The 139,289-nt window shown below is 46.7% G+C and overlaps 9 protein-coding genes and 1 pseudogene across 17 annotated transcripts in view; 8 read left to right on the top strand and 2 right to left on the bottom strand.

Annotated features, from left to right (window-relative positions):
* The window catches only part of LOC138994107 (polyunsaturated fatty acid lipoxygenase ALOX12-like), a 14,274-nt gene extending 5,451 nt beyond the window's left edge, over positions 1-8,823 (top strand). Inside the window, exons 9-14 of the mRNA XM_070393770.1 lie at positions 3,850-3,936; positions 4,158-4,327; positions 4,827-4,948; positions 8,118-8,218; positions 8,346-8,516; positions 8,644-8,823. Coding sequence (XP_070249871.1) covers positions 3,850-3,936; positions 4,158-4,327; positions 4,827-4,948; positions 8,118-8,218; positions 8,346-8,516; positions 8,644-8,823 — 831 coding nt within the window. The remainder of the gene's footprint in view (positions 1-3,849; positions 3,937-4,157; positions 4,328-4,826; positions 4,949-8,117; positions 8,219-8,345; positions 8,517-8,643) is intronic.
* A 17,093-nt stretch (positions 8,824-25,916) lies between these two features.
* On the top strand, positions 25,917-39,883 carry LOC138994103 (polyunsaturated fatty acid lipoxygenase ALOX12-like). 2 transcript variants are annotated; one of them, XM_070393765.1, is made up of 14 exons: positions 25,917-26,051; positions 26,569-26,770; positions 29,478-29,559; positions 29,664-29,786; positions 29,879-29,982; positions 30,239-30,399; positions 30,945-31,088; positions 31,727-31,936; positions 34,832-34,918; positions 35,151-35,320; positions 36,217-36,338; positions 39,193-39,293; positions 39,406-39,576; positions 39,704-39,883. In XM_070393765.1, the coding sequence occupies exons 1-14, from the start codon at positions 25,917-25,919 to the stop codon at positions 39,881-39,883; spliced, it is 1,992 nt and encodes a 663-aa protein (XP_070249866.1). The 2 variants fall into 2 exon arrangements, with proteins under 2 accessions (XP_070249866.1, XP_070249865.1); XM_070393764.1 differs by having other exon boundaries at positions 34,832-34,926; positions 35,159-35,320.
* Positions 39,884-47,177: 7,294 nt separating this feature from the next.
* Positions 47,178-51,604, top strand: LOC138994658 (polyunsaturated fatty acid lipoxygenase ALOX12-like; annotated as a pseudogene).
* A 1,288-nt stretch (positions 51,605-52,892) lies between these two features.
* LOC138994332 (nucleophosmin-like) lies at positions 52,893-58,921 on the bottom strand. 3 transcript variants are annotated; one of them, XR_011468420.1, is made up of 7 exons: positions 58,633-58,919; positions 56,853-56,932; positions 56,095-56,144; positions 55,675-55,773; positions 55,520-55,584; positions 55,223-55,286; positions 52,893-54,816 (listed from the first exon to the last, which is right to left on the bottom strand). XR_011468420.1 is itself a non-coding variant. In XM_070394179.1 (7 exons), the coding sequence occupies exons 4-7, from the start codon at positions 55,759-55,761 to the stop codon at positions 54,036-54,038; spliced, it is 237 nt and encodes a 78-aa protein (XP_070250280.1). In that variant the 5' UTR covers positions 55,762-55,773; positions 56,095-56,144; positions 56,853-56,932; positions 58,633-58,918; the 3' UTR covers positions 52,894-54,035. The 3 variants fall into 3 exon arrangements, 1 of the variants encoding a protein (XP_070250280.1); XM_070394179.1 differs by having other exon boundaries at positions 52,894-54,056; positions 58,633-58,918; XR_011468421.1 differs by lacking the exon at positions 55,223-55,286 and having other exon boundaries at positions 58,633-58,921.
* A 24,282-nt stretch (positions 58,922-83,203) lies between these two features.
* ALOX12 (arachidonate 12-lipoxygenase, 12S type) lies at positions 83,204-96,127 on the top strand. Of its 2 annotated transcripts, XM_070392969.1 has the most exons (14): positions 83,204-83,353; positions 83,877-84,078; positions 85,461-85,542; positions 85,634-85,756; positions 85,873-85,976; positions 86,279-86,439; positions 88,088-88,231; positions 89,053-89,262; positions 91,943-92,029; positions 92,232-92,401; positions 92,877-92,998; positions 94,980-95,080; positions 95,190-95,360; positions 95,678-96,127. In XM_070392969.1, exons 1-14 carry the CDS (start codon positions 83,219-83,221, stop codon positions 95,855-95,857), a joined length of 1,992 nt encoding a protein of 663 aa, XP_070249070.1. In that variant the 5' UTR covers positions 83,204-83,218; the 3' UTR covers positions 95,858-96,127. The 2 variants fall into 2 exon arrangements, with proteins under 2 accessions (XP_070249070.1, XP_070249071.1); XM_070392970.1 differs by lacking the exon at positions 85,634-85,756.
* A 1,628-nt stretch (positions 96,128-97,755) lies between these two features.
* Positions 97,756-99,658, top strand: RNASEK (ribonuclease K). The gene is made up of 3 exons (XM_070393753.1): positions 97,756-97,955; positions 98,615-98,691; positions 99,336-99,658. The coding sequence occupies exons 1-3, from the start codon at positions 97,878-97,880 to the stop codon at positions 99,475-99,477; spliced, it is 297 nt and encodes a 98-aa protein (XP_070249854.1). The 5' UTR covers positions 97,756-97,877; the 3' UTR covers positions 99,478-99,658.
* Positions 99,659-99,747: 89 nt separating this feature from the next.
* BACC1 (BPTF associated chromatin complex component 1) lies at positions 99,748-102,578 on the top strand. 4 transcript variants are annotated; one of them, XM_070393749.1, is made up of 6 exons: positions 99,774-99,999; positions 100,210-100,304; positions 100,830-100,931; positions 101,587-101,777; positions 101,964-102,068; positions 102,312-102,578. In XM_070393749.1, the coding sequence occupies exons 1-6, from the start codon at positions 99,979-99,981 to the stop codon at positions 102,374-102,376; spliced, it is 579 nt and encodes a 192-aa protein (XP_070249850.1). In that variant the 5' UTR covers positions 99,774-99,978; the 3' UTR covers positions 102,377-102,578. The 4 variants fall into 4 exon arrangements, with proteins under 4 accessions (XP_070249853.1, XP_070249852.1, XP_070249850.1 ...); XM_070393750.1 differs by having other exon boundaries at positions 99,782-99,999; positions 102,316-102,578; XM_070393752.1 differs by lacking the exon at positions 101,964-102,068 and having other exon boundaries at positions 99,748-99,999.
* A 5,269-nt stretch (positions 102,579-107,847) lies between these two features.
* BCL6B (BCL6B transcription repressor) lies at positions 107,848-114,424 on the top strand. The gene is made up of 9 exons (XM_070394114.1): positions 107,848-108,418; positions 108,925-109,114; positions 109,337-109,558; positions 109,669-110,019; positions 110,316-110,434; positions 111,034-111,198; positions 111,292-111,422; positions 111,544-111,681; positions 112,152-114,424. The coding sequence occupies exons 2-9, from the start codon at positions 108,936-108,938 to the stop codon at positions 112,266-112,268; spliced, it is 1,422 nt and encodes a 473-aa protein (XP_070250215.1). The 5' UTR covers positions 107,848-108,418; positions 108,925-108,935; the 3' UTR covers positions 112,269-114,424.
* Positions 114,425-116,512: 2,088 nt separating this feature from the next.
* Positions 116,513-120,332, top strand: SLC16A13 (solute carrier family 16 member 13). Of its 2 annotated transcripts, none has more exons than XM_070394023.1 (4): positions 116,513-116,984; positions 117,132-117,275; positions 118,301-119,038; positions 119,696-120,332. In XM_070394023.1, exons 1-4 carry the CDS (start codon positions 116,786-116,788, stop codon positions 119,986-119,988), a joined length of 1,374 nt encoding a protein of 457 aa, XP_070250124.1. In that variant the 5' UTR covers positions 116,513-116,785; the 3' UTR covers positions 119,989-120,332. The 2 variants fall into 2 exon arrangements, 1 of the variants encoding a protein (XP_070250124.1); XR_011468409.1 differs by having other exon boundaries at positions 116,592-116,984; positions 118,301-119,591; positions 119,696-119,784.
* Positions 118,041-123,311, bottom strand: SLC16A11 (solute carrier family 16 member 11). Its single transcript, XM_070394022.1, has 6 exons — positions 123,229-123,311; positions 122,741-122,960; positions 122,336-122,479; positions 121,261-122,028; positions 120,784-121,174; positions 118,041-120,138 (listed from the first exon to the last, which is right to left on the bottom strand). The coding sequence occupies exons 2-5, from the start codon at positions 122,952-122,954 to the stop codon at positions 120,945-120,947; spliced, it is 1,356 nt and encodes a 451-aa protein (XP_070250123.1). The 5' UTR covers positions 122,955-122,960; positions 123,229-123,311; the 3' UTR covers positions 118,041-120,138; positions 120,784-120,944.
* Positions 123,312-139,289: the final 15,978 nt, after the last annotated feature.

Below are 139,289 nucleotides of genomic sequence, written 5' to 3'. Positions count from 1 at the left end.
GATTCTCAGTTTTAGGTACATGGGGTTTGAAGTGGTAGCAAGATAAGTGAGTACATACTAGGTAGAATATCTGAATTGTGCTTCTTCCAGGAGACACACATTCATCCCCAAACCTGTCCATTGGAAGCAATGACCCCTTAGGGTTGTAGAGTAACATAGACATGGTAGACACTAACAGAATTCCTTTATCTTGGATTTGATTGACGTTATGATGCCTTTGCATCACCATCTTCTGTGTATCTTAATGGTTGAACCATTTTTTACACTTCAAAATCCCCCTTTCACAGCCCCCTCTACACCTGTCTCCCCTCGCCATAACAACTGCATCCCATGGTAAACAGCTGAGTTGTTACCAAGTCACTCAGCAGGGGTAAGCCTTCCCACTTCACAAAGGTTACCTGCACAGGCTCTGCAATCAGACTGCTGGTGTATGAATCTTAAATTCTAGCCTCAGGTCTTCCCAGATGTGTGCTCAGTGTTCTCATTTCTGCATGGGGATAATAAGAGCTCCATCATGAAGTTCATGTGGGATAACAGAACAAGGGGATAAATGCTGCAAAAATAGTAGTTCTTGCTATTTTGATTACTTCTTTGTATTCTGGTATCTTCTGTCCTCATGTAGACTTTGGGTTTTCTATGACACTCAGCATATTTTTGAATCTTTCTGAAGTTTCAGAACAGTGTGAGTTGCCTTGATATGTTGGTCCCAATGATATCAGTTGGGTCCTTTCCTCTCTGCAGCATCACCAACTTACAAAAATAACAATATTGCATGAATCCTCCATCTCAGGATGAAAACAAAATTGTTTGAGACAAAAGGAACTGCACTTGATGATCAAATGGCTTTTTTATAATGACCAAGGGAAAGCAGGATAAACTAAAAATGCCTAATTGGTGGTGGGAAGAGGTTTGACAACAGCCCCCTGGCTGATAAAGAATATAGATCAATATGGTTATTTAATTCTGAAAGTACCTTACACACCCTACCCCTAACCCCAAAATCTAAAAAATGCAAGAGTAAAACAACTAGAGATTGAAGGAACAGATTTGAAAATTAGTAGAAAGGCCAGTTTAAACTGTAAGGGTATGAATGATAAAAAAAAAAAATTATTTTTAAAAATCCAAAGTTAAAGGGCTGATTCCCAAAGGACATCTATACTCAAGGTGGAAATAATAAAGGCAATGATAACAGCTACTGTTCAAGGATGTCTGTGTGCTAGGTAATGTACTGAACACTCATATTATACACATAAGCATCACCATAGCACCTGTGATGAGACCCTATTGTCATCCTCTGTAAAGAGATAAAGAGATGGACGCCTAGAGGTTTATTATCTTGGTCAAATATCAAAGTAAGTGGTGAAGTGTATATTAAAATCCCCAGAAACCAAGATGGCAGCATAGGTAAACACCGGAGATTGCTGCCTAGCACAACCACTTCAAAAATACAACTAAAAGATGGAACGGACATCATCCAGAACCACAGGAAGGCTGGCTGAGTGGAAATTCTACAACTAGAAGAAAAGCACTCGGAGGGGAGCATACCGAGACTCAAAGGAGGTGTGGTGCGGAAGTAAAATACAGAGGTACAGAGGCGCATGCGGAGAGGGTTGGCGGCTGAGGACACAATTGTCTTTTTCAATCGGCAGGGAGTCTCAAGCTCCAAGCTCCAGTACTGGGCGAGTCTCTGGGGACCCAGACTCATACAGGAGAAACTGGACTGTCTGGCATCAGTCGGAACTCGAGGGCAGCTTTCTCTTGGGGGTGCTTGCAGTGATTGCTGGGACACTGAGAAGCAGGGCCTCTGAGGGCAGCACTGAGAGCAGCCATAACTGCTCGCTCCACCCTGTTGATCCCCTGGGTGGAGCCACGGAGGCTTTTGCATATGAAAGGCCTGGCCCTTTGCAATCTGATAATTACTTAACAAACTGAAGCTGGCCCAAGGCCCCAGGGCAACTTGCATTGTGTCACAGCTGGCTCCTGCTGGATAGCCTCAGGCAGAGGCTAGATTAGCAACTCCTTAGAGATCCAAGAGCCAGTGTGCCTAGTGGTGAGAGTGGGACCATCCAGAATGCAGCTCCTCAGATTCATAAAGGGCACACTCAGGGGGCAGACTCGTTGAGCACCAAAGCCCCATTGAAGCAAGTCTTGCCCTGGAGGGGTGTCTCCAGCACAGAAGTTCTCCCACTGCAGACACAGCTGATTCTCACAGCCTTTTGGCCGGAGGGTCAATCCCTCTCAGTGTTATCTACAACAATCAAGGCTTAACTACAACAAGAATGTGCACAAAGCCCACAAGGGGGTTCACCAAGAGTGTCTAACTCAGGTAATTGAGGAGGCTGAGCCACTGGGCCCTATAGGACACCTAGTACAGAAAGCCACTCTATCGACACAGCGAACAATAAAAAAATGTGGAGACAAAGAAGCAGGACACAAATGACAGAAATGGAGGAAAGCAAACTACTGGATATAGAGTTCAAAACCACATTTTTAAGGTTTTTCAAGAATTTTCTAGAAACCGCCGATAAACTTAATGAGACGCTCAAGAAATCTAACGAGACCCTCGAGGTTGTGATAAAGGACCAACTAGAAATTAATCATACACTGACTGAAATAAAGAATATTATACAGACTCCCAACAGCAGACTAGAGGATCGCAAGAATCAAGTCAAAGATTTGAAATACGAAGAAGCAAAAAACACCCAACCGGAAAAACAAAATTAAAAAGAATCCAAAAATATGAAGATAGTGTAAGAAGCCTCTGGGACAGCTTCAAACATACCAACATCCAAATTATAGGGGTGCCAGAACAAGAGACAGAGCAAGGTATTGAAAACCTATTGGAAGAAATAATGACAGAGAGCTTCCCCTTCCTGGTGAAAGAAATAGACTTACAAGTCCAGGAAGCACAGAGAACCCTAAACAAAAGGAATCCAAAGAGGACCACACCAAGACACATCATAATTAAAATGCCAAGAGCAAAAGACAAAGAGAGAATCCTAAAAGCAGCAAGAGAAAGAAAGTCAGTTACCTACAAGGGAGTACCCATACGACTGTCAGCTGATTTCTCAACAGAAACTTTGCAGGGCAGAAGGGAGTGTCAAGAAATATTCAAAGTGATGAACAGCAAGAACCTACAACCAAGATTACTTTATCCAGCGAAGCTATCATTCAGAATTGAAGGTCAGATAAAGAGCTTCACAGATAAGAAAAAGCTAAAGGAGTTCATCACCACCAAACCACTATTATATGAAGTGCTAAAAGGTATCCTTTAAGAAGAGGAAGAAGAAAATGGTAAAGATACAAACTATGAACAACAAATACACATCTATCAACAAGTGAATCTAAAAATCAAGTGAATAAATAATCTGATGAACAGAATAAACTGGTGATTATAATAGAATCAGGGGCATAGAAAGGGAGTGGACTGATTATTCTTGGGGGGGAAAGGGGTCTGGGGGATACAGGAAGAGAATGAACAAAAATCATGAACCTATGGATGAGGACAGTGAGGGGATGAGGACGAAGGGGAGGGTGGGAAACAGGTGGAGGGGAGCTATGGGGGAAAAAAGAGGAACAACTGTAATAATCTGAACAATAAAAATTTAATTTAAAAATAAATTTTAAAAAAAATCCCTGTCAGTCTGACTCCAAAGCTCAACTCACAGGGCAATAGGAGAATATGAGACTAAGAGAACACAAAGGCAAAAGCAGACCATCCTGCAAGAGCACTAGCAGGTAGGAAAGTGTCAAGATGAAAGAAAGTCACCATGCTGAGTGCAACTCTTTAAATAAGAAGAACCCAAGTATTCCCTCCATAAACCACCCCCTCCAACCTTCTCCATCCAGCTCCTGATACCACACACACGCTACACCATGGACATCAACACCAGAGCACGGAACCAACTCATCTCAGATGGAGGTGTGTTTGATAAGGTAAGGAGGTGGAGTGTGGTGACACCTAATCATCCAGTTCTGCATGACCTCCTGTCACTTTCAAGATTCCAGGGCCCCCTGTGTGAAGGTCCTGACCCTTAAGCCCAGGAGCCTTGTCCCTTTATTCCAATGTCTTTGAATCTGAAAGACAGATTTATATACTATGCCATGTTCTCCAGCTCTGTTTCTCCCCATAAGACCTCTCATATCTATTGGCACAGGTAGTGAGCACAGGTGGAGGAGGCCATGTGCAGTTGATTCGTCGGGCTGTGATTCAGCTGACCTACCGCTCGCTCTGTCCTCCTGAAGATCTGGCTGACCGGGGCCTGTTGGGAATCCCAAGAGCCTTCTATGCCCATGATGCTTTACGGCTCTGGGAGATCATTGCCAGGTGGGTGAGAGTGGGAGGTGACCAAGAAAAGGGGCATTGGGGACAGTGAAAATGGAGCTTTTGCCTGAGGTCAGCATGGGACAAAAGGAGCATGAAACAATAAGGTCCAGACAGGAGAAGCAGAGGACTCAATTCTGAGAATGATGAGGAAGAATAAGGAGAAAGTGGGTGGGGTCTGAAAATGGGGAGACTGAAAGAGAGTAAGCAGGCAGAATTGTGTGGGTGGGTAAAACCAAGAGATCTGGTGGAATTGGGGATTTTGTTACAAAGAGTGACTATCAACCATGTGTATGGAATTTTTAAAACTAATGATCCACATGTTCTTCTTCTCTACACTAGTGTGTAGAAAGAACTAGGGAATGTCCCAAATGCAAGTCTTGTAAGATCTGTCCCCAGATACAGTGAGAGTCAGATGGATAGAGACCACAGAAAAGGAGTAGCAGTCAGAGGCTACAGCCTTGTACTCTCAAGGAGCTCAGCTCCCTTCTCCTCTGGGCAGGTACGTGGAAGGGATCGTCCACCTCTTCTACGATGGGGATGATGTCGTGAGAGGGGACCCTGAGCTGCAGGCCTGGTGTCGGGAGATCACTGAGGTGGGGCTGTGCCAGGCCCAGGACCGAGGTGAGATCCCTCCCCAGAGAAGAGAACTCCTTGGACACTCTGTTGAGAACCCCTTCTCACTCTTGCCCATCTTGGGACATGACCCCAACCCCTCATCATGCCCATCCCTCCACACATGAAACATCTGAATCCCATTCCCATCTCCTAACTATCAGGACAATTCTAGAAACCCAAGGATTGTCCTCCTCAGAGACCCTCATGCTTTCACATAGTTGCCCCTCACCTGACAATGGGAATTATAAGGCCAGAATCACAGCCAGTAAGAAATATGCACAGGCCCTGCCAGGATCTCTCCTAATCATTGTCTATTTTCTTACTTAAAGATAGAAATGGGAAGATTATTCCCACCAAAGACCATGACAGCCCATCCTAGCTTTCCCTCCCTTTTCCTCCTTCCTTCTATTGACCAGCATACAGAGAGGATCCAGACATCACACACACCTGCCATAGTGCAAGGTCATTTCTAAATGTAGTCTCAATACTGTATATGTTTTGACTTAAACCCTAATTCAGTGTCATGATCCTTGGGACTCATGTTCCTTAGGCAAAAGTGAGCTCCTCACCAGTGAACTACCTTCAGGTCCCCTACACCATTTTTTATCCATAATGAAGAAATAGCCTTTCTTGAGCTCTACCCAGATTAATATTCTTCTCTCTAGTACACATAAGCAGCTGGGACTGTTTTGAATCATCCTTTAGCTCCTTGCCCCTTCACACTTCACACCAATACTTTGAATCCCATCTACCCCCTCCATGCAATAACTGTAGCCAATAGCTTAGAGCTATTACCTATAACTGCCCTGAGGATGCAAACATCAGTAAGCCACACGCCTACCATAGAGTGGAGTCTTACCTCAAAGTATCTAGGGCTGTACCTTTCCCATTCACCAACGGCACCTCAACAGCCCTTCAAGACCAAATCTCTGTAGTATGTCCTAGTTCTGGCCATCAGGCTCCACTTGCTCCAAAAGTCCCTCTCATTATTTTTCATGCTTAGCCCCATGAAATATACACATCAGACCACTTGTAAAATGTATTTGTCTTTGGGATTTAACCACTTGTACTCACATTGTTCCCCTTCATTGTTCATAGTTCTCTTTGTACAATCATTCTCTCATCACCCTCATTAAAGGCAGTGTGTTAAGATTTTCTCTTCCCAGAACTATTTGTTGAGAAAGCCATTTAATCTCTTTGACTTTTAATATCCTTTCTCTGAAGTGAATATAACTCTTGTCCCAAATGAAATACTGAATGTAAAAAGTAGACACATGTGTAAAGCAATCAATGTAAAATGATTGTGATCATATGCCCCACTCGAAAAACTTACCTCCCCAATTTGATCATCAAGTGCAATAAGTGAGCAGGTCCTTAAACTCCCTGAGCAGCACCTCAACTGTAAATTGAGTGGAATAGGACAGTGGATTTGGTGCTGTTCCAGCTCCAACATGAGTTGATGACTTCTCTTTTTTTCTGCATTATAGCCCAGATACCTGAAACTACTTTATGGGAAAGGGAGAGAAACTTTGGTATTCTTTTGTTTTTGTTGCTAATCCTCACTGGAGGATATGTTTCCATGGACTTTTAGAGAAAGTGGAAGGGAGGGGGAGAGCGTCAGAAAGAGAAATATCCCTGTGAGAGAGACACACCAATTGGTTGACTCCCACAAGTACCCTGACCTGGGCAGGGATCAAGCCTGCAACATAGGTACATGCCCTTGAACGGATTGAACCCAGGACTATTTGGTCCATGGACCCATGCTCTGTCCACTGAAACAAACCAGCTAGCACAACCTTTTGACTTTTGGGAAGAGTAGGAATTTTATTAAAATAAAACAAATGTGGAGAAAAGTTAACATTATAAATCATTGGCCTACAACTTGAACTTTTAGTAAGGTGACATACCTGTATAATTAGCACAAAGAACAAAAAACATTACCGGTTGCCCAGAAAGCCCCTTGTATGCTATTCCAGTCCTTGCCCATTAAAAATTAACCACTTCATACTGTGTAGGTTACTTTTACCTGTTTGAACTTTGCACAAATGAAAATACAAACATGCACTCACTAATGTCTCAAAATATGTTTGAAATTTACCCATGCTTCTGTGAATGGAGCATGTAGTTCATTGTTCTCATTGTATATTATTCTATTTTGTGAATATGATGGACTTTATTTTTTCCTTTCTGCCATTGATGGGCATGTGGGGTGTTTCCATTTTGAGGCTATTAATGTTATTGCTGCTACGAACATTGTTGTGTGTACAATTCTGTTGGGTGTGTATCTAAAAGTGAAATTGATGGTCATAGGATATGTGTATGTTCAATTTTAGTGGTTTCTGACAGTTTTCCAATGTGCTTGTAAACATTTACTCTTCCTCCACAGAGTATGAGATATAACCAGTATCTTCTCAAATATTTGAAAAAATATTTTGGTCACATTGTGAATATGTTGTATTTTCACATTATGAGTTTAAGTTGTATTCTCCCAGTGACTAGTAGAACCGAGGAACTTGTCCTAGGTTTAGTAGCCACAAGGATATCCTCCTTTGTGCGGAGCCTGTTCCTCTTTTGTACCATTTTATTTTGGGTTGTCTACCTCTCTCCTATTGCTTTTAACCACTTTTTGAACACTGGATATTTGACCAACCAGTCTCTCAGCCCTGCCCACTCCCCACCTTATAAACATACCTACAATGGGCTGAGGGGGTTTATATGGACCATCTTCATGGACCATATCCTTTATAAGGTAACTATCATTATCTCTACTATCAAAGTAAACTAAATACCAGCCCAGAGAAGCAAAGCAGTCAGCCCAAGGTAATGCAGTTAGTCAGCAGCAAAGCAAGGACAAGTTCCTTGACTAAATTATTAACTACCCCACCTTTTATATCTCATATCTCCTTTTCCTGCCTTACATATTTACTTATCACTATCTAACAAACTCTGTGTAATTTTACTTAGTTATGCTGTTTATTGCCATTCTTCACTACACAGATTCTCTTTTGCCCATACAGATTCCCAATGCCTACATAGTGTCTGGTACATACTAGTTCATTACTTTTTGAATGAATGAATATTAACTAGTTCTAATCTGTGGCTATGTCAAGATATCAGCATTTACTTCCTTATCTCCTTTGGAACTGCACTTTCTAAGCTTTGTTCTTTTCTCTAGGTTTCCCTGTCTCCTTCCAGTCTCGGGCTCAGCTCTGTCATTTCCTTACCATGTGCATCTTCACATGCTCTGCCCAGCATGCAGCAGTCAACACGGGCCAGGTATGGGCAGCTGAAAGCCTGGTCTGTGAGAGAAAGCTTCTGGGCTAGGGGACACTTGAGGGAGAGAGCTGGGGTCTAGGGTCCTGAATCAGAGTTTCTGAGTGACTCCAGATTCTTCCTCCCCCAGTTCGACTGGTTTGCTTGGGTCCCTAATGCCCCATGCTCAATGCGGATGCCCCCACCCACCACCAAGGAAGATGTCACAATGGACACAGTGATGGGCTCACTGCCTAATGTCTGGCAGAGCTGTCTTCAAATGTCCGTCACATGGCTCCTTGGCCGGTCCCAGCGAGACATGGTGAGAGGGGACCTTTGGAGCTCTGAGGGGACTGATGACTGACAAGGAGACATTAGGGTGAGGGACTGGAGTTTGGGTCCCTTTTTCTTAGAACTAGAAGATGATTGATCCTTCCTTTCTGCTTCAGGTACCACTGGGACATCACCAAGAAGAGTACTTCTCAGGTCCTGAGCCCAAGGCTGTTTTAAGGCAGTTTCAGGCTGATCTAGGCAAACTGGAGAAAGAAATCGTGGCCCGGAATGAGCAGCTAGACCTTCCCTATGAATACCTGAAGCCCAGCCTCATAGAGAACAGTATCACTATTTGAACCTAAATCATTCACCCTTTAAATACTTGAGGCCACCACCACCATAGTTAATATTTTCCACCTGATTTTTACTGTTTCCATGGGTCTGAGTTGCTATGGTTCTATTTTCTCCTCTTGAGTTCCCTACCTAAATATCTCACCTGCATGAGGCAATGTTCTTACTTCCAGTTCCCTAATACTACCAGCCGTGGGCAAGCTATGGCCCTCGGGCCGGATCCGGCCCGTTTGAAATGAATAAAACTAAAAAAAAAAAAAGACCGTACCCTTTTATGTAATGATGTTTACTTTGAATTTATATTAGTTCACACAAACACTCCATCCATGCTTTTGTTCCGGCCCTCCGGTCCAGTTTAAGAACCCATTGTGGCCCTCGAGTCAAAAAGTTTGCCCACCCCTGTTAGGCTAATAGGATGATCTTTACCTTGAAACCAACTTCCTCAGAAATCAAATATCTACTCATATAACATTTTCTTTCCCCTGGAAAGTTTGCCTTCTCCATTTGTCATAAAAATCATTATATAATGAAATTATATTATCATTGACATAAGTGATTTAAAATTTTGTCTTTATGGTGTAACTAATTTTTTTAATACAGTGGGAGTTAGAAGTTAATTCCTTTTTCTTTCTGCTCTGGATAATCAGTTATCACAGCACTGTTCATTGAAAAGCCCATCGTCCCCAATAATCTAAAATGCTGACTAAATCGTTTGTATCTATGAATGAGTCTAATTCTTAGCTGTCCAGTAATTAATTATACCACATTCACATAACTACTACAGCTTTATACTTAATGTACCCTGCCATTTTATGACATTCATTCAATTGATTCTTTAGAGGTGCTTTGACTTGCTTGGGCTTCTAGCCTTCCATAACAATATGAGGATCTGTTTCTCTTGTCCCAAAAATAAAACCTCTTATGATTTTTATTGGAATTGTTTTGCATCTACATGATTTTTAAAATCTTAAGCCAATTTTAAATTTTTGAAAAATATACACTGAGTTATCGATAATCATTGTGAATTGAATTTGCTTATTTTGTTCACATATTTCATATCTATGTTCATGAGTAAGATTGGGGTATAATTATCTCTTGACCTGTCTTTGTCATTTTTTTGTTTAAAAGGCTGTCATTTCCCCAAAGAGTAAGTAGGGTAGTGTTCCTCATTCAGTGTTATTTGGGGAAAATTTTACCTAAGGTTGGAATTACCTTGTCCTGGAGTGTTTTATAGAATTTCACCTGTTGACATTATCTAGGTCTGGTGGCTTTTTTCATGGGAAGATTTACACATACATACTAAGCCCTAGCTGGTTTGGCTCAGTGGATAGAGCATCGGCCTACGGACTGAAGGACTCCAGGTTCAATTCCCATCAAGGGCACATCTGCAAGTTGTAAGCTCCATCCCCAGTAGGAGGCCTTCAGGAGGCAGCTGATCAATGATTCTCTCATCCTAGATGTTTCTATCTCTCTCTACCTCTCCATTCCTCTCTGAAATCAGTGGAAATATATATATATATATATATATATATATATATATATATATATATATGTATATATATATATATATATATATATATATATATATATATAATGAAAGTTGGGAGAACACAGCGATAATAGAGTGATAATAGAGTAATTAATGGAGAGATATCTGCCAAGATCCATCTCAGCACCTTTCAAAACAGCACAGCCTCACTCTGGTTGGTTTGGCTAAGTGGGAAGAGCATTGGCCTGTGAACTGAAGGGTTGCAGGTTTGATTCCCAGTCAAGAGCACGTACCTTGGTTGCACATTTGATCCCCCCAGAGGCAACCAATTGATGTGTCTCTCTCATGTTGAAGTTTCTCTCTCTCTCTCTCTCTCTCTCTCTCTCTCTCTTCTCTCTCTCTCTCTCTCTCTCCCTCTCTCTCTCTCTCTCTCCCTCTCTCTCTCCCTTCTCTCCCTTCTCCCCCTAATGGCAAAAATATCCTCAGAGGAGGTTTTTAAAAAGAACCACACATGCAAAAAGAAAAGGCATAGCCTCTGTAGAGCCAAGTATTGCATAGTCCAGATCATGTTCTCCAATATTGTCCACAGAAAATCCTACAGGAGCAGATTGATGTTAGAAAATCTCCTGGGGGCCAAGAGACTGAATGAAGGAGGAGGCTGAAAACTCCAGTATTACATCAAGAGTTTATTAAGGGAACTTACATATGAGGCACATCTTAAGTGGCAGCAAGACAACCTGGGTCTCCCCTATGCTTGTGCCTTTGCTAAAGAATTTGGAAGATGCTAAAGAATTACATAGAACAGGGCAAGATAGACAGGGGTCTGCAGTGTGACTCATCTGGAATGAGTGAAAATGCCTCATCATGCTTGCCCAGGGCAGGGGGGAAGGGCAATGGCCTGTTTCAGGAAGCAGCACACGGTGGAGCATAGACAATCTCTGAGGAGATGTACTGCAGGAAGCAATCCCTATTCTGGCCAGATCTAGTTCAAGTGTCCCACAGAGGCCACATCATGGAACAGTCTCTCCTCCACAGCAGAGAGGCATCTTCCTTTTTATTTTTATTTTTTATTTTAAGAGTGCGCTGATTAAAGCTGGGACTGTGAAACAAGGAAGGGCTTAGGGTAGAAGAAGCAACAGGAGAGCCTAGGCAGGGCTGCTTTGGTCCTCTAGAAATGTTGTAGGGAAGAAATGGGAGTAGGCGGGGCTGCTTTGGTCCTCTAGAAATATTATGGGGAAGAAATGGAAGTAGGCGGGGCTGCTTTGGTCCTCTAGAAACATTATGGGGAAGAAATGGGAGTAGGCAGGGCTGCTTTGGTCCTCTAGAAATATTATGGGGAAGAAATGGAAGTAGGCGGGGCTGCTTTGGTCCTCTAGAAATATTATGGGGAAGAAATGGGAGTAGGCAGGGCTGCTTTAAGTCACAGGGAAGTCAGAGAAAAGGGGGCCTTGGAGACAGAGTCAGAGGGTTAACCCGAGACGAGCTGCTGCTGTCCAGGGCTCCCCTGGTTGCAAGTCTTGTGGGGACCCTTAGAACTTAGGAGAAAAGGCACGCCTGAGAAAGAAGGGGAAGAAAGGCGTGGGTGTGGACATGCTCCCCGGAGGGAGTGTGCCCAGAAATGCTTAACATAAATTATTTTCTCAGTGTGGGAGGTAAAGACAAACAGGTCTAACTGTGACTTGGTACTTTCTTCTGTGTTCATGAAAGATAACATTAGATATGCAATACGGAGCCCAGGCTGCTGAGGCTCAGTGGGTTGGTACGTCAAACCAGGCACCAGAAGATCATGGGTTTGATTCCTGGTCATGGGAATGCCTAGGTTAGAGGTTTGATCCCAGGTCTGGGTGCATAAAGGAGGCAACTGATCGATGTCTCTCTCTCATTGATCTCTCTCTCTCTCTCTCTCTCTCTCTCTCTCTCTCTCTCCTTTCCTCCCTCTCTTAAATCAATAAAAATGTTAATGCAATACTGAGTGATTATATGAAGACCTCAACAATTGAACCACTCCCCTTTTTATGCTTATAGCATGAGCTTTTTAAAGTCATTAAATGATAAATATGAACTATATCAAACACACAAAAAAGTATAATCACTTATATAAATCTCACAAGAGAAATCTCTCATTACTGTCATATCTTCTTATAGTATACTGAATGACTCTTATTTTTTTAATTTAAAAGATTTGAGGAGCCGGACAAAGACAAATACTGCATGGTATCACTTATACATGTGGAATCTTAAAAAAAAAATTTTAAGTCAAACTCCTAGAAACAGAGAATGGAATGGTAGTTGTCAGGGGTTGGAAGTTGGGACAAATGGGGAAAGATTGATAAAAGGGCATATATTTTCAGTTATAAAGTAAATAAGGTCTGAGGATCTCATAACATGTTTACTATAGTTGATAATACTGCATTGCATAATTAAAATTTGCTAAGAAAGTAGAACTTAAGTGTTTGCATCAAAAAATAAAAGGTAACTATGGGAGGTGATGTGTGTATTAACTCGATTATGGGAATTTGATATATTTGTAAACATATATCATCAAATCATCATGGTATACACTTTAAATATATTATAATTTTATTTGTCAATTATACCACAATAAAGCTGAAAAAAATTGGAGGCCAAAGTACTTTTATGGAGTTGGCCACTTCCCTATATACCTTATTGTGCACAACATGTTCACCATTCTCTTTCATTGGCTTACTAAATATGGCATACTAGCAATTTTTTCTTCATGCCAACACAACCCATGTCCATTGTAGAAAATGTAGGTAACCTGGGTTAACATAAAAGAAGAAAATAATAATATAAAAATTATCCAAAATTCTACCACCTAGAGATGTTACCTTTATGTACATTTCCTTTCTGTGTAACCAGGGAGGAGGCCTACCATGCTTATTCCTCCTTCAAAAGGAATTTACCTTTGTATAGCTCCTGTGGCTACTGCTGTCTTACTTTATGCCATGGAACCCCATTCCACAAGTCACTGAGATTAGACCAAGGATGATGAGCACCCTACTTGAACTAGTCAGGGTTTGGTTGGAAAAACAGACATCACCCTGGGTTTTACAAGCCAAATAAAGGGAATTGGTTACACAGGAAATGGAAACACTTAGAAGCCAAATACAGGATGGTGAGGCCACTGAGAGGTTAGCAACTACTCTCATCAAAAGACACTGAAAAGACAAACCCAGACTAGGAGAAAGTATTTATAAAGCATGTAGCATCTAATTAAAAACTTGTATTCAGCCCTGACCAGTGTGGCTCAGTGGATAGAGCGTCGGGCTGTGGACTGAGGGGTCCCGGGTTTGATTCCAGCCAAGGGCATGTACCTTGGTTGCAGGCACATCCCCAGTAGGGAGGTATGCAGGAGGCAGCTTATCAATGTTTCTCTCTCATCGATGTTTCTAACTCTCTATTCGTCTCCCTTCCTCTCTGTAAAAAAAATCAATAAAATCTATTTTTTTTAAATAAAATAAATAAAATAAAAATTTGTATTCAGAATGTAAAAAGAACTTTTACAAGTCCATAATGAGAAGATAAACAGCCTAATAAAACAAAATAGACCAAATGTTTTAAGAGACATATTACCAAAGAAAATATATGAATGGCAAATAAGCACCTGAAAAGATGTTCAGCATCATCAGTCACCAGGGATATGCAAATTAAAATTAGGATGTCTAAAACTTAAAAGACTGACAATACCAAATGTTGGTGAGGATGGAGAGAAACTGGAAAATTGAGGATCAGAAAGTAAAATGGTACAACTACTTTGGAAAACAGTTTGACAGTTTCTTATAAAGTTAAAGGTTTAATTACCATATGACTCAGCAATTCCCCCTCTAGGTGTTTATCCAAGAGAAATAAAAATATCTGTCCACACAAAAACTTGATGATAGTCCAGCCAGCATGGCTATGGTTGAGCATGGACCTATGAACCAGGAGGTCACAGTTCCTTTCCTGGTCTAGACACATGCCCAGGTTGCAGGCTTGATCCCAGAAGGGGGAGTGCAGGAGGCAGCCAATCAATGATTATCTTTCTTTTTTTTTTCTTTTTTTTCCCCTTTCTTCTTTATTTTATTTTATTTTATTTTTTTCATCATCGTTTATCTCCCTATTCCCTTTTCCAATACCTCCACCCACCAATGATTATCTTTCATCATTAATGTTTCTATCTCTCTCTCTCTCTCTCTCTCTCCCTTCCTCTCTGAAATCAATTTAAAAAGTATTTGAAAATATATTTTAGGGAGAGACCAAGATGGCAGCATAGGTAAACACCGGAGATTGCTGCCGCAAACAACCACTTCAAAAATGCAACTAAAAGACGGAACGGACATCACCCAGAACCACAGGAAGGCTGGCTGAGGAGAGACTCTTCAACTAGAAGGATAGAGAACAGCATACCAAGGCTCAGAGGAGGCATAGTGTGGAAAATACAAAGGTAAGGAGGTGCGCGCGCAAAGCGGGCTGGTGGCTGAGGGCGCGGTTGTCGTTTTCAATCAGGAGGGAGTCTCAGACTCTGAGCTCCAGATCCGGGTGAGTCTCTAGGGACTCAAACTCAAACGGGAGAGGCGGGATTGTCTGGCATCAGTTGGAATGTGAGGGCAGCTTTCTCTCCGAGGTTTGCAGCGGTTGCTGGGGTTCTGAGAAGCAGAGCCTCTGGGAACGGGACTGAGAGGAGCCATAACTGCTCCCTCCACCCGCCCTGTTGATCCCCTGCGACCCGCCCCGCCCAAGCCCTGCGAAGAGCCATTTGCCGGATCGCCTCAGGCAAAGGCTAGATTAGCACCTCTCCAGAGGACAGAAGTTTTCCCACTGCAGATACAGGTGATTCTCACAGCCAGTCAGCCTGGTGGTCAAATCCCTCTAGTATTAACTACAACAATCAAGGCTTAACTAGAACAAGACTGCACACAAAGACCACAAGGGGGTGCACCAAGAAAGCATAAAAAATGTGGAGACAAAAAAACATGACAGAAATGGAGGATATAGAGCTAAAAAACGTAATTTTGAGGGCTTGCAATAATGTGCTAGAAGCTGCCAATAAACTTGATGAGAGCCTCACGAAATCTAATGAGACCCTCGATGTTGTGATAAAGAACCAACTAGAAATTAAGCATTCACTGACTGAAATAAAGAATATTATACAGACACCCAACAGCAGACCAGAGGAGCGCAAGAATCAAGTCAAAGATTTGAAATGCGAAGAAGCAAAAAACACCCAACCAGAAAAGCAAAATGAAAAAAGAATCCGAAAATACGAGGATAGTGTAAGGAGCCTCTGAAACAGCTTCAAGCATACAAACATCAGAATTATAGGGGTGCCAGAAGATGAGAGACAGCAAGATATTGAAAACCTATTTGAAGAAATAATGGCAGAAAACTTCCCCACCTGGTGAAAGAAATGGACTTACAGGTCCAAGAAGCGCAGAGAACCCCAAACAAAAGGAATCCAAAGAGGACCACAACAAGACACATCATAATTAAAATGCCAAGAGCAAAAGACAAAGAGAGAATCCTAAAAGCAGCAAGAGAAAGAGACTCAATTACCTACAAGGGAATACCCTTACGACTGTCAGCTGATTTCTCAACAGAAACTTTGCAGGCCAGAAGGGAATGGCAAGAAATATTCAAAGTGATGAATAGCAAGAACCTACAACCAAGATTACTTTATCCAGCGAAGCTATCATTCAGAATTGAAGGTCAGATAAAGAGCTTCACAGATAAGGAAAAGCTAAAGGAGTTCATCACCACTAAACCAGTATTATACGAAATGCTGAAAGGTATCCTTTAAGAAGAGGAAGAAGAAAAAGGTAAAGATACAAATTGTGAACAACAAACATGCATCTATCAACAAGTGAATCTAAGAATCAAGTGAATAAATAATCTGATGTACAGAATGAACTGGTGATTATAATGAATCAGGGACATAGAAAGGGAATGGACTGACTATTCTTGGGGGGAAAGGGGAGTGGGAGATACGGGAAGAGACTGGACAAAAATCGTGCACCTATGGATGAGGACAGTGGGTGGGGAGTGAGGGCGGAGGGTGGGGTGGGAACTGGGAGGAGGGGAGTTATGGGGGGAAAAAAAGAGGGACAAATGTAATCTGAACAATAAAGATTTAATTTAAAAAAGAAAATATATTTTAGAATTAAAGAAAAATGTGATGATATATGTTCATAGAAATCGTGAATCATGTTCAAAGCAGCATTTTTCATAAAGCCAAAAACTGGAAAAATCAACTGTTTATCAATAGGTAAGCAAATAAACAAGTTGTGGTATTTCTAGACAATGAAATATTACTAGGCTAAAATAAGGAGTGGACTGAAGATGAGATGAATACACTTCTCCCTATACTTTCCACTAAATACAGTTAAAATTCATGAACATTACACATAAAGCAAATATAAGAAGACTCTAAAGGGTAGAGATAAGAAGACAGACCAGCTAAGAACCTTGGGACCTCAGAAATGACATGACAGTGAGCTCCCTGTGTTTTCTTTTTTGCCCCATATATCTGGGTCTGGATGCTGGAGAAGCTACCAACCTAAAAACACCAATGGGCACAAACAAATAAAAATCCCCAAATCGCTCTGGCCAAAGGAAGCGGAAAGGGGCCAACTAGCAAGACAGAAAACTTTTAGATATATAATCGCTCTAACCCAGCCAAAATCACAGAAAGAACCACAGCCCTATCATCCCCTCCCCATCAGCAAATGCTGAATGGGATTCTAGACTTCCACTCTTGCCTGGCTGTAACAAGGCACCTCGTGCATTCTCCTCCTGGTGGGAGAGGAGGGGAATATCAAGAAGATTGGGTGTTTCTTCCTTTTGTTAAGTTGTATGAGTTCCCTGTAAATGTTGGAGATTAAACCCTTATCAGTGATAACATTGGCAAATATGTTCTCCCATGCAGTGGCTTTCTTGTTGTTTTATTGATGGTTTCTTTTGCTGTGCAAAAGCTTTTTATTTTGATGTAGTCCCATCTGTTTATTTTCTCTTTAGTTTCCATTACCCTAGGAGCAGTATCAGTGAAGAAATTGCTTCGGCATATGTCTGAGATTTTGCTGCCTGTGGATTCCGCTAGTATTTTTATGGTTTCCCATCTTATGTTTAAATCCTTTATCCATTTTGAACTTATTTTTGTGTATGGTGTAAGTTGGTGGCCTAGTTTTATTTAATTTTTTTTGCATGTATCTGCCCAATTTTCCCAACAAGATTTATTGAAGAGACTGTCTTGACTCCATTGTAGGTTCATGCCTCCTTTGTCAAATATTAATTGAGCATAGTGGTTTGGGTCGATTTCTGGGTTCTCTATTCTATTCTATTGATCTATATGTCTGTTCTTGTGTCAGTACCAGGCTGTTTTGAGGACAGTGGCTTTGACAACCCAATCAAAAAATGGGCAATGGATCTAAATAGGTACTTTTTGAAAGAAGACAGAAGGAAGGCCAAGAGACATGAAAACATGCTCAAAGTCACTAATCATCTGAGAGATGCAAATCAAAACAACAATGTGATACCATCTCACACCTGTCAGAATGGCTATCAACAAATCAACAAACAACAAGTGCTGGCGAGGATGTGGAGAAAAAGGAACCCTTCTGCACTGCTGGTGGGAATGCAGACTGGGTGCAGCCACTGTGGAGATAAGCATGGAGTTTCCTCAAAAAACTAAAAATGGAACTCCCATTTGACCCAGTGATCCCACTTCTAGGAATATATCCCAAGAAACCAGAAACACCAATCAGAAAGGATATATGCACCCCTATGTTCATAGCAGTACAATTCACCATAGCTAAGATTTGGAAACAGCCTAAGTGCCCATCAGCAGATGAGTGGATTAAAAAACTGTGGTACATCTACACGATGGAATACTACACTGCGGTAAAAAAGAAGGAATTCTTACCATTTGCAATAGCATGGATGGAACTGGAGAGCATTATGCTAAGTGAAATATGCCAGGCAGTGAAAGAAAAATAAATGATCTCACGCATTCATGGATAATAAAGAACATTATAATAGAATGAACAAAAAGATAGATACAGAGGCAGAGAAGCATCGAACAGACTGTCAAATTACAGCAGGAAAGCTGGGAAGTGTTGGCGGGGAGGGGGTAAGAGGTCAACTGAAGGACTTATATGCATGCATATAAGCATAACAAATGGACACAAGACACTGGGAAGGGGTGTGGGGTGAGGGCATGTGCCGGGAGGTAGGAGAGCCTGGGGGAAGGTCAATGGGGGGAAAAAGGAGACATATGTACTACTATTTGTAATACTTTAAACAATTAAATAAATAAATAAATAAACAAACAAATAAATAAATAAAACAAATAAAAAGCTAATATGTAAATTGTCTGCTCAGGAGTTTGACCAGGAGAGCAGGAGTTTGATCTCTCGCTATGATGTGCGCTGACCACCAGGGGCAGCACAGAACATGACGGTTGACCAGTGGTGGTGGCAGCGGGTTGCTAAGGGAGCGAAGGAAGGAGGAGGTGGGGAGACCAGGCCTAGGGACCATACCCTGCACAAATTTCATGCACCAGGTCTCTAGTCAGTAGATAATTACCACAAAGTGAAATAGTACTTAGTAGAAATTGATGAAGAGATTCAGAGCTGCTTACATTTAAAGAGGAAAGAGAATTATCTAGAATTGTCAGTGAGGAGCAAGGACACCTGTCTTAGTCCATTCAGGTTATTATAACAAAATATCACAGACTGTATGGCTTATAAACCACTGAATTTATTTCTCCCGGTTCTGGAGGCTGGAAGTCTAAGATCAGGATGCTGGCACAGTCAGGTGGGGGTGCTCTGCCAATTGCAGACTTATTGTATCCTCACATGGCAAAGGGATGGGTAAGCTCTCAAGAGAATATAATAATATTACTAGAAAGTTCAAGAGACAATCAAAGATATCAGAACTAATAAGAGATAGGATACAAAATAAATACTCAAGACTAAATATTAAAGAAACATTTTAAAGCATAAGTTTGCTTTTAGTTAGCAATAATCAGTTAAAATTGCAATAAAACATGATTCCATGTTGTTAGTAACACATTATGAAATAAGAGTAAATTTAATAAGACAGAAACAAGTCATCTATAGAGAAACATATAACATTTTTTGAAAGATATTAAAAAAGACCTTAATGAGTGGAGAAACCTTCATTTCTGGATGAGAAGAATTAATATGGGGAGACACCATCCCATAAACATGAAAAGCCAGAGCCCTATACTCATGCCATTTGGGCTCAAATCCAAATATACTGTATTTCCAGCAATAAAACATGGGGTGTATTCATTCCCCTTACTTTTCAACCAGGCTGCAAAATGGCAAGATACAAAATCAACACACAAAAGTCAGTTGTGTTTTTGTACATTAGCAAGGAATAATATACAAAAGAAATTAACAACTCCATTTAGAATAGCATCAAAAATACAAAAAATAGTTTGTAGAGATAAATTTAACCAAGGGGCAAAAGACTTGTACAATTAAAACTACAAAACATCAATGAACAAAATTAAAGAGGACCTAAATAAATGTAAAGATACCTCATATTCATGAATTGGAAGGTTGACTATTTTAAAGATGACTACTACCCAAAGCAATGTACAGATTCAATGCAATTCTATCAAAATCCCAATGACTTTTTTTGTGGAAATAGAAAACCCATCCTTAAATTCACATGGAATTTCAAGGGACCCTGCATAGGCAAAACATCTTCAAAAACAAAGGTAGAGGACTCACACTTTCCCATTTCAAAATTTCCTATAAAACTATAGTGATTAAAAGTGTGTGTTACTGGCATGAGGATAGATAGACCAATGGAATAGAATAGGGAGCTCAGAAATAAATCCTCATGTATATAGTCCATTGATTTTTTTTTTTTGAAGATTCACCCAAAAGAACGCTTATTCATCTTTTCACTGTATTTTTGTTGTCAGCACTATTATAGATGTTCCCATCCCTCACCCTTTGATTTTTTTAACAAGGGTTCCAGAACCATCCAATAGGTAAAGGACAGTTCTTTCCACAAATGAAGATGACGAGGAAACTGGATATCCACATGCAAAAGAATAAAGATGGACCCTTACATTACACCACATTATAAAAGAACTCTACTCTCCAGGGAGCCTTTGGTGAGTTCCAGGACCTGGTTGATATCCAGCGCTGCTCCTGGGGAATCCCCTATCTCCTTTCCATCCCAGTTGGGTTGGAGGGGGTTTTACAATCCATTGTCACTTCCTTCCTGAGACACCGGTCAATGTCGATGGCACTGAAAAAGGCAACTGACTGGGGCAGGTCGTGGAGACGCAGCTTGTAGGCAAACATGCACCTGCTCAGCAGGCCAGCCGGCCTGTAGCCTGCGGAGGCGGGCACTGCTCCCGTGGAGCTCATCGGGTGCGCGGGCGCCCACACTCAGAACCAAGAGGCCAAGGTCGGTGCAGGCTGTTGGACAAGGGGGTGGTGTTGCTTGTCGGGTAAACAGAAAGCAGAAGCCCCAAAGTGCCCATTAACTCAGGCATTTCGTTTCTTTTCTCCTTTTCTTCTTGGCGGGTTCTTTGTTCTGTTCCCCGCGCTCTGACGCAGTGTCCTACAAGAAGTAACGCTTCGGGTGACCACCCTGCTCAGAGGCCCGGAAATAAACACAGATCCTTCATCTTCTCAAAAAAAAAAAAAGTTAACTCTACTTATCAACAAAACAGAAAATAAGTGCTGACAAGGATGTGGAGAAACTGAACTCCCCGGCATTGATGCAGGAAACATACAATGGTGCAGCCACCATGGAAAACAGTGTGGTGGATCCACAAAAAATTAAAAATTGAATTAGCATATGATCCAGTAATCCCACTGCTGGTATGTACCCAAAAGGGTTCAAAGCAGGGACTCATTTGTTATCTGTACACTTATAATCACAGCAGCATTATTGACAATAGTCAAAAGGTGAAAGCAAAACAACAAATAAGCCTTTGCATATATAGTCAAATGATTATCAGTGTCCATCAGTAGCTGAATGGATAAACAAAATGTGATATATACATACAACATAATATTATTCAGCCTTAAAAAGGAAGCAAATTTAGACACATGGCATAACATGGCTTAACTTGAGGACATCTGGCTAAGAAAAATCAGCCAGTCACAGAGGATACTGCATGTGTTCATTTATATGAGGTACTTAGAGTTGTCAAATTTATGGAGATAGAAAGTACAATAGTGGTTGGTGGGTCTGGTGGGAGGAGGAAATGGAGAGTTTTTGTTTAATGGGTACAGAGTTTCAGTTATGGAAGATGAAAAACGCTCTTAGATGGATGGGTCCACCAATGTCAATATACTTAATGCCACTAACCTGTAAACTAAAAATGGTTAAAATGGTAAATTTCATGTTATCTTTATTTTACCACAAAAGAAAAACCAAAAATTTAAGTACTTTATAAAACAAAAAATTTAGGGGGAGTCCTAAGTACAATTTATTTTCATATGTATTGGATATTTACTAAGTTTCCGCTTACAAGCTTAGCCTTGATGTCTGATGCATCTTTAGATTTTATTTTTCTTTAATTCTTTATTGTTGAACATATTACATATGTCTCCTTTTTTCCCCAGCACGCTCCCTCCCCCCAACACAGGCCCTCACCCCGCTACTGTATGTGTCCATTGGTTATGCTTATATGCATGCATACAGGCTCTTCAGTTGATCTCTTACTATCCCCCTCCCACTCTCCTCTGCATAAAACAAAAAACAATTAAGTCAAATAATAACTTAGACTGACGCAAAACAATGGGAAACATTAAATGATGAAGTGGTAAAAAAAAAAACTCAATGAAAAAATAAAACAGGGAAAGTATATTTGTATTAACTCAGAAATAAAATTCTGCACAAATGATTTGGTGTAATTCCAATGAGTCCGTATCATACTGACTCCTATATACAACACTGAGTTTAGAATTTTGAATCAGGTTTACCTTTGCCCATTATAAAAGACCTACCATCTTTTGGTATTTATTTTAAAAACATAAGTAAAAGAATAAAAGCGCAGGCCTTGTGGAATATAACACCATCAGAGCAATTCCATGATTGCAGGTTGGGTGTTACAGGGTTATTTACTGTATATACTGATATTACTCTTCTAGGATTGGCTAGTAAAGGACAGGAAATGAAACAGGTCAGGATTTGGTGAGACTGAAGGAGATGTGGTTTGTGGACATGCACTTCCTCTGCTTCCTGAACCCCAGGGACTCCAAATGAAAGAGTGGCCAGAGGTCAATGAACTGCAACAGGAACCTCTGCCAACAATGCAGCTAAAAGACAAAAAACCAAGGTATCACAGGTTTTGACAACCATGACCACTGAGAAAAAAATTGGGATTTAAAAATCAAGAGGCCATAAAGAAGATTTAGGAGAAGGTTCAGTAGAAAACTAAAGCAAAGCCAACACCCATAGGCTCAAATAGAGAATGGGTGGTTATGATATGAATCAGTGGGTGCTCATGACACCTTCTGGGATCATCCACCAGCATTTTGAGTGCCTTTGTGGACATCACTTCATCTCTTTGAACTTGAATGTCTTCATTTATTAAAAATGGTACAGCAATAGCTACCTCACTACGTTTTTTCAAGGATTAAATTAAAGGTATTTTTTTAAATCTTCATTGTTGAAAGTAGTACATATGTCCCCTTTTTTGCCCCAGTGACCCTCTCCAGCCCGCCCTGCCCCACCCCGGGCCTTCACCATCCTATTGTCTGTGTCCACGGGTTATGCAAGGTCTTTGGTTGATTACCTCCCACCCACCCTCCTCCACCAGCCAACAAAAAAGTGAACTTAGCCACTTTTTCTTTTCGAGTGTTGGTGGCACTTAGATCATATAATTGGGAGAATCACTCTCTACTTCCTTCTACTTACAACTCGATCAAATTATTTGAATTCTTCTGTAAAATAAAATGGAAAGAATTTGTGCTTTCTAATAATAATTGAAATAGAAATGGGGAGAAGGAGAGCATTGTGAGAGGGACTAGAAATAAAAAAACAAAAAGATAAGGGAGAGTGAGAGAACTGAGTAACATGGAGTGTTTCGGCCTGGGCAAGTCTATTTTGAAGAAGTGGCGTTAGAAGAAGTGGGGGGTGTCGGTCGGTCGGTCGGTCGGTCGGGCGACAGGAGACACGGCACAAGTGGGCCAGGGGATACGCAGCACGGGGGAGGCACGCGCGATTCATGGATTCATGCACGAGTTGAGTGAGCCAGTCAGTCAGCAGTCTCATTGTGCAGTGGTTAGTGCTAGTCATGTCCGCAAATCGTGCACGGGTGACAAAAGTATCTACTCAAAGCATAAAGTTACCTGTATTTTTCCAACGAGCTGCAAATCCTACAGGTATTTTTGTCATCAATTTAAGAATTGTAATTCTTTTGTGTTGGTGGCTTTATTATTATAAAATGAAACATTTTTGAGGTGCCCTGTTTGAGATGGCTACAAAGAAGAAGCAAAGAAAAACGGAAGACGAAAACCATGAATTTAAAGTTGAATGTACCTACCTATATAGTTTAAGTTTAAAAAAATTTGGCTCTCAAAAGAAATTTCAATCGTTGCACTGTTAATATTTGGCTCTGTTGACTAATGAGTTTGCTGACCACTGGTATATACTTATTGGCAAGCTCATTGAATTGTAGACATCAAATACGTACAGATTTTACATGTCAAGTGTACCTCAAAGGTGGTTTTCTCACCCTGGCTGGTGTAGTTCAGTTGATCACAGTCCCATGTACTGAAAGTTCGCTGGTTCGATTCCCAATCAGGGCACATAGCCAGGTTGCAAGTTCGATCCCCGGTCATAGTGCATATGGGAGGTAGTAGATCAATGTTTCTCTCTCTCTCTTTCTCTCTCTCTCTCTCTAAAAAAAAAAAACAATAAAGACCTATTTTTTAAGAGGTTAGCTTTCAAAAAAACTAAACATCTCATATAAAAAATATATATACATTTTAGTCTGAAATCTCATTTATGGGAATCTATACTATAAATATAAGGGTATACAAATGAAGGTATTCATTAAAACACTCATCATAGTTAATGCTGAATGCCCATCAAGGCAGTAATCCTTTAAGCTAGCGAAGAGAACAGTTAAATCTCCATCTATTGATCTGGAGATAGTCTCATGTATTTTTTTTTTTTTTTTTTTTTAGAGAGAGAGAGGAAGGGGGAGAGAGAGAAAGAGAGAGAGAGAGAGATACATCAATCGGTTGCCTTCTGTACACACCTCAACCAGGGATCAAACTTGTAACCTGGATATGTGCCCTGACTGGGAATCAAACCCAGAACCTTTCCATGTACTGGATGATTCTCCAACCAACTGAGCCACACCAGCCAGGGCCATGTATAGTTAACTGTGGAAAATAAAATGTAGAGTGTGACCTCATTTTTGTGGAAGAAATGACCCAAACCATATGAAGCAATCCTATCAACAGAAAAGAGTGGGCAAGCAGAAACAGTAGATATTGACATTGATTGTCTGTCTTGGAATGGGGATGTGGATAGAAAACAAAAGCAAGAAGAGGGATACATTGCCTACTCTAGGTGCATGGACACCAAAAGTCTAATTACAGAAAATACTCTAACTTATTCCTGATTTCTGGAGTGTCCCTCAGGAAGTTCCTTCAGCCCGGCTGGTGTGGCTCAGAGGTTGAGCATGGGCCTGTGAACCAGGAGGTCACCTTTCAATTCCCATCAGGGCACATGACTGGGTTACAGGCTCAATTCCCAGTAGGGGGTGTGCAGGAGACAGCTGGTGGATGATTCTCTCTCATCATTGATGATTCTATCTCTTCCTGTCTCTGAAATCAATTTAAAAAAAAAAACAAAAAAACACCTATTTAGCCATAGCCAGTTTGGCTCAGTGGATAGAGCATCAGCCCTCCAACTGAAGGGTCCCGGTTTCAATTCCCGTCAAGGGCACGTCCCTCGGTTGCAGGCTCAATGCAGTTGGGGAGCCAGTGGGAGGCAACCAATCCATGTGCTTCGCTCACATAGATGTTTCTCTCTGTGTGTCTCTCCCCCTCCCTTCTTCTCTCCCTAAAAATCAATGGAAAAATATCCTCAGGTGAGGATTAATAAAAATAAATAAATAAAACCATATTTTAAAAATATTTTTTAAAAGAAGCAGCAGGGCCTTCTATGGCCCCCAATGACAATTCCAGTGCTCCTTTAGCAAGTAGGTGAAGAGAAAGTGGGTGCAATCGCCCAAGGACATCAGGCAATGCCAGCAAGAAAAGGGATTGGAACCCAGGCACCTTCAGAAAACACTATTCAATAGTAGAACTGTCGCCGAGTGTACATAGGGGAGAATGCACCCAGACTCAGCCGCTCATCTTCCTCCAAGCCCACTTCTTAGCACTTTGCTGAGAGGAACAGCCGCCTTTCCCCCACCCTCTGGGCTAATCCCAGATTCTGGTTTGCTGGGGTGGGGCCCAATCCTGTAGTGGGCTGGCACACACAGTCCTGCTTTATTAGGCCCTGGACTTGTCCTGAGGCAGCAGGACCAAGCCTGGCCGCGGAATCTTTGGTACCAGTAACAGAACCGCTGCCACCCAGGCGAGCCCACCTGCTGCCATGGGCCGCTACCGCATCCACGTGGCCACCGGGGCCTGGATCTTCTCTGGGTCTTTCAACCGCGTGCAGCTGTGGCTGGTGGGGGAGCGCGGGGAGGCGGAGCTGCACCTGCAGCTGCGGCCAGCGCGGGGCCAGGTGGGCGGGGGAAGCGGGACTCAGACCTCAACTGGGTTGGGCTCTCGGCGTGAGGGCGGGCGGGAGGGTGGGACCTGGGAACCTGAGAGCCAGTGACAGCACAACCGCGCCAGCTGGGACTTCCATGAGAAGGGACGCCTGCACCTGAGCGGGTGAAAACTCCAGAGTCAGGGCCGGCGCTGAGCTCCCTCCGCCATTGGTCCACGCAGCCGCCACTACTTCCCAATTCACCAGAGGCCAGTGTCTCTGTGGGGTCAGTGGTCAAAGAGAAGGTCCCAGGAGAGCGCGGAGGCTGCGAGAGCTCAGTTCAGGGACAGGTGTAGGTGATGATGCTCAGTCCTCAGTTCAAAACACTCAGGGCTGAGTTGGGCGTCTGAGCCCCACCGCGCAGGTGTTGGGAGGAGGCAATGCTGTCTTTGGCGGTTTTGTCACTGGACTCCACAAAGGACCCGGCACCCCAGTAAACGTCCTCTCCCGGGTCCCCGCTACTAAGTCTCACCGGGTTCTGTCCCCACAGGTGGAGGAGTTTGAGCAGGACGTTCCCCAGGACTTGGGGCCACTGCAGTTCGTGAAGTTGCGCAAACATCACTCCCTGGTGGACGACGCCTGGTTCTGCGACCGCATCACCGTGCAGGGCCCAGGAGACTTAGAGGAGGCCGCCTTCCCCTGCTACCGCTGGGTGCAGGGCGGGGGCGTGCTGACCCTGCCTGAGGGCACAGGTGAGGGGCCGCCTCAGGGAAGTGGGTGTAGGGCTAGGGAGTAGTGGGGAGGGGGGGACATAGGGGATATCACTGAGGAAGGTGGGGGGTTTAAAAAGCGCATGCTCAGCAGGTTATAGATGGACAAGACAAGGGGAATGTTATACAGAGAATGAAAGAGCTGGAATTGGGACTGGACAAGGAAATAATGGATGTGTAGATCCCACCTCCTTAAAAGGTGAGCACAGGGAATGGGAGGTGCAGCCATGCTGGAAACATAAGAGACAAAGTAAAGGGGAAAGGAGATCTCCATGTGACTGGGAACATGGTAGGGCAGGGACAGGTGAGGCTAGCACATGTGACCCCTGAGAGGAGGCATGTAAGAGAAGCAACAAGCAATATGACATGAAGAGCTGGTTTGGCTGTGAAAACATGGAAGACAACTGTGAGGGCAGGGAGCACACTGACGGGGTGAGAGTGAATGAGGACAGCAAACAGAATCTGTTACCTTAGGAAATAAGAACAAGAGACAATTGAGGGAAACGACAGGTAAGACTGGAAGCCTGAACTAAATGTCTTTGAGGCACAAGTAAGTGTAAGTACCGATGAGGGCAGGGTTAAGCCAGGTTACCAACTATAAACTATGTGGAGTTGAGGACAGGTGAGATGAAGCCAGGTAAATGTAGCAACATGGATCCATTACTTGGTTTGGCGCACATAGAATACCTTATCCCAGGGAACAGGTGACAGTGGAAGGAGGTTGAGGTCAGAGGGTGTAAGTATACCTCACTTGAAATATGTCATTTTGGAGAACAGCTTAAGGTGTGGACAGGGAAGGACCAAGACAGGGGAAATTGACAAAGAAATATGGGATCATGTAGGATAGGTGTGGACGGTGTGGACATTTCAGCTGATTAAGAATGAAGTGTATAGCTACTGTAATGAAGAACAGTGATAGAAAATTTTGAGTTAAAGGTTACAAAAAATTGGATTTTCCTTTCAGGACAAATATGAGATCGAAGATTTGTGAAATCAAGAAAACAGGTTGGGTGAAGATGAATGACTAGGGAATTAAGCAGGGAGAGAGAGCCAGAGAAAAAGGCAAAGGAGTATGATTCCATATGGTTAAGAAACAGGAGATTGCAATCCCACTTCTAGGAATATATCCTAAGAAGCCCTTAACACCAATCATAAAGAATATATGCACCCCTACGTTCATTGCAGCATTATTTACAATTAGAGGCCCAGTGCATGAAATGCATGCATGGGGCAGGGGGGGGGGGTGTCCCTCAGCCCAGCCTGCACCCTCTCCAATCTGGGACCCCTCGAGGGATGTCCCTCTCACAATCCAGGACTGCTGGCTCCCAAACACTCGCCTGCCTACCTACCTGCCTGATTGCCCCTAATTGCTTCTGCCTGCCAGCCTGATCACCCCTAACCACTCCCCTGCCAGCCTGATCAATGCCTAATTGCTCCCATGCTGGCCCGGTCACCCCTAACTTCCCTCCCTTACCAGCCTGGTTGCCCCTAACTGCCCTCCCCTGCCAGCTTGATTGCCCCTAACTGCTCTTCCCTGCAGACCTGGTTGCCCCCAACTGCCCTCCCCTGAAGGCCTGGTCCCCCCCAACTACCCTCCCCTGCTGGCCTGATCGCCCACAACTGCCCTCCCCTGAAGGCCTGGTCCCTCCCCAACTGCCCTCTTCTGCAGGCTTGGTTCCCCCAACGGCCCTCCCCTGCAGGGCTGCTCCCCCCCAAGTGCCCTCCCCTGCAGGCCTGGTCGCCCCCAACTGCCCTCCCCTGCTGGCCTGATCGCCTACAACTGCCCTCCCCTGCTGGCCTGATCGCCTACAACTGCACTCCCCTGCTGGCCTGATCGCCCACAACTGCCCTCCCCTGCTGGCCATCTTGTGGCAGCCGTCTTTGACCACATGGGGGTGGCCATCTTGTGTGTTTGGAGTGATGGCCAATTTTCATATTACCTCTTTATTAGATAGGATGCCTAAGATGTGGAAACAGCTCAAATGCCCATCATTAGATGACTGGATAAAAAATCTGTGGTATATTTAAGAGATCAACCGAAGGACTTGTATGCATGCATATAAGCATAACCAATGGACATAAGACATTGGGGGTAGGGGAGGCCAGGGGATTGTCAAGGGCGGGGGAAAAAAGGAGACATATGTAATACTCTTTGTAATACTTTAAGCAATAAAACAATAAAAAATCTGTGGTATATTTACACAATGGAATAATATGCAGCTGTAAACAAGAAGGCTTTCTTTTGCAACAGCATGGATAGACCTGCTGTTGCAAAGGCTAATAGAGAATATTATGCTGCGTAAAATAAGCCAGTCAGAGAAAGCCAAATATCACATGATCTCACTTATAAGTGGAATCTAATGAACACAATAAACTGATGAACAAAAAAGATCCAGAGGCATGGAACAGACTGACATACTCAGAGGTGGGGGTGGGGGTTGAGATGGGAAGAGCTTAACCAAAGAACTTATATATATACATGCATAACCAATGGATACAGCCAATAGTGTGGTGAAGACCTCAAGTGGGGCAGGGGCTGGAAGGAGGAGAGAAAGGAGGGAATAATTGAAGGACATCTGTCGTACTGTCAACAATTTAAAAATAAAAAGAAACAGGATATTGGACGAAGCCAGGGCATAGCATGAGATTGCAAAAAGCATTGAGGAGAATTGCTGTAATGTCTCCCCAGCCCGCCTGTCAGGAAACAATACCTGGGATGTGTTCCAGAAGCATCGAGAACAGGAACTGGAGGAAAGACAGCAAATCTACTGGTGATCACCCTATTAGAAGCCTCCCAATTATAACCCCCTTCCCTGACAACTTCCTCCATTAATGACTTCTACCCCCTCCATTAACCTTTGTCCCCATATCCTAGCTGGGCCACCTGGAAGGAAGGGTTACCCATGACAATTGCTGCAGGCAGTATAGATGATCTGCCTCCAAATATGAGATTCCATGAGCAGAAGAGGCTGGACTATGGATGGACAGTGATTGCAGGGTGAGGAAATGGTCAGAGTGAGGTGGGGCTGTGGATCCGGGAACAGGTGGGATTTGGTAAATTGGTGGTTTCATCTTTGATATCTGCTCTAGGCTTATAGAGATGGCCCTCAAATATGTTTACACCCTCCTAAGACCCTGGAAACGCCTGGAAGATTTTGATCAGATCTTCTGGGGACAAAAGACTACCCTGGTTGGTCAGTTGTTTGCCCAGGTCCCCATAACCCCTTGATGACCCTATTAATGAGATATGTGTCACATTGCATAGTCTCCAGAACTTCTTGCCAAAAAAGGAATTTGAGGGCTGGGGATCTCACAAAGCACTCATGAATGAAAATATATGGGCTGGGTATGGAGGAGTCATGTGACTTAATCCCTGTAGTAGAGTATGAAGGAGAGGAACATCAGGTTGTGGTGAATATCCTCCTCCTAACCTCCACTCTAATCCCACAGAGAAGGTTCACCAGCGCTGGCAGGATGATGAGCTTTTTGGCTACCAGTTCCTCAATGGCACCAACCCCATGCTGTTGAGATGCTCCACCTCTCTACCCTCCCGGCTGGTGCTGCCCTCAGGGATGGAGGGTCTTCAGGCCCAATTAGAGAGAGAACTCCAGGTACAGCCTCCAGCCCTTGATTGTCTTCTCCTTCTCTGTGAGAGGAGTCAAGGTGGTGAAGGGGAGGGACCAAAGTTGAGTCTGGAAAGGGAGGCTGTGGTAACCCACTGTCCCTGGGTGTAGAGTCCTCTGCTGGAAAAAATTAGAGGTGATGATGTAGGGAAAAGCACTGAAGCTGGATTCTGCCAATAAAGCTGACCATTAGGAGATGGTGGGGAAAGGAGCTTGGGCAGCCTGACAAGGGGAGAGCTTGGCATACCTGCGCTACAGAATCAACTGGCATACTTAGTCCTAATACTACCTGACACAGACAAGCTGCATGTCTCTAGGGAAGACTCCTTTCATGGGGTCTTAGTCCTCCCTGTAAAATAAGAGAACTTGAACTTGATGTTCTGGTGCTTCCTTCAGTTCAGCCACTTCAACTCAGGTACTGATATAGGATAATGGCAAGAAAAGAGAGTGACTGTCTACATTCTTCCCCTTTGCCTTGGCCATTGGGAAGAATGCTTTCAACTCTAACCATGGGTACATTACACTTTCCTTAGAAAGGTTCCCTGTTTGAGGCTGACTTCATCCTACTGGATGGAATTCCAGCCAATGTGATCCAAGAAGAGAAGCAGTACCTGGCTGCCCCCCTTGTCATGCTCAAGATGGAACCCAGTGGGAAGCTGCTACCCATGGTCATCCAGGTGAGGTGTCCTGAAAAACCTCCTCCCACCTGTTCTGTGTCCATCCCCAACCTCTGCCAAGGGACACAGACAGCAGGCTCTGTCACCCACCCCTACCTCATTCAGTGGCACCTGTCCTTGTATCCAATATCTCCTTTCTACCTTACAGCCTACTCACTGCTCACCTGGAATTGCCTTTCTGAGAGTCAGAATGCTGTTGGTTCTCACCATAAGGCTACTTAATCTCTTTTTGACCTATGTTTCTGTGGAAATTCCTTCTTTCTTAGAGGTATTTTCTCCCTTGGTTTTCATGTGTTTTCACTCTTACTGTTCTCATCAGTCAGTTAATAAGAACTGTCAGTTATCACACATGTCCACTTTTTCCTTCCTATTCTACCATCCTAACTCACACCCTCATCAAGTTTCTCTCCATCATACTGCATTCCCTCTTTCCAATTCCTCCTGCTTTGAACCTGACCATCATGGCACTGACACTTCCCACAGCACTTAAGAGGATGAGTAGAGGGGCCTTCATCCTCCTACTATAGTATAATCCCTGGGAGACAATAATCTTAGTCACCAGTGTTTCCCCCAGAATAATAAGCATAGTTTCTAACATAGGATGAAGCCAGTGAATGCTTAGCTCCTCTTTGTTTCAGATCCAGCCTCCCAGCCCCAGCTGCCCCACCCCACCACTGTTCCTGCCCTCAGATCCTCCACTTGCCTGGCTCCTGGCAAAGTCCTGGGTCCGAAGTTCAGATTTCCATGTTCATGAGCTCCAGTATCACTTGCTGCACACTCATCTGCTGGCTGAGGTTATTGCTGTGGCCACCATGAGGTGCCTCCCAGGACTGCACCCTGTTTTCAAGGTACATCCTCTACCTTCCATGTCCCATCTCCCTCACATCCCAGAGGAAGGAAACAAAGCAACAGTTCTCTAGGATTTAAAAAGCATAAGCCACCTGTTTGGGAAGAAGTTAACAAAGCTTCTTCTAATTGAATGAGTGCCCATGTTATTCTAATTTAAAAATATTTGTAATTTGTAAATCGACAAGAAGAAATTATTGTGTCAGAACCCTTGTGGTTTTATTTCTAATGTTTAATTTATTTTGAGCCCTGACCGGTTTGGCTCAGTAGATAGAGCGTCGGCCTGCGGACTGAAGGGTCCCGGGTTCGATTCCGGTCAAGGGCATGTACCTTGGTTGCAGGCACATCCCCAGTGGGAGGTGTGCAGGAGGCAGCTGATCGATGTTTCTCTCTCATCGATGTTTCCAACTCTCTATTCCTCTCCCTACCTCTCTGTAAAAAAATCAATAAAATATATTTTTAAAAAAATATTTTGAGATAATCATAGATTCTTATACAGTTTGAAGAAATAATACAGAGAGATGCCATCTATTTTATTAAGTCATGTTACTTAGCAAATATTGAGCACTTATTGTAAGGCATCTGATATTCTCCAGCAGAGTCTGCTGTAGAGCAGGAATATAATTTGATAAACAAAAATTTTGCTCTGCTTTCAAAGAGCTAGCATTTAACTGGCAAGACAAACAGTACACATGAAAAATAACCAAGCAGCTGGGGAGAGGTCAGTGTCGGGGAGGGGAAAGGAGACTTATGTAATACTTTAAGCAATAAAGAATTTAAATTTTAAAAGTAATAATAATAACCAGAGAACAAAATCTGTATATAAAGTTGAAATCAAGACAGAGAACAATAAACACTGCATTTTTTTATGGAGAATGTTCCACCATAGCTTAGGATTCATTAAGTAGAAGGTCAAAGGAATAAAAGAGCTGCCCAAGGGGTATTTAACCTGCCCAATGGGTAGTTAGATCAATGGAAAGGAAAATGCAAAGACTTTGTGATGAGAGGAAATACTAGTTGCAGCATGCCTGGGTGCAAGATTGGAGAGAAAGCTTAGAGGACTGAGCTACTGCAACAACATGGAGCCTACCCATTCGATACAGTTATACTGATCCAGAAATATTCTAATTTTGTACAGTAGTGAGCCTAGAATCTATTGCTAACCAGAAGGCAGCAAAAATGGCCTTTTGATAGCCTAAAAAACATTTTTGAAATCTTGATGACACTAGCAGCAGGAGCAAAAATCGTACAAGCTTATGAACCAGAACAGTTGTCAGAAACAATACATTTAGCAGAAGCCCATTTTGAAGTCAAAGTTGATATGTTCAGTTTTAGATACATGGAGTTTGAAGTGGTAGCAAGATATGTAAGTGCATGCTGGGTAGAACGTCTGAATTGTGTTTCTTCCAGGAGTCCCAACCTTCATCTCCAAACCTGTCCATTGGTAGCAGTGACCCCTTTGGGTCCTGGGGTAGCATAGACAAAATAGACCTTAACAGAATTCCTTGATGTTGGAGTTCATTGACTTTACGATGCTTTTGCATCACCATTTTCTGTATATCTCAGTGATTGAGCCAACTTTTACATTTCAAAATCCCATTCCATAGCCCCCTCTACACCTGTCTCTCCTCACCATAACATCTTCATCCCACAGCAAACAACTGAGTTGTTATCAGGCCACCCAGAGGGCTGGGCCTTCATTAAGGTTAATTGTGCAGGCTGTGCATTCAGACTGCTGCTGTTTGGATCTTGAATCCTGGACTCAGTTCCTACCAGATGTGTGCTCAGGGCCCTCATCTCTAAATGGGGATAATAGGAGCTTCATCATGGAGTTGATTAACAGTTGATTAAATGCAACAAAATATAGTAGTTCTTGCTATTATGATTAGTTCTTTGTCTTCTGGTTGCTTCCCTCCTCATGTAGACTTTGGGTTTCCTGTGACACTCAGCATCTTTAATGGTCTTTCTGGGGTTTCAGACCAATGTGAGTTGCTTTGTTATGTTGGTACCAATTATTTCAGTTGGGCCCTTCCCTCTCTGCAGCATCACCAATTCACATAAATACCAATATTGCATGAATCCTCCATCTCAGGATGAAGATAAAATTGTTTAAAACAAAAGGAAATGCAATGAGGATCACATGGCCTTTTTGAAGGGCAAAGGGAAAACGGGAGAGAGCAGCCTAACTAACAGTGCCTAATTGGAGGTGGGAGGAGATTTGACAACAGCCCCTTTGCTGTTAAAGAGGGTACATCAATAAGGTTCCTTTAATTCTGACTGAAAATACCCTACCCACCCCAATCCCTGAAATTTTAAAAATGCAAGAGTAAAATAACTAAAGGTTGGAGGAGCAGCTTTGAAAATTAGTAGAAAGGCAAGTTTTAACTGTAAGGATGTGTATGCTAGAAAAATTATTTTAAAAAATCCAAAGTTAAAGGACTGATTCTCAAAGGACACCTATACTCAAGGTGGGAATAATAACAATGATAACATCTGCCGTTCAAGGACATCTGTGTGTTAGGCAATGTACTGAGCACTCTCATATGTTATACACATAAGCATCACCACAGCACCTGTGATGAGACCCAATTGTCATCGCCTGTAAAGAGATAAAGAGATGGACGCTTAGAGGGTTTATTATCTTGGTCAAGTACCAAAGTAAGTGGTGAAGTGTAGATTAAAATTCCGGTCAGTCAGACTCCAAAGCTCAACTCACAGAGCAATGCGAGAACATGAGACTAAGAGATCAGAGAGGCAGGAGACTATCCGGCAAAGGCAACAGCAGGTAGGAAAGCATCAAGAGGGAGAGAAAGCCACCATGCTGAGTGCCACTCACTAATAAAGAAGGTTCCAAGCATGTTGTACATAAACCACCCCCTCCAACCTTCTCCATCCAGCTCCTGATCCCACACACCCGCTACACCATGGACATCAACACGAGGGCACGGAACCAACTCATCTCAGATGGAGGTTTATTTGATAAGGTAAGGAGGTGGATTGTGGGACCACCTAATCACCCAAGTCTGCATGAACTCCTGTCACTTTCAACATTCCGGGGTCACCTGTGTGAATGTCCTGACCCTTAAACCCAGGAGCCATGTCCCTTTATGCCAATGTCTTTGAATCTGAAAGGGCCACATCTGACCACTTTATATAGTAGGCCATGTTCTCCAGCTCTGTTTGTCCCCTCAAGTCCTCTCATTTCTATTGGCACAGGGATGGAGCACAGGAGGAGGGGGCCATGTGCAGGTGATGCATCGGGCCATGACTCAGCTGACCTACCGCTCCCTCTGTCCTCCTGATGATCTGGCTGATCGGGGCCTGCTGGGCATCCCAAGTGCCCTCTATGCCCATGATGCTTTACGGCTCTGGGAGATCATTGCTCGGTGGGTGAGAGTTGGAGAAATAAAAGGTATTGGGAACAGTGAGAATGGGGCTTTAACCTGAGGTCACCATGAGGCCAAAGAAAATAAGAAAGTCCAGACAGGAGAAGCAAAGGACTCAATCGAGAAGAGATGAGGAACAGAGAGTAGGATCTGAGGATGGGAAGGCTGAAATAGTGTAAATAAGCAGAGTTGTGTGGGCGAGTGAAACTAAGGGATCTGGTGGGATCAGGGATTTTGTTATGAAGAGTGACTATGCTATTTTTAATATATTTATTTGTATTGATTTCAGAGAGGGAGAGGGAGAAAGATATAGAATTATCAATGATGAGAGAGAATCATTGATTGGTTGCCTCCTGCTAGCCCCTCCTGGAGATCTAGCCAGCAACCCAGGCACATGCCCCAACCGGGAATTGAACTGTGACCTCCTGGTTCATAGGTCCACACACAACCCCTGAGGCACTTTGGCCAGGCAGAATTCTTAAAACTAATGTCCCACATCTCCTTTCTAAACTAGTGTGTCGAAAGAGCTCCAGGATGTCCCAAAAAAAAAGTCTTATCAGATCTGTCCCCAGATACAATGAGAATCAGCTGGATAGATGCCACAGAAAAGGAGTAGCAGCCAGAGGCTAGAGCAGCCGTGGGCAAACTACGGCCCGCAGGCCGGATCCGACCCGTTTGAAATGAATAAAACTAAAAAAAAAAAGACCGTACCCTTTTATGTAATGATGTTTACTTTGAATTTATATTAGTTCACACAAACACTCCATCCATGCTTTTGTTCCGGCCCGCCAGTCCAGTTTAAGAACCCATTGTGGCCCTCGAGTCAAAAAGTTTGCCCACCCCTGGGCTAGAGCCTTCTACTCTCAAGGAGCTCAGCTCCCTTCTCCTCTGGGCAGGTACGTGGAAGGGATCGTCCACCTCTTCTACCACGGGGATGACATCGTGAGAGGGGACCCTGAGCTGCAGGCCTGGTGTCAGGAGATCACTGAGGTGGGGCTGTGCCAGGCCCAGGACCGAGGTGAGATCCCTCCCCAGAGAAGGGAGCTCCTTAGGCCCTCTGACCAGAGGCCCTTGTCAGCCTTGCCCTTCTGGGAACATGACCCCAACCCCTCATCAGCCTCTGTCCCTCCACACATGGAGCATCTTATTCCCATTCCCACTTCCTAAGTCTCAGGACAATTCTAGAACCCCAAGGACTGTCCTCCTCCTGGACTAATAAGGCCAGAACTGTAGTCAGTAAGGGATCTGCCCAGGCCCTGCCAGGCTCTCTTCTAATTGTTGTCTGTTTTCTTTATTAAGGATAGAAATGGGGAGCCCAGGAAAGCCCACCCTAGGTTTCCCTCCCTTTTCCTCCTTCTTGCTACTGTCCAGCACTCACACAGGATCCAGACATCCTACACGCCTGCCAAGTGCAGGGCCATTTCTAGATGTAGTCTCAGTGCTGTATATATTAGACTTAAACCCAAACTCAGTGTCATGATCCTTGGGACTGAAGTTTCTTAGGAAAAAGTATTCTCCTCACCAGTGAACTAACCACCTGTTGGTCCCCTCCCCCCATTTTATATCCATAATGAAGAAATAGCCTTTCTTGAGCTCTTCCTAGATGCATATTCCTCTCTCTAGCACACATAGGCCACAAAGGACTGTTCTGAATCATCTTTTAGCTCCTTCCCCCTTCAGTCTTCACACCAATACCTTGAATTCCTTCCACTCCCTCTGTGCAATAACTGTAACCAACAGCTAAGATCTATTACTTATAACCAGGCCCTGGGGATGAACACATCAGTAAACCACATGCCTACCATGGAGTGGAGTCCTACCTCAAAGTATCTGGGGCTGTACCTTCCCCATTCGTCCAGGAACACCTCCAAAGCCCTTCGTGACCAAAATCTCTGTAATATGCCTCAGTTCTGGCCATCAGGCTCCACCTGATCCAAAACACCCTTCTCGTTCTCTCTTTCATGCTTCTCCCCATGAAATATCCACATCAGAGCACTTGTAATACTTATTTGAATATGAGCTTTAACCTCTCGCACCCATACTGTGTCTCCGGCAACTTCATGGTTCTCTTTGTACCATCATTCTCTCATCACCCTCATTAAAGGCAGTGTGTTAAGATTTTCTCTTCCCAGACCTATGCTTGAGAAAGCTATTTAATCTCATGACTTTCAATATCCTCAAGCTGAAATGAATGTATCTCTTGTCCCAAATGAAATAATGAATGTGACAAACTTGAAACATGTGTAAATCAATATAAAATGATTGTGATCCTATGCCCCACTCCAAAAAATTACCTCCCCAATCTGGTCAGCAAGTGTAATATGTGAGTAGGTCCTTAAACACCCTGAGCAGCATTTCAACTGTAAATTGAGTGGAATTGGACAGTGGATTTGATGGTGTTCCAGTTCCAACATGAATCTATGACTTCTCTTTTTTTCTGCATTATAGTCCAGATACCTGAAACTACTTTCCAGAAATAGGAGAGCAACCTCAGTATTCTTAACCACTTTGGGGGAGGTTGGAAATTTTATTAAAATAAAATAAACCTAGAGAAAAGTTAATGTTATAAATCATAGGCCTACAACTTGAACTTTTAGTAAGGTGACATACCTGTATAATTAGCACAAAGTACAAAAAAACATTACTAGCTCCCCAGAAAGTCTCTTGTATGCTATTCCAGTCCTTGCCCATCCAAAGGTAACCACCTCATACTGCACAGGTTAGTTTTACCTGTTTGAACTGTACACAAAAACATGCACTCACTAATATCTCCAGATTGTTTGAAATTTACCCATGCTGCTGTGAAATGTAGCATGTAGTTCATTGCTCTCATTGTATATTATTCTATTTTGTGAGTATGACGGGCTTTATTTTTTCCTTTCTCCCATTGATGGGCATGTGGGTTGTTTCCATTTTGAGGCTATTAATGTCATTGCTGCTGTGAACAATGTTGTGTGTACAATTCTGTTCGGTGTGCATCTAGAAGTGAAATTGATGGTCATAGGATATGTGTATGTTCAGTTTTAGTGGTTTCTGACAGTTTTCCAGTGTGCTTGTAAACATTTACTCGCCCTCCACAGAGTATGAGATATAGTCAGTATCTTCTCAAATATTTGAAAAATACTTTGGTCATATTGTGAATATGTTGTGTTTTCACATTATGAGTTTAAGTTGTATTCTCCCTGTGACTGGTAGAACCAAGGAACTGTCCTAGGCTTAGTAGTCACATGGATATCCTCCTTTGTGTAGAACCTATTATTCCTTTTTGCCATTTTATTTTGGGTTGTCTACCTCTCTCCTGTTACTTGTAACCACTTGTCGAACACTGGATATTAGACCAACCAGCCTCTTGGCCCTGCCCACTCTCCACCTTATAAACATACCTACAATGGACTGAGGGGGTTTATATGGACCACCTCCATGGACTATCCCTTTGTAAGGTAACTATTATCTCTATTTTCATTTAAAAAAAAGTAGCAGCTCAGAGAAGCTAAGCAGTCAGTCCAAGGTAATGCAGTTAGTCAGCAGCAAAGCAAGGACTGGTCTCTTGACTACATTATTAACGACCCCTCTTTACATCTCATATCTCTCTTTCCTGCCTTACTTATATACTTGTCACTATCTAACAAACTGTGTAATTTTACTTAGTTATTCTGTTTATTATCATTCTTCACTACTACAGTCTATTTTGTTCACCAACATATTTCCAGTGCCTGTATAGTGTCTGGTACATAGTAGTTCATGACTTTTTGAATAAATGAATAAGTGAATGAACACTCACTAATTCTAACATATGGACATGCCAAGATATCAGCATTTACTTCCTTATCTCCTTTGGAACTGCACTGTCTAAGCTTTGTTCTTTTCTCTAGGTTTCCCTGTCTCCTTCCAGTCTCGGGCTCAGCTCTGTCATTTCCTTACCATGTGCATCTTCACATGCTCTGCCCAGCATGCAGCAGTGAACAATGGCCAGGTCTGGGTCTGTGAGAACAATTGTCTGGTCTAGGGGATACTTGAGGGAGAGAGCTGGGGTCTAGGGTCCTGAATCAGAGTTTCTGAGTGACTCCAGATTCTTTCTCTTCCAGTTCGACTGGTATGCCTGGGTCCCTAATGCCCCAAGCTCAATGCGGATGCCCCCACCCACCAGCAAGGAAGATGTCACAATGGACACAGTGATGGGCTCACTGCCTAATGTCTGGCAGACCAGTCTTCAAATGTTTGCCACATCGCTCATTAGCCAGCCCCCGCCAGACATGGTGAGAGGGGACCTCTGGAGCTCTGAGGGGACTGATGGCTGACAAGGAGACTTTAGGGTGAGGGACTGAAGTTTAGGTCCCTTTTTCTTAGAACTAGAAGATGATTGATCCTTTCTTTCTGCTTCAGGTACCACTGGGACATCACCAAGAAGAGTATTTCTCAGGTCCTGAGCCCAAGGCTGTTTTAAGGCAGTTTCAGGCTGATCTAGGCAAACTGGAAAAAGAAATTGTGGCCCGGAATGAGCAGCTAGACCTTCCCTATGAATACCTGAAGCCCAGCCTCATAGAGAGCAGTGTTGCTATCTGAGCCCAAATTGTTCACCCTTCAAATACTTGAGGCTAGCACCATGGTTAACATTTCCCCCACTCTTCATGGGTCTGAGTTGCTATGGTTCTATTTTCTCCTGTTGGGTTCCCTACCTAAATATTTCACCTGCATGAAGCATTGTCCTTCCTACCAGTTCCCTAACAGGATGGTCTTTAACTTGAAACCAACCTCCTTAGAGAAATCAACTATCTACTCATGTAATTTTTTCTTTCCTCTAAAAATTTTGCCTTCTCCATTTGTCAATAAATCATTATATAATGACATTATATTATCAGTGATATAGGTGATTTAAAGATGTTTTTAATGGTTTACTCAATTTTTAATACAGTGGGAGATGGAAGTTAATTCCATTCCTTTTTTTTCTGATCTGGATAATCAGTTATCACAGCACTGTTCATTGAAAAGCTTATCCTCCCTAAAAATCTATAATGCTGACATAGATCAAGTTGCCATCTATGAATGAATTAGTTCCTAGCTGTCCAGTATTTATACCACTCTAACATAATTGCCACGGCTTTATACTTAATGTTCAACCAATTTGTTCTTTAGAGGTACTTTAGCTCTCCTTGGGCTTCTGGCCTTCTATATAAACTAGAGGTCTGGTGTGTGATATTCGTGCACGGGTGCAGTCCCTAGGCCTGGTGGGCGATTGAAGCATGAGCGTCTGGTGTAGAAGGGCAGATCCCAGCTGACCTTTGGGCCCTGAGCAGCACCTGGGCCCCCACATGCCCCCGTCTACTGGAGGCACGGCACCTGAGTCCCCACACAGAGATGCAGTGAGCACAGCCGGACGCCATAGGCCGAGGCGCGTGGGCCTCTGGGCCACCCAGCAGCACCGCACTGAAGCCGGGCGGGTAGCGCATTCTCTCCCGGCTGGCCTCACAGGCCAAACCCACAGGGATCCCAACCACCCCCTGCAGTCCCAGCAACTGCAGCCCCGCCATGTTCCGTGCCACCTCCTGGTGGTCAGTGCATGTCATAGCAAGCAGTCGAACTCCCAATCAAACTCCCAGTTGAACAATTTGCAAGAGGCCCGGTGCACAAATGGGGTCCCAGCTATCGACTTCCCCAAAGGGGTCCCTGATTGTGAGAGCGTGCAGGCCAGGCCTAGGGACCCCACCAGTGCACTATTGGGGCCAGAGAGGGACCGACGGAAGGCTCCAGTGTGTGTCCGGCCATCTCACCTAGTCCCGATTGGTTGGACCCCAGCAGCAAGCTAACCTACCAGTCAGAGCATCTGCCCCCTGTTGGTCAGTGAGCATCATAATGATTGGTTGAATGGTCAAACAGTCAGAGGGAAAATTAGCATATTAGGCTTTTATATATAGAGAGAGAGATAGAGATAGAGATAGAGACATATCGATGATATATAGATTAGGATCTGTTTTCTAAGTTCCACTTATAATTTTTATTGGCGTTCCTTTCCAGCTACGTAACTTTTTAAATCTTAAGCCAATTTTGCATTTCTGAAACATATACCCTGAGTTATCTTAAGCATTGTGAATTAAATTTGCTTATTTTGTTTACATATTTCACAACTGTGTTCATGAATAAGACTGGCCTATAATTATCTTGAGCTATCCTTGTCACATTTTTGTTAAGAAGGCTGTCATTTCTCCAAAGAATAAGGAGGGTAGTCTTCCTCATACTGTGTTATTTGGGGGAAGATTTTATTTAAGATTCAAATTACCTTTTCCTGGAGTGTTTTATAGAATTTCACCTGTTGATATTATATAGGTCTGGTGGTTTTTTTTCATGGGAAGATTTAAAAATACATATTAACATTCTTTAATAGTTATAAGGCTATTCAAGTTTTCTATTCTTTAGTCAGATTTAGCTTTACCTTTTCTAGGTTTTTTTTTTTTACATTTCATCATATTCTCATTTAGTTTTTTCAATATTTTCTTAGTTATCTGCAGCAAATGCTATTATTGTTCCTTTTCATTGCTAATATGGCTGTTTGTAACTTCCTTTTTTCTTGATCAATCTTGCCAGCAGTTTATCAGTTATACTGATATTCTGAAAGAACCAATTTTTGGCTTTTTGTTCCTTTCAATTGTGTCTTTGTTTTCTAATGTGTTTTATATTTTGTTTTTGTATTCACAATTTCTTTTCCCTACTCTTACTGGGATTTTTCTTTTATCCTTTTTCTAATTGCATAAGTTGGATATTTAATCTAGCAAATTAAGAGAAAGAGTGTGAATACAGGGACTTTTAAGATGGGGAAAATGAACAAGCATGCTTTAGTGCTGGTGAGAAAGATCCAAGAGAGAAAGAAAAATTGGTAATGCATAAGAAGAGTTAACATGATATCTTTGGGTAGGTGAGAGATAATGGCACCTAATTCACAAGTGAAGGGTTGGCCTGTTTTTATGATAGGGATTTTTCACCTATAGAAAGGGGAGATATGGCAGAATATATCAACACTTTTTTTTTACTCACCAGGAATTATGATAATAGTATTGGGAATAGAGATCATAATCTAGAAATGAAATCTTCTAGGAATGAGGGGAACTGATTTGAGAATAAGTAGATAATTACCACAAAAAAGAAATAGTAGTTGGTAGAATTTGATGAAGAGATTCAGAACTGGTTATGTTTAAGAAGGAGAGAGAGGAAATGACCTAGAAGTGTCAGTGAGGAACAAGAACATTTGTCTTAGTCCATTTGGGTTAGTAGAACAAAATATCACAGACTGTATGGCTTATAAACCACCAAATTTATTCCTCACAGTTCTGGAGGCTGGAAGTCCAAGATCAGGATGCTGGCACAGTCAGGTCAGGGCGCTCTTCCAGGTTGCAGACTTGTATCCTCACGTGGCAAAGGGACAGGGAACCTCTCTAAGGCCTTTTTATAAAGGCACTAATCCCTCATGATCTAAGCATCTCCCAAAGGCCCCAGCTCCTAATTCCATCACATTGAACATCAGGATTTCAATATATGAATTGAGAGGGTAAAGGTGGGCATTAATATTTAGCCTATAGCAACGTTTAATCTGCCAGGGGATACAATGTTAAAATTTCAATACTGCAGAAAGAGAATTAATGGAATCATGAGACTGGACAGACAGAAATTCTTGGAGAATAGAGTCCAGAAAATTGGACTCCTTGTAATAAGTGATATAAACAGGGATACACAGTGTGAAAATATTAGTCTCAATGATCCAAAGGCAGATAGGAAGGATGAAGTTTTGAGAGTGTGTAGAAGAAAGATGAAGTCCCATTTCTGGCGCTCTCCTGTGGAGTGTGCTGGGGAGAGATTACAAGGGCCTGCAACAAGGCAGTGTTAGCAGGAATAGAGTTGGAGGACAGTAAAATAGATGCTAAGGAAGTGGAAGACTCCATTTTCAACTCGTGCTGATAGAGAAGAATGTGGAGAGAGGGCAGAAGAGAGGGAGAGGACGAAAGCTTGATCCAGTGTGATGCCCTGGTTCCTGGCTCAGGCAACCAGCTATAGGATGGTGTCATTTACTGAGAGGTGGGACACATAAGAGGTGGAAAGATTAAGAATAGGGTAAACCTGCTCTTTGACAAACCAAGTTTGGGGTGCCTCTTGGAGTTACTATAGAGGGTAGTTTATGGCCCAGTTAACTGTCCACTGCTTTGCATATGGAAAACATAATGTCTGAGAAAGACCAGAGGCCTATTTGACTTGTTCACATTTGCATCCCAGTTGCGGGTACACAGTGGACCTTTAATTAATATTTGCTGAGTGACTAACTGAATGCATGGATGAATGTGTTTGATAGTGGGAAGGCAGCAATGAGTATCTTCTGAATCCATCCCCTGGGAGCTTGCTGTCTGTCTGAGGAGAAAAATGCATAGACAAGCAGTGTCAAACCGCATATTAAATGTTTGAATCGAGTTTGTTGGGCACTAAGGACTGGGAAGGGAGGGAGCGACTTAGTCTTTGTGCTGGGTTTTAAAGAACATATACAAGTTTTCTAGGCAGAGAAGAGGAAAAGACATTCCAGGAAAAAGGAATAGACCATCTAAAGGCTTAGAGGGGTGAAAGTGTATGGCATGGTCGCCCAGCTAAGCTTTAGTGCAGCTGTGTGTCCAAATAGCAATCATTATGCCTTTTGTCCCCTTATAAGAAAATCTGCCCCATCCACAGCCCTTGCTGAGGGGAAGCTCTGAGTATACTAGGACTTGCTTTACACAAAATGAAAGTGCTTCTCAGCCACAGGTGGCCACTTGCCCAAGGATTTTGGATTATATTCTGGGTATTTTGAATATAGTGGTATGAGACTCAATCTTGTTAGAGAATGCTGATATTCTTGTTTTATCAGGCTGTTGGGCTGGTTGGATTTAGGTGGCAAATTCCTACCAGTCTTCTGTGGTGGTGGTTTTAATGCCAGTTTTGTTTTTCAGAATTTTGTAATGCTATTTGCATCTGTCCCATGTGTGTGCCACCCAGTGGCAAGCCTGGAACCAGGGTGGTGGCTTGTGTCAATTCCATTTCAAAGTGGTTGGTAGTCTGTTCGTGATATGATCTTTACATGTGCAATTCAGGAGTGAGCTCAGGAGAGAGAGAAAGAGAGAGAGAGCGAGAGAGAGAGAGAGAGAGAGATCGATTGGTTGCCTTCTGTATACACCCCAACCAGGGATCAAACTTGTAACCTGGGTATGTGCCCTAACCCAGAACCTTTCCATGTATGGGATGATTCTCCAACCAACTGAGCCACACCAGCCAGGGCCATGTATCGTTAACTGTGGAAAATAAAATGTAGAGTGTGACCTCATTTTTGTGGAAGAAATGACCCAAACCATATGAAGCAATCCTATCAACAGAAAGGAGTGGGCAAGCAGAAACAGTAGATATTGACATTGGTTGTCTGTCTTGGAATGGGGATGTGGATAGAATACAAAAGCGAGAAGAGGGATACATTACCTACTCTAGGTGCATGGACACCAAAAGTCTAATTACAGAAAATACTCTAACTTATCCCTGATTTCTGGAGTGTCCCTCAAGAAGTTCCTTCAGCCCAGCTGGTGTGGCTCAGTGGTTGAGCATGGGCCTGTGAACCAGGAGGTCACCTTTCAATTCCCATCAGGGCATATGCCCGAGTTGCAGGCTCAATCCACAATAGGGAGCGTGCAGGAGACAGCTGATGGATGATTCTCTCTCATTGATGTTTCTCTCTCTCTTTCTCCCTCTCTCAGAAATCAGATGGGCATCAGAGACCCACGGCACACGTGTTGGGAGGAGGCTATGCTGTCGCTGGAGGCCTTGTTAATGGCTCCACAAAGGACCCCAAACCCTCAGTTAAACGTCATCTCCCGGGTCCCCACTACTAAGTCCCACCGGGGTCTGTCCCCACAGGTGAAGTTTGAGCAGGACATTCCCCAGGACTTGGGGCCACTGCAGTTCGTGAAGTTGCACAAACACCACTCCCTGGTGGACGACGCCTGGTTCTGCAACCTCATCACCGTGCAGGGCCCAGGAGCCTTAGAGGAGGCCGCCTTCCCCTGCTACCGCTGGGTGCAGGGCGAGGGCATGCTGACCCTCCCTGAGGGCACCGGTGAGGGGCCACCTCAGGAAAGTGGGTGGGGGACCAAAGGAGTATTGGAGGTGGGGGAGGCAGAGGATAGCATTGAGGAAGACCCTAGTGGTTGAAAAGGTACATGCTCAGCAGGTTAAAGGTGGACAAGACAGGAAGTGACAGGAAAGTTATACATAGAATTATAAGTGCTAGAAGTGGGGCTGGACAGGGAAATGAGTGATGTGTAGATCCCACCTCCCAAAAAGGTGAGCAGAGGGAATGGGAGGTGCAGCCACGCTGGGAAACAGAAGAGCCAAAGTAAAGGGGAAAGGAGATCTCCATGTGACTGGGAACCAGTTAGGGCAGGGACAGGTGAGGCTAGCACATGGGACCCCTGAGAGGAGGCAGGGAAGGGAAGCAATAAATGATATGATGTGAAGAATCAGTTTGGCTGTGAAAACATGGAAGACAACCGTGAGGACAGGGAGCACACTGCCTGGGGAGGTGGGAGCGGTAGGGGGGGAAGATGAATGAGGACAGCAAACAGAATCTGTTACCTTAGGAAATAAGTACAAGAGACAATTGAGGGAAATGACAGGTAAGAATGGAAGCCTAAACTAAATGTCTTTGAGGCACAAGTAAGTGTAAGTACCGATGAGGGCAGGGTTAAGCCAGGTTACCAACTATAAACTATGTGAAGTTGAGGACAGGTGAGATGAAGCCAGGTAAATGTAGCAACATGGATCCATTACTTGGTTTGGCGCACATAAAATATCTTATCCCAGGGGAACAGGTGACAGTGGAAGTAGGCTGAGGTCAGAGGATGTAAGTGTACCTCATTTGAAATATGTCATTTTGGAGAACAGCTTAAGGTGTGGACAGGGAAGGACCAGGACAGGGGAAATTAACAAAGGAATATAAGATCATATAGAATAGATGCAGATGGTGTGGACATTTCAGCTGATTAAGAATGAAATTTATAGTTACTGTAATAAAGAACAGTGATAGGAAATTTTGAGTTAAGGGTTACAATAAGGTGTCAAAAAGTCGGATTTTCCTCTCAGGACAAATATGAGATTGGAGATTGGTGAAATGAAGAAGACGGAGTGGATGAAAATAAATGACTGGGGAATTAAGCAGGAGAAACAGAGACAGAGAATAGACAAAAGAGTATGATGCCATACTGTTAAGAAACAGGAGATTGGGATCCCACTTCCAGGAATATATCCTAAGAAGTCCTTAACACCAATCAGAAAGAATATATGCACCCCTACGTTCATTGCAGCATTATTTACAATGCCTAAGATCTGGAAATAGCTCAAGTGCCCATCATTAGATGAGTGGATAAAAAAGCTGTGGTACATTTACACAATGGAATAGTGTGCAGCTGTAAACAAGAAGGCTTTCTTACCTTTTGCAACAGCATGGATAAACCTGCTGTTGCAAAAGGTAATAATAGGAGGATATTATGCTGAGTGAAATAAGCCAGTCAGAGAAAGACAAGTATCCCATGGTCTCACTTATAAATAGAATCTAATGAACACAATAAACTGAACAAAAAAGGTCCAGAGGCATGGAGGCATGGAACAGACTGACATACTCAGAGGTGAGGGATGAGATGGGAAGAGCTTAACCAAAGAATTTATGTACATACATGCATAACCAATGGATACAGCCAATGGTGTGGTGAAGGCCTCATGTGGGGCAGGGGCTGGGAGAAGAAAAAGGAGGGAATAATTGGAGAACATCTATAATACTGTCAACAATCCTATATAATAAAAGGGTAATATGCAAATCAACCAAATGGCAGAACAACCAGTCGCTCTGACAAGCACTGATCGAGCAAGCAGGCAAGCAGGCAGGCAGGTGAGCAGTTAGGGGCACTCAGGCAGGCAGGCAGAATGTTTAGGCGCCAGCGTTTAGGAGCAAGGATGCAGGCGAGCAGTTAGGAGCCAGTGGTCCCAGATTGCAAAAGGGATGTCTGACTGCCAGTTTAAGCCCTAAACCAGCAGTCGGACATCCCCCAAGGGTTCCTGGATTGCAAGAGTACACAGGCTGGGCTGAGGGAACCCCTCCCCTCCCTGTGCACAAATTTTGTCCACCAGGCCTCTAGTCCTATATAATAAAAGGCTAATATGCAAATTGACCAAATGGCAAAATGACCAGTCACTATGACGCGCACTGACCACCAGGGGGGCAGATGCTCAATGCAGGAGCTGCCCCCTGGTGGTCAGTGTGCTCCCAAACAGGGAGTGCCACTCAGCCAGAAGCCGAGCTAGGCTGAACCTCTCCTGCCTCCGCGGCAGCGCTAAGGATATCCGACCAATGGCTTCCAGACTGCAAGAGTGTGCAGGCCGGGCTGAGGGAAGACCCTGAGTGCACAAATTTCCTGCACCAGGCCTCTAGTTTAAAAATAAAAAGAAACAGGATATTGGACAAAGCCAGGGCATAGCATGAGATTGCAGAGAGCATTGAAGAGAATTGCTTTAATGTCTCCCCAGCCCACCTGGCAGGAAGCATCAAGAAAAGGAACTGGAGGAAACACAACAAATCTACTGGTGACCATCCTATTAGAAGCCTCCCTGTTGTACCCCCTTCCCTGACAATTTTCTCCATCAATGACTTCTACCCCCTCCATTAACCTTTGTCCCCATATTCTAGCTGGGCCACCTGGAAGGAAGGGTTACCCAAGACAATTGCTGCAGGCAGTATAGATGGTCTACCTCCAAATATGAGATTCCATGAGCAGAAGAGGCTTCACTATGGATGGTCAGTGATTGCAGGGTGAGGAAATGGTCAGAGTGGAGTGGGGCTGTGAATCCAGGAACAGGTGGGATTTGGTAAATTGGTGGTCTCATCCTTGATATCTGCTCTAGGCTTATAGAGATGGCCCTCAAATATGTTTACACCCTCCCAAGCCCCTGGAAACACCTGGGAGATTTTGATCAGATCTTCTGGGGACAAAAGACTACCCTGGCTGGTCAGTTATTTGCCCAGGTCCCAATAACACCTTGATGACCCTACTAATGAGGTATGTGTCACATTGTATAGTCTCCAAAACTTCTTGCCAAAATAGAATTTAAGAAACAACAAGAAAACCCACAGCATGGGAGAACATATTTGCCAACATTATCACCGGTAAGGGTTTAATCTCTAACATTTACAGAGTACTCATACAACTTAATAAAAGAGAGATAAACAACCCAATCAAAAAATAGGCAACTGACATAGATACTTTTCGAAAGAGAACATAAGGCCAAGAGACATATAAAAACATGCTCAATGTCACTAATCATCCGAGATGCAAATCAAAACAACAATGAGGTACCATCTCACACCTGTCAGAATGGTATCATCAACAAATCAACAAATGACAAGTGCTAACAAGGATGCGGAGAAAAAGGAACCCTCGTGCACTGCTGGTGGAAATGCAGACTGGTGCAGCCACTGTGGAGAACAGTATGGAGTTTCCTCAAAAAACTAAAAATGGAACTCCCATTTGACCCAGTGATCCCACCTCTAGGAATATATCCCAAGAAACTAGAAACACCAATCAGAAAGGATATATGCACCCCTATGTTCATAGCAGCAAAATTTACCATAGCTAACATAAGTGCCCATCAGCAAATGAGTGGATTAAAAAACTGTAGTATATCTACACAATGGAACATTACGCTGAGGGGGAAAAGATGGAATTCTTACCATTTGCATCAGCATGATGGAACTGGAGAGCATTATGTTAAGTGAAATAAGCCAGTCAGAGAAAGATAAATATCACATGATGTCACTCATTTGTGGAATATAATGAATATCATAAACAGATTAACAAAAATAGATCCAGAGATAGAGAAGCATCGATCAGACCATCAAACTTCAAAGGAAAGGTAGGGGAGGGCGGGGGTAAGAGGGAGAGATCAACCAAAGGACTTGTATGCATGCATATAAGCCTAACCAATGGACACAAACACCAGGGGGGTGAGGGCATGAGTGGGGGTCGGGGGGACAACAGGGGGGGATAAGGACACATTTGTAATACCTTAATCAATAAAGAATTTAAAAAATAAAGAACCAAAAAAATTTTTAAACTGGGGATCTCACAAAGCACTCATGAATGAAAATATATGGGCTGGGTACAGAGGAGTCATGTGACTTAATCCCTGTAGTAGAGTATGAAGGAGAGGAGGAATATCCTCCTCCTAACCTCCACTCTAATCCCACAGAGAAGATTCACCAGTGCTGGCAAAATGACCAGCTTTTGGCTACCAGTTCCTCAATGGCACCAACCCCATGCTGTTAGACACTCCACCTCTCTGCCCTCCCGGCTGATGCTGCCCTCGGGGATGGAGGAGCTTCAGCCAAATTGGAGAGAGAACTCCAGGTACAGCCTCCAGCCCTTGATTGTCTTCTCCTTCTCTGTGAGAGGAGTAGAGGTGGTGAAGGGGAGGGACTAAATGTGAGTCTGGAAAGGGAGGCTGTGGTAACCCACTGTCCCTGGGTGTAGAGTCCTCTGCTGGAAAAAATTAGAGGTGATGATGTAGGGAAAAGCATCGAAGCTCGATTCTGCCAATAAAGCTGACCATTAGGAGATGGTGGAGAAAGGAGCTTGGGCAGCCTGACAAGGGGAGAGCTTGGCATACCTGCGCTACAGAATCAACTGGCATACTTAGTCCTAAAACTACCTCTGACACAGACAAGCTGCATGTCTCTAGGGAAGACTCCTTTCATGGGGTCTTAGTCCTCCCTGTAAAATAAGAGAACTTGAACTTGATGTTCTGGTGCTTCCTTCAGTTCAGCCACCTGAACTCAGGTACTGATATAGGATAATGGCAAGAAAAGAGAGTGACTGTCTACATTCTTCCCCTTTGCCTTGGCCATTGGGAAGAATGCTTTCAACTCTAACCATGGGTACATTACACTTTCCTTAGAAAGGTTTAATTTTTCAGGCTGATTCCATTCTACTGGATGGAATTCAAGCCAGTGTGATCCAAGAAGAGAAGCAATACCTGGCTGCCTCCCTTGTCAGGCTGAAGATGGAACCCAGTGGGAAGCTGCTACCCATGGTCATGCAGGTGAGGTGTCCTGGGTATCCCATTCCCAACACTGCTCTGTGTTGATCCCCAACCTCTGCCAAGGGACAAAGACAGCTGGCTCTTGTCACCCACCCCTGCCTCATTCAGTGACACCTGTCCTTGTATCCAATACCTCCTTTATACCTTACAGCCTACTCACTACTCACCTGAAATTGCCCTTTGAGTCAGAATGCTCTCTGTTGGTTCTCACCATAAGGCTACTTAATCTCTTTTTGACCTATGATTCTGTGGAATATTCCTTTTTCTTAGACATATTTTCTCCCTTGGTTTTAATGTGTTTTCACTCCTGCTGTTCTCATCAATCAGTTGGTAAAAACTGTCATTTATCTCACATGTCCAGCTTTTCCTTCCTATTCTACCATCCTAACTCACACCCTCATCAAGTTTCTGTCATACTAGACCAGTGATGGTGAACCTATGACACGCTTGTCAGAGGTAACACGCGAACTCATTTTTTGGTTGATTTTTATTAAATGGCATTTAAATATATAAAATAAATATGAAAATTTAAATCTTTGTTTTACTATGGTTGCAAATATCAAAAAATTTCTATATGTGACATGGCACCAGCATTAAGTTAGGGTTTTTCAAAATGCTGACACGCCAAGCTCAAAAGGTTCGCCATCACTGTACTAGACACTTCTAATTCCTCCTGCTTTTAACCTGACCATCAGGGCACTGACACTTCCCCACAGACTTGAGGATGAGTGGAGGGGCCTTCATTCCTACTATATTATAATCCCTGGGAGACAATAATCTTAGTCACCAGTGTTTCCCCCAGAATAAGAATAATAATTTCTAACAGGATGAAGCCAGTGTGTGCATAGCTCCTCTTTGTTTCAGATCCAACCTCCCAGCCCCAGCTGCCCCACCCCACCACTGTTCCTGCCCTCAGATCCTCCACTTGCCTGGCTCCTGGCAAAGACCTGGGTCCGAAGTTCAGATTTCCATATTCATGAGCTCTAATATCACTTGCTGAACACTCATCTGCAAGGTCAGGTCATTGCTGTGGCCACCATGAGGTGCCTCTAAGGACTGCACCCTGTCTTCAAGGTACATCCTCTACCCTCCATGTCCCACCTCCCTGACATCCCAGAGGAAGAAAGCAATGCAACAATTCTCTAGGATTTAAAAAGCATAAGCCACCTGTTTGGGAAGAAGTTAACAAAGCTTCTTCTAATTAAATGAGTGTCCATGTTATTGTAATAAAAAAATCTTTATAGCAATTGGTAAACAAAGGGAAATTATTGTGTCAGGACCTTGCAACTTGTGGCTGTATTTCTAATGTTTCAATTATTTTATTTTGAGATAATCATAGGTCTTCATGCAGTTTGAAGAAATAATACAGAGAGGTGCTATCTATTTTATTAAGTCAAGTTACTTAGCATATATTCAGCACTTATTCTAAGGCACTTCTGATATTCTCCAGCAGAGTCTGCTGTAGAGCAGGAATATAATTTGATAAAAGTATTGCTCTGCTTTCAAAGAGCGAGCATTTAACTTGCAAGACAAATGGTAGAAATGAAACATAACCAGAGAACAGAATCTGGATATAGAGTTAGAAATCAAAAGATAAAGCAATAAACACTATATTTTTGATGGAGAATGTTCCACCACAACTTAGAATTCTTTTTTTTTTAATATATTTTACTGATTTTTTACAGAGAGGAAGGGAGAGAGATAGAGAGTTAGAAACATCGATCAGCTGCCTCCTGCACATCTCCTACTGGGGATGTGCCCGCAACCCAGGTAAATGCCCTTGACCGGAATCGAACCTGGGACCTTTCAGTCCGCAGGCTGATGCTCTACCCACTGAGCCAAACCGGTTTCGGCCAACTTAGAATTCTTTAAGTAGAATGTCAAAGGGGTAAAAGACCAGCCCAAGCGGTAATTTAACCTGCTTAATGAGAGGTGCATGACATGGTAGATCAATGGAAAGGAAAATGCAAAGACTTTGTGATGAGAGGAAATAGTTGCAGCATGCCTGGGTGCAAGTTGGAGAGAAAGCTCAGAGGTCTGAGCTGCTGCAACAACTAGACCACCCAGTAGTACAGTTGTAGTGATCCAGAAATATTGTAATTTTATACAGTAGTGAGCCTAGAATCTATTGCTAACCATAAGGCAGCAAAAATAGCCTTTGCTAGCCTAAAAAACATCTCTGAAATCTTGATGACACTAGCAGCAGGAGCAAAATGGTACAAGCTTATGAACCAGAACAATTGTCAGAAACAATACATTTAGCAGAAGCCCATTATGAAGTCAAAGATGTTATGTTCAGTTTTAGGTACATGGAGTTTGTAGTGGTAGCAAGATATGTGAGTACATGCTATGTAGACCAAGCATGTCAAATTCAAAGGCTAACACGGGCCAAATAAATAAGGTTTAAGTTTATGTGGGCTGCAAGAAAAAACAAAAAACAAGAAAAACAAAAGCTCCAATTTTCATAGAAATGTAGATTTATTTCAAATAGTAAAGTATAAAAAAAAAAAGCAATGATAAAATTAATGTTTTCTTCCTGACACTTGGCATCTCTTCTCTGCTACTATCTTTCCTACTTCGGGGGAAATCTTGTTCGCAGTGATTATTTTCAAAACTGACCCAAGGTGAACGTCACTAATTCTGGATCTGACAGGAGACTTATTTCCTTTCATAATTGTAAATAACTGCTCACAGAGATAAGTACTTCCAAACATAGAAATAATTTCATATGCGAATTTTCGAGTATTTTCAAACCTGGCAGGTAAATATTTGTAAAATTCAGGCACGCCAACTTCACTGAATTTTGCCTTCAAATCTGAATTGCACTGGATCTCAATTACCTCCATCTGCATTTGATTAGGTACTAAGTCTATATTTATTGAAAAGATCGAAGAAAACAAAGAAAACTTGTCCTCCAAAAATTTAAAATCTGCAAACCTTGTTTCAAATTCAGTTCTAAGGCTTAAAATTTTTTCTGCATATTTTTGATACGATGCAGTTTCACCTAAACTTGATTTGTTCATGTTGCATGTTGGAAAGTGTGTTAAATCTTCATTTTTCAACTGCTTTTCCCAAAGAACTAGCTTACATTTAAATGCTTTGACTTGGTCACACATGTTTGTAATAATCTGATCTCTTCCTTGCAATTTTAAGTTTAAATCATATAAATGTTTTGTTATATCAACCATGAAGGATAAATCCTGCAACCATATTGTGTCAAAAAATAGGCTTGTGTCTTGATTTTTAGACATTAAGAACTGACATATTTCTTCTTTCAAGTCCCAGAATTGTTTAAGAACCTTGGAGCAGGATAGCCAACGTACCTCAGTATAGGACAAACTAGAATATTCGCTGTCTAATTCACTTAAGAAAGCAGAGAACTGTCGCTGATTTAAACTTCGAGATCTTATGAAATTGATAATTTTTTTGATAGATGTCAACACATTTTCCATGTTTATTACCTTTGCGCATAATACTTCTTGATGTATAATGCAATGTATATGATGAATCATGGATCCGTCATAAATTTCACTTTGTTTTTTTTGCAGTAATTCCACGAAACCATTGTTTCCGGTCATCAAAGGAGCTCCATCTGTAGCTACAGAAGTTAATTTTGAGAGAGGTAGATTGTATTTTTGCAGAAGTTTAAAAACACAATTAAATATATCTTGTCCTGTACTAGTGTTATGCATCGGTACTAGTTCCAACAATTCCTCAAAAATATTGAAATCCGTGTCGCAAGCACGAAGAAACACAGCTAACTGAGCTACGCCTCCAATGTCCGTACTCTCATCACAGGCAATGGAGAAAGCTTCGAAACTAGGTGATTTTGCTTTGATCTGAATACTTAAATTGTCAGCCAAATCAGTAACTCTTTCCGCAACTGTATTTCGAGACAAAGAGATTCTCTGAAAAGACTTCACATTTCCAGGACAAATAATTTCTGCAGCTTTAATGAGACATTCCTTGATGAAACCACCTTCAGTAAAAGGTTTCGAGTGTTTAGCTATCAACTCTGACAAGACGTAGCTTGCATGAACCGCCGCTTCACTTTCTTGAGATACTTTAGTAACCATGAACTGTTGTTTATTCAGCCCCAATTTGAGCTCTTTCAACTTTTCTTGTCTCATTAATCCCTCGTAATTATCATACTTTGACTTATGTTGTTCATAGTGACGATTAATGTTGTATAACTTTGGTACGCTAATAGCATTATTACATATCAAGCAGATTATTTTATTTTTTACTTCACAGCAAAAATACTCTAATTCCCACTTTTCTTGGAAATTTCGATGTTCATCAGCAATTTTTCGTTTATTTTTACTACCACTTGATAGAGACATGCTGAATACAAAGGGCTGAAATAAATGAGTAATTATTAACATAAAATAATAGAACATTTTAATAAAAATTAATATTTTCTCTTGAACGTTAATTTACCAGACACCGAATAAACTGCACAAATTAATAAGTGTAATGCAAATAAACCTATTTTTCTTGTTCTCCGAAAGCAAAATATTTCCTGTTGCGCACACCAAACAAGTCAGTACAAGACTAATGACGTGGCAATCGGCTGCTAAAATATTCGCTGCTAGTATTATGGAGAGAAATGGTGCGCCTGTGCATAAGGTGCATAAGGGAAATGAATGCAACACGATTCTAGTAATCAGTCATTAGCGAACATTTTAGTTCGTTATTAATAATTATAACAAGATATTGTAAAAATTAAGTTACAAACTTTTTATTAAAACGTTTCTTACATACCGTTGTATTGGCTGGGCCGCAAAAATATTCGTTGTGGGCCGCGAGTTTGACATGCTTGCGGTACCTAGTCAAACACGTCGGGGAAATAGTTCTGAAAATTCTCAATGCACTGAAGCACTTTAAAGGTTCATAGTTCCAACAGTATCCTTTAACTTTGGCTCATTTAACCCAAAATGACAACCACTGACCATTTACCCTTTATTTAAAGCTATTACTCAATTCCACAGGACGATTTTAGAAAAAAATTTTCTTAAAACCCCCCATACAACCTCATCAAGCTTCTGAATCCATACTTACTCTTCATTATCATCCTCCTCATCATCGTCCTCATCATCTTCATCAGCAGCAAGTTTTACTTTTTTCTTTAAAGAGAAAAACAACAAAAAAACCTCATGAGCAAGTGTCCAAACTAAAAACCAGAATAAGATACCTGTAGTAAATTACATCTATACCTGCGGAACCTTGCTACCACCTCCAGGGGCAGAATGCTTTCCAGACATGAGTTTCACATCCTCCTCCTCGTCATCTTCTGACTGCATCTTCCTCCACAGCTAAAATAAATTTCTTTATTACCTACTACTACAACTCAACCCAGAAGCAAGAACTCAGAAAAAAGGGGCATTAATACATAGTAATGAGTATTTAAAAACAGATTCTACTGCTTAAAAAAGGCAAAAAGCAAACAAAATTTTTTACAAAAAGGAACTGTGGGGCCTAACACTCATTACTAGGTTTTATATGCAAAATAACAGGTGTTTCCAGTTATAAATTAGTAATATATGTAACTACTAGATTCCCATTTGAACCTACTATAAAGACAGTAGTCCAGCTGGGACAAAGTAGCTGCATAAAAGATAATAAAAATAACATACCTACTAAGTGCTGTCCACTTTGCATCCTTTGCACCGGCCCCTAACCTGACCTGTGAACAGAAAAACAGTACTTCAACTTAAGTTTCTGTATTATACAATCCCCCCAAAAGTTCTTATATTAAAAAAAAAAAGTTACTTATAAACTTTTCACTATTACCACTGATGGAAAACTAATTTGTGCACAATGTTGTCTTCAACTTTTATGGGACTTTGACAATCAATTTCTCATATTCAATCAATTTGAACAAATGCATAAGATGACGTATAGGGTGCCCCCAAAAATTGCATACACACTTTAACAGCCGATAGCTCAATTTTGAAAATGAAATGCATTTTAATAAACACCACCTTTATAATTATCCAAAGTGTGTGCATACATTTTAGGGAAACACCCTATAGTTGTACATGTCATCACCTATCCACAGTATGATTACCTAACATTTATTGACCACCTACAAGTTAAGCAGCAAGCTATGGGCTAGTCTCTGCAGGGGACAAAGATTTACCACTACCCTAAAGGACTTTATAAGGCAAATTAAGTATATAAATATGAAAAGTTGAACAGTAGTGTAAAATATATGATTACCAAAGGAGTGATAAAAATGCCAAGTTTTGTATCACAGGTATACAAAAAATCAGTATATACAATACTCAGTTATAAAAATACTAACATAAAAATTAAATATTAAGCCACATGAATAGGAACGAAGGCTGAAATCGAGAAAGGTTTCATAGTTTATTTTGAAAAGTTTAAATACCGTTTGTAAAGATAATTGGTGCTCATTTTCATCATTATCCACCTTAAAGTGATAATCTTTGTCGGCCTTTAGTTCACAACCTGTAAGTGAAGAAAAAAAGCAACTCTAACATGGAGAAAAAAATAGGGAACAATTAACTTGTGATTTTTCACTATCCTACCAGAAGGCCTCTCTTCCTAGATTTCTTGAACACAAATGCCTACAATCAAATAACATCCATACAGGCATTAACTATCCCTAGGATATGTCTATTCCTGCCTTAAACATAATTTCTGACATAATTTAATGTACACCATTTCTGTTACTTCAACAATATGTTGACATATCCTAGGGACTATTTCCAATGAAAAGGGTCAACAAAAAAATATCTTGATATAAATTGATCAGAAACCCAGCTATTCAAAATGGCTAGAAATAAAAGCACTATTTGTACAGTGCATATTAGCTATTCCACTGATAAGCAAATTGTTTTAAGTACCATCAGAGTAAAATTTTAATTAATGTAAATGATTCCATTTAATTGCAGCACTCTAATGCCGTAGTTACTAGCACATAGATGTTTAAATATTATTGCTCAATTAACAAAACTCAGCATGGCATACGAAACAAAATAAACCTGGGGCAGAATTTGCAGTTACTTGAAGCCTGACTGACACGAAGAAAGGGTTTCAACAAGTTCACTGAAAACCAAGTATGCTCTTCCCTTAGTATGATATGCACTGTGTCCTGGGAAGAGGAGGAATCTCAAAACCTTGATGGATAGTATAGTAACAGCACCGAGTCTTACTGACCCAAATTGAACCTGAGCACATTAATCATTGTTTACAAAAAAAAAAAAAAAAAAAAGCTCTTTGCTCGATTCTGCACATAAAAAAGTCATTTATATGCGCCAGCTCTGGAGTCAGGACTCGTGGTTTAGATCTTACCTATTTACCTGCAAGTGTAACCTTCCTTAAGTCACTTCAGTTCTGAGCATCACTATCGCCCCCTGCCTAGCGGACAATTCCCACCTCGCGGTGAAGCCTGGTGAGGACCTGCCTGAACAAAGACCTCCACCATCCCGGTGCTACCAACCGCTTCACCCGACATTTCCCACCGAACAGCCCCAATGAAGCCCCAGGATCCCGGGCTCCGAGGTGACAAGACACCAGTGAGCCCCGGGGATAGCGCCCACACCCCTTCCTCCCCGCAACCACCTGCAAACCACAGGCTCCCAGCGCCTGCGCCTCCCCTGAACGCCGCCGAGGCACTGGGGCTCGGGGCTCGGGTCTCTGGAATGCCTGAGGCCTGGAGAGCAAGGCCAGGCTCTGTGCACCCTCTCCTCCTGGAAGAAGGCCTACGCCTCACACCACGAGCCGCACAGCCTCCTGCACCACTGGGGCCCCGCACCCAAGACACTGGCTGCGAATCAAAAGCCTCCGCACTCACACAGGCCTTGGGAAAGGTAATGCCTGGAGCTCGATGGTTTACCCCGGGCAACGCTGAACCCTCAGCCAGGCGGTTCCCAGGAACCCCAGACTCTGGGTCTCCAACCGCTCGCCCCGAAGCTTCAGGCCACCCCTCCTGGTGCTCCATCCCTTAGTGCTCACCCCTCCTGGTGCTCCATCCCTTAGGCTGCAAGCCTGCCATCTCGCCTCCCACCCACTCAGGCCTCCAGCCAACCTCGCTTCCTTCCACAGCCCGGCCTCTGCCGCATTCCCGCCCCGCCCCGCCCCCCGCCCCCCACCTCAAAGCCACTACTAGGCCCTGCTCGGCCTCCCTCCAGCCCCCCAGTAGTTACCGAAAAGGCAGTTCTAGGGCCTCAGAGGGCTCACGTCCATGTCCGTACAACCTTCCAGGGGGCGGGAGCACGCACTCAGGTGAGAGAGAAGGCGGGCGGAGAGAAACGGCTTCTGTGCTGCAGGATGGAACTGCACCGGGAGAGGACGCGGGTCCTCTGCGTCCACATAAAGCACCAGAAGATCTCGCGAGAGTTCCCACAGTCTCGTCGCCGAGCGAGTGCTCGGGAGCCCCTCTCCCCGCACAGTGGCCCTCCCGCACGAGCGCTCGTCAACCCGACTCCTTCCTTCCTCGCCCCCCCGCCTCCTCCAGGTACTCGCCGGGCTCCCACGAGCACGCGCACTCCGAAGCGGGCCCCACCCCTCCGCCGCCGCGGCCGGTGCGCACGCGTGCTTCCCCCGGGAGCGCGCGCCCCCTCCCCTGCCAAGCTCTCCGCGTCTGGCCCCTGCGCGCGGCCCACCCTGCAATATGGCGACGGCAGCCCTCAGCGTGTATGTGGGGGTGGGAGGATGAGGAGAGAGAAACCAAAGAACTTTTACACTTAAGTGCATAGGATACGGGCAATGGGGTAGAGAAGATCTGGAGCGGGCGGGGGGTGGGGGGGATGGATAGAGGCTTGGGGGAGACGGGGATGGGAGATATCTGTAATACTATCAACAGTTAAAAGATATTAAATAAATAAATAAGACAGAAACAAACTCATAGATACAGAGAACATTTTGATGGTTGCCAGATGGGAGGATGCGTGATAATGGGGAAAGGATTAAGATGTGCAAACTGCCAGTTAGAAACAGTCACAGGGATGTAAGGTACAGTATGGCTAATATAGTCAATAATATGGGTGATACCTATATATGGTGTCAGATGGGTACTAGGCTTAGCAGGGTGAATACCTTATAAGTTATATTAATAACTAATCAATATGTTGTACACCTGAAATTAATATGATATTACATGTCAACTGTAATTGAAAAATAAAAGTTATTTTTTAAAAGGACTGAATTCATTCAAAAAGTGAATGAATTCCCTTCCTCTCTGAAATCAATTTTTTTAAAGTGTTTCTTGAGCACCTATTATACTCCAGGTACGAGGTAACAAGTGATATAAACAGAGATTTTGCCCTTAAGGTGTTTCTAGTCTAGGATGGAGATAAATATGTAAAAAATAAATGCAACGGTATCTATAATAATAAAAGTGTAATATGCTAATTAGACTGGACGTCCTTCCGGATGATCTTCCAGACAAAGCCCAGGTCCCGGGTGCCAGAGGGAAGTCAGTGCCGGCAGCTGGGGGAAGGAAGGCCTACTCTTGCACAAATTTCGTGCATCAGGCCTCTAGTGTTACTAAAAGGAAAGAATTCTGTACAGGGGGTTGTGGCGCCAAAGCAAGGAGCAGTGGGTTTACCTTGGGGAAACAGAAAAGGCTTCTCAGTAACTTGAGCTGAATCTTGAAATTTGAGTAGGCAAAGGGAGTAGAGGAGGATTGGGAGAGGGGAGGCATCCTGGGAAATAGGCAGCAAGAGTTTCAGAGAGATGGTAAATTTTAAGGAAATTTATGAGGCTGGGACCAGGAAGAGGTAAGTGATGTGGTGGGAAAGAAACAGGAGGCCCATGAGGAGGCATGTGGGGTGTGCTGGGGAGAGATTACAAGGGCCTGCAACAAGGCAGTGTTAGCAGGAATAGAGTTGGAGGAGTAAGATAGATGCTAAGGAAGTGGAAGACTCCATTTTCAACTTGTGCTGATAGAAGAATGTGGAGAGAGGGCAGAAGAGAGGGAGAGAGAGAAAGCTTGATCCAGTGTGATGCCCTGGTTCCTGGCTCAGGCAACCAGCTATAGGATGGTGTCATTTACTGAGATGTGGGACTCATGGGAGTGGAAAGATTGGGGAATAGGGTAAACCTGCTCTTTGACAAACCAAGTTTGGGGTGCCTCTTGGAGTTATGATAGAGGGTAGTGTATGGCCCAGTTAACGGTCCACTGCTTTGTATATGTGAAAACATAATGTCTGAGAAAGATCAAAGGCCTGTCTGACTTGTTCACATTTGCATCCCAGTGGTGGGTACACAGTGGACCTTTAATTAATATTTGCTGAGTGACTAACTGAATGCATGGATGAATGTGTTTGATAGTGGGAACGCAGCAATGAGTATCTTCTGAATCCATCCCTTGGGAGCTTGCTGTCTGTCTGAGGAGACAAATGCATAGACAAGCAGTGTCAAACCGCATATTAAATGTTTGAATTGAGGTTGTTGGGCAGTAAGGACTGGGAAGGGAGGGAGTGACTTAGACTTTGTGCTGGGTTTTAAAGAACATATACAAGTTTTCTAGGCAGAGAAGAGGAAAAGACATTCCAGGAAAAAGGAATAGACCATCTGCAGTGATTCCCAAAGTGGGCGCTACCGCCCCCCGGTGGGCACTGCAGCGATCCAGAGGGGCGGTGATGGCCACAGGTGCATTTGGGGGCGATGAGTAACTGCTATTAAAATTTAAAAAAAATTAATTCGAGAATCGAAGATGGCGGCATAGGTAAAACACCAGAGACTGCCGCCGTGGACAACCACTTCAAAAATACAACTAAAAGTCGGAGCGGACATCAACCAGAACCACGGGAAGGCTGGCTGAGGAGAGTCTCTTCAACTAGAAGCAAGAACAACAGCATTCCGACGCTCAGCGGAGGCGCAGTGTGGAAAATTTAAAGGTACGGCGGTGCGGTGATGAGGGTGCGCGCGCAAAGCGGGCTGGCGGCTGAGGGCCCGATTGTCATTTTCAATTAGGAGCGAATCTCAGACTCTGGGCTACAGATCCGGGCGAGTCTCTAGGGACCCAGACTCAAACGGGAGAAGCGGGACTGTCTGGCTACGGCCCCTCCGAGGTTTGCAGCGATTGCTGGGACAGAGAGGCAGAGCCCCTGGGGACGGACTGAGAGCGGCCATAGCTGCTCCCTCCCCACCGCCCTGTTGAGCCCGCCCCGCCCAAACCCTGCGCACAACCATTTGCCGACCGCCTCAGGCAAGGGCTGGACTAGCACCTCCCCTGAGGACTGAAGTTTTCCCACAGCTGATTTCCACCGCCAGTCGGCCTGATGGTCAAATCCCTCTAGTGTTAACTACAACAATTAAGGCTTCGCTAGAACAAGACTGCGCACAGAGACCACAAGGGGGTGCACCAAGAAAGCATAAAAGATGCGGAGACAAAAAAACATGACAGAAATGGAGGATATGGAGCTAAGAATCGCAATTTTGAGGGCTTGCCATAAATTTGTGCAGAGCCTCACGAAAACTAATGAGACCCTCGATGCTACGATAAAGAAATTAGAAAGTAAGCATACACGGACTGAAATAAAGAATATTATACCCAATAGCAGACCAGAGGAGTGCAAGAATCAAACCAAAGATTCGACAAAAAACACCCAATTGGAAAAGCATAATGAAAAAAGAATCCAAAAGTGTGAAGACAGCGTAAGGAGCCTCTGGGACAGCTTTAAGCAGACTAATATCAGAGTCATTGGAGTCCCAGAAGATGAGAGACAGCAAGATATTGAAAACCTATTTCAAGAAATAATGGCAGAAAACTTCCCCCACCTAGTGAAAGAAATGGACTTACAGGTCCAAGAAGCGAAGAGAACCCCAAACAAAAGGAATCCAAAGAGGACCACACCAAGACACATCATCATTAAAATGCCAAGAGCAAAAGACAAAGAGAAAATCTTAAAAGCAGCAAGAGAAAGAGGCTCAATTACCTACAAGGGAATACCCATACGACTGTCAGCTGATTTCTCAACAGAAACTTTGCAGGCCAGAAGGGAATGGCAAGAAATATTCAAAGTGCTGAATACCAAGAACCTACAACCAAGATTACTTTATCCAGCAAAGCTATCATTCAGAATTGAAGGTCAGATAAAGAGCTTCACAGATAAGGAAAAACTAAAGGAGTTCATCACCGCCAAACCAGTATTATATGAAATGCTGAAAGGTATCCTTTAAGAAGAGGAAGAAGAAAAAGGTAAAGATACAAATTATGAACAACAAATATGCATCTATCAACAAATGAATCTAAGAATCAAGTGAATAAATAACCTGATGTACAGAATGAACTGGTGACTATAATGAATCAGGGACATAGAAAGGGAATGGACTGACTATTCTTGGGGGGGAAAGGGGAATGGGAGATTCGGGAAGAGACTGGACAAAAATCATGCACCTATGGATGAACTCAGTGGGTGGGGAGTGAGGGTGGAGGGTGGGGTGGGAGCTGGAAGGAGGGGAATTATGGGGGGAAAAAAGAGGAACAAATGTAATAATCTGAACAATAAAGATTTAAAAAAAAAAAATTAATTCCCAGGGGCTGAGTACTATTTTTTCTGGAAAGGGGGGGGGGGGGGGGGGTAGGCCAAATAAGTTTGGGAACCACTGATCTAAAGGCTTAGAGGGGTGAAAGTGTATGGCATGGTCATCCAGCTAAGGTTTACTACAGCTGTGAGTCCAAATAGCAATCATTATGCCTTTTGTCCCCTTATAAGAAAATCTGCCCCATCCACAGCCCTTGCTGAGGGGAAGCTCTGAGTATACTTGCTTTACACAAAATGAAAGTGCTATTCAGCCACAGGTGGCCACTTGCCCGAGGATTTTGGATTATATTCTGGGTATTTTGAATATAGTGGTATGAGACTCAATCTTGTTAGAGAATGCTGATATTTTTGTTTTATCAGGCTGTTGGGCTGGTTGGATTTAGGTAGCAAATTCCTGCCAGTCTTCTGTGGTGGTGGTTTTAATGCCAGTTTTGTTTTCCAGACTTTTGTAATGCTATCTGTCCCACATGTGTGCCACCCAGTGGCAAGTCTGGAACCTGGGTGGCTGTCAATTCCATTTTCAAAGTCTTTGGTCATCTGTTTGTGATAGGATCTTTACATGGGCAATTCGGGAGTGAGCGCAGGAGTTCATAAACAACATTTTGGGGTTCCTTTCCTAAGCTCCATCTCTTTGGTATCTCCAGTGCTTCCCTGTTTCCTGGCTTCTCCCTTTTTGATCCTCCAGCAAAAGTTGGGGTGTAACTTACCCTACGCTGCCATACACTTACTGCAACAGTGCCCTCATCTGAATTGAAGTGGTAAGAGGACAGAGAGAGAAAAAAAGCAATCGGGGTTTTCCCCCATTCTCTTCTGATGGAGAGGATGGTTCCCCTTCTTCACAGTTGTAGGTTCCTGTAGGTTCCCACTGTGTGGTCATTCCCACTCCTTAAGCCAGACCTGCGAGTTTTCCCTGAACCCCCCTCTGTCCATGCTGATATACATTTCTGGGCTTTAGGCTGCCTTGAAGTCAGCTTAGGAATTGCTGGAGGGGAAAATGATAAACTCCCCCGTTTGCATTCTGGTCTTTTCCCTCAACCCAACCGATACTACTACTATCACAGCCCTTAAGAAGCTGCTGCATGCATTCTACTCAGGTCTTTCACCGCTGCACTTAGTGGGAGAGAGGAGCCATGGTTTCCTCCTCAGGGACTTCCGCTGTGTGTATGTTGGCAAGCTGTTACCTGTATTCTGTCTGTACCTCTTAGTGCTCTTAATCTCCTAATCACTTTCTTAACTTATTTCATTACGTTCACTTATCTCATGTTTATCTTCTAGATGACGGTGCTTTCTGTTCCTCGTTGTACTTCGTCTTCATTCCTGTTGTGATTTTTCTTTTACTTCTATTTCTTTTCTGAGTTTTACTAATTCTCATTTTCATCCCTGCTATTGTCTGGTCAAATCATTACTGAATAATTGTATTTTCTACTTTACAGTGTTTTTAGAGGCAATTGCTTCATATTTTTAAGTTCATGGTGGTATCTTTGGATATATGTTTTTATTCAGTTTGTGAAAATATATTTCTGATTAGTGTTTTCTATAGAAATTATTTATCCTATTTTCATGTTTAAAAGTATATACTATCTCTGTTTAAATATTATATTAATTGCTTTTTTAACTTATATTTGAATGAGTTAAGTGTTTCTCTATCAGTTATTTGCAGAAATTTCCTGTTGACACTGGGTAATGGAGGGACAAGAATAGCCGCCTATGGTGTGCAGTTCAAGGGTTCCCTTTCCTGTTTCTAGAAAGATGGGCTGTGTCCTTCAAATATGATGTTTTTAACTATGGGTGCCTCCCCAAACCCATGCAAGTTCAAGAGGGCTTGGTCCCTTCACTGAGCACTGCCAAGGGACCCAGCCAATGTCTTTCAGTGTCATCTTCTCACCTTCCAAATGGGTTATTTCTGAGTTCTGCTGCTCATAAGCCCCTGTAACTACTCCCTCCACGGAGCTCTTACTGAAGAGCTTTCTGTGCTGCTGCTGCCTTTGGACACATGTGCACATAGTTTTGAGTTTGAAGCATTTCTCTGTCTCCTGTATTGCTAAATATTAGATTTTAATTGCCTTTGTTGTTTGATGTTCTTTATAGTTTGCTGTTCTTTATAGTTTCAAAAATGAGAAATGGGAAAATATATATATGTCACTTGAGGTCCTCAACTAAAGAACTACTGAAAGATGTGTACTTCCTTGAGAAGAGATAGTATCTCAGAAGGAAGGCATGGGATGCCAAGAGTACAAAAATATATATTAGTAAATACGTTGTTCACTTTTATTAATTTTTTGTTTAAGGGATTTGATTAGCCACTATAAGGAAACAATCATAAATATTTTTAAGATTTTATAGTAAATTTATAGCCCTAACTGGTTTGGCTCAGTGGATAGAGTGTCGGCCTGCGAATCAAAGGGTCCCGGGTTCGATTCCGGTCAAGGGCACGTACATTGGTTGCAGGCTCCTCCGCGGCCCTGGTTGGGGCTTCTGCAGGAGGCAATCAATTGATTTTTCTCTCACATCAATGTTTCTCTCTGTCTTTCCATCTCTCTTCCACTCTCCCTAAAAATCAATGGAAAAGTATCCTCAGGCAAGGAATAACAAGAAAAATTAACAACAACAAAAAGAAAATGTATAGTTTTGTGATTAAAAAAATATAAAGTTAAACACACACACACAAAAGAAATACAATGAGTAGCTTCTAATTCAGAAAAGGCGGGGAAGTACAGTCAAACCTTTGTTCTCAAATGTTTCCCATCTCGAGCAATTCGGTTCTTGACCAAGTTGTTAACAGAAAAAATGTCTTAGTTGTCGAACAAACCTTTAGGTCTTGACCCAACAACTCTTTTATGCTGATACCTGTATGACCAGTCATTCGTCTCTCAGACGACGAACAAAAGAGAGAAGCAGGAGTATGAGTCAGTTGTGTTGTTGACATCTCAGGAAATTGTACTGTGAATATTTTCATGGTTTTTTCTTTGCTTTTGTTGCTGCTTATTATTACGAAATGCTGCTTATTATCACCATGGGTCCTATGAAGGTTAGTGATAGCAGCAAAGTGAAAAGAACTGTAGCAAAAAAGAGGCACAGACTGGGAGGGACTGTTAAGATTAAGATCTCGGTAAAACCAATTCATACTGGTTAGAAATACAAACAAGGAGCAGGTTGTATCAAGTTATAGTAGATTAAGGAAATAGATAGGACTGGTAGCTCTTAGCCTTTTGGATGCACCCTTTCCTGAAGAACCTGATAAAAGTTGAAAATTCTCCAAAGAAATCTCATCTACAGGAAATTTACATCCAATTTCAAGGGATTCACAGATGCAATAAAACTTATGAATAGGGGGAAAAATTAACAAAAACAGGGGCCTGGAATATATTGTTTTCAGGCCTTCTGGGCCACAAAGTAGATCATTCAGATGTGTGTTTGATACCGTAAGGCCTTAGATAGTTCCAGAAGTGACCGTAGTCCTGGATACTCTCAGGAACACCAGGTACCATGCTTAGAATGTTGCAATAACTCTCCTGTATATTACCTACAACTAAAAATATAATGGTTATTTTATAGTGTCTCTAGAACTGTGAATGATAACCATGACCTAGAATTCTTGCAAACAGAGAGGTGAAATACTTAAAAGAAAAAGCCTGAATCACATAGTTAATTAAGTTGGGTTGTTAACATGCAAACTTCCTTCTCTTTATCATTCAGGTGGTGTTAGGCACACTGAGAAGGCATCACAGGCTGGAGTTTTCTCCTCCTGGAGCCGCTTGTCAAATTTTTCTGATGTCAGGAGAATGTTATAGTTGAGCGCCTTCCAGAGGGCTCTTTAAATCAGTAGCTATAGCTCTAATGAAACAGTCACTCAGAATGAAAGTTGGGAGGACACAATTTTCCACCTGCGTTGGTGGATGGTTGGGATTCTTTGGAAAGCTGTTGATTTGCAGTTGTGATTTGCAGCAATAAAGGAATAATTAATGGAGAGATCTCTGCCAAGATCCATATCAGTACCTTTCAAAACTACACAGCCTCGTCCTGGATATAGCACTAGCCCTAAAGGGTTGTGGGTTTGATTCCCAGTCAAGGGCACGTACCTCGGTTGCAGGTTTGATCCCCCCAGAGGCAACCATGTTGAAATTTCTCCCCCCTCTCCCTCCCAATGGAAAAAATATCCTCAGATAAGGGTATAAAACACACACACACACACACACACACACACACACAGAAAAGGCACAGCCTCTGTAGAGCCAAGTATTGCATAGTCCAGATCATGTCCTCCAATATTGTCCACAGAAAATCCTACAGGGGCACATTCTCAGAGGCAGATGTTGAGAAAATTTCCCAGGGGCCAAGAGCTTTAATGAAGAAGGAAGCCGACAACTCCAGTATTACATCAAGAGTTCACTAAGGGAACTTACATACGAGGCACATCTTGAGTGGTGTCAAGACGATGTGGGTCGCCTCTATGCCTGGGCCTTTGCTAAAGAATTTGGCAGGTGCTAAAGAATTACATAGAACAGGGCGAGATGGACGGGGTCCTGGAGTGTGACTCATCTGGGATGAGCAAAAATGCCTCATCATGCTTGCCCAGGGCAGGGGCAGGGCAATGGCCTGTTCAGGAAGCAGCACACCTGAGGGGCATAGGGCAGGAGCAGACCAGTCTCTGGGATGTACTGCAGGAAGCAATCCCTGTTCTGGCTGGATCTAGCTGGAGGGTCCTGCAGCGGCCACATCATGGAACAGTCTCCTCCACAGCAGAAATGCTTCTTTTCCATTTTTTATTTTGAGAGTACGCTTATTAAAGCTGGGGGCAGTGAAACAAGGAAGGGCTTAGAATAGAAGCAGCAGGAGAGCCTAGGCAGGGCTGCTTTGGTCCTCTAGAAATATTATGGGGAAGAAATGGAAGTAGGCAGGGCTGCTTTGGTCCTCTAGAAACATTATGGGGAAGAAATGGAAGTAGGCAGGGCTGCTTTGGTCCTCTAGAAACATTATGGGGAAGAAATGGAAGTAGGCAGGGCTGCTTTAAGTCACAGGGAAGTCAGAGAAAAGGGGCCTTGGGCAGGGTGAGGGGGTTAACCTGAGACAAGCTGCTGCTGTCCAGGGCTCTCCTGGTTGCAAGTCTTGTGGGGACCCTTAGAACTTAGGAGAAAAGGCACGCCTGAGAAAGAAGGGGAAGAAAGGCGTGGGTGTGGACATGCTCCCCGGAGGGAGCGCGCCCAGAAATGCTTAACATAAATTATTTTCTCAGTGTGGGAGGTAAAGACAAACAGGTCTAACTGTGACTTGGTACTTCCTTTTTTTTTTTTTATTGTTTAAGGTATTACAAATAGTAGTACATATGTCTCCTCCCCGCCCCCCGCCCCCATTGACCTCCTTCTGGCCTCCCCTACACCTGGCACTTGCTCTCACCCCCACGCCCCCCCCCCCCAGTGTCTTGTGTCTATTGGTTGTGTTTATACTAGTATGCATGCATACAAGTCCTTCAGTTGATCTCTTACCCGCCCCAACCCTCCCCAACCTTCCTGCTGTATTTTAACAGTCTGTTTGATGCTTCTTTGCCTCTATCTATTTTTGTTCAATAATTTATAATGTTCTTTATATTCCACAAATGAGTGAGATGACTTGGTACTTTCTTCTGTGTTCATGAAAGATAACATTAGATATGCAATACGGAGCCCAGGCTGCTGAGGCTCAGTGGGTTGGAGCGTCATCCCGGGCACCAGAAGATCGTGGGTTCTATTCTTTGTCAGGGCACATGCCTAGGTTGACAGATTTGATCCCAGGTCTGGGTGCATGCAGGAGGCAACTGATCAATGTTTCTCCTCTCTCTCTCTCTCTCTCCCCCCCCCCCCTTTCCCTCCCTCTCTTAAATCAGTAAAAATTTTAATGCAATACTGAGTGATTATATGAAGACCTCAACAACTGAGCCACTCCCCTTTTTATGGTTACTGCACCAGCTTTTTACTAGTAAAGTCATTAAATGATAAATATGAACTATATCAAACACACAAAAGAATATAAGCATTTTATATAAATCTCACAAGATAAATCTCTTGTTACTGTCTTATATCATACCAAATGACTCTTCTTTTTTTCAATTTAAAAGATTTGGGGAGCCAAAGATAAATACTGCATGGTATCACTTATACATGTGGAATCTAAAAAAAAAATTTGTTTAAGTCAAACTCATAGAAATAGAGACTGGAATGGTGGTTGTCAGGGGCTGGGAGTTGGGACAAATAGGAAGAGATTGGTAAAGGGCATATATTTTCAATTATAAAATGAATAAGGTATGGGGATCTAATATATAAAACTAGAGACCTGATGCACGAAATTCATGCACTAACCCTCAGCCCGGCCTGTGCCCTCTCGCAGTCCAGGACCCCTCGTTCCTTACTGCCCGCCTGCTTGCTCCTTACCGCTCGGCTCACTGCTCCTGCCACCACTGCTGCACTCACCAGCTGTGAGCCCAGCTTCTGGCTGAGTGGCCGCTCCCCCTGTGGGAGCACACTGACCATCAGGGGGTAGCTCCTACATTAAGCGTCTCTCTCTCTCTCTCTCTCTCTCTCTCTCTCTCTCTCTCTCGTCAAAGGAAGAGGAAAGGGGCCAACTAGCAAAACAGAAAACTTTTAGATATATAATTGCTCTATCCCAGCCAAAATTACAGAAAGAACCACAGTCCTATCACACCCCCTCCCCATCAGCAAATGCTGAATGAGGAGCTTAGACTTACCCTCTCGCCTGGCTGTAACAGGGTACCTCTCACATCCCCTTCCTGGGAGGGTATCAAGAAGACAGGGTGGAGATACGGGGCTTTCATCGCCACGTATTGTTGCTGAGATATCCCAAAATGTCAGGGGAGACCACAAGGGGATCCTAGACTTCATCCCACATGGCAATCACAGGGTGCCATTCTCCCTCCCCATCAAAGTCAGAGGAGGCCAAGTGAATTGGCAGAGTGGATTTAAAAACATGACCCAGCTATAAGCCAGAGCATAATACGGGGAGGGAGCGGGAGGTCGCTAATCTCAAAAGGTCACATGCTGTATGGTTCCATTTATATAACATTCTAGAAATGACAAAATTATAGAGATAGAAAACAGATTAGTGATTGCCAGGTGTTAGGGATGGTGACGGGTGGAGAAAGAATGTGAAACCAGAAAGATCTTTATGTTAATGGAATAGCTCTGTATCTCACTTGCAATGGTGTTTACAAATCTACACATGTGATAGGGCATAGAATGATATACACACTCACTGAACCCCTGTTGGTTTCCTGGTTTTGATATTGTACTCTAGTTAACATTAAGATGTACATGGCACCTCTTTGTCCTATCTTTGCAATTTCCTGAGAACCTATAAATATTTCAAAATAAACAATTTAATGAACCACGAATACCCATAGTAATGTAAATAAATCATCAAGACATTATGCCAAGTACATAAAGCCAGATGCAAAAAAGTATATTACGTGTGATTCCATTTATATATAACTATAGGAAAGACAAATCTAATTTATGGTGACAAAAAGCAAACCCATGGCTTCCTGGGGCCAGGGAGTTGACTGAGCACAAAGGAACATTGTGGTGCAATGAAACATTGCTTATACTAGTATTTAAGTGGTCATAAATGTAAGGATGTATAAATCTGTCAGAACTCATGAGAATATACATTTTAAATGCATGCATTTTATTGTACATAAATTGTACATTACTAATGTCTGTTTATAATCACTTTTTAATAAAACAAAAATCACCAAATCATAGTTTATGAATAAGAAAAGAACAAAATATTTTCATAAACAGTAAAATATATCATTGTACATTTTTATTATAAAATATGGCTTACTTGATAGCATATTTTACAGACCTAGAACAAATATTCCAAAAATTTATATGAAACCAAAAAAGATTCCAAATAGTCTCAACAACCTTGAGAGGAAAAAAACAAAGATGGAGTTATCACAATATCTGATATCAAACTATACTGCAAAGCCATTGTAATCAAAACAGCCTGGTACTGGCATAAGAACAGGAATGCAGAGAAACCAAGATGGCGGCATAGGTAAACACGGGAGTTTGCTGCCTCGAACAACCACTTCAAAAATACAACTAAAAGACGGAACGGACATCATCCAGAACCACAAGAAAGCTGGCTGAGTGGAAGTTCTACAACTAGGAGGAAAGAGAAAAGCATACCGAGGCTCAGAGGAGGCGCAGTGCTGAAGTAAAATACTAAGGTTCGGAGTGCATGCGGAGCGGGCTGGAGGCTGAGGGCGCGGTTGTCGTTTTCAATCAGGAGGGAGTCTCAGGCTCTGAGCTCCAGTTCCGGGCGAGTCTCTAAGGACCCACACTCATACGGGAGAAGCGGGACTGTCTGGCATCGCTCAGAACCCTAGGGCAGCTTTCTCTCCGTGGGGCTTGCAGCGACTACTGGGACACTGAGAAGCAGAGCCTCTGAGGGCAAGACTGAGAGCAGCCATAATTGCTAATCCCGCCCTGTTGATCCCATGGGACCCGCCCCGCCCAAGCCCTGCAGGGAGGCTTTTGCTGGATAGCCTCAGGCAAAGGCTAGATTAGCACCTCCCTAGAGATCCAGGAGCCAGGAAGCCCAGAGGTCAGAGTGGGACCATCCAGCTTGCAGCTCCGTGGAACCATAAAAGACACACTCAGGGGGCAGACTCAGTGAGCACAAAAGCCCCATCGAAGCAAGTCTAGCCCCAGAGGGGTGTCTCCAGCACAGAAGTTCTCCCACCGCAGACACAGCTGATTCCCACAGCCAATTGGCCTGGAGGTCAATTCCTCACAGTGATAACTACAACAATCAAAGCTTAACCACAACAAGACTGTGCACAAAGCCCACAAGGGGGTGCACCAAGAGTGTCTACCTCAGGTAATTGGGACACTTAGCACAGAAAGGCACTCTATTGACACAGCGAAGCATAAAAAATGCCGAGACAAAGAAATAGAACACAAACGACAGAATTGGAGGAAAGCAAACTGCTGGATATAGAGTTCAAAACCACACTTTTAAGGTCTTTAAAGAACTGTCTAGAAGCCGCCGATAAATGTAGTGAGATCTTCAAGAAGACTGGTGAAACCCTCAATGTTGTGATAAAGAACCAACTAGAAATTAAGCATACACTGACTGAAATAAAGAATATTATACAGACTCCCAACAGCAGACCAGAGGATCACAAGAATCAAGTCAAAGATTTGAAATACGAAAAAGCAAAAAACACCCAACCGGAAAAGCAAAATGAAAAAAGAATCCAAAAATACGAAGATAGCGTCAGGAGCCTCTGGGACAGCTTCAAGTGTAGCAACATCCGAATTATAGGGGTGCCAGAAGAAGAGAGAGACCAAGATATTGAAAACCTATTTGAAGAAATAATGACAGAAAACTTCCCCTACCTGGTGAAAGAAATAGACTTCCAAGTCCAAGAAGCGCATAGGACCCCAAACAAAAGGAACCCAAAGAGGACCACACCAAGACACATCATAATTAAAATGCCAAGAGCAAAAGACAAAGAGAGAATCTTAAAAGCAGCAAGAGAAAGAAAATCAGTTACCTACAAGGGAGTACCCATACGACTGTCAGCTGATTTCTCAACAGAAACTTTGCAGGCCAGAAGGGAGTGGCAAGAAATATTCAAAGTGATGAATACCAAGAACCTACAACCAAGATTACTTTATCCAGCAAAGCTATCATTCAGAAGTGAAGGCCAGATAAAGAGCTTCACAGATAAGAAAAAGCTAAAGGAGTTCATCACCACCAAACCAGTATTATATGAAATGCTGAAAGGTATCCTTTAAGAAGAGGAAGAAGAAGAAAAAGGTAAAGATACAAATTATGAACAACAAATACACATCTATCAACAAGTGAATCTAAAAATCAAATGAATAAATAATCTGATGAACAGTATGAACTGGTGATTGTAATAGAATCAGGGACATAGAATGGGAATGGACTGACTATGCTTGGGGGGGGATGTGGGAGGTGAGGGAAGAGATTGGACAATAATCGTGCACCTATGGATTAGGACACTGGGTGGGGAGTGAGGGCGGTGGGTGGGGTGGGAACTGGGTGGAGGGGAGTTATGGTGGGAAAAAAGAGTAACTAATGTAATAATCTGAACAATAAAGATTTAATAAAAAAAAATAAAAATTAAAAAAAAAAAGAACAGGAATGCAGACCAATGAAACAGAACAGAGAACCACTTCTTTATGGTCAGTTAATATTTGCCAAAGGAGGCAAGAGCATACAATGGAATAAAGACAGTCTCTTCCATAAATGATGCTGGGAAAATTGAACAGGTATATGCAAAAAAAAAAAAAATGCAACTAGACCACCAACTTATACCATATACAAGAATAAACTCAAAATGGATTAAAGACTTAAATATAAGTTTCGAAACCATACAAATCCTAGAAGAAAACATAGTAAAATCTCAGACATCTCTCAAAGCAATATTTCTGACAATATGTCTCCTATGGCAGGGGAAACAAAAAAATAAACAAATGTGTTTTCATCAAATTAAAAAGCTTCTGCACAGCAAAAGAAACCATCAATAAAATTAAAAGGGAACCCATTGTATGGGAGAACATATTTGGCAATGATGCATCCAATAAAGGGTTAATATCCAAAATATATTTTTTAAAATTCTCCAGGAAAAAAAAGAGAAAGAACTATATAAGGAAAAAAATACTAGTAAATGTTAAATAGTGAGTCAAAGTGAAAATATAAAGCCAATCACTGGGCAGTCTTCCCATACATACCCAAATGCAGTTCCCTTTAAACTGGCTGACTCAGAGAGGTTCTAGAAATAGGAAAAAAGCAAGGAGATGCCAAGCTCCCACCCTTGAGAGAAGTTTCCAGAACTAAGAGAAGGATACCCTCTGAAGAGGACCCTAGGAAGGTAGTGAGAAATCCACTCCACACCTAACTCACTCGCACAGATCCTGGGCTGCCTGGGGAGAACGCTCTCACAGGTCAGCACATTGTTGCAAGTCACTGTCTCTTGGACCCAGACAATAGGTGCCCGGGTGCTCCAGCCTAAAGACTGTGCCTCTGCCTTACCCCTCGCATTATCCATGATTCTTTGTTCCACGTAACAGAAAATCAATTCCAAGTGCTTTTTTACAAAGCAAAGACATTTATTGGCTCCTACGATTGAAAACGGCAGGAGTTGTGTGACTTCAGGAATGGCTGGACCAAGGAGTTCAAACAATATCATCAGGACTCAGTCCCTCTCTTTCCCTCCATGACACAGCTTTGTTTCCTCTGTGTTGGCTTTATTCTCTGATAACCTTTCTCACGTGCGGCCACTAGAGTTAAGAGTTAACAGGTCATTACAGGCCCACCTTAGGGGTGTTGCAGGTTCATTCCTGGCCACCACAACAAAGCAAGGATTGCAATAAAGAGAGTCATAATCTTTTTGCCGGTGGAGCATCGGGCTTTCCATTTGTGAGAAAACACATCATCTGTGAAGTGCAGTAAACTGAAGAGTAATAAAATGAGGTCTGCCTGTAGTCAACAAGCAACCAGGATGGAAACACAGAGGCTTCATTCTATTTCCATCAAAGTCCCGAAAGTAAGCCTCTTGGGCTCTGATAAACCCATCCTGGGCCATGTGTCCACCTCCTAACCAATCACAATCCAAGGTGATGTAATACTCTAATTGGTCGGTTTTCATTGAATCATTAATTGGAAGACAAGGAGCAAAGTCATTATGCAGCCTGAGTTTCACCAGCAATACACACATGTGAGTAAAAGCAATAAAAGTAAAATAAATAAATAAAGGAATCTCTGGAAGACTGAGCAGGTTTTCAGATTTTGTTCTCCTCTGGGTAATAATAAGAAGTGCTAGCCCACTAAGTGTTAGAAGCTTCCCTGAGAAGTCTGGAGATATTATAAGTTAATATGCATAAAAAGCACTTAGAAGAATGGCCCAAAGTAAAAACTATAAAACTGTTAACTATCATCACAGAAGAAAGATCCTGGAGGAAAAATAAACATATCCTAATAGGCAAGGTGGAGGTGCAGAATAGTTTAAATATTGAAAGGAGTATAACTGGATTTTGTAACAAACCGGTGAAGCAGGTTCGATTACTTTTTGCTGCTTTGATTCACAGTTTGAGAATGACAAGGCATTTAAAATATCTTTTCTGGCCCTAGCTGGTTTGGCTCAGTGGATAGAGCGATGGCCTTCAGGCTGAAGGGTCCCAGGTTCAATTCCAGACAGGGGCAAATGCCGGGTTGCAGGCTTGATCCCCAGTAGGGGGCGTGCAAGAGGCAGTCATGCAATGATTCTCATCATTGATGTTTCTATCTCTCCCTCTCCCTTTCTCTCTGAATTCAATAAAAATAGATTTTAAAAATTAAGTATCTTTTCCATCATCAATACAAGGAAATCTGGTACAGAATAAATATCCAATACTGATTACAGATGGGGGACTGATAGGCACTGGAGTATACCCTCCTACACCAAATTCCAGCTGTAGAAACAATAGGAACTATAAACAAATGACTAGTCTCCAAAACTGAAAAGTGAATGCTTGGAGGAATAGAGAGAACTTGCTAAAAATGGAAATCATACTAGATTAGATTAAAAGGGAACACTGTGGCCCAGAACATTAGCAAGACCGTATAGGGAGGAATATATTTCTCTCCATCAGAAGGAAACAAGGCCAATGATCTGAGGTGTGATAGCTGCATGGGAGCCATCGGCAGGAAATATGACGCCATCACACTCTGGATTCCAAATTCCCATATACCTCACCAGCAGCTCATCCCATCCACTTCCAACTTTCAGTGAAAAGAAATAGACTGCAACCCTGACAGCATACCAGCCCCTCTCCCCAGCTGAGCTGTGAAAGCCAAGACAGCAGTCTTTTCAAAGGAATGGGCAGTGGCCCCCAAAAGGGAATTGGAGTCAGTGATTCCTGAAGGTAGGGGTGCAGGTGAGACTGGACACAGTAGAACTGATTGAAAATCTGCATGAAGCCCAGCTGGTGTGGCTCAGTGTTTGAGCATCAACCTATGAACCAAGAGGTCACCAGTGTGTTCCCAGTCAGGGCACATGCCTGGGTTGTGGGCTTGATCTCCAGTAGGGGCATGCAGAGGCAGCCGAAAGATGTTTATATAGATAAAGGGCCTGCAAAAAGTTATTTGCTTTAGTCCCTGTCCACCTCTCTCATCAATGTTTCTATCTCTCTATCCCTCTCTCTTCCTCTCTAAAAAATCAATAAAAACATATTTTTTAAAAGAAAAAATAAAGAAAATCTGCATAAAAGCAAATGGTCTCCATATTCCTTTATCAACCCACTCAGGAAATTCTCCCTTCTCCCCAACAGGAGACTAAAAGTTTATCCTCGGATAGAGCAAGGGGACACTGGACTTGGGGTATGTCCTATTGAAAACAGAAAATCTAAGTGAAAGCCAACACACTAAATAGTGAGTTCCCGGTTCTCTTTCTCCAAATGCTACCGAGAATGCTGATGGTCAGGTTTATGCACCCCAATCAGGAAAGTGAGATATCCATCTCTGGAGAAACCAGCCAATGCAAGAAGACAGACCTGACAATTCTCATACTGAAGTTGTCCTCCCAAATGATCAGGTCTCTGCCCATTCCTTTGAAAAGCCCCACCAATGAGCACAATCACATTTTCTTAAAAATTTTTTCAATTACAGTTGACATTCAAAATTATATTAGCTTCAGATGTAGCTAACGGGTAGACATTTATATAACTTACGAAGTGATCCCCCTGATAAGTCTAGTATCCACATGACACCATACGTAGTTATTACAACATTATTGACTACGTTCCCTCAGCTGTACTTTACATCCCCCATGACTATGTTGTAACTACCAATTTGTACTTTTGAAATGTATTGCCTCCCTCTTAAATGTGAAGAGAAAGCTAAATGTCTGGTGAGACATCTGAAAGAAAAAGGGATTCAGGAAAACAGGAATAGAAGTTTTTTTAAAAACTGTAATTACCATGTTCAGAAATATTAAAGATTTAGCATCCTTGGAACAAGAACAAAGTGTTTTTCTAAAAGTAACAAACAATAAAAGTTTTAATAGCAGAAAAATTTTAATGCAATAGAAGAGGTGGGGAAGTTGAGAAAGTCTCTAAGAAAATACTAAAAAAGAGCTGTAAAATAGAAGAGATAATATAGGAACTACTGATCAGATGTGTAGGTCACTATATTGTGGGGCTTCTTTGTTATGAAGCTTAGCCTATACTTTCACTAACTGGAATACCTTCAAAATTCTGAGGGAATTTCCCAACCAGGAATCTATTTCTAGGCAAATTACCAATTAAATGTGAGTTGAATAATGACTTTTTCAAACATGCAAGATATCAAAAAATGCACCTCTTAAGCACTCTTCCTCAGGAATCTTCTGGAATAGATGCACCTGCAGGCTCCATGTGCACTGGCTGCACAATAAACAAATATGTAAGTAGTACCTCACTAACCATTATCCTAAAAATTCGCTGATAAACCACCATTCCTCACATGGGCCTGTGAATTGTGTGATACATTTTTAATCGAGTTGTTTATATAGATAAAGGGCTTGCAAAAATTTATTTGCTTCAGACCCTGTATATCCTAGCAAGAGTCCTAACTAATCAAAGCAACAGACTTTTACAATAATGAGCACACAAGGATTTAAGAATGAAGAGGTCCCTAGTCAGGTCGAAACGGCCCCGGTGAGGTAGGAACGACCCCGGTGAGGTTGAAACGGCCCCCGTGAGGTAGGGATGACCCCGGTGAGGTTGAAACGGCCCCCGTGAGGTAGGGATGACCCCGGTCAGGTCGAAACGGCCCCGGTGTGGTAGGGACAACCCCGGTCAGGTTGAAACGGCCCCGGTGTGGTAGGGACGACCCTGGTGAGGTTGAAACGGCCCCCGTGAGGTAGGGACGACCCTGGTCAGGTCGAAACGGCCCCGGTGTGGTAGGGACAACCCCGGTCAAGCTGAAACAGCCCCGGTGTGGTAGGGACAACCCCGGTGAGGTTGAAACGGCCCCCATGAGGTAGGGACGACCCCGGTCAGGTCGAAACGGCCCCGGTGTGGTAGGGACGACCCCGGTGAGATTGAAACGGCCCCCGTGAGGTAGGAACGACCCCGGTCAGGTTGAAACGGCCCCGGTGTGGTAGGGACGACCCCGGTGAGGTTGAAACGGCCCCCGTGAGGTAGGGACGACCCCGGCGAGGTTGAAACGGCCCCTGTGAGGTAGGGACGACCCCGGTCAGGTTGAAACGGCCCCGGTGTGGTAGGGACGACCCCGGTGAGGTTGAAACGGCCCCCGTGAGGTAGGGACGGCCCCGGTGAGGTTGAAACGGCCCTGGTGAGGCTCTGACGGCCCTGGTGAGGTTGAGACTACTCCAGTGAGGTTGGGACAAATAAAGGGGACCAGTATGGACTGATGAACAGGGGTAGATACAGAAGCAGAGCAACATTGAACAGAATGTTAAACTACAGTGGGAAGCCTGGGGAGGGTTGGGGGGGGGGGATTAAGAGACCAACTGAAGGACTTATATGCATGCATATAAGATTAACCAATGGACACAAGACACGGGGCGGGGGGGGGTGGGGGGTAGGGGCCGGGGGAATGTCAAGGGGGGGAAAAAAGGAGACATATGTAATACTCTTTGTAATACTTTAAGAAATAAAAATTATTAAAATATTAAAAAAAAAAAAGAATGAAGAGGTCATAAGAGATCAACCAAAGGACTTCTATGTATGCATATTAGCATAACCAATGGACACAGACACTGGGGCAGTGGGGGCTTGCCCTCGGGGGTGAGAGTGGTGGTGGGAAGGGGTCAATGGAGAAAAAGGAGACATATGTAATACTTTAAAGAATGAAGAAGTCATAAGACTGGGGAGTGGATTCATCAGAGTGGTAAGGACAAAAGGTTACACTAAGGGTCAGAGAATGGGTGGTAGCAATATGAATCAAGCTCATGACACTTTCTGGGCTAGTTCACCTCTCCCCTCCTTGAACTTTAGCCCCTCACTTATAGAGCAGGGATAAGATCCACTCTGTTTCATAAGATTAAAGTAGACACATTTATTCTCTTCTCTCTCTCTCTCTCTCTCTCTCTCACACACACACCTGGATTGTCAGCCAATTGCCGATTGTTTTTTGAAGATGGGGGTGGCAGTGTATGAATCTTAAGAAAGTCAATCTCTGTGTGTGTTTTTCATTTTACAGACATTAATAAAAAAACAGTGATGCCTGAGAATTAATTTTGAAAATCATTTATTTATGTTGGTAAAGTACAATAGGCCTATGACTATTTACAAAACATCCCCAGAGCCACTTTGGTTTTGGAAAGCCAGGAAGCAGAGCAGAGGAAAGATGAGACTGAGAGATAAGTTGTTTTACATAATAAAGTAAGAATAATACTGACTTTCCTCAAGTATGCCATTAGTGGGGAGGGGAGAGAGGGAGGGAGAGGTGAGACAGTCTGGGAATAAGCAAAAAGAAGGTAAGGTATTTCCACAACAAGGACCTGTGGGTTGGACATGGGGGTACTGGGGAGCCAAGTAGGCCACAGAGCAATTTCTGGTGGCAGGAATGATTGCAAAAATGTTAAGAATATAGATGGCTAATATGAGTCCTTACAGATGATCCTGTCTTTGTTTAAAATTTGATATTTTGTTCATCATGGTTATTTATCTTGATTACTGGGTTTTTGTGGGGCCCCTTAAGTCTTGCACCTGAGGTTAAGTACCACTCACCTCACCCCAGTCCCTGCCCTGGTTATTACCTCTTCAAACCCTCAGTACAATTCTGCTAGGTGGAACATCTTTGGGTCAGTGATAGCTTTTAAAAATGGTTCAACACAGGATGGAGCAAGAAAGCCATCAACAGTAGACATACATAAAAATTGTCTAAAGTCAGTGTGAACAAGGTATTTGAATAATGTACAATTACATGGTAAACAGAAAGAGAAAGATTAACAGTTTGGGATGGTTAGAGGGTGCTGGCAAGGATCCCAGAGAAGAAATGGAACTTCTCTATCCTCTGTACCCTCTGCTGGACCGCACAACACACTTGTCCTTCAATCTTTACTTCTCAAAAATGGAGTGAGAAGCCCAAGATGTGGTGGGCCTGGCCTAGCAGTTCAGTCCTGAAAAGAGAGGCCAAGAACCGGATGTTGGATCCCTGAGGAAAATAGATTCCGGTGGGGCTGGAGGGAGTGAACAGGATTAACCTCTCAAGCTCTTTACAGAAATGTTGAGAAAGCCAGCTTCAGAACAAGTAAACCCAAGTCATCTAGAGATGCCAATTTCCTGGCGAGGGGATTTAAGAGGCTTATCTGGACACCATGTTTGCTAATGCAAATTGGCTACAAACAAGAATGAAACATGGAGTCCATACCTCCTCCACCAATGACATTGGGGAGGTAAGAACAAGACACAGAGCCTCTGGTCCCTGTTCCACTCTTGTTCTGGATGAATCCAACCTTTCATTTTTCTTGTGTCAGCAACCGAGAGTGAGTACTGCTAGGGAAATCACCCCTGAGCCATGTTTCTCTACCCTTTTCCCCATTATTGCCCCTACAAAGCCTGGAAGACATGTTTTTCCTAATAGCTCTCTGTCCTGGCTCCATGAAACTTTAATACATTAGCATGTCTGTTTATGTGCATGGCCCTTTGGAAGGCCACCAACCACTGTAATAACTAAGATGTTGTTGCCCCACTGTGAGAGTGCACAATCTGAGGCCAGTTCCTTCACATTTTGCAGGTTTTATCTCCTCCCTCGGGGTCTTCTCCTCATCACTTACCCTCATTCTCCTGCATCCCAGCCTCTCCTTCTCACTGGCTCTGCTGCTCACCCACCTCCAGCTATGGCCCTCTCTCTGTTCCCTTCTGGCCTTATTTCTTCAAAGGCAGGTTGCACACTGGTCTGCATTCTGCCTCCATCTCTCTACTGAACCTGTTCTCCACAATTTCACAAATGAATTGTGTCTCCTACACACGCATACTCTTTCAGCCAGCAATTCCATGTAACAGAACCTTTAGCAGCACTTGCCTAGGAGATGGCAAACTGAATGCTGGTGTTCACAACTGTTTCCAGCAAGCCGGAGATGTTAAATAACCATGAATATCGAGTAACAGTGGTATGCCTAATTCTTAGTGGACCTAGGACTGGTTCAACCGACTGTATACAATCCAGCCTGTGTAGTCAATCCGGCCTGCCTGTCCATGGTATAAGCTTTCAACTTTTAATTAGTGTAAACATTATGAACACCCCCTTTGAAAATCCTTGACTTACTCCTCTCCATGAAAACTCAGCCAACGGCTTTTCTGGTGTATTCCTCTGTCTGAAAAGTAAAGACAGCTGTGTTGTTTTTCTTTTATTTGTTTGTTTTACTTTGTTCCTGGGTGTGTTTTTTATTCTGGTAGCCTTTTATCCTTTGCACCCTTTCCTTGGGCTCTAACCCAGAGAAGTGAAACCATCAAGTTCCTAAGGATGTAGGTACAAACACGCCCTTTGTAGCATTCAGCACAGGTCATACAAGTGGAAACCACTGAATGCTCATCAACAGAGGAATGGCTGGGTGCACTGGGGAGCACCATGCAACCATTTAAAAGAATGAGTCAGATGCATAACTATTGAGCTACAGAGGTTTCCAAGAGATCTATCTCTTGAGTGAGAAAAGCAAGCTTCCGGAAAATGTATACAGTGCAGCACAACTCTTTTTTTAAACGACTAAAATCAACTGCTTCTAGAAGTGTATTCATGATTGAAGATGCACCTATGAATCCACAGACTCATGAGCAGACTCCTTGGGCTTGACCTGGGTTTCGCTCTAGAAAGCAGATTTACCTTGCCCTGGCTTACCCCAGCCAGCAGTCCTATTCACTGTGAGCCAAAAGCTTACAATGACTTCTTAGACCAAAAAGATCTAGATTAGGGACCTACCAAGGGCTTCATCTGGTTCCTGGGTGGGTGACAAAGCCTGAGCCCTGAATCATCTTTCTGATGTGTACGAAGTCCCTAACCAGCACTGGCCCTCTCCTGTCCCCTGCTTTCCTCCCCTGAGTGCCATGAAGGACCAGGAAATAGCTGAGGTTGAGTGGGATTAAGACAAGAGGGAAGAAGAAAGTGGAACTTCATGCCTACTGTTCACATATAATTTTTTAGACTTCTTTTTTTATTTTTAAAATATTTATTGTTGAAAGTATTACATAGGTCCTCCTTTTCCCCCATCCTTTTCCACCTCTTCCAGCTAGGCCCTCATCACCCCATTGTCTGTGTCCATGGGTTATGCATATATGCATACAAGTTCATTGGTTGATCTCTTAGAATTCTGGTAGAGGAAGCAGGCACCATGGTCAGTAAAATGAGGCCATTATAAATATTTACCTGGAATATAATGAAGACAAAAAGGCTGCATTCACCTGGAAAGGGCAAAGTTCATGAGAACTGTCCATGTATCCTGGGCAGTCACTCCATACTGCACCCTAATACCCGGACCCCTAACCCTTCCTGCACCCATTATGAATGTGGGACAAGAGGAGGCTCTCACTGCCTGCCTCCGTTAGGCCTCCTTCAATATCTGGTGTAACTAGGACCCTAATGCCAGGATGCTTGCAACCAGGTTCAGGGAGAAGCAGGGAGCAAGTCTCTGAGCTGTTACTTTTCCAGGTTCTAGGCAGCCTGGCAACCTCTGGTCATTATTGAAGGACGGGGCTCAGATGCGGTAGAAATCAGGAACTGAAGACTTTTGGGACCATAAGGGGTCTAGCAGCCCAGCGAAGCCTCCCAGGCTGGCCTTCCATATGTTGGCCACCGCCTTCCCACGGTTCCGGTCCAGAAAAAGGCCAACTTTCCTCTCCAGAAGGGGAAGGCCCACTCACCCCCTCTATCAACCAGCTCTCCAAAAGGCCTGGAGGCCTGGGGAGTGTCCTCATCCTTGCTCCCTCCAACCTGGAGGCTCTTGGCCCCAGGCCTCGCCAGGAGGTTCAGAGACGCTCTGCCACATCCATCCTCGCGGCCTCACCCGGGCCAAGGGCCCCTTTATCTTCCCACAGCAGCTCGAACCAGTAGGCGCTGCCCTTCTCCATTCTGCTGGGCAGCTGGCAGGTTGGGGCTCGTCTGGGGCGGAGACTTGGGAGCGCCTGAAAGTAGCGAAGGGGGCGGGACCCAGACCCATCTTTAAAGACCCAAACTGCCTTAGGGCATCTAGACTCACGCCGGCGGCCCTGAGCGGCTCCCCCTCGCCATGGGCCGCTACCGCATCTGCGTGGCCACCGGGGCCTGGCTCTTCTCCGGGTCGTTCAACCGCGTGCAGCTGTGGCTGGTCGGGGAGCGCGGGGAGGCGGAGCTGGAGCTGCAGCTGCGGCCAGCGCGGGGCCAGGTCAGCGGGGGCAGCTGGGACCCCAATCCCCGCCGGGCTCACGGCAGGAGGCGGGGTTGGGAGAGATGGGGGCGAGTAACCGCGCGAACGCGCCCATTGGGACTCCCAGGAGTTGGGACGCCTGCCTCTAAGCGGGGAGAGGGTCGGGCTGGGCTCAACCCCTTTCTCCCTCCCCCACCGACCGTGGTCCTCGCAGCCTCCAATACTTTCCCAGTTGACCCCAGGTAACTGTCCTGGGATCAGTGGTCAAAGGGAAGGTCCTCCGAGAGCTCAGGCGCAGTGAGAGCCGTGAGTGGACGGGGTAGGTGATGATGCTCAGTGTTCAAGACACTCAGAGCCTCGCCCCGCCTTCCTGTCCTCCCGGTGAGACGGGGCGTCTGAGACCCACCGCGCCGGTGTTGGGAGGAGGCAATGCTGTCCCTGGAGGCCTTGTCCCCAGACTCCAGAGGGGACCCCGCACCCTCAGTTAAACGTCCTCTCCCGGGTCCCCGCTACTAAGTCTCACCGGGGTCTGTCCCCACAGGTGGAGGAGTTCGAGCAGGACGTTCCCCAGGACTTGGGGCCACTGCAGTTCCTGAAGTTGCGCAAACACCACTCCCTGGTGGACAACGCCTGGTTCTGCGACCGCATCACCGTGCAGGGCCCAGGAGACTTAGAGGAGGCCGCCTTCCCCTGCTACCGCTGGGTGCAGGGCGGGGGCGTGCTGACCCTGCCTGAGGGCACAGGTGAGGGGCCGCCTCAGGGGAGTGGGTGCAGGACGTAGGGAGTAGTGGGGAGGAGGGAGGATTGCACTGAGGATGGTCCTAGAGGCTTGAAAAAGTGCGTGCTCAGTAGGTTAAGGATGGCCAAGGCAGGCAAAGAGGGGAAATTTACACATAAAATTAAAAAGGCTGGAAGTGGGCCTGGACTGGGAAGTGAGTGATGTGTACATCCCACCTCCCAAGAATGTGAGCAGAGGGAATGGGAGGTGCAGCCACCCTGGGAAACAGAAGAGACAAAGTAAAGTGGAAAGGAATCTCCGTGTGACTGGGAACCAGTTAGGGCAGGGACAGGTAAGGCTCGAACATGTGACCCCTGAGAGGAGGCAGGCAAGGGGAGCAATAAATGATGTGACGTGGAGAGCTGGTTTGGCTGTGACCACATGGAAAGACACCTGTGAGGGCAGGAAGCACACTGACTGTTGGAATGAAGGAGGACAGCAAATATTGAATTACTGTGGTAAATAGGAGACAGGAACACAGAGACAAATGGGGGTGAGAACAGGTAAGGCTGGAAACATGATGTATCTGACTTTGACACAGGTGAGTATAAGTACTGATAAGAGCAGGAAGAAGTCAGTAAACACGAACTTCAATAGTAAGTCTAGGAAAGACGAAGTCAGGTAAAGAAAGCAAACAGCTTTTGAGAACAGCTGAAGGTGTGGCAGGTGAGATGCAAGAAGTGAAAATTCACCAAAGCAATATGTAGTAGGAAAACAGGTGTGAGCCTAGGGGTGACTAAGATTTAATCACCTTGCCCTAGCCAGTTTGGCTCAGTGGATAGACCCTTGACTGGAATCGGCCTGCGGACCTAAGGATCTGGGGTTCGATTCCAGACAAGAGCACAGACCTTCATTGCAGGCTCCTCCTCGGCCCAGGTCCTGGTTGGGACTCGTGCAGGAGACAGCCAATCAATTTGTTTCTCTCATATTGGTGTTTCTCTCTGTCTTTCCCTCTCTCTTCCACTCTCCCTGAAAATCAATGGAAAAATATCCTCAGGTGAAGATTAAAAAAAAAAAGATTTTGTCACCTTAATTCAGGTGATTTATCCAACCATAGATATGGATGAAATCGGATCAGGTAGGGAAAGATGGATTAAGGGACAAGAAAATGGTGGCAAACATGACACTTTGGTCTCAAGGCAAGAGATGAGGGCTGAGATAAGTGAGACCAGGAGTGCAAAGTTGGGATAAATGTGTCTGGGGAATCAATGAACTGAGGAACAGCCAGAGATAAAAGCAACAGAGCGCAACTGAACACAGGGACTACAATACGAAAAGGACGGTGAGGACAAACAGTGCACAGGACCACGCAAAACTGTGTGGCCAATTGTCTTCATGTCCCCCCAGCCCGCCTGGCAGGAGACAATGCATCGGATGTGTTCCAGAAACATCGAGAGAAGGAACTGAAGGAAAGACAACAAATATACCGGTGACTGCCCACCCATATTAGACCCCAAGTTTCACCCCCCTCTCCTGACCCTGCCCACATCACTGACCTGAACCTTGTCCCCATGTCCTAGCTGGGCTCCCTGGAAGGAAGGGTTACCCCTGACTATAGCTGCAGGCAGTGAGGATGATCTACCTCCAAATGTGAGATTCCACGAGAAGAAGAGGCTGGACTTTGAATGGACACTGAAGGCTGGGTGAGGAAAAGCCTGGAGCTCAGAGTAGACTAAGGGCTGGGAGACCCAAGAATGGTGGTAAACAGTGAGGGGCTGAGGAGTCAGCAAATGGGTTCATGCCTCAATGCCTGTCCTAGGTCTCTGGAGATGGTCCTCAAGCGTGTGTACACCCTCCTGAGCTCCTGGAACCAGCTGGAGGATTTTGATCAGATCTTCTGGGGCCAGAAGAGCAATCTGGCTGGTCAGTGATTCCCCCAGGTGTCTATAAACCTGTGATGGCCCCTTTTGATGACCTAACCTTCATACTCCATAGTCCCCAATAAGGCTTTGCCAGATGAGACGTCATCTCAGAGAGGGGCTGGATACAGGGCAATCATATGCCTGAATCATTGGGGTGGTAAACCCACAATATAGTATACAGATGGTGTATTATAGAATTATACACCTGAAACTTACATAATTTTATTAACCAATATCACCCCCAATAAATTCAATTTTTTTAAAAAGAATATCCTCCTCCTACCCTCCACCCTGACCCCACAGAGAAGGTTCACCAGCGCTGGCAGGAGGATGAGTTTTTTGGCTACCAGTTCCTCAATGGCGCCAACCCCATGCTGTTGAGACGCTCCACCTCTCTGCCCTCCCGGCTGGTGCTGCCCTCGGGAATGGAAGAGATTCGGGCCCAGTTGGAGAACGAACTCCAGGTATCTCCTCCCACCCTACATTGTTCTCTCCTTGTCTGTATGGGGAGAAGTGGTGAAGAGGAGGAACCAAAAGTGAGTCTGGGAAGGGAGGCTGTGGTAACTCTTGTCCTTGGGTGAAGAGTCCTGAGCTGGGAAAAACCCAGAGATGATAAAACATGTAGGAGAAACTATGAGGAACTCCCAGCATGGATGTCCAAGGTGCATGCTGGTGGGGCCAGACATGTTACTGGGACAAACACATTCCCAGTGTTCATGGGCAGAAAGAAGGGTGAAGAATTCACTGTCAGCCCAGCAGTGTGGCTCAGTGGTTGAGCATTGACCTATGAACCTGGAGGATAAGGTTCAATTCCTGGTCAGGGCACATGCCCAGATTGCAGGCTTGCTTCCCAGTAGGGAGCATGCAGGAAGCAACCAAGCAATGATTCTCATCATTTATGTTTCTCTTTCTCTCTCTCCCTCTCCCTTCCTCTCTGAAATCAATAAGAGTATATTAAAAAAGAAAAAGAAAAGAATGCACTGTCAGGTGGGGGGGAATTGAGGAGGTTTCCTGGAGGAGGAAGCTGGATACAGAAAAGATGAGTTGGATGTAAGGCAGACAAACAAAGCAGGATGTGAGCATGTCCATGTGCATGTGTCTGGATTCCATGGCAATGATAGTCAAGGAACCTCTGAGGTTTACTTGGCAAAGGAGGTGAAATTTGGACAGTGAGTGAAAGAGCGTTTGCTGAGCTGATGGGCACCCAATACAGGGAGCAGAGCACTAGGGGATGTTGGGGAAGGGGCACAGCCATCTTGACAATGGGAGAGTTTGCAATGCCTACAATGCAAACTGGACTGAGGCCTGGTTCTAAACCCAGACCTGCTACCACAAAACCTGCACAAGCCATCAACCCACACTAGGTTGTTTCTTCATTTATTTAAAACTAGAGGCCCGGTGCACAAATTAGTGCACGGGTGGGATCCCTCCGCCCGGCCGGCAATCAGGGCCGATTGGGGGTGGGGAGGGCAACTCCAGGGGAGGGGCTGCAGGAGGTTGGCCGGCCAGCCAGGGGGAGGGACCACGGGAGGTTCACTGTGGGAGCACACTGACCACCAGGGGGCAGCTCCTGCATTGAGTATCTGCCCCCCAGTGGTCATAGCAACTGGTCAACTGGTCGTTTGGTCATTCGGTTGCTTAGGCTTTTATATATATAGATGAAAGGAATTGGACAAGATGCTCTGGTTCTGCCAATAGGGCTCTGGTACTAATATAGGATGATGGCAAGACACTAGATAAATATCTTTATTTTTTAATTAAATTTATTGGAGTGATATTGGTTAATAAAATTAAGTATCTTTATTTTTTTAATATATATTTTATTGATTTTTTACAGAGAGGAAGGGAGAGGGATAGAGAGTCAGAAACATCGATGAGAGAGAAACATCGATCAGCAGCCTCCTGCACACCCCCTATTGAGGATGTGCCTGCAACCAAGGTACATGCCCTTGACTGGAATCGAACCTGGGACCCTTCAGTCCACAGGCCGATGCTCAATCCACTGAGCCAAACCAGTTAGGGCAAATTAAGTATCTTTAAATGTCTTGCCTCCTTTGCCCTGTCTCTGTAGATTTTGAATTCTAACTATGGATATGTTCAACTTTTCCCCAGAAAGGTTCCCTGTTTGAGGCTGACTTCATCCTTCTGGATGGAATTCCAGCCAATGTGATCCGAGAAGAGCAGCAGTACCTGGCTGCCCCCCTTGTCATGCTGAAGATGGAACCCAATGGGAAGCTGCTGCCCATGGTCATCCAGGTGAGGCACCTGGGGCATCCACCTCTCAACACTGTTCTCTGTTCATCCTAATCTCTGCTCCCAGGGACCCAGCCCTCTGGCTCTTGGTTCCCAAATTCCATCCTCACACAGTGAGACGTGTCCTCATGTCAGTCTTTGCTTGCAGCCTGGTTTTCCCTGACTCACCCAACTGGAAGTACCTGTTCAAGAGTCATAATGGCCTCTTGGAGTTCTCACCCTGTACTCAGTGGTTCTCAAACTTTAGTGTGCGTTAGAACCACCTGAAGGGCCAGTTAAAACACAGGTTCTGGGTCCACCACCAGATTTTCTGATTCAGTAGATCTCGGGTGGGGACTGAGAATTTGCCTTGCTAACACGTTCCAAAGTGATGCTGACGCTGCTAGTTTGGGAACACACTTTGAGAATCACTATTTACTCTCTCCGTAGCCTTGACTCTAAATACACATTGTTTCCTGAATATCTTTTCTCCCAAAGTTCTCAGCAGTTAGCAAGTACTGTCAATTATCTAACACATCCAGTTTCTCCTTTTCAATCCTCCCACCCTAACTCAGAACCTCACCACATTTCTCCTAAACCACTGTTAGAATCTCCTTACTGGACTTCTGCTTCTGACTCTCCTGCATTCAACCTGACCACCATGGCACTCATATGGCCGCACAGCCAGTGAGAGGCAGGGTGGAAGGGTCCTCGTTCCTCCTACTAGATTATAACTTCCTGGAAAAGAATAACCTTACTCAGTTCCCTCTGTTTCCCCAGGAATGGTGACCATAATGTCCTTCATAAAGTGGAAGTTCAATAAACATTCAATTTCTTTTTCCCAGATCCAGCCTCCCAACCCCAGCTGCCCCACCCCATCACTGTTCCTGCCTTCGGATCCTCCACTTGCCTGGCTCCTGGCAAAGATCTGGGTCCGAAATTCAGATTTCCAACTGCACCAGCTCCAATACCATCTGCTGAACACTCATCTGGTGGGTGAAGTCATTGCTGTCGCCACCATGAGGTGCCTCCCAGGACTGCACCCTGTCTTCAAGGTAAATCCTCTACCCTCCATGTCCCATCTTGCTCAGATCCAAGAGGGGAAATGGCCAGTATCACATGATACTGCAGCAGCAAAAAAGGTTTACATCCATTTGTGAAAGAAAGAGGGAAGAAAAGGAAGACTGTGTCAATATTTTAAGACTTGCGTTTTAATTGCATCAAGTCACCTAATGTTTCTTCAGGACATGTTATAAGGGAACCCTCTGAAATTCCAGGACCTGACCATCTAGCAATGACCTGGAGTATTGCTGGACTATCGTTAGTAAAACAAAACCCTTGCTCCTGTCTTAGGAGATTTATTGTTTATCCAGGAAGACAAGTGATGCCCATAAGAACCAACCAGAGAAAAATATCTGGAACTAGAATTTGAAATCACAAGACAGCCTATAAACACTATAGTATTGACAGAGAATGTCCTACCCCAACTGAGGAGTCTGCTGTAGGAATGGATGAAAAGGCAAGGAGAGCACTCCAGTAGGTTACTTATACCAGCCCAGGAAATAGGTGGAGGAAGACATGCAAGGTGGTTACAGGAATGACAAGAAAACAAATCAAAGACTTGGAGGAAACAGCAGGTGCACATGACTTCAAATAAGACCGAAGAGAGAAAGGTCACAGGTCTAAGCTGTAACACCTAAGAGTCCACAGGATGGGTGGGTTGTAATTTTATAAGAGAGTGAGCTCAGTATCTACTGCCAGGCAAAGGGAAGCAAAATAAGACTTGTGCTTGCTTGAAAGTATTCTCAAAATCTTTTTTGTTGTTGTTGTTGTTAATCCTCACCTGAGGATATTTTTCCATTGATTTCTAGAAACAGTGGAAGGGAAGGGGAAAAGACAGAGAGAAACATAGATGTGAGAGAGACATATGGATTGGTTGTACACACCTGGGGCCAGGGATGGGGCCTAAACCGAGGTACATGCTCTTGACCAGAATCAAACCCAGGACCCCTCAGTCCACAGGCCGACGCTCTAGCCACTGAGCAAAACTGGCTAGGGCTATTCTCAAAATCTTGATGACACTTTAGGTATAAGGAACATGGCAGAGAAGGGACAACACTGATACAAGCTTATGAACCAGAGCAACTGCCAAAAACAGCACAGTCATGAGAGAAAGACAGTTTGGAAACAAACACAAGTTGTTTAGTGTCAGGTCCACAAAGTTTGAAATGTTGGCAAGATATGCAAATGAGTGTCTGGGTAAGGAGAACTGAACTGTGTTTCAAGCTGGAAGTTTACACCCTGGCCCCCAAACCTGCCCAGTAGTAACTATGGCCTCAGTGAGTCTGGGGTAACATAGATGAGATGGAATCTGTGTGATTAATAGAATCTTGGATTTTACTGACCTCATGGTGCTCCTGCATCACAATCTGCTGCTCACCCCCCTTTACTAGTTCATCCCTCTCCACACCTCCATCCACTCACCAAAACAGCTTCATCTCCTGGCAAACCACCGAGCTGTTATCAGGACACACAGGAGAAGGAACCTGTAATGTAGGCAGGCTCTGGATTCAGACTGCCAGCATCTAATCCTGAATCCTGGCCTCAGAACTGACCAGAGGCTTGCTTCAGTGTCCTCATCTCTAAATGAGGACAACAGGAGCTCCGCCATGGGTGTTGAAGGATAAAACGACATAACAATGTAACACAGGCTGAAAGCTAGAAAAACCACTAGTTCCTGATATTATTGTTACTCTTATTAGGAATCGATTGTCCTCAGGTATCTTCTCTCCTCATGTGGACTTTGGACTTTCTATGACAACTCAACCTCTTTCATCAACTTTCTGAAAAGTTTCAGACTGTGAGCTGCTTTGACATCTTGACACCAGAGGTATCACATTCCCTGTGTCCAGCATGAACTCAGATAAATACCAACACTACAGAAGACCTGTATATAAACTGGGTGGAAATGAACACAAAATAGTCTGAGATAAAAAGAAATACACATCCTCATGTAGCCTTTTTTAACACTTCAGGAAAGCTCTTGTTTAAAAAGCTATTAAAAATAACTGCCTAAGGGGACCGTGCAGCCCCCGTGTTGCTTCAGTAGGTAGCTTAGAATGCCTCCTTTTATTCTGACTAAAGGTATTCACCCCCCTAAAAGCCAACTGTGAAGCGACCAGAAGATAAGAGTGTGGCTTTGATAATGAGTAAAGAGGTAATTATGAGTTATGAAGATGCAAATGATAGAAATATAAAAGAAAATCAAAAGGGGCTGACTCTTTAAAATCAAACACTGAAGGTGGAAATAATGAAGATAAATGACAACAGCTGAGACCTGAGGACTTCTGCGTGTACTATACCCTCTTCATACGTCACTCACCTAAGCATCACCACTGCCTCCCGAGATAAGAAACCCTATTATCACCCCCTGTTGGCAGATGAGGTGACAGATAGGGGATGAGACAGATTATTATTAGAGGGTCCAGTACCTTGGGCAAGGATCAAAGTGTAGATTGAAACCCAGGTAGGTCTAGCTCCAGAGCCTGACTCACAGGGGAGTAAAGAGCATGAGAATGAGTGACCAGAGAAGTAGAAGGAGACCAGCTTGCAAAGGCGCTAGCAAGGAGGAAAGCATCAAGAGGACAGGAGGCCACCATGCTGAGCGCCACTCCCTGATAAAGAAGGGCCCAAGCATGTCCTCCATAAACCACTCCTCCAACCTTCTCCATCCAGCTCCTGATCCCACACACCCGCTACACCATAGAGATCAACACACGGGCAAGGACCCAACTCATCTCAGAGGGAGGTGTGTTTGATAAGGTAAGGAGGTAATGGAATGTGGGGCCATCTAACTGCTGTCACGTTCAAGATCCCAGACCAACCTGTGTGAATGCCCTGACCCTTAAACCCAGGAGTCTGTCCCTTTATACCCATGTCTTTAAATGTGAGAACCCCCTATCTGAACCTCCTGTACACTATGCTCTGTCTTCTCCCTCAAGGCCTCTCATCTCTCTTGTCCCAGGCTGTGAGCACTGGTGGAGGCGGCCATGTGCAGTTGATCCGTCGGGCCATGGCTCAGCTGACCTACCGCTCGCTCTGTCCTCCGGATGATCTGGCTGACCGAGGCCTGCTGGGCATCCCAAGTGCCCTCTATGCCCATGATGCTTTACGGCTCTGGGAGATCATTGCTCGGTGGGTGAGAGTGGGAGCTGAGAAATGACAATGGAAATGGGGCTTTGGCCTGAGGTCATCATGGGACAAAAGGAACATGAAACAAGAAGGTCCAGACGGGAGGAGCAGAGGACTCAATCCTGGGAGAAATGAGGGACAGTGAGGAGACAGCGAGTAGGGTCTGATAAGGAAGAGACTAGGATGGGGGTAGACAGCCTCGGCTGGGATAGCTGTGGATGGGGAGACTGGGGGACCTGGAGAAATCAGGGTTTTTGTTCCAACTGTGTCCATTTTATCTATCAACCATGTATGGAGAATTTCTACAAGTGACCAAATTTCATTCCTTTCTACACTAATGTCTCAAAAGACAAGTCTTGAAAGATCTACACTCAGACATAGTAAGAGTGTGTTGGACAGAAGCCACAGAAAAGGAGTAGAGGTCAGAGGCTACAGCCTTGTACTCTCAAGGAGCTCAGCTCCCTTCTCCTCTGGGCAGGTACGTGGAAGGGATCATCCACCTCTTCTACCACGGGGATGACGTCGTGAGAGGGGACCCGGAGCTGCAGGCCTGGTGTCGGGAGATCACTGAGGTGGGGCTGTGCCAGGCCCAGGACCGAGGTGAGATCCCTCCCCAGAGAAGGGAGCTCCTTAGGCCCTCTGACCAGAGGCCCTTGTCAGCCTTGCCCTTCTGGGAACATGACCCCAACCCCCCATCAGCCTCTGTCCCTCCACACATGGAGCATCTGGATCTCATTCCCACCTCCTAAGTCTCAGGACAATCCTAGAAACTCAAAGATTATTCTCCTCAAAGACCCTGACCATCAACTTTTATGTCCTTCCCCCTTGTCTAGTCACAGATGCCCCCAACCTGCCACAGCATGGGGCCCAGTGGGTCTAGAACCACAGCCAGTGGAGGATCTGACCACGCCCTACTGGGGCTCACATCTCTCTTCATGTGTCTATTTTCCTGCCTGAGGATATGAATGAGAAAATTTTCCCACCAAATCCCACAATGACCCCCTCTGGTTTTCCTTTCTTATCCTGTCTGCTACTGTCCAGACACACAGAGGGTCCAGGCAAACTGCACACTTTACCACAGTGCATGGTCATTCTAGGTGCAAACTCAGTACTGTACATGCTTTGGCTCAAATCTAACCTCAGTTCCCTGTCCCTAGTGCTCACATTCCTTTGCCAATCTGTCCTCCCCCGACCCCTGCTGGAATCTAGCCACTGGCCTAAGATCTAATCATTAGCTTTAGCATACCCGAATCACATTTAACTGCTGGGGAAGAAATTGCTTTTCTTGAGCTCTCCTAGGTTCATCCTCGTCTCTCTAGCACACGTGGACCAACCTGGACTGCTTCAAATCGTCCTTCAGTCCCTGCTCCTCACACTTCACACCAGCATCTCTGCCTCTGTAGGACACCTACAGACATTTACTGGGGAGCCATTGTGGTCAGACCCGGGAGATGCAGTGAGCAATAAACCAGCACCTGAGCTCTGGAGGGGCCTCTCCCTGCAGAATCTGAGGCTGCACCATCCCCACCCTCCCAGGACCAAACTCTCTAGGACAGGGGTCCTCAAACTTTTTAAACAGGGGGCCAGTTCACTGTCCCTCAGACCGTTGCAAGGCCGGACTATAGTTTAAAAAAAACAACTATGAACAAATTCCTATGCACACTGCACATATCTTATTTTGAAGTAAAAAAAAAAAAACGGGAACAAATACAATGTTTGTATTTGCATGTGGCCCGCAGGCCGTAGTTTGAGGACCCCTGGCTCTAGGACATCTCAATACTGTTCCTTAGGCTCCACATGCCCCCAAGTCTCTGATTCCTCTGCCTGGCCATCTTTTCCCCAACTATCACCAACTACGTTTGGAAAATACAACCTCCACATGTTAACTTTAACCTCCAACTAACGGCCTCTCATTCTCTCTCCCTCAGTTCTCATAGATGACTTTTGCCTAATTTTCCCAACAGACTTGTAGAGGAAACGTGTTAAGATTAAAAACTGTCAGAAATTAGCAGTCAGGATCCCAAGTTCAAGGTCAGCCTCTGCCTTTTCCCAACTGTGTCTGTCTTATCTATAAAAGGAGAGTGATTATACTTGTTCCACTTAACTGATAGGAGGATTGGGCGGACTGGGATAACTTTTGTAGAAAGCCTCTCTTGGCTGTGACACTAGAAATCATGACTTCTCTTATTCCTCACATTGTAATTGGGAATAGGGGGGAGCAACCCTAAATTCTTAACCATTTTTTAAGGCAGAAGATATTTGATCACTTAACCCTTTCAGCCCCCAACCCTTCCATAATGACAATAATTATTATTTATTAAGCAGTTATATCGATATTTGATACAGTATCTCATTTAGAAGGTAAGTATCATCCACACTTTATAGGTGAAAAAATTGAGGTCAGAGAGTTAATTGGCTTAAGGTACCCAAACTGGATTGCTTGAGCCTGAACTGAAACTGATGTCTGATGCAAATATATTTGAATAAATGAACCAACACCCATCAATTCTAAAATGCAGACATCCACCTTTATTTCTCTCCTCTCGTGCTGTAGCCTAGATCCTGTTCCTTTCCTCCCCAGGTTTCCCTGTCTCCTTCCAGTCTCTGAATCAACTCTGCCATTTCCTTACCATGTGTGTGTTCACGTGCACAGCCCAGCATGGGGCCATCAACAAGGGCCAGGTATGGACAGATGAAAGCCCAGGTCCCGAAAGCAAGTGGATACCCAAGGGAGAGATAGGGGTTCAAACCCTAAGTACCAGGATCCTAGGGTTGTACTTTCTTTCCCCAGCTGGACTGGTATGCCTGGGTGCCTAATGCCCCATGCACAATGCGAATGCCCCCACCCACCACCAAGGAAGATGTGACAATGGCCACAGTGATGGGCTCACTCCCTGATGTCCAACAGGCCTGTCTTCAAATGACCATTACATGGCATCTGGGTCGACGCCAGCCAGACATGGTAAGTGAGAACACTGGGGAAAGAGAAATTATTATGGAAGGGGAACATCAGAGTGAGGGGCTAGGCCAGGGGTGGGCAAACATTTTGACTCGGGGGCCACAATGGGTTCTTAAAATGGACCAGAGGGCCGGAACAAAAGCATGGATGGAGTGTTTGTGTGAACTAATATAAATTCAAAGTAAACATCATTACATAGTTTTATTCATTTCAAATGGGCCGGATCCGGCCCGCGGGCCGTAGTTTGCCCACGGCTGGGCTAGGCTCTAGGTGCTTCTGCCTTCAAACTAGAAACTGACTGATCCTTTGTTCCTTCTTAGGTTCCTCTGGGGCATCACAAAGAACAGTATTTCTCAGGCTCCAAGACCAAAGCTGTACTAAACCAATTCCATACAGATCTGGAAAACTGGGAAAGGGAAATGACAGCCCGGAATGAGCAACTTGACCTTGCCTACGAATACTTAAAGCCCAGCAACATAGAGAACAGTATCACTATCTGAGCTCTATGGTGCCCCCACCTGGAAAACTTCAGCTCTCGGAAATAAATTCTCTACATCAGTATCCCACTGGCCCAGGCAGGGTGGTGGTGGTGGGGAGAGTGGGGTGCTAGGAGGGAGGGGGAGGCAAAAAACCTTTTCTGTAAAAGGCCAAATAAAAATTGTAAGGTTTGTAGGCCACAGAGACTCTGTCACTACTCAACTCCCAGTGTAGCAAATGGGACAGTACGAAAATGAATGAGTGTGAATGTGTTCCAATAAAACTTTATTCATAGGCAGTGAAATGTGAACTTCACGTGTCACAAAATATTCTTCTTTTTTTTTACATTTAAAAATACAAAAACAAAACAAAACTAACACCCCTGTGCTTTGCTAGAGACGTGCACAGGCTGCAGGCTGAATGTGGTCCTCAGGGACAGTACCTGGACAAGGCTGTTCTGATCTGGCCTGAAGCACTGACCCTACTTGCAAACATCCAGAGAATGCTCTCAGGAGTGGGTGGGGAGATTTCTTAGAGAAGTGAACCACCTCAACTAATTCTCCTTTCCCTGGAGCTAGACTTCATGCTTGGGGGCCAACTTAAAAATTCCTGATTCTGTTCTTTCCCAACTTTCCCTCCACCGCTATTCACACACCTACCCCCAAAAGTCCTGGAATACAAAAGGTGCTCCTACATTAGACTAAATTCTTTTGGTTTCCTTCCCCAAATAGTCTCAAACAAAAGAGACATGAAATTCATGTCTCAAGGCCATTTTCCCAGTCCCTTTAGTACACTGCAGTCACTACCTGTGATCCAGGTTCTATGTTTTCTCTCATTACCCTTTTCAGAACAATATGCATAAAATAAGTGAAAAAGTACCACAAAATTATACTGACCACGGTTTGTTTGTCGTGGGTTCAGAATGGCCCCTCTCAATCATGCTTTGATTACTGTCTTCACTAGGCTGGGTACAAGCTCAGAACAGAACTGTGTTCTTCAAACATGCATTTCCCTGAGTGATTATTACAAACCTGCCTCTTACCAGTGAAGTATACAAGCTTTTTCTTTGGAGTGAATGACTTCCTCATATTTTTAAAGTCCTGTCCCCTACCTTCTTCAAAGGGCCTGTCATCCGTTTCCTTCGTTTGCAGTAGGGAAGCAAAGGGATGTGTTGTGTATTATGTCTTTCTCCGGTACATTTAGCAGGACCACTCACCTCACAACCTACCCACAGTCTGCTTTCCCTCGGCTTTTCCTGACGCCCATATTTTTCCTGGATTTGGCATCCACAACCTCTTAATATTCCATGTTTGGTAGCAAACGTCACTCAAGTATTCCCAATGCCCAGAACGCTCCGCAATTTGAAAGCATTCTGGCCGCAACCGTCCGCTTGACCTCAGGAAGGGTCTCATGTCCTTGTACTGCGCTGGATTATCTCTTTTTAAGGGTCGGGATGTGCGGGGAAACGGGCGTCCTCTTTCGGCGTGAATTTCTATGTCCCCCACAGGACAGATACCACCCGAAAGTACAGCATCTGAGGGGGAAAGTCGGTTCCAATCCCCTGCTACTGGGAGCCCACCTCCAAGGTGACCAGCAGCTCCGCGACCTAGACGCCTTCCCCAAAAACCAGCCGCTGGGGGCCCTCGTCATGTGACCTGCCAAACCGGATCACGTGACGTTCCGGCTCCTTCCATCACAACCCAGAGCGGGGGGGAAACCAAGAAACATTAGGCACTTGCCCTTCCCATACTCGCGCCCCGGATACATGGGTCAGTGAGGGACTCCGAGGAGCTGCTTGGTGTCCGACGCCGCCTTTGGCCACCAACGCCTGGCGGACGGCCCCCGCCGTCCGGTGTCCTCCGCCCGGCGCCCCCCCCGCGCCTAGGTTGGGCCCGAGGCCACGCCCCTCTGCCCGCCTCCAGGCTGCAGTCCGCGGCGCGAGCCCCCGAGTCCAGCCGGCTCTCACCGCTCCGGCGCATCGGGCATTCCTTTCACCGCCTCTCCGCTCGGCCCCGATCTCGGCGACCCCCGACTTCCGTCTTCATGGTGTCGCTTCTGTGCTGTGGGCCCAAGCTGGCCGCCTGCGGCATCGTCCTCAGCGCCTGGGGAGTGATCATGTTGGTGAGGGGCCGGCCTGCGAGGACTGGAGAGGACCTGGGGGCCGGGTGTCGGGGGGTTGGGAGGCTTGGATGCTCCAGGCCTTAGAAAGCAGCAGCAGGCGGGGTGGGGTGTGTGTGTGTGGGAGGGGGGTCGGCTTTGGAGAACAAGACAGAACTGAGATTGAGAAATAGGGAACTAGAGTGGGGCGGGCCGTGGAGGAGGGAGCTGGAGCTTGGGAGGGGAGCCCGGGCTGGTACATTTGGTAAGAGGAGGAAGCGCTGGGCTCTGAGATGCCTAAACCGAATTTCGCTCCCGAAATGTGTAGCTGGGGCCTTGTTTGCCCAGGACTCTGCCCGCCCCACTCCAGGAGGAAGTAACACCTGCCGATCCCCCCGGATCCCTTCTGCCCTGTCCCGTGATAATGACGCCTCTGAAGAGGGGAAAGACCCGGGTTCCTGGGTGGCTCACTGTTTCTGCCCTGTCCCCAGCCCAGGCGTCTCTGTCACCACCTCATGCCCTGTTCCAGGCGACTGAGTGCGACTCTGGCAACAGCTGCCTCCATTCCCAGCGCATTCTGTTCATTGCCAAACCCAGATGTTGTGGCAACATGAGACGTGGAAGGGGTTTAGGGAGTGACCAGCGCAGATGCCTGAGGTCAAAACCTACCCGTTCCGTTTCAGATAATGCTCGGGATCTTTTTTAACGTCCATTCGGCCGTGCTCATTGAGGACGTTCCCTTCACGGAGAAAGATTTTGAGTAAGTGTCGCGTGGGAGAGGCTGGGGGGAGGGGAGGGGGCGGAGCCTGTGGCGGGGCGGGGGGCGTGTTCAGGAGGCTGGATGCCTGGGGCCCAGTGGCTAGGACAGCGGGTGCGGAGAACTGCTCTCTTTATTTATTTATTTTTAATAGATTTTTTACAGAGAGGAAGGGAGAGGGATAGAGAGTTAGAAACATGGATGAGAGAGAAACATCGATCAGCTGCCTCCTGTACACTCCCCACTGGGGATGTGCCCGCAACCAAAGTACATGCCCTTGACCGGAATCGAACCGGGGACCCTTCAGTCCGCAGGTATCCACTGAGCCAAACCGGTCAGGGCAGAGAGACCTGCTCTCTTTAGCGTACACTTTGCATTGGTCTCGGGAGTCAGGCCTCGGCAGCCATCCTAAACCCGCCACTTTAGTTGTGGCTTGACGCATTTTACCTGACTTTCCTGTGCCTCCCCCCCCCTCCCCCTCTGCAAATGGATGCTGTACTAGAACTCACCCCATAGGGTGAAGAAGACTGAGTTAAGGTAATGCACGTGCAGGCACGTAGAACCCGTCCTAGCACATGGTCAGTGCTCTGTGAGTGTTGGCTGCTGTTACTGTTTCTGACACTTCTCTGCCTAATCCCCTCCCCTAGGAATGGCCCCCAGAACATATACGATCTTTACGAGCAAGTCAGCTACAACTGCTTCATCGCCGCGGGCCTTTACCTCCTCCTCGGAGGCTTCTCCTTCTGCCAAGTTCGGCTCAATAAGCGCAAGGAGTATATGGTGCGCTAGAGCGCGGCCGCATTCACCCCCTTCAGCCTCCTCCCTCTTCTATTTAAAGACTCTCCCCACCCCCTACTGACCCTCATCCCGGGGCCCAGCCCCGGTGGGGGGAGGCCGGGGCTGGCTGTCCCTGTCCCTCCGGCCCCCTCGCCTTTTCCCAAACGACAATAAAGAGAAGCTGCTCTCTGAAGCCTGGAGTCTGTGCTTGGGTCGGGAGAGGCGGGCACTAGGGGCTGGACACCGGCCTCCGAGTAGGCAGTCCCTACCCCTCGACGGAAGTGTAGTGGAGCCGGACCGGAAGGGAGGCGGTCCCTTCCACTCCCCTCCGCGCGCCGAGGCGGCCGAAGTAACCTGCTGGTGAGGCGCTGAGCGGCCGAGTTCGAGCCAATCAGCTGCGGGGAGGGGCGGGACTTCCTGCGCGGGTCGGAGCGTTGGATCGGCTGGCTCTCGGTGGTCCCGGCTCGCTGGCGGCGGCGGCGGCGGCGTCTCCGTGCCGGAGGCGCACGGACCATGACGTCAGCGTCCACAAAGGTTCGACCTCCCAGGTGGACAGCGCTCCCTGGCGGCCACGGGAGGGCGTCCCCGTCCTTCCCCCGCCAGTCCGCTCGCGACTCTTCCGCCTGGGGTGGGGTTTGGGGGGGCGGGAAGCCGGCTGGAATCGAGCCCGGGGTGGGGCTAGGGGTCTGGGCGGGACGGCGCGGGGCTGTGCCGCGGCCCCCTGTCATGCTGCCCCACCCGCAGGTCGGAGAGATCTTCTCCGCGGCGGGTGCCGCCTTCACGAAGCTCGGGGAGCTGACGATGCAGCTGCATCCCGTGGCCGACTCTTCCCCCGCGGGGTACGTGAGCCCCGGCCTGGGACGCGGAGGCTGAGTGCGGACGCCTGGACTCGGCACTGACTCGGACACTCTAGGGCAGGGACAGGTGTTCGCTCTAGCGGGCCTTTGTGCGGGTGGACAGGCGTGAGTGAATGACAGGGGAACCGCAGATCATCGACCACCACCACTGCCCACCCACCCGGTCTTGGGGAATTCCCCGACGGCTGCAGACTGTCCAGGTGTCTGTCAGACCCCCCTACGCTTTGAATTGGTTTCAGTGGGCGGTTTACAGCAGCTATTTCACGATAACGGGCAATAGGCCTTCTTGTAATGTGGCGGCTGTTGCAATAGGTGTTTGGGGGTCCTCGGGGTTCCCAAGGCATCTTAAGAGCTTTCTTTTCTTTTTTAAGGAGAATCTCTTTATGGATCTATGGGAGGGGCTCCAGGGATGGGGGGTGGGGGGAGGCTGGTTGCTGTGGTATGCATAGCCTGGGGGCTGGCTCCACACCCCTCCTCCTCCCACTATTCCCCTCTCCCCTCTGACAGTGCCAAGTGGACGGAGACGGAGATAGAGATGCTGAGGGCTGCTGTGAAGCGGTTTGGGGACGATCTTAATCACATCAGCTGTGTCATCAAGGAACGGACAGTGTGAGGGAGGGGTGGCTGGTAGAGAAAGAGGGGGGTGGGCAGCTTTCTTCCTCCATACCCATTGTTCCATCTTTCTCAGAACTCCTAGCTCAACATCTTTCCCACTTTGTTGCTAGTTTTCAGTTTTGTTAGCATCCCCTTGAGGACTGGAAGATAAAAGAATTGTCACAATTGGTCAGAAGTTATTCAAACGCTACTGTAATCAGGACCTTCCAAGATTGCCCGAGACACCCAGTAATTGAATTTGGTCATGGGAGTTGCCTGATTATTTACACAGATCTTTTGAGACTCTATTGCTGTGTTTCCAGGGGTACTGTGATTCTGAACTAGTTTATCAGAATCTACCTGTAGATCACGGAGACTTACCTGTTTGCCTTTCACATCCATACTTCTCTCCCAAAAGAGAATTAGGAGATGGGCCCTTCCCACTACTCAGTTCAGGAAATTCACTCATTACACTCGTCTACCCTGAGTGAGTGAAAAGCTTCAGGAAAATGAGACCCTACCAAAGGATTGGGGCCCTAACTTGGATTCTTATCAGATTCTGAAGGGGCTCCCCAGTATCCTTCAGAGTGGCCCATTATCCCTGCCCCACCCCTCCCTGCTCCCCTGAGCCTCTCTGATGATGACTCCCTAACCTCTCTCTTCTCTTCAGGGCTCAGATAAAGGCCACTGTGAAGCGCAAAGTATATGAAGACTCTGGTATCCCCCTTCCATCTGAGTCACCCAAGAAAGGGCTGAAGAAGGTGGCATCGGGTGTCTTGTCGCCTCCTCCAGCTGCCCCTCCACCAAGCAGCTCCAGTGTCCCTGAGGCTGGGGGTCCCCCCATAAAGAAACAGAAGGCTGGTGAGGGCTGTGGAGTTGCTGCCTAGGAGTTAAAATCCCATCTGAGGTTCCGTGAGAGCATTGGGCTTGGGTCAAAGAAGGACAAATCTCTTCCTCTCCCAGTGAAGGTTCCCAGAGTGGCGGGGGCGGGGATGGGGGTAGGAGGGAGAGTCAGGGAGCCTAGAACCTAGCTTATGCCCCTCCCAGATGTGACCCTCAGTGCTCTGAACGACTCCGACGCCAACAGTGACCTGGTGGATGTTGAAGGGCTAGGAGAAACTCCTCCATCCAAGAAACTCAACTTCGACCAGGGTAGGAGTCCTTCTCCTCCCACACCAGCTGAAGGGGGTCGGGGAGGAAGTGCCATGTGAATAGGAGGGGAGGGTCTTGGCAGGAGTCCCCTCCCTTATCCAGGGGCTTTGGAAGAGAAGGTTCTCCCACACACAGCGCAGGTGCCTGGATCAGTAAAGAGCTGGGAGCGCTGGGGAGGCAGGAATTGCCTTGGAAGCATACTTGGGGCTCGCTCCATCTCGGCCATTTTACTTCCTGTTCCAGACAGCCTGACCCTGGATTCTGGCCTTCTCGTGACCTCCGCTCAGCCTCCTCTGCTGTCTCGCTGAGCCTTCCACCTCTGACCCCTCTCACTGTTTACCCTGGACCTGTGGATCGCCTGGGACTCTGAGCAAGGCCTGCACGAGAGAGGGTCAAAGGACTGCTGGGGCTGCCCCCTGGCTGTTGCTGTATAAGCGTCTGCCCCAAACCCTTTGATGTGCATCTGATGGACATTTTTATACAGAGAAAAAAATAAAGACTTCCCTCTCAGCTTGGTTCCTTCATTTGACATTATTGAAGGACAAGGGACCATTCCCTCTCTCCCTAGCCCCCAGGGGCTCGGCCCCTCCTCGGCAGCTCTCACTGCCCTGCCTGGAGCAGCTCAGCCAATATTGGCAGACTCTTCCCAGTGCCAATATTTCTGTGCTGCTAGAGCCAGGGGAGCAGGGTGTGGGGAACAAAGGCTCCACTTTGCTCTCTGAAGGCAGAACTGACTCCCAGGGTCCCTAGCAGGCAGTACTCCTGAGACTGCCCTGGGGAGTTTAGAGGGGCTATTTCCGGTGCTTTCATTCCCCCCTTCCTCGGACCCCACCCCCAACCTCGCAGGAAAGCCCCAGATGTCTGTGTCGCTTCTCCAGGGTGGCCTCCTGGGCTCAGCGGTGCCTCCCCCACCCTCGCTCTAACACCACAGTGTGGTTTGGACGTGGCCACAGTGCCGTACAAACCACAGTGTGCTGCTGGGGCGGGAGCAGGACGGGTGGGTTGAGAGGAAGGGAGAATGAGACAGTGCTGGGAAGACCCCCACTACCAAGAGCAGGGAGAGAGAGAAGGTATCAAAGGCAGCAAACATGGCCCCCAAGAATGGTTGGGGGAAACGAAACCAGGGCGAGGAGCTGGGCAGGCAACTGGAGGGAGAGGGGCCTACGGGGAGTCTCAGTATAACAAGACTGGAACCCTCTTCCCTCTGTAGAAACTGCTCGGGGATCCCTAGGGTGGGGTCAGAGGCGGAGGAATGGGAATGACACGGGGGCCAACAAACTCCCGAGTCACAGGGCAGGGACCCAAGGCTTCCTGTGTCCGATCCTCCCTCTCTGGGTCAGAACCCAAGAGAAAGCCAGGAGAGACAGGAGGCCAAGGCCAGCAGGGTTGGAGTTGGCAATCCAGAGGTGGTGGGGCCAGAGCATGGCTGGGAGAGGGGGGCAGGCAGAGGGGGGCCGGAAGTGGCCCTGGGCCTGGGCTGCCTCAAGATGGAGGCCACAGGCAGGAAATGGAGGCCGGGGGTGGGGGTAGGGGGGGAAGGAGAGCAGCAGGGCCAGGAAGGGGCCATCTGGACCTGGGGGCCAGGTATCCAGCCCCCAGCTCTGCTTCCACACCCCATGGCCCCCCAGGACCCGAGTCCACCCAGCGCAACAGCCCCCACCACCCACCCGCCAGGCTCAGGCGTGGGCCCACCCCAGAAAGCCACGTTTCAGCCGAGACGGCCTCCCCACCCCCACCAAGGCCTTCCCGCAGCCCTTTCTCCTGTCCAGTATTTGATTTCTTAAAAGCACACCCCGGAAATCAACATCCAAGGGGCAAAATCCCTCCTGCAAATCAAAATAATGTCCTCTGAAACCCCAAAGTTACCCTCCCACCTCCCAGACCACCCTTCACCACCCTACCTTTCGACACACCCCCCAAAACTCTTAGCAATAAAAAAGATCTAAGATGGTAGGTGTACGCAGGCTTTTTAGGCCCTGGGGGTGCCAGACCCCTCTGACACCCCTATCTCTCCTGCATCAAATCTTGCCACGGCCTCCTGCTCCTCATCCTACCCCCCCAGAGTCCCTCAACTGAACAGCTGCCCCCAGCTCCCATCCTTGGCAGAGCTTTTGTGGGGGTGAAACAGAAATCAAACACTTTACTAACGGCTGGGGATGTTGGGGCGCCCTCTGGTCTCAGCCTTTGGTTTCCACCTGGGGGACTACACTTTAGGGCCATAAGAGAAAACCTCTCCAATTACCCCCCCAGTTCCAAGACTGACAAAGCCCAACCCCACCCCAGCACGCACCTCCAAACCTCCCCCCCCCCCCAACCGCCACGTCTCTCCTGAAAACAGGGGACACTTTCCTCCCCACTTACCTCAGCTACTCTCCCCTGAGATCCTGGTCCCCTATTTTGAAGGGAGCAAAATTTGGGGTGCATCCCTCACATTTGGGGTGCAGGAGAAAGGAGCCGCCCCAGTCGCATCGCTGGCCTCCTTCCTCTCGGCTGGCTCAGGGAGTGGGGAGTGCCCTAGGGAGGGGGGACCCCCACAAGAGAGCTGAGGAGGGGGTTCCTCCACTCCCAGTCAGAACTGGGGACACCCCCCCAAACCCGTCCCAGCCCATCCGTGTCCAACTCGGCGGGAGAGGCAGCTGCAATGCCCCAGTCAGATTCCCCCAACACTACATTCCTCACCCCATCTAGAGGGGTCCCGGGGCCCCCAAAAAATCCCCAAAAAATCCAGGATGTTGGCAGGACGGTCCTGGACTACCTCTCCAAATTTGGGGTCCTCAGATAGCCCCGTTTTTTCAGGAAAATTCTGTCTTTTGCCTGCCTCCCGCCAGCCCTGCTCTGTCCCGATGCCAATTTTGGAAGTCACTCCCTCCTTCCTCCTCCCGGTCTCTCCAGGCCCCCCCGCTCGGGGGCTGGGGTCCTGGACACCTGGCTTCCATACCGGGGGGCACTCCTTGAAGGGCTAGGGGCCAGGAGGTCAAGCTCCTAGCCCCAGTCTTAGGGAAGCAGGAAAGCCCGATCCTCCCTTCCCCTCCCCCCTGGCTGGTCTCGGTGGTGGTTCAGGAAAGCCTGGAGGATTGGAATCTGCCATTGCTGTTGCACAGGCAGTTTTTTTCCCTTGGGTTGTGGGGGTGGGCGGTGGGAGGGAGAGGGGGGAGGAGAGCCGCACAGAGCAGGGACCCAGGCGTGCAGAGCTGGCCTGGCTTGCCCCCTAGCCCCTGCTGCCGTGGGGAACCCCTCCCCCCATCTCACCCACACTCCCAGTTCTCCTCCGGCTTTCTGTTTGGGGCTCTTATCTAGGAAATCAGGGTACAAGAATCACCTCCTTGTACCCAATCACCACCTCTTCTTGCCACATTTCCAACGGCACTGACCTATTCAGGGGTGTCCACTTTACCACAAGACACCCCATTTTCTCCACCTTCTCCCAAACTGAGGTGTGCTCCCTTAAGAAATTGGGGTTCGGAGTCTAAAATCACCTTTTCTCCCTCAGACCTATTTGGACCACATAGAAAATGCATTCCTTCCCAAATTTCTCCCATCAAATCCTGGGCATATTTGGGGTTCACTAAAGAAAGATTTCTAGAATCTGGGGTGCAAAGGAGCTATAGATAAGCAAAGGACAACTAAATGTGCTCCAAATTAAGTAACACCCCTAATTCAATCTCACCTTATGATCCGTCCCTCAGTTTCGCCCAAATAGTTGCCAACACCCCGAAATAAGAACACCCCAAAACTTTAATTTCCCACCCTGAGCCCCCAACTTGTTTCTGCCCCTGGATAAAGCTCCTTGGCCATCTGTGCACACACAGGAATATCCCCTCCTCAAAGTAAGTTTCCACAACATTCAAATGTATAGCTTTTCTCCCCCTCATGGACCCACAATCACAGAAGGCCTTCAAACATGCTCCCAGGTTCCATTATGTTCCACCGCATAAAAATAAAAGACTCCAAATTGAATTCCATGCCCCCCCAAATCTACTCTGAGCCTTGCAACTTATGTAGCACCCCAAAACATAATGCACCCCCAAATCAGCATGAAATCAGATCATCCGTATACACCAACGACTATACATCCCTAAAACAAAACCCTCATTCACTTCCCTAAGAACGCCTAGCACAGTGGTTCTCAACCTTCCTAATGCCGCGACCCTTTAATACAGTTCCTCATATTGTGGTGACCCCCAATTTCATTGTTACAAATTGAACATAATGAAAGCATAGTGATTAATCACAAAAACAAAATGTAATTATATATGTGTTTTCCGATGGTCTTAGGCGACCCCTGTGAAAGGGTCGTTCGACCCCCAAAGGGGTCGCGACCCACAGGTTGAGAACCGCTGGCCTAGCAGGTTCTCCTGATATTCCAAGACGACAATCTCCAAATTGTGGGTGTCAGAACTTCCAGAACTAAAGCAGCTTCAAAATCAGCGTCATGCCTCCAATGTACCATTTGCCCTCAAGCCTGTATGCAGCTCAAAGTGCCCAGAATAATCAAACTAACTCAACACCCCATAATAAGCATGCATCCCACAACTGGCCAGATAACACCAACTCAACTCCATCCTGATACCAAAGGGAGCCCCTAACCAACTCCCACCTCCGCACCAGTCAGAGATCAAAGTAACCATCACATCAAAAGCCACCAGATGGTCCCCAGTCCTTAGTGATCCCCATTCCCAGTGTTTCCACAGTTCCGTGAATGCCTCCCTCCCTCCCCCCAAAAATACCCTCACATCTGAAGGGAAGGGCCCCAGGCCTGGATATGCAATTTCTGGGGCGATGGGAGACTCCTGCGCCCAAATCCAAGTCCTGCTTTGCAGCTGGCTTCCCTTCTCCAAGTGAACCTTGTCGCCTGCAGACCAACATCTCAAACAAAATAGGAGAGTTTCATCTGTGCTGTCTCCCAGGTCAGGGACTTAAAATTAGTTATCAGGCCCCTCCTGCCTTCTCTTCTTTCACCTGGGACGGCCCTGTGTTCCCTTCTCTTTGTTTACCCTATCCAACTCTCATATTCATGTGCACTAAAAACTCACCTCGGAGGCAGATTATAGCATCTAATTAGAAAGGAAGCCCCTGTGCTCCGGGCTCAGCCCCCCCCCCCCCCCCCGCCTCCCCAACACACACACTCCTTGTCCCACCCATTTCCCTTGCTCCCAAAGCCGTCGGATTTCTCACCCCGGGTAGAAACCCCAGCCTCGGAGGAAAGTCACTTCTGTCGCCTAACTCTCCCTCCCTCTGTCCAACCCTTCCTCGTTCCCTCCTAGGAGACAGAAGGACAAAATAAACCAGCGCAAAGGGGACGAGGTCGAAGGTTCCCGCCGTTCAGACGGAATTGATCCTGAGCCCCTGTCAGAGTGGACCCCCCCACACCGCCCCCCCCAACCCCAAGCCGGGTGCAGACGGACCAGCGAGGCGAAGCCAGTGCGCGCCCGCCCCCTCGTGGAAGGAGCCGAGCATTGCGCGCCCGAGAGCTCTGCCGCCTGCCGCGCTGGACCCGGCGCCAGCCTCCAGCGTAGCGGACCCGCCAGTGCCCGCGGCCCCAGCGGGCTGGGACTGGGGCGGGCGCGCGGGCTTGGGGCGGGAGTCTCTCTCCCCCCGGGTCCCTAAAAGGGTTCCGAAGGGAGTCGGGAGCGAGAGTCCGGACGCCTGGGTCTCCTGAGCGCCTCTCGGCGCCCACCCGGGACTTTCCCCACCTCCTCGAGGGGAAGCAGCTGGAGGAGCCGTCCGGTCGCAGGACAATGGAAGGAAACGCACTAGAAATCATATCCGCCCTTTCCCTTCCCCGCCCGGCCCGAGTGCCCCCGTGGGTAGGCCCGCTGGAGGAACGCGTCATCCACACCCCCCCCTCCGCCGTCTGGGACCCCGCTCTCGCCTCCCCAAACCTGGCGCCTCGTAGAACGGTCCTTTACGCCCCGTAACCGTACCCTGGACGGGGGGAGGGGGGGCTCGCTGTGTCCACGCTCCTGTGACAGGCTCCTGGCACCCCTTCTTCCAAAGCCCACCCACCCACCTTCGCGGTGCCAGCTCCCCTACCCCCACAACCCAGTCCCCCCTACTTCCACTCCGGAGATCCCCAGCCCTCTCCCCAGTTCGAACGCCCCGTCCTCGGTGACCCAAGACCCCGTAGGTGACGACCACCCCGTGCCTCCGAGGCCCGCCCTGGAGCCGGAGACCCCGCCCCGGGCTCGCCATCTGGAGGGCGACGGAGGAAGGAAGGATACGGACCCAGGCGTTCACCCCACCTCCACCCCCCGCCCCCGACATCCCGGCCAGATAAAGGAGCCGAGGCCAAAAGGGGAGCGCGGCCACACCCCCCGGAGAAGAGGAGCGGCAGCCCCTGCAGGACGGGGGTAAGGACTCAGGGTCCACGAAAAGGGCTGGTTTTTGTTGATGGTCGGGAGGCTGGGGCCCCAAACGTGGACTAAGCCAGGGACCCGGGACTAGACGGCAGTAGACTTCGTGGTTCGAGGGAGGGGACTTCGATGGGGATTTGGTGCGTGGACCGCAAGGCGCCTGGGGGGTGTCCAGGCAGGTGGGCACCTGAGACCGAGGGCGCGGAGAAGCCGAGGGGAGGGGAGTGGGGAATGGAGGGGTGCGCTGGAAGGGCACGAGGCGTCCAACCAGGGGCGCTGCGCGCCGCGGTCCCCACGCTCGCCACCGACCCCGTGGGCACCTTCAAGTGTAGAGGAGCGACGCGAGCCAATGGTGTGGCCGCGGGCAGAAGGCACGGGATGAATTAAGCTGGGCCGGGGGCTTGGCGCGAGGTGAGCCTCGGGAGGAGGAGGCCAACCGCGGGAGGGAGGGAGGGAAGGAGGGAGGGCGCCTTAGGACCGCCTGGATGCCCCGGCTCCCGCAGGCCTGGCCGCGATGGGATCCGCCGCGGCCCCGGAGCGGGCGCTGGGCTACGTCCGCGAGTTCACGCGCCACTCCTCCGACGTGCTCGGCAACCTCAACGAGCTGCGCCTGCGCGGGATCCTCACCGACGTCACGCTGCTGGTTGGCGGGCAACCCCTTCGAGCACACAAGGCGGTGCTCATCGCCTGCAGGTTCGAGGGGAGCCTCTGGGGATGCAACGGGACCCAATGGGAAAGGGGCGGAGGCATCAGGTCTTGGGGAGGAAATCGGGAGCCCAGCCCGCCAGAAGCAGGGGGCGGGGCGTCCTGGAATTGGGGGCGGGGCGACCGGGGAGGGGGCGGGGCTCTCTACGGGGCGTGGCTTTCTGCAGTGGTTCTCTGGCCCCGAACATGACTGATCTGCCCTTTCCCCAGCGGCTTCTTCTACTCCATCTTCCGAGGCCGTGCAGGAGTCGGAGTGGATGTGCTCTCCCTGCCCGGGGGCCCCGAAGCCGGAGGCTTCGCTCCTCTTCTGGACTTTATGTACACGTCGCGCCTGCGCCTCTCTCCGGCCACCGCACCAGCCGTTCTCGCGGCTGCCACCTATTTGCAGATGGATCATGTGGTCCAGGCGTGCCACCGCTTTATTCAGGCCAGGTGAGCAGCCCACTCGGTGTTCTCCGTGGAGGAGGTGGTTGGGACCCCAGGTGTCAGGGGCAGAAGCCAAGATTAGAAGATAGCACTAATGTCCACCGCACTTTTCCCAGCTACGAACCTCTGGGCATCTCCCTGCGGCCCCTGGAGGCAGAACCCCCCACGCCCCCAACGGCCCGTCCACCAGGCAGTCCCAGGTGCTCCGAAGGGCACCCAGACCCACCTACTGAGTCTCGCAGCTGCAGTCAAGGCCTCCCCAGTCCAGGCAGCCCCGACCCCAAGGCCTGCAACTGGAAAAAATACAAGTTCATCGTGCTAAACTCTCAGGCCTCCCAAGCAGGGAGCCTGGTTGGGGAGAGGAGTTCTGGTCAACTTTGCCCCCAAGCTGGGCTCCCCAGTGGAGATGAGGCTTCCAGCAGCAGCAGTGGCAGCGAAGAAGGACCCATTCCTGGGCCCCAGAGCAGGTACAGAAACTGGAACCTCAAGAATTCGTAGTGGCTAGCCTCAGCGAGGAGGCAGAGAGCCATGGGCCTGGGCGGTCAGGAGCAGGGAGTGAGTGGGTGGGTTCCAGGGACAACAGCCCACCTTAGGAAGCTGGCCAGAGGCCAGGCTTACTCGTGTGGCGGGTCTCTAGCAGCACAATTGGATGTGGCTCATCGGTCAGCACTGGCTCACTTCCACAGGGTAGGCCTTTGGCTCCAAGTTCTCTCGCAGAGAAGCTCCCCGCCACGTAATCTCTCCTAACCTTTACTCTACCTAGGCTCTCTCCAACTGCTGTACAGTTCAAATGTGGGGCTCCAGTCAATACCCCCCACCTCACACCCCGGGCCCAAGAAGCCACTGCATCATCTCCCTCCGGGCGGGCTCGTCCACCACCAGGTGAGAGCTCCTCCTTTTACTTCCTTCTGGGCTTTTGTCCTTGTGGCCGCTCAAAGCCAGTTTGGGCCAAAAGTCCTCGGGAAAAGACCTATTCCAATCACATACTGCAAATTAGAATCACCTACAGAGCTTTTAAAAATCTCATTGCCCCGGTCAAACCCCCATACATCAAAATGTGTAGACGTGGGAACCAGACATCTGTATTTTCAAAGCTTCCAATGAGGAGTGGTGTTTGGGAACTTCTGGCCTATTCCCATCCAGGGCTGAGCGGCCAGCCCAGAGCTCGGCAGGGCCGTTCTGGCAAGGTGTCATCCAGCAGTGCCAGAACAGAGAGAGAAAGAGAAACCTCTACCCACTGATACGGGCCTCCACCGACCATCACTGCTATTGAGGGGAGATTAGCAGAGTACCCTGGAGACAGACAGACATGGAGCCAGATCTTGGCTTCCCTTCTTGCTAACCCTGTGACCTCGAGCAAGTCAAATGAGCCCCAGAAGTCTTAACAGTAAATTGGAAAAAAGAAAACCTACTACTGTGTGGCTTGAGAATTCCCTGATGTTGTTGTCATTACCCACCCCACCTCCACCCCCCCTTCCCAGGAAGTGAATTTTTCAGCTGCCAGAACTGTGAAGCTGTGGCTGGGTGCTCATCGGAGCTGGACCCCTTGGCTCCTGGAGATGAGGACAAGCCCTACAAGTGCCAGCTCTGCCGGTCTGCCTTCCGCTACAAGGGCAACCTGGCCAGTCACCGCACGGTGCACACAGGTAGGGGAGGAACTGAGGGGAGAGGCCCCTGGCCTTCCTGCCCACAGGTGTCCTAGGGCAGAGTCCCTGACCTCTCCTTCTCCCTGCCTCCAGGGGAAAAGCCCTACCACTGCTCCATCTGCGGGGCCCGCTTTAACCGGCCGGCTAACCTGAAAACGCACAGCCGCATCCATTCGGGAGAGAAGCCCTATAAGTGTGAGACGTGTGGCTCCCGCTTTGTACAGGTACAGAGCCGGTCTCAGAACTGGCTTAGAGACAGCTTTGCAAGAGGACAGTGTGGGCCCTTTGGGGAGGGTTCTTTCTGTCTTTCCCAGAGGCCTAGTCTGAGGTCACCTCCCCTCCCAGGTAGCACATCTGCGCGCGCACGTGCTGATCCACACCGGGGAGAAGCCCTATCCTTGCCCCACGTGCGGGACTCGCTTCCGGCACCTACAGACCCTCAAAAGCCATGTTCGCATCCACACCGGGGAGAAGCCTTACCACGTGAGTACCTGGCCCAAAGCCTTACACCACTTACCTTACCACGTGAGTACCTGGCCCAAAGCCTTACACCACTTACCTCCCGTTTCCCTAGGGACTGGGCTCCGAGAGGAACGAGAGGAGCAGGGCCCAGAGGGCCCTAGAACTCTTCCAACTGGGCGGAGTCCTGGGAGAGTCCATGTGTGCAAGGGGTGGGGCCTAGGGTAGGCTTGTGAGTAAGGGGCGAAGATGGCGGTAGGGATGGACAGGTACTGAAGTTAGGCTCCTTGGCTGGACACTGGCTCCTGAAGAGGAAATCCTTTGCTGAAGAGGGGGGAGCCATCTCCTTGGCCTCTCCCTGAGGATTTGGGAGGACGAGGACTGAAGAGTTTCTCTTGGCCTGAGAGCTAACAGTTCTCTCTCGCTCAGCACCTAAAAGGTGCTTGCAGATGGGGAGGGGTACCTGACCGGCTCTCTTCCTCCCCACCCCACAGTGCGACCCCTGTGGCCTGCATTTCCGGCACAAGAGTCAACTGCGGCTGCATCTGCGCCAGAAACACGGAGCTGCTACCAACACCAAAGTGCACTACCACATTCTCGGGGAGCCCTAGCTGAGTGATGGCCCGGGTGCCACCCAAAGGCCTCAGTCACTTTCTGGAAGCCAGGGAAGCTGCTGGCCCACACCTGGCTTCTCTGTCAGATTTGGGGATGGAGGGTGCAAGGCCCCTCCGTTCTCAGAAACTGCCTCCACCTTCATTTCTCACTGGGGAGAGCAGGGGTGGCAGATCAGGATTCGATCTGCCTCTGTTTTGCTGGTCAAAACCTCTTCCCCACAATCAATTGTTTCTGAGGAGAGAGCAAGCTAGGAACTGGGGAGGGAAAAGGCTGGAGGCCTGGTTTTCATAAGGGAACAGTCCTCCACCTGCAGTCCCCATCTCATTCGTTTTATCTGTAAATATAATTTATTGAGGCCTTTGGGTGGCACCCGGGCCTTCATTCTATTGCATTTCCTAGCTCCCTCTTCCTAGTGTGATCAGTGACCTGAGACACAGAATGTGAGGTCACAGCTCTGCTGGCAGAGATTAGCACTTGGCTTGAGTGTTTTATGTTATTGTTGCCATAACTTCTAACTTTAGAATTGTTCTTTCTCGTATTTGTTTGCTTGTTGGTTTGTTTAAAATGGAAAAAAGGGTTCTCTGTGTCCTGCCCCTCCGATTCTAGGTCTGGAACCTCTATTTGTCTGAGGGCAGCTCTGGGAACATGTGGGTTTGTGGAATTGGGTCAGGAACCCTCTCTGGATTCTGGATATTCTAGGTCAGGGGTCCTCAAACTACAGCCCGCGGGCCACATGCAAATACAAATATTGTATTTGTTCCCGTTTTGTTTTTTTACTTCAAAATAAGATATGTGCAGTGTGCATAGGAATTTGTTCATAGTTTTTTTTAAACTATAGTCTGGCCCTCCAACGGTCTGAGGGACAGTGAACTGGCCCCCTGTTTAAAAAGTTTGAGGACCCCTGTTCTAGGTTCTCTAGCAGGCTAGAACTGGATAGACGTTTCTCTGTTCTGCAAGGGCTATGGGACCTTTAAGGTGAGCCTGATATGCAGGTAATAAATGCCTCCTGAGGGCTGTGGGTGTGGGGCTTTGTCAGTCTTGGAACTGGGGGGGATGGTTGGAGAGGCTTTTTCTTAGACACCTAACTGTCCCATTCATCTGCTCCCCTAGGTTTGCCTCGGCTGTGTCTGTCATGATAGAGCTCACAACCCTCCCACTAGGGCCTATTGTCAGCACTGAGTTCTGAAATTCCTTATTAGAGATGATGCGACCTTTTCTGACTCTGCCCCACCTCTAAGAATGTTATGACCTACGGGAGAGTTATGAAACTCTTTATCTGAAACTCTTTATCTTGACCAGTCCTTTGATGCTAAGGCATCTGGGCTTGAATGTCTCTTGGGGTTCTCTCTACCTGAGACAAACTTCTTCTTCCCTCAGTGGGTTTCTGGACATGTTCTGGCAAATGTCCAGATTCCAGAAACTTCTTTGCCTCTAGAAGCCACAGGTGCTTGGTAACTTTCTTATCTTAGAAAAGCTGGGTCTGTGACCTGGTCTTCCCATCACTGTATTCCTGTCCGGAACAGTGAATGCACTAGGACCTTCCACGGGGAGAGTAAAGGGGCTGAGTTCCATTTGGGGTTTGATATAGTTTGGGATTATGATTGGGATTATTGTTGGGGTTAGAGGTTTAGACGATTTAAAAGATTGACTGACTGACTGATGGGCCTTCTCGTGGACCAAGTATCCAGGTAGAATTTAGAGGCTGGTTGAGGGGTGCAGTTTCTGGTGTAGGTCAAGGAGGTAGAAAGTTAGGAATGGGGTTGCCTCTTAACTGGGCAGAAGGTCTGGAATGTTAGATGATGCTCTGAAGCCTTGACTTATAGTCCCACCCCTTTTGCCATGGAGCCTATTTGGTTATGGGGCATGGGGAAGAGGGGAAGAAGAACTTTGAATGTGTGGGGTAGAGCTTCCTCAAGATAGGTCAGTACTAGTGGTTGTCATTTGGAAACTGGTGAGAAAGCTACTCTTTACCCTCTTACTCCCCACTGCAGACTTGCAGGAAGAGAGCAGAAGAGAGATGCGAGGAGGAACCATGGTTTTTATTTTATTTTATTTTTTAGGAGACTGGATGGGCAGGTGGAGAGTGCCTAGGGGTGGAGATGTTAGATCTTGCAAGATCAGAATCATGGAATAAAGAAGCCTCTCTGTGCTGCCTGCTGTGTCCTGGGGTTCTTGCCTGGGGAGACTGGGGACTGCGTAAAGCTAGGGAAAGCGGGTTCTTCCCTCCTGGGGACCATCTGGCGATTGTGTGCCCATCCCACCAGACATTTCAAATGGCCCGTGTTCTCCCCTCCCCTGCCCTTGCCTTCTGGCTCATGGTGCAGGAACCAGTGACTTCATGAAGTGCTCCGGAGCCACCTGCTTCCTGCTGCTCTGAAGTCACTTCCTGCCTGAAGTGTGGAGGCGGCAGGGAGAAACCAGGAAGCCACTAATAATACCAGGACACTGGGGGAATGCATCTGTGCTGGGACACCCCTAGCACCACTATCACCAAAAAAAATGGGTAGGGGTTGGGTCCCCCGAGGACAACAGGGGCTAGAGGTAGCAGTGAGAAGGCTGTGTGGTTAGAAACATGCCAACTTCACCCCTCCCCCAGCAATGGTGTCTTGGAATTTATCCATCGCCCAGCGATTGCTTCTCTCCCACCCTGTCCCCTATCCTGTGTGTGTTCTGGGTGCACAGCTCTGTTCTGCCCTGTGGGTAGAAGGTAGGAGGTCACTAATTCTGAGAAGTTACCTTCCTTTTGGACTTAAATTACTCATCTGTGAAATAAGTCTATTAACATGATCTCTGCAGCTGCTTCCAACACTTACAGTTTGTGGTTGTGTTTTTCGGTCTTTTATAAAACCCATGACCTGGATTATTTTATTAAAAAGCAAAACGTGAAACTTAGAAACTAAAACCTCTCTTCTCCCGCTACAGTTTATCCTCTGTTGCAAAGGAGACCAGCTAATGTTCTTGCTACATGTCAGGCCCTCAACTAAGCATTTCAGTGCATAGGTTTTCTAATTCACCTCCCCTGACAACCCTAAAAAGTAGGTGCTGCTATTACCCCCCATTTACATGTAGGGAAAACAAGTAAGAGACTCAGTATCTTGGTTGGCCAACTTAATACGTGATGAAGCTGAGGTTGGAACTATGATTCTACAGGCTGCACTCTGGAACTACTAGGTTATATCCTCACGCCAATTTCTATGCCATTGGCATATTCTCCCACCACCCAAAATTCTGACTGCTTCCAAAAAAAAAGTTTTGGGGGGTAGGACCGTTTTTATTTCCCACATATAAAACTATAAGGCTCAATATGCTTTTTTAAATTACACAGCCTCCCTCCCTCCCCATCCCCCACTTGTCGGGTATAAATCTTTGAGTCCAAGTTTCAAGGTGAGGGTCCTGGGGGGCTTGAATTACAGTGAAGAAATGGGGAGCCGGGCCATTCGTGCTCTAGGAGGTGGAGGGGCAGATTGCTCCCGTGGTCCTGGCTTGTCTGTTTAGTAGATGATCGTGAGATGCAAAACCGTGGTTAGGAAGTGGTTTTACTAGAGGGGCAGGGGCAAGTGTTCTAGCCCCGCTGGAGAAAGGGTAGTTGATGCTGGCAGGCTCGCCCTTCCTCTCCCCGGTTATTTTTGGTCTCTGTGACCTGTAGGTTTCCTGTTGGTGGGAACAGAAGCGACATTACAGAAATGAACACCAGGAGTCCCAACAACCCATTCCCCTTGTCTCCTTCTTGGGGCCCGGAACCCCTCAGGGATTCGGGGGATCTAGATTCTAGTGACCCGAGTAGCTTGGAGCATTTTATTTTAATCTCATCGCCTAATCCCTGCGCTCGCCATCAGGCCTTGCAACTCCTGGGCTCCTCATGAGGCAAGGGATTGCTTTCCTCTCCTGAACCAGTCGACCGCCCCCACCAACCCCTCTGCACTCCTCACATGCGGGCCTGGGTGCTGAGATCTGGACGAACCGGCCTGCCAGGGGCACAGGAGACGGCAGCAGCCTCCGGGCAGGTCCCTGCGTCACCGGGGGCCCACCTCACTGACCTCCTCAAGCTCCCCCTTTACGCATGCTCCCACTCACCGCTGAGACCCCAACAAAGCTGAAAGCCCGCCCTGCCCGCCTGGCTCCGCCCAGGAGTCCCGCCAGCGAGGATGTCGGCCTTGGCCAGGCCGGCCTGATGCTGCCACTTGTAATGATACAATAGAGAAGCCGCTCGGAGAATGGTGCGCCTCCCCCCATCCCCCGCCCCAGCCTCGATTCTCCGCCCCCGGCCCGCGCAGCCACGCCCCTGGGCGCTAATCACCCGGCGGGCCAGCTCTGGCCGGTTCTCCCGGCACCAGCGCTCCCGCCGGGGGGAGGCGCACACGCAGCCGCTCTGCAGCCAGCTCGCGAGCCCTCCTCGGTACCTTCCTCTCTGCCCCGCTCTCCTGCCCCCGCGTGGCCGGGGGCGGGCGGAGGTGGAGGTCCCGAGCCTGATTCCCACCAGGGCTTTCGGACCCGCAGCTCGGTGACCTCCCGCATGGCGCGGAGGACCGAGCCCCCAGACGGGGGCTGGGGGTGGATGGTGGTGCTCTCGGCCTTCTTCCAATCGGCGCTGGTGTTCGGGGTGCTCCGCTCCTTCAGCGTCTTCTTCGTGGAGTTCGTGGCGGCGTTTGACGAGCCGGCCGCGCGCGTCTCCTGGATCGCCTCCATAGGCATCGCCGTGCAGCAGTTTGGGAGTGAGTGCTGCGCCTGGGGCCGGTGCGCCCAGACCCTCGGGAGGGAGAGGGAATGCGGGGACAGGAAGGGAGGAGGTGGGGGAGATGGGGGAGATGCCGGAGAAGGATGCCTGGAGTCTTCTCACAGAACGCCCTCCTCCTCCCCAGGCCCCGTGGGCAGTGCCCTGAGCACGAAGTTCGGGCCAAGGCCAGTGGTGATGGCTGGGGGCATCTTGGCAGCGCTGGGGATGCTGCTGGCCTCCTTCGCTACCTCCTTGACCCACCTGTACCTGAGTATTGGGCTGCTCTCAGGTGAGACCCTGGGTAGGGCAGGGAAGTCAAATGCCCGAGTCTTTGGACTCTCCCCTCCCTCCTAGTCTTTCCAAAAGACTTCGGGAGACGCTGAGAGAAAGTTTTGAATAACACCTGTGCCCCGAAGGGAATTAGGAGGGATGACTCATTTAATAAACTTGGTGGGGCGGTTTAGACTTTCAGAGATAATGAGTCCACAGTATGCAAGCCCGGAGCTAGGAAGAATTACATAGTATACAGTTGTGGCAGGCACTGTGACTGTAAAACAGGTATCTATCCTGCTTACAGTTTTTTATGTATTTAGGTGCTCCTATATTGGGTGCATATATGTTTACCAGGGTTATAGCTTCTTGTTGGATCGATCCCTTTAGTATTATGTAGTGACCTTTGTTGTCTCTCGTGATGGCCTTCTCTACCCTATTTACAGATGAAGCAAGGCTTCAGAAGCTTATGAAACTTGGCAAATGAAGATCACACAGCCAGAAATAGTCGGGCCTAGGTGCAACTCCCAAATTCTGTGCGGGTTACTTTAAAAACATTATCTCTAGGTCTCTACAGTCCCATAAAGTGTATTACCCCCATTTGGCAGATGAGGGGATTGAGGCTGGGAGATTCAGTAAAGTCAAACAGCTAGATAGTATCAAAGCCAGGATTGTAACCAGACCTGTGCTACCTTCTGCTGCTGGGCAATATTGGGATTACTGGGTGCCCTGAACTCCCGAGTCCCAAAACCACCATTTTTTAAAATATATATTTTTTATTGATTTCAGAGAGGAAGGGAGAGGGAGAGAGAGATAGAAACATCAATGATGAGTGAGAATTATTGATGGGCTGCCTCCTGCAGGCCCCCTACTGGGGATTGAGCCCACAATCCCGGGCATGTGCCCTTGGCTAGAATCGAACCTGGGACCCTTTAGTCTGCAGGCCGACGCTCTATCCACTGAGCCAAACCAGCTAGGGCCATCATTTCTTTATCTTTTCTTTTTTCTTTCTCTTTATTATTATTATTTTTTTTTTTTTTACAGGTTCTGGGTGGGCCTTGACCTTCACACCAACACTTGCCTGCCTGTCTCGTTACTTCTCTCGCCTGCGATCCCTGGCCATGGGGCTGGCACTGACTGGCGTGGGCCTCTCCTCCTTTGCTTTTGCCCCACTCTTCCAATGGCTGCTCAGCTCCTATGCCTGGCGGGGCACCCTACAGTTGGTGTCTGCCATCTCCCTCCATCTGGTGGCCTGTGGTGCTCTCCTCCGCCCACTCTCCCTGACTGAGGACCCTGCTGTGGCTGGCCCTGGGGCCCAACTCGCCTCCCTCCTCCATCATGGCCCCTTCCTCCGTTACACTGTTGCCCTCACCCTGGTCAACACCGGCTACTTCATTCCCTATGTGCATCTGGTGGCCCATCTCCAGGACCTGGATTGGGATCCACTGCCCGCTGCCTTCCTCCTCTCGGTGATTGCTATTTCTGACCTCGTGGGGCGTGTGGTTTCTGGGTGGCTAGGGGATATAGTCCCAGGGCCTGTGGCACGACTCCTGATGCTCTGGACCACCCTGACCGGGGTGTCACTGGCCCTGTTCCCCATGGCTCATGCTCCCACGGCCCTGGTGGCTCTGGCCGTGGCCTATGGCTTTACATCAGGGGCCCTGACCCCATTGGCCTTCTCCATGCTGCCTGAACTGGTGGGAACTGGAAGGATATACTGTGGCCTGGGACTGGTGCAGATGGTGGAGAGCATCGGGGGACTGCTGGGGGCTCCTCTGTCAGGTAAGGGGAATAGGGTTTCCAGACGGCCATGTCATACCATTCAGGGAGGGGACTATTCACATTATAGTGGATGTAAATATTGCCCTTTACATGGTATGGTATCCTACATGGCCTGTATAACCAATCATAGCAGCCCTGAAGTGGGTCCATGAGACAAAGAAATTGGGGCTGTGGAAAAACTCAAATGAGCTTTGCGGAGCCCTTGGTAGGATACCTGGCGCTTGGATTTTCAGACTTGTCTGGACCTGCTCTTACCCTTGGCCCATTTGGCCCCAGCTCAGATGTCTGAGCCATGTGGTCAAAGTTCTCCAGCCTTCAGTTGCCAGAACCTTCAGACCCTAGCTACTGACCATTAGATGACAGGGCCACAGTTGCCGGAAAGAAAGACACAGGTGTGTCTGCCTCGATCTGGATCCCCACATCCCCACTGGCTGATATGGAGGGCCTTCCTGAAGGCAGGAAGGTGATGGACATGACCTCTGAAGCCCCATGGGAAACCAGAGTTGTCAAGCGCATCTGCTCCTACCTTGGCAGTTCTAACTCTTCCAAGATGGTAGATAAAAGATTATTTTCCTCCTTCCGCCCAAAAATATGTCTGAGCCGTCGGTCCCAGGAAACAGATCACCCATGTGTGTTCTTTTTCTCTCTTGGATGTAGGCTACCTCCGGGATGTGACAGGCAACTACACAGCTTCTTTTGTGGTGGCCGGGGCCTTCCTTCTTGCAGGGAGTGGAGTTCTCATCACTCTGCCCCACTTCTTCTGCGTCTCAGCTCCTACCTCCAAGCCCCAGGATCTTGGCACAGAGGCACCGGATACCAAAGTCCCCCTGCGAAGGAAGGGCTGGGAGAGAACTGAACTCCAAAAAGACCCGGAAAGCCAGAGATTGGCAGCTCCGGGTCTTCTGCCCCATATTGATGCCCAGAGAACCACAGTGCCTTCAGCATCTTGATCTGTCTTCCACCACAGCTTGCCCAGGGCTCCTGCCATGTGTGTGTGCCAACTCCTAGTGTTTTGTTGAGGACTCTTATCTCTTCTTGGCTTCCACAACCATTTCTGCAGGATCCAAGAGTTCAGCCTGCTCCAGTGAGCCGTGAATCAACTGTGAAAATCAAAGGCCAAGAGACTTATTATGTTTTACAAGTGATCAATCGCTAGTGTTGCCTACAACACTTCTTCTCTGAAGACAGATGTTTGGGGATGAGGGATGCCCCTTTGAGATAAAATTGGATAAGAAAACTGGATAATAATCAGAAACTCAGAAAGAACTGGAGCCCAAATGCTTGGGTTGGTTGAGTGGGGTCGTGGCTGGTGTGGGGGAGGGGTAGAGGGGAGGTGTCCAGGAGCTCTGGGGACTCCAAGCATTTTAACCCTGGACTCTGCTCTCTGGACCACAGTTCCTCCCACTTGCCCACTGACCTCCCTCTTTCCCACTAGCCCCTGTGACTTAGATGAGAAATGAAGGAAATGGTGGGGACATGGTGGGGGGGGGGGGGGGGGGCAGTTGGTAGGGAGCACTTAAGCTCAGAGAGCCTACGTCTGGGTCTAGGATTCTTGAATTCACCGCAGGCCAATAGAAGGAGATTGAGATATGGGAAGAGTTTTGAGTAAAGGAAATGAGGATGGCACCCATGAGCCTCCCTCTCCCTCAAACAAATGGAAGCTGGCAGGCAGACAACTTCTCAAAGACGCCCCGTTATAATGGCAACAACATGGGCAAAGAGAAATGGACTGACTAGACAGATACCTGCCTCTCTCCCAGGCTTAGTGGGATCCTGTTCCTTCCAAGCGGCCTTTTGAATATCTTAAGTAGAAAGTTTTCAGCGTCCTAGATGGGCTAACAATTGGAGCTTGCAGACACATTGGAAATTTTTTATTGAGGGAGGGGCTCAAACCAAAAGAAAATGGTCAACAGGAGGTGTCGGCAGTGGCATGCGGGCCCCCTGGGGACAGCAGGGCCCCCGGAGGAGCTGGGAGCAGCTCCCCCCTCTCAGGGGGAGGGGTGGCTGGAGGTGAGGCCGTCCTGCAGGAGGGCAGCGCCCCAGGCAGCCCCAAGTAGATGGAGCTGCCTGAGAGGACGAAGGAGCCACACACGAGGAAGGAGGCCGTGAAGTCTCCGGTCTCATCCCTGAGGAAGCCTGAGAGGAAGGGGAAAGGAATTGAGAGGCCTCGGACCCAGGATGGGGGTGCGGGTGGGGATCTGCTGGCTCAGTCGGGCCCTTACCTGACAGCGGAGGGCCCAGGAGCCCCCCGAGGCTCATCAGCAGCATCACCAGCCCCGTGGCCTGTACCACACCTCCGATGCCCACCAGCCCCGGGAGCACTCCAAACACCAGCGGGGCGTAGCTGCCTGCGCTCAGCCCGTAGGCCCCGGCCGCGGCCAGCAGGGAGCCCCCCCAGGCCTCCTCGCCCCCGACCACCGGCACCAGCCCCACGGCCAGCAGCCCCAGCCCCGTCAGAGCCCCGAACACCGCCAGCAGCCGCGGGAGGGGCACCCAGCCCTGGTCCGCCACCCACCCGCAGACCAGCCGGGCGCCCGCATCCCCCACCGCGGCCACGGCCACCACCAGCGCGGCCCTGTACCCCGCCAGGCCCCGGTCTAAAGCGTGAGGGGCCAGATGCACGTAGGGGACGAAGTACCCGCCCCCCACCAGGGCTGTGCCCAGAGCAAAAACTAAGAAGGCTGGGCGCGCGAAGAGACCCAGGCCGAGGGCAGCGAGGAGCCCGCGGGGCGGGGCGGGAGGGTCCCCGGGCAGCTGCAGGGGTCGCAGCAGGGCGCCACAGGGGGCGAGGTGGAGGGTGATGGCGCCCAGGAGGAGCAGGGCCCCCCGCCAGCCGAAAGTATCCAGGAGGAGCTGCAAGGCCGGCGCCAGGAGCAGCGAGGAGGCTCCGTTGCCCGTCAGTGCCAGCCCCACGGCCAGGACTCGCCGGCGGGAGAAGTAGCGGGAGAGGGTGCCCAGGGCAGGGGCGAACGCCAGGGCCCAGCCGGCGCCTGCGGACGCAGAGGACTGGGGTCACTTGGTTAGGGATGCAAATGCGGAAGCCCTGTGCTGTGCATCTGAAACTGACATGTTGTCTGTTAGCCACGTTTTATTAAAAATAAAGTCACTTAAGTGTTTAAAAGGAAAAAGACGGGGTGAGGACAGGGGCCTGGGGTGCCTGGCCCCGCAATCCCAGCCCCGCTCTTGGGAGGACGCCCACCATTACCACCACCACCACCACCACCACCGCACAGCCGGCCTCCGGCCCCCAACCAGCTCCTGCCTCCACCATCAGCCCCGATGGACCGTCCCCCTCACCGGCGAGGACGCCCAGGCCGAGGTAGAGGTGCAGCAGACTTCCCGCGAAAGCCGAGAAGAGGAAGCCGAGCGAGGTGAGGACTCCCCCAATCATCACTACTGGGCGCGCCCCCCAGCGGGTGCTCAGGGCGCTGCCCACTGGACCTGGAAGGAGGCGGAGTCAAGGGAAGACACGCCCTAACCCTCCACCTCCAACGCTTCCCATTGGCTGTTTGCCTGGCCTAACGCTCCTCCCCCAGCCTACCAGCTCCCCCTCTTAACCTCAACCCACTCTGTTCAGAAACTGGGTGCCACCCGCCGTCCTTTCTCGGGTCACCTGGCAAGCAGGTGGGCACCCCACCACTGCACTCACGGCCCCTCCATCCCGGCTCCTGCCCCCCACCTCGGGGGGTGTGGGGGGCTCACTGGCTGCCTGCTGCACGGCCAGGGCCAGGGCGCTGACCCACGCCGTGTCCTGAGAGGTCCGGTCGAAGTGCTCAGCGATGTCGGGGAGGGCCAGGCCCAGGGAGCGCAGCAGCCCGTAGGAGAGCCCGTTCACCAGGAAGGCCGCGGCCGCCACCACCCAGCCCCAGCCCCCGTCCGGGCTTCCGTCCAGGGTCCCGGCAGGCTTGGGGGTCATCACCGTCTGGGGGAGAAAGGAACACGTGGAGTGAAGTCTCCATGCCTGCGCTTCCTCTAGGGACCTGAGGTCCAGCTCCTGGCTGTTTTCCCGGGGCGGGGGGTGGGGGGTGGGAGGGGGATGTCACCCGGAGCACGACAGTGAGGGGTAGAGGGGGCGGGGGTTGGGCCTAGGGATGCAACTCCTGGGCCGGCGAGTTACCCGCCAGACACCCGATTGGGGGACAGGGGATATCCCTGGAACTCCCCCTTCCCCCACACCCCCTACTCCTTACCCGACCCCTCCGGGTGATGGGGGAAAGGGCGAAGAATGGCTCGGTCTGGCTTCTTCCAGCTTCTGAGGCGCGCGGGGAGGGGGGTGGGGACCGAGGTGCCGAGGGGAGCGAGTGCGGAGATGGAGCCCCACTTGGACAGGCTCTCGGTAAACAGAGATCACCCCGGGGCCTGAGCCACCTGGGATGCTGTGTTGGGGAGGCGGGGGGAGGGGGGGTGCAGTAGAGACAGCCAATCAGCGAGCCCAAGGTGAGGCCAGACACTGAGTCCCACGAGGATTAAGTTTCTCTCTCTCTCTCTCTCTCTCTCTCTCTCTCTCTCACACACACACACACACACACACACACACACACACACACACACCCCAAGCTCAGGAAAAGGTAGCAGCCAGAAATGAATGCCACGCACCTACCCAGAGTCAAGTACCTGCTGCCTGCTGGGCACCCAGGGGACACGTGACTGCAACCCCAGCAAGCACAAGGCAGGTAGGATGCACTGGGACAGGGGCAGTGCCTCCACGGCCTGAGGGATGAGTAGAAAACGTTGCTGCAAGACCAGTGCATCTTGGATGTCAGATCGCAGACCTCCACTGAGCGCTTGCTGTGTGCCCAACAGTAATATGCCCTCAGGCCTCAGGGGAGGAAGAGGGACTCCCTTATTCCGAGGAGCTGTGATGTGCCAGGCACTCTTCACACATGTCATCTTCTCATCCTCACAATAACCCTGTGAAGATGGTGTCATCTTCATTCTACAGATGAAGTCACTGGACCTTCCAGCGATTAGGTGACTTGCCCAAACCACACAGCTAAAAGATGGTGGAAATATGTATTTACATTTTGGGATTGTCCAACGGTGGGACCATCCAAGGAGAACAGCCCTAGCTGGTTTGTTCAGGAGTTGGAGTGTCGGCCCCGGACAGAAAGGTCCCGGGTTCGATTCCATTCAAAGGCGTGTACCTCGTTTGCAGGCTCAATCTCCAGTCCAGATCAGTCAGGCAACCAATCAATGTGTCTCTCACATGGATGTTTCTCTTTCTGCGTCTCTCCCCTCTTCCAATCTGTCTAAAACTCAATGGGGAAAAACATCCTCAGGTGAGGATTAACCAGAAGAATAGACCTCGGACTGAAACAGGATCTGCCATAGTGGAGGGAAATGGCCTGGAGTCAGTTTGATGCCAAACTGGCCTGGAAAGGCAGCCTTTTCAGGGCCAGAGAATTTATGATTCTAAGATAGGGGGCACTGGAAGGATAGAAAGGATCCTTGCCATCAGAATCACTAAAGATTTAGAGATTAGACTTTTAAAAACAAAGTAAGAAATCTGAGAATTGAACCCTGGTATTGATTTTTTTTAATTAAAAATTTTTAAATTTATTTACTGAGTTGAGAGAGAGAGAGAGAGAGACTTGTTGTTCCACTTATTTATGCATTCATTGGTTGATTCTTGTATGTGGCCTGTCCAGGGATCAAACCTACAACCTTGGCCCTACCCGGTTTGGCTCAATGGATAGAGCATCGGCCTGCGGACTGAAGGGTCCCAGGTTCGATTCCGGTCAAGGGCACATGCCCGGGTTGCGGGCTCAATCCCCAGTGGGGGGCGTGCAGGAGGCAGCCAATCAATGATTCTCTCTCATCATTGATGTTTCTATCTCTCTCTCCCTCTTCCTTCCTCTCTGAAATCAATAAAAATATTTTTTAAAAAAACAACCTACAACCTTGGTGTATCAGGACAATGCTTTAACCCACTGAGCTACCTGGCCAGGGCTCAGGTACTGATTTATTAAAGCCTTTATTAATTGTATCCTTTAAAAATTTTTATTTATTTATTTATTTATTTTTTATATATTTTATTGATTTTTTACAGAGAGGAAGGGAGAGAGAGATAGAGAGTTAGAAACATCGATGAGAGAGGAACATCGACCAGCTGCCTCCTGCACACCTCCTACTGGGGATGTGCCCACAACCCAGGTACATGCCCTTGACCGGAATCGAACCTGGGACCTTTCAGTCCGCAGGCCGACGCTCTATCCACTGAGCCAAACCAGTTTCGGCAAAAATTTTTATTTATTTTTAATTAGATTACCATTAGTGTAATTTGGGCAATTCTAAGCAATGTGTAGGGTTTTTTCATTTAATCAAAAGTATATATATATTTTACATTTAACATTATTTTGTATTAGTTTCATGTATACAGTATAGTGGTTAGATAACCATATACTTTTTTAAAAATTGATTGGAAAGAGAGAGAGGAAGGGAGAGAGAGAGATTTATTGTTCCACTTATTTATGCATTCATTGGTTGCTTCTTGTATGTGCCCTAATTAGGGATCGAACCCGAAACCTTGGCATATTGGGACGACACTCTAACCAACTCAGCTACCCGGCCAGGGCAAAAATTGTATACTTTATGATGTGTTCTCCTGATATTTCCAGTACCCACTTGGCACCATGCGTAGTACAGTATTATTGACTATATTCCCTATGCTGTACTTTACATCCCCACGAGTATTCTGTAACTACACCTTTTTCACCCCGTCCCCCAACACTCCCTCCGCTCTGGCACCCATCAGTTTGTTCTCTGTACCTATGAGTAAGTTTCTGTTTTGTTTGTTTGTTTATATTCTATATAGTGGCCTAGTAATATATGTACCACAGCTTTTAAAAAAATTATTGGGGTGACATTGGTTCACAAAACCATACAGGTTTCAAGTGTACAACTCAACATTGTGTGTCCATTACCTAAAGCGAAGTCTCTTTCCATCACCATTTATACCCCCATTGCCCACCTCCACCTAACCCACCCCCCTATCCCTCTGGCTATCACAACACTGTCTTTGTGTCTATGTGTGTGTGTATGTGTGTGTGTGTGTGTGTGTGTGTGTGTGTTGCTTAATCCCTTCACCTTTTATCAGCTGTCCGTCTGTTCCCTGTATCCATGCCTCTGTTTTTATTTTGATCATTAGGTTCCACATATAAGTGAGATCATGTGGTATTTGTGTTTCTCTGACTGGCTTATTTCACTCAGCATAATAATCTTTAGGTCCATCCATGCTGTCGCTCTAAAAGTAAGATTTCCTTCTGTTTTACGGCTAAGTAGTATCCCATTGTGTAAATGTACCACAGCTTTTTTAATCCACTCATCTACTAATGGGCATTTGGGCTGTTTCCAGATCTTGGCTGTTGCAAATAATGTTGCAAGGAACATAGAGGGTGCATATATACTTTCAAATTAGTGTCTCAGGTTTCTTAAGAGATATTCCTAGAAGTGGGATCACCAGGTCAAAAGGCAGTTCCGTTTTTAATTCTTTGAGAAACCTTCATACTGTTTTCCACAGTGGCTGCACCAGTCTGCATTCCTACCAACAGTGCATGAGGGTTCCCTTTTCTCCATATCCTCACCAACACTTGTTATTTGTTGATTTATTGATGGTAGCCATTCTGATAGGTGTGAGGTGATATCTCATTGTGGTTTTAATTTGCATTTCTCTGATGATTATCGACATTGAGCATCTTTTCATATGTCTATTGATCATCTGTATGTCTTCTTTGGAGAAGTGTCCATTCAGATCCTTTGCTCATTTTCAATTGGATGGTTTGTTTTCTTGGTGCTGAGTTGTATGAGTTCTTTATAACTTTTGGACATTAACCCCTTATCAGATGTATCATTGGGGCTATGTTCTCCATTCAGCAAGTGTCTTTTCATTTTGTTGATGATTTCCTTTGCTGTGCAAAAACTTTTTAGTAAAAGCATCCTTTGTACATTAGAATTAAGGTCACCATTGCTATACTTCAGCTGTTTAAATCAGGAGATGTGTTCTTTGGTTTCATTCTTAAACAATATCAGAAAATTAGGTAAATTACTGTTTGGAGCATGTATCTCCCCAAAGCCACATGATGGCAGTGTTTCCTAACTGCTGAAAAGCATCTGCAGCTAAAGAAAAAAAACAAACACCTTCTTAAGTAGTGAAACTGTAAACCTAACAAATACAGCATGACCTTTGATGGCTCTCCACTGCCTACAGGAGGAAAAGAATCAAATTTCTCTTCTTTGGGTATAAGGCCTTTCCTAACCAAAAGTAGACCCAGAATACTTTTCCATTCCATTACCCTCCCCTTTCTCCCACACCCTTCCCTCGGCCACAGTGCTCACCCTCTCCATGGACATGCCTGTCAATATATTCTCCCTCCTGAATTTTTGCATATGTCATGCCCTCTGTTTGTCCTGGGTGGGGCACAGGAGTCCTTGAAAGTTTAAGATCCTGCCAAATACACCCTAGAAAAGTGGCCTCACTGGTTTTCCTGGCCTGGGTTGCTTTTGTGAAAGGCACCTGGGAGGTGGAGCCAGCAGATCCTCAGCCACCGGGAGGGCAGGGAGCCCACTTCCTGAGATGGGCAGTGAGGATCCTGTTCCAAGCTGAATGCAGTCCCCGGAAACAAACCTCTCCCTCTCCATGATGAAGTGAAACGCAAGGCAGTCAAAGAGGAGACTGGCCCTCTGGGTCTGGGAGTTCTACGGAGTTATGCGGAGCACCTTCAAAAGATACTTACCAACCCAGAGGACGCTCCAGATCCTGGCACTGGGGTGGTTGGTTGTGAACAGGCACATTCCTCTTCTACCTCATGTCCCCTACATTCTTTTTTAAAAATATATATTTTATTGATTTTTTACAGAGAGGAAGGGAGAGAGATAGAGAGTCAGAAACATCGATGAGAGAGAAACATCCATCAGCTGCCTCCTGCACACCCCTAACTGGGGATGTGCCCGCAACCAAGGTACATGCCCTTGACTGGAATCGAACCTGGGACCTTTCAGTCCGAAGGCCAACGCTCTACCCACTGAGCCAAACCAGCCAGGGCATGTCCCCTACATTCTTAGCCAAAATTACCCTCACTATACATCTTTTGCTCATTGAGCTAATGTAGTGTTGAGGTTAGGAGAATAGATTCCCAAGTTACACTTCCTTAGTCTGAATCCCATCTCAGCCACTTATTAGCTGTATGATTGTGAGCAAGTTACTCAATCTCTCTGTACCTCAGTTTTCTCATCTTTAAAATGGGAATAATAAAAGTAGCTACATGATAGGGTTTTTATGAGGATTAAATGAGTCACTGTGTATACATGTATTAAAAAAGAACCTAAAATGGTGCCTGGAATGTGACATGTGTCTGCCCTATTGCTGCTGTTGTGACTTGGAAGAACCTGACTAGACCCTTCAAGCACCACCGTGATTTTGCCTCCTGGCTATATCTTTATGTTTCAACATCAAAGAAACTCATTGGTCTGGTGAGTTCTCAGTAGAACTACGCTAGTTATAAGATGTTAATGGCTACAAAAAGAGGTTAAATTGATTTTTTTTTCTACCTGGCGAGTGGTTTTCTTAGCATTTCCAAAAGTTTATAAGAAAATGCTGGTCTCCCTTGCTTGACTCTAAAAATAAAAGAGAAGAAAGGAGTCTAAGTAAGTTTTGTTCATTTGTTCATACAAAATATTAATAGATACCTACCAGGCCAGATGCTATGCTAAGGATACAAATATGAATGATACAGTCTCTCCCCTCCAAGCGCTCACAATCAAATTAGAGAAAAAAAAGTGAAATAAAGAAATCTCAGCACTAGGAGAGAGACACTGACATCATAGAGTGCTGCACGGTAGGAGCTGACTCATCCTGCTGGGGTGGCTTCACAGAAGAGGAGCCATTGGAGCTGGGTCTTGAAGGATGAGGAGGAGTTTGCCAGATGGATGTGTGGGCAGGGGCCATTCCAGGCAAAGGGAGCAGCCTGTGAAAAACCACAAAGGCCTGAGCCAGCTTGGCACATTGTTTATTGTCTGGTGCTCTGTAAATAGCTGCCGTGTGGAGGACAGAGAGCGTGTAGGAGGACAATGTAGAAGGAAGCTGCTGGGCCAGAGGGTCCCATCACGAAAGGTCTTGCAGGCCCGGCTAAGAGATGTAGACGTGTTCCCACAGACTGATACTTCTCAAAAATGCCCACTGACGTAGCATTGACTAATATTCACTGATATTCGAAGCTGAACACAGAGGAAAGAGGACTCATTTCAAAGTCAGGAGAGTGTGGGTTTATAGACCTTTTATGTGTAGGAAATTTCTCTGAAACATCTTGTTTGACATTGAAAATGTGTGTGGAATTTTGCATCCTACTTTATTCTACGGGAAGGGATTGCTGATGGACCAAACTGCGAATGCTTTCCCACTCGGGGAAAGCCACAGACGCAGATACCTGAGCCAGGTCGGGTCGTTAGGGGGATCAAAAAGAGAGGGTCAAGGTCTGTACATAATTTGCTTTGGGGACCACAGGGTCAGGGATGTGTCTGTGTTTGTGAACCCAAACTGCTCTGGGGTTTTCTCATGGGAGCACCTGTGGGAGGTTTGGGGGCCTCAGGGATCTGCAACCTTGGGGAAGCCCTGAACGAAGCCTAGCCATTCCTTGGGTACACCCACTGGGGGCTCCTCTGCAGATGGGAGGGAAGGGGACAGGCAAAGATGGATGGTACTACCCACAGGAAACACAGCTCTATTTGAGGTACACAAAAATATGAGACTTTCTGGTGTTTGGCCCAGCTGGTCTTGGGCTTCTACGTGCCTAAGAGAGCTGCCTCTCACCCCTCACCCACCAGAAACCCGTCCTTCCCCAGCTCGCCCAGAGACCATGCCATGGGAAGTTAGCATAGATCTCCAAGTCCAGACCCAGGGTCTGGAAAAGTGGAAGAAAAACATGACCTGGGAAGAGGATGAGATCATAAGTTCAGGGTTTGTGTTTTGGAGTCAGGGGAGCACATCTGCTGAGATGCTCTGAAGTGGGGGCGGGTAATAAAGCGAGAAGGTAAAGCCAGCCAGCCACTCAGACAGTGGGGCTCATGGTGTAGAGGGGACAGTCTGCTTGGATGACCACACATAGATGGAGAACCAAGCTGGGTCTCCTGAACCTTGTGTTGGAACTGAGACTGGGTAAGTAGTCTGCTGGGTTTGGGGCTGGAAGAGGCCACGGTCAGGTTGAAGTTGGCACAGATGAGAAAGCCAAGGCTGGAGCTAGATTGGAGCCAAGACCTGGGATGGGATGGGAGTTCTACCCCACATTACTTCTCTCTTACCCCCACTACCAAGTCTTCCAGTGCCTCTTCTAATTCATTCTCCACCCCTTCCCTCTGTCACCCCCACCTTCCACCGCCCTGGTCCCCTGAAGTGATGAAGATCTGGAGCCTCGAGCTCTTGGATCTTTCAAGACAACCTTCTCCAGGACAGTGCGGGGAGCACCCCACTAAAGTATTTGAACCTGGTCTGTGTGTCTAAATATCCAAATGTGTCTTATCTGGCATTCTCTGGTTCTGGAATTTTGGCCAATATCTGTGTCAAAGTTCTTAGCTGTCAGCCATAGGCACTCATTCCAAAGAGTTGTTTAGGGAGAGAACTGATTGATTACAGGATTTACTGGGTACCTCTCAGAATTATCAAGAAGGCTGCGGAACTAGGTTTGGCAGGAACGCAGACTGCCCCAGGGCTAAGCGGGTGGCCAACACCACGGCTGTCACCATTAGGTGTCGCTGCTGGCTGTCTGCGTTCACAGGGCCTAAAAATTGCGGCTGCTCAGAACCCCTTCTCTGCTTCATTCACCGTTAGCTCTAAATCCAAGTCCAGGGCCCGTATTCCTGACCAACTGAACCTTGGTCATGTGCTCTCATCCTAGCTGGTAGGGACACCAGGAAAGTGAGCTCCTGGTGTTCTCAGTGTCTGCAGGTAGGATGAGTTCTGCCTCCCATCAGAAATAATAAGGTAGGACATGTCAATCATAACTCAATAAGGTGAAATGAATATAATAATACTATTGGGGATTTCTCAAACAAAGGAAGAATGTGAGGTGCACGGCAGCCCAAAATGTCCACGAAAAACAGGTTGTCAGGGTGGGAATGGGATTTGAATGGAGGCAGCAGTGTGCGTGCATCCTACAAAAGCAAGTTGGACGTGTTAAAAACATAGTTCTTGATTTGTTTTAAATCCTCATCTGGGGATATGCTTTTTATTAATTCTTAGAGGTAGAGGAAGGGAGAGGGAGATGGAGAGGGAGAAAGAGAAAGAGAAACATCAATCGGCTGCCTCCATACCAGTCCAGATCGCACCAGCCCAGGCCGGGGATTGAACCCACAACCTGAGCCTGTGCTGTGACTGGAATCAAACCCGCGACCCTTCGGTGCACAGGATGACGCTCTAACCAACTGAGCCACACAGGCCAGGGCCATAGTTCTTGGTGCTTAATGCCAACATTTTCTAGGCATTTAGATTGTTGGTGAGACTTCAGTGAAATAAGTGGACCAACTCCAGCCACATGGTAGGCACTTTACAAATGGAGTTTCCCTTCAATTTCATTTCCTCCCATTTTCTGGCCACAGCTGGCCTTCATCTCTACTTCAGTCCAGTTCCCTGTGCTCCTTGTGTCTTGATTTGAGAAGGGGAGTCACACCAGCAGGGGCAAGGGGTGAGGTCTGTCATTTCTCGCTACAGTACCCAACCTTTTAGCTATCTCTGAATTGTCTGGGTACATTGTCTGTCTTTCCAGCCCCAGCCTGGGACCTCACATCTGATTTAAAGGAACTCAGCCTCTCAGGGGACTCTCTTGACAACCCCCAGATCTGCTACAGTGGTCCAGGCTCTGCTTCCCAGCTGAAGAATGTCAGCCAGGACCAAAAGCCAAGGTGGGAGGAGACAGGGAGTCAGACAACGGGTCTTCCTGCAGCTGGAGGCACGTGAACTAGACATTCTGGAGGTCTCACATGCACAAGGCAGAGGTGTTAAGGTCTGTTCTCTTTCCTCAAGAGGAATTCCCTGTGTGGACACTGGAAGGAGTGGGGTGAGGGTGACTGAGCCCTGGGAAAGTCCTGAAGCCTCTGGGAGGGTCTGGGAACTGAAAGGCTACGGCTGCTGCTGCTAATACCACACAAACCTCCTCTTGTCCGCGCACAAGGCCTTTTCCTTTCAGTGTCCTTTCTCCTGAACAGAGTTCCTCTTCTCTGCCTCGACTCTCCTCTGCCCCTGTCCTCTGCAAAGCCTTCTCCCTAACATTCAAAGCATTTTAATTCGTGGGCAGCCTCTCTTCTTAAAGGTTCCTTCTCTCTGTCCCCTTCAGACATATAACTTTTCCAGGCTTTATCCATCTCTGCTCAAGTTCTGGTCACATCTCTCTTTCTTGACTCACAACCAAGAGTCTTGAAGTGTGACTGATCCCAGTGTAAAGCACGTTTGTGAGTCTGATACCTATTGCTTAGTTTGAAGAATGTGGTGGCCGGGCCTGGAGGGAAGACACAACTGCATAAGCCTACAGACAGGTGAGGGCAAGGCCTTGGGCATCTGGTCAACCAGCTGCCTAGGAGAGGCATCCTGATTTATGGGTCATGAGCTTACTCAAAGGCTCAGGTGCAGATGTTCCAGGACATGGCCAGTGAGCAGCAAGGTGGGGTAATATTAGAGCCTGCGTTCATGGAACATAAAGTTTGGCTGCTCTTAGATGGCTTGTGGTTTCTGGGTTTATTTCCCTGTTGTCCTTGAAGAGAGCTGATTTCTCCCCCGAGGACCCAGCACTTAGGGTTAAAGCTTTCTGAGTGCTTATAGAAATGTGACAGACCTGAAGAAGTTTATTGACTCCCAAAAGAATCAGTGTTGCCTAGGAAGCCAAAAGTGTTGGCCAAACCATTTATGAACTCCCCGTTGGTGCCTGAAGGGCTTGGAGCAGTTGGAAAACCAGAGATTACTCTGGAGGGGTCCATTCCTAGGACTCTGGTAGGGACATGTTGTTTACTATTGTTAATGTGATTTGTTCCCTCTGATTTTGACCACAAGCTTCTTCCTCTTCCACCACACAGGCACACAAGGAACAAGAAGAAACACCCACACTCTTTTTAAAAAATATATATTTTATTGGTTTTTTACAGAGAGGAAGGGAGAGGGAATAAAGAGTTAGAAACATCAATGAGAGAGAAACATCGATCAGCTGCCTCCTGCACACCCCCCACCAGGAATGTGCCCGCAACCAAGCTACATGCCCTTGACCAGAATCGAACCTGGGACTCCTCAGTCCGCAGGCCGACGCTCTACCCACTGAGCCAAACCTGTCAGGGCCACCCACACTCTTTGTAAAGGACCTGACATAATGTCTGGGATGAAGTGAGCATCAATATAGTAGCAATACATACATACTTCAGTCATTTCCCTTCTCATGGGCTGGAGCTAAGTATACAGAGAGAGAGAGTTCTGAAGACATGGTTTTCAGGCTGGATTCAAATGACAAGGAGCCTTGTGCTCCTGGCTAAGGAGTCTGGAGTTTGTCCCGAGGGCTATGGGGAGCCTTTGTGAACAGATTAGATTTGAATTTTTTAAACCATTTTTCATTGAGAGGAGAGAGAGAAACATCGAGGTCAGAGAGAAACATCAATCAGTTGCCTCCTGCATGCGCCCTGACAGAGGATCGAACCCACAACCTGGATATGTGCTCCAATGCAATGGGGAATTGAAACCTATGGTGCATGGGACAACACACCTGCCAGGGCAAATTTGAAAAAAATTAACCACTCTGCTGCAGTAAAGAGAATTGACTGCTGGGGCCAGCTGGAGGCAGGGAGACCAGTTGGAGGATCAGGGTACAAATACACACACTGCATGTGAAAGTCCAAGAAAGGAGACACCCTGAGCATCCAGGAAACACCTGAAGAGCAGTGGAGGAATGAGAACAGCAAAGGCAAGAAGGGCTTAGTCCCAGACCCTTATATTGAAAAGTATAGACCTTCATCCACCTCAGCATTGGCTCTGATTGGTGATCAGTGAACTGGTAAAGGTCTCAGGATTAACACGAGTGGTCAGATGGCAGAGAAGTATAATGCAAATTAGGTTATTTCCTATTCACTGATGTCCATCTACTGGATCAACAGAATCCGATGAGGACTCCAGCAGAACATAGGTCAACAAACAGTTTGCTTACAGAAGAGAACAATTATTTTTAGCCTTTTTTACAGTTGCCATCTATAAAATTTCTTACAGATGTTTAAGGTAGACTAGTTTATAATAAGCATTCTGTTCCTTATGATCTCCTAGGACAGAACCATTCCATTCCTAGCTGCAGTTCAACATGGCCAAGGTATAACACTGGAGAGTTTAGGTGTTAATTTCTGAATGGGCTAATTGCAGGCAGCAGTGCCTATGCCTCTGTGTACAGAAGGGATAGTGTCTTGTCTCTTATTCTCAGTCAACCCATGGAAAACTGATGGAGTCAGGAGGCTTGTGCACTGCTTATGGTGATTTACTTAATGGCTTTCCTCATTCTGAAACCATTCTCTTAAATGGCAATAGACTGTTCCCATCTGCCCCCATGAAGTAATCATGCACCACTTGAATAATAATACACAATGGAGTTGTTTTTCTACTTATAAAACATGATGAGCTGTGACTCATTCTGACATTTCAAATCCTAATAATTCTGGGGGCACAACTGGAGGCATTTATCTTCCTTTGTAGCCAATGATTCATACATTTTCTTCAGATTCTGTTCAGATTCTTGTCCTCCCCCTCACCCCCAACTTACAAGTAGATTAACTCTAAGAGAAGTGAATATTTTCATTCCAGATGAGAAGCAGGATGTGCAGAGCACTGTACTCAGAGTACAGCATTAAGCCAGTGTTGGGTCCGCTAAACACCCAGCTCTCTGCCCTCCCCCAAAGGGTCACAGTGCGTTCACACTGCCACAGTAGTTAATGGACTCCATACTCTTGGCTTTTCCCTTCATAGGCATGGTACTGCTTCCACCGCTCCAAACATCGTGTCATCAACAAGGACACATCCACAGCAAGAAGGCAACAAGCAGGGTTCCTCTTTTTGATAGCGTTCTTTTTTTGTTGTTGTTGAGTATTTTGGGTTGTTTTATTGTAGTTTATTTCTAATATTATGCCATCGTGGTCTGAGAAGATGCTTGGTATGATTTCAATCTTCTTGAATTTTTGGGAGACTTTGTGACCCAATATGTGGTCTATTTTTGAATATGTCCCATGAGCCCTTGAGAAGAATGTATATTCCGTGGCTTTGGGGTGAAGTGTTCTGAAGATGTCAATTAAGTCCATCTGATCTAGTTAGTCATTTAGGATTGCTGTTTCTTTGCTGATTGTTTGTCTAGAGGATTTATCCAGTGATGTCAGTGGTGTATTAAAGTCCCCTACTATGATTGTATTGTTGTCAATCTCTCCCTTGATATCTTCCAGGAGTTTTCTTATGTATTTGGGTGCTCCTGCATTGGGTGCATATAGGTTTATCAGGGTTATATCTTCTTGTTGTATTGATCCCTTTAGTATTATGAAGTGGCCTTCTTATCTCTTGATATGGCCTTCACTTTGAGGTCTATTTTGTCCAATATAAGTATTGCTACCCCAGCTTTTTTTTCATTTTCATTTGCCTGAAAGATATTTTTTCCATCCCTTCACTTTCAGTCTGTGTGAGTCCGTTCTTCTGAGGTGGGTCTCTTGTAGACAGCAAATGTATGGGTCATGCTTTTTTATTCATTCAGCCACTCGATGTCTTTTTGTTGGAGCATTTAGTCCATTTACGTTTAAAGTTATTATTGAAAGGTACTTGTTTGTAGCCATTTCTTTTTTTGTGCCTGTTTTCTTTCTGAGCTTTTTATTTCTTCTTTTTACACCAGTCCCTTTAGCATATCTTGCATTGCTGGCTTGGTGGTGATAAACTCCCTTAGCTTTTTTTTGTCTGTGAAGCTTCTTATTTCCCCTTCAATTTTGAATGATAGCCGTGCTGGATAGAGTATTCTTGGATTCAGTCCTTTGCTTTGCATCACTTTGCAAATTTCTGTCCATTCTTTTTTGGCCTGATGTGTTTCTGTTGAGAAATCATTTGATAATCTAATGAGAGATCCCTTGAATGTAACTTTCCGTCTCTCTCTTGCAGCCTTTAAGATTCTCTCTTTGTCCTGAACATTTGCCATGGTAATTATGATGTGTCTTGGTGTGGGTCTTTTCGGGTTCACCTTGTTTGGGACTCTCTGTGCTTGTGTGATTTTTTTCTTCCCCACCTCTGGGAAGTTTTCTGATATTATTTCTTCAAATAGGTTTTCTAACCCTTGTTCCTCTTTCTGTTGTTCTGGCACCCCTATTATTCGTATGTTGTTTCGTTTCATGTTGTCCTACAGCTTCCTTAGACTCTCCTCCTGTCTTTTAATTTTTTTCTCCAATTGCTGTTCAGTTTGGGTGTGTTTTGTTTCCCTGTCTTCTAATTTCCTAATTCGGTCCTTCGCTTCTCCTAGTTTACTGTTGAAACTTTCAATGGTGTTTTTTATTGCAGCTATATCACTCTTCATTTCTTCTTGGTTCTTACATAGTTTATTGATTTTTTTCATCTGTTTCTTCTTGCTTCTTGCATAAGTTGTTGATTTTTTCCTCCATTCAGTTGATGCACTCTAGGACCCTTAATCTGAATTCTTTTTCTGTCATGTTGCATGCCTCTGTATCACTTAGCTGCTTTTCTGGTGAATCTTCCTTTTCTTTCCTTTGGGGGTTTCTTTGTCTACCCATGTTTGATCGTACCACCATATCTAGATGTTGAGTCATTCAGTGGCTGCTCCTTGGGTGGCAGTGGCTCCTCGGGCTGTGGTTGCTCCTCGGGCGGTTGTGGTAGCAGCTGCTCCTCAGTTGGTAGCAGCTCCTCTGGTGGGTGCTGTTCACAGTTGTAGTGGCTCCTCTGGCTGGTGGGGGGAGGCTTCACACACAGCTCGATAGCGTTCTTTTTTCATCTGGGAGGAAAACCTTCCAGAAGCCTCAGCAGGTTTCCAGGTCCTAAGTGTCCTGGGCCAAAGCCAAGTCACATGTCTTCTCTTAAACCAATACCCATAAAAGAGAGAGGGTGTTCTCCATTAGGTTTAAACCAATCATAACTTAGCTCTTGGTAGTAAGGGGAGAAGGGACCACTCTGGACTGATTGGTGGCCCAGACCTGCATAGGAAGGAAGTGGAAATTGAAGCAGGAATTTTGGGGGAACATAGGCAGGCTTAGGGATTTTTTAGAATTGGGGTCCATGGAAAAGTTTGGGGCTGCAGACTGGGAGAAGGTACATTTCCCTAACACAAGGAAGCCAGGAGCAGTTGCAGCTCCATAAGACAAAGGAGCAACAACAGTTGCATTTACATAAGACAAGGGAACTGGAAGTAGCCAGGAAAGGTCTATATTTACAAAACAAAGAGAAGGAAGCCCTTCATTCAATTGGAAAAGAAGAAAGCCCAGAGGGAAGGAAGGGGGAGAACCTCACATGTCCCATGTGAGGTTCAACCTTTGAACCCAGCTCGAAGTGGAATATTGACCAATCAGAGGGGATTTCAGGCACCAGAATCTGCAGCTTTTATAAGCCATAGGGAAAGGAACCCAGTGGGACTCTTCTCCTTCCCTATGTGGGAGTCTGTACTTGTTCTTCAATAAATCTCCATCTTTGTTATATCACTTTCTGTCTGTGGATTCATTCGGACAAAGAATCCGGGTTCCAGTCCAAAAATGACCATGGAGAGTGTTGGCCAGAAGAGAAAATGATGATCTGCAGTGAGAAAGAGGAATAAACCAGATGGTGACCTCAGGGGTCCAGCTCCCCCTTCTCAGGCTGTCTCAGGGCTTCAGCCACTTCCCTGCCCTTGAGTCACATATTGGTTTAACAGGGCTGCCTTAACAGAAGACTGATAGAGCCTCCCTTCCCCCAACTGGTAGGCAGAGTATGACTTAACCTGTAGCCCAGAAATACGTGAGTGACTAACCAGGTACCTTATATGGACTATACATTGGACCACCAAGCCACACCTGCCAAATACCCTAAGCCAGGGGTCCTCAAACTTTTTTTAAAAAATATATTTTATTGAATTTTTACAGAGAGGAAGGGAGAGGGATAGAGAGTTAGAAACATCAATGAGAGAGAAACATTGATTAGCTGCCTCCTGCACACTCTCCACTGGGGATGTGCCTGCAACCAAGGTACATGTCTGAGACTGGAATTGAACCTGAGACCCTTGAGTCTGCAGGCCGATGCTCTATCCACTGAGCCAAACCAGTTAGGGCCTTCAAACTTTTTAAACAGGGGGCCAGTTCACTGTCCCTCAGACTGTTGGAGGGCCAGACTATAGTTTAAAAAAACTATGAACAAATTCCTATGCACACTGCACATATCTTATTTTGAAGTAAAAAACCAAAACGGGAACAAATACAATATTTGTATTTGCATGTGGCCCGCGGGCCGTAGTTTGAGGACCCCTGCCTAAGCCCTTGTCCTATATGAACAATGCAGTAAGCCACCAATCAGTGTGCGCCCAGTACACTAAGCCCCCACCCCTTCCCATTCTGCCCCTCAAAAGGCGTGCTCACCCGTGCATGTGCTGCTGTCCTCCCCTTGCGAGACAGCCCGGCAGGTCCTTCTCCCCTAATAAAGCCTGTAGTCCTGGTTTTCAGCCTCTGTCTGATCTTCCAAAGACCATAAAAGCAACTGAAAAGCATGGTCTCACACTTCTGGAAGCTGGAAGTCTGAAATCAAGAAGCTATGCTCCCTCTGAAGCCTGCAGGGCAGAGCCCCTCTTTGCGCCTTCCTAGCTTCCAGTGGTGCTCAGGCAACCCTTGACATTCTTTGGTTTGCAGCCACAGTGCTGCAGTCTGCCTCCATGGTCACATGGCTTGTTCCCTTGTGTGTCTGTGTCTCCTCTCATGTGGACCCCAGTCATATTGGCGTAAAGACCCATCCTACTCTAGTTTGACCTCAACTAATTACATCTGCAACGACCCTGTTTCCAGAAGTGACATTCGCAGGTACTGGGGTTAAGGACTTCATGTTTTTTAGAGGACACAGTTCAACCCAAAATGGGCCATATGAGACACCCTTGTCTAAGGAATGGCCTTGTTGCATCACTTAAATCCAGAGACCTCCTGTAGTTTATAATCAAAAAGTCCTAATATAGGACTCTAAGAATAGTTCACACTAGTATAGTGTCAGCCCATTCTTTTCTCCATCTCATCCCCTCCTTACCTAAGAGTCTTGGTTTCCAGA

The sequence above is a fragment of the Myotis yumanensis genome, unplaced genomic scaffold (assembly GCF_028538775.1).
Source record: "Myotis yumanensis isolate MYYU_CA2020_CCGP unplaced genomic scaffold, mMyoYum1.0.hap1 SCAF_16, whole genome shotgun sequence".
NCBI lineage: Eukaryota > Metazoa > Chordata > Mammalia > Chiroptera > Vespertilionidae > Myotis > Myotis yumanensis.
The sequence above is the reverse complement of the archived record's forward strand: the minus strand, read 5'-3'. Positions and strand labels throughout refer to the sequence as shown.

Bases quoted from the DNA above. Each gene is read 5' to 3' on its own strand.
- ALOX12 (XM_070392969.1), top strand. From the start codon at position 83,219: ATGGGCCGCTACCGCATCTGCGTGGCCACCGGGGCCTGGCTCTTCTCC. The intron at 83,354-83,876 runs GTCAGCGGGGGC...CTGTCCCCACAG, and splicing joins TGCGGCCAGCGCGGGGCCAG to GTGGAGGAGTTCGAGCAGGA. The intron at 95,081-95,189 runs GTATGGACAGAT...TTCTTTCCCCAG, and splicing joins GGGCCATCAACAAGGGCCAG to CTGGACTGGTATGCCTGGGT.
- SLC16A11 (XM_070394022.1), bottom strand. From the start codon at position 122,954: ATGACCCCCAAGCCTGCCGGGACCCTGGACGGAAGCCCGGACGGGGGC. The intron at 122,029-122,335 runs GTGAGGGGGACG...CTGCGTCCGCAG, and splicing joins CGGCCTGGGCGTCCTCGCCG to GCGCCGGCTGGGCCCTGGCG. The intron at 121,175-121,260 runs GTAAGGGCCCGA...CCTTCCTCTCAG, and splicing joins CCTGGGCCCTCCGCTGTCAG to GCTTCCTCAGGGATGAGACC.
- BCL6B (XM_070394114.1), top strand. From the start codon at position 108,936: ATGGGATCCGCCGCGGCCCCGGAGCGGGCGCTGGGCTACGTCCGCGAG. The intron at 110,435-111,033 runs GTGAGAGCTCCT...CCCCCTTCCCAG, and splicing joins GCGGGCTCGTCCACCACCAG to GAAGTGAATTTTTCAGCTGC. The intron at 111,423-111,543 runs GTACAGAGCCGG...CTCCCCTCCCAG, and splicing joins GTGGCTCCCGCTTTGTACAG to GTAGCACATCTGCGCGCGCA.
- RNASEK (XM_070393753.1), top strand. From the start codon at position 97,878: ATGGTGTCGCTTCTGTGCTGTGGGCCCAAGCTGGCCGCCTGCGGCATC. The intron at 97,956-98,614 runs GTGAGGGGCCGG...GTTCCGTTTCAG, and splicing joins CCTGGGGAGTGATCATGTTG to ATAATGCTCGGGATCTTTTT. The intron at 98,692-99,335 runs GTAAGTGTCGCG...CCCCTCCCCTAG, and splicing joins TTCACGGAGAAAGATTTTGA to GAATGGCCCCCAGAACATAT.
- SLC16A13 (XM_070394023.1), top strand. From the start codon at position 116,786: ATGGCGCGGAGGACCGAGCCCCCAGACGGGGGCTGGGGGTGGATGGTG. The intron at 116,985-117,131 runs GTGAGTGCTGCG...CCTCCTCCCCAG, and splicing joins CGCCGTGCAGCAGTTTGGGA to GCCCCGTGGGCAGTGCCCTG. The intron at 119,039-119,695 runs GTAAGGGGAATA...TCTTGGATGTAG, and splicing joins GCTGGGGGCTCCTCTGTCAG to GCTACCTCCGGGATGTGACA.
- LOC138994332 (XM_070394179.1), bottom strand. From the start codon at position 55,761: ATGCAGTCAGAAGATGACGAGGAGGAGGATGTGAAACTCATGTCTGGA. The intron at 55,585-55,674 runs GTATAGATGTAA...TTCTCTTTAAAG, and splicing joins GTGGTAGCAAGGTTCCGCAG to AAAAAAGTAAAACTTGCTGC. The intron at 54,057-55,222 runs GTATGTAAGAAA...TAACTTCTGTAG, and splicing joins GCGGCCCAGCCAATACAACG to CTACAGATGGAGCTCCTTTG.
- BACC1 (XM_070393749.1), top strand. From the start codon at position 99,979: ATGACGTCAGCGTCCACAAAG. The intron at 100,305-100,829 runs GTACGTGAGCCC...CCCCTCTGACAG, and splicing joins GCCGACTCTTCCCCCGCGGG to TGCCAAGTGGACGGAGACGG. The intron at 100,932-101,586 runs GTGAGGGAGGGG...TCTTCTCTTCAG, and splicing joins GTCATCAAGGAACGGACAGT to GGCTCAGATAAAGGCCACTG.
- LOC138994103 (XM_070393765.1), top strand. From the start codon at position 25,917: ATGGGCCGCTACCGCATCCACGTGGCCACCGGGGCCTGGATCTTCTCT. The intron at 26,771-29,477 runs GTGAGGGGCCGC...ATGTCTCCCCAG, and splicing joins GACCCTGCCTGAGGGCACAG to CCCGCCTGTCAGGAAACAAT. The intron at 29,983-30,238 runs GTCAGTTGTTTG...CTAATCCCACAG, and splicing joins ACAAAAGACTACCCTGGTTG to AGAAGGTTCACCAGCGCTGG.